The sequence below is a fragment of the Syzygium oleosum genome, unplaced genomic scaffold (genome assembly GCF_021117445.2).
Source record: "Syzygium oleosum isolate NSW1041296 unplaced genomic scaffold, Sole_v2.1 Sole_v2.11, whole genome shotgun sequence".
Taxonomy (NCBI): domain Eukaryota; kingdom Viridiplantae; phylum Streptophyta; class Magnoliopsida; order Myrtales; family Myrtaceae; genus Syzygium; species Syzygium oleosum.
The window spans coordinates 11,441,102-11,585,280 of NW_026607495.1; the positions used below are offsets into that span (position 1 = coordinate 11,441,102).

Sequence of the window (144,179 nt, forward strand, 5' to 3'; positions counted from 1 at the left end):
CATTTATAGCTGTGGCCGTGATGACAAAGGTGCTTCGGACCTGGGGTTTGCTTTCGAAAAATGAGTTGATTGGGAGCTTTCCAAATGAACCCGAGGATGTCGCTATGAGTTCAAAGGCCGATGAGGTTCGTGGGTCTTCTTTCATTCTGACCAGCCACTCGTCGAATCGAGTTAAACCCCCTTCTATTTATGCTGATGTTCATGGACGCCTCTCGCCAAACCTGGGATGTCCAAGGACACAACAGTTTGAACGTGCTCGATCGTTTCGACTTCTTGCTTGCACACTGCACGAATGGGTTCAGGTACCACCTTCTTCTTATAGAGATTATCCAATGTGGGCAATGCGTTTTGACAGGCACTCCATAAGGAAAAATTTTGGTTTTGGGGGATAGTTTTGGATTGTCCACGCATAGTTCCATAGCTCTGGTTTTGGCCGATAGGAAGAGGATGCTGAATCTGTGTGGGTTAGTGCGGTCGATTCTCTATTGCTGAGGTACCTGCTTTTAACTGTGTAGGTCCCTGACTTGTTATTTACCCACACAAGTTTATCCACTGTAGTTGGGAGGCCAATAGGGATAGCGAGGATTTCTTTTACTTTCTGGTCTTCAAACGTAGAGTTCAACAGGGGTTCATTCCATCTTGCCTCTTCTCTTTCAATCAAACCAGCCACTTTGAGTGGTTCATCTCTCGTTGCTGGGCCACTTATGAGCCCATTTTTCAGCCACCTGTCTTCTCTAATGGTAATTTTCTCCCCATTACCCACAGCCCACATGACATGAGAAGCAATCGCATCTCTTCCAATCACAAGACTTTGCCAACCCCACGACGGGCGAGACCCTTTTCTGACATGCAAAAAATTACATCGTGGGAAGTAAAGTCCCTTCATGATTTGGCTCCAAAGTGTCTCAGGTTGGTGCCAAATCTGCCACGCTTGTTTCCCTAACATGGCTTTATTGAAAGCCAATAAATCTCTGAACCCAAGACCCCCTTTGTCCTTTTTAAGCTTTAAGATCTCCCATTTCCTCCGACGTAAACCAGCTGATTTGTTGTTGTTTCTCCACCAGAATTTAGCTACTTTCCTCTCGATGGTTTTACATATCAAAACTGGGATTTTAAAAATGGACATAGCATATTGAGGAAGTGCCTGCACAACTGCCTTTATCAGCCTTTATCAATACTTCTTTCCCCGCTTTTGACAGCAACTTTTCCTTCCAGCTTTCTAAATTCATCTTGACCCTCACAAGAATCCATGCAAACATCTCTTTCTTTGAGGCACCCCAAATCGAAGGGATTCCTAGGTATTTCCCAGTCTTTTCTATTTCAGGCACTCTCATTTCTGAGGACATGTTCCTTCTCAAACTCTGTGGGCGGCCTTTACTAAAATACATCCCCGATTTATTTAAATTAATAGCCTGGCCAAATGCAAAGCAGTATTGGTGTAGTACTGCAGCCACATTTTGACATTCAACAATAGTACCATCCAGGAAAAAAATTGAATCATCTGCAAATAGAACATGTGATAATGTGGGACAGTTGCCATTCAGCTTAATACCTCGAATAGTACCTGTTGAAGTCGCTTGCTTCATCAAATGAGAAAGCACATTAGCCACGAGAATAAAGAGATAGGGAGATAGAGGGTCACCTTGACAAATGCCTCGAGTTGGCTTAAAATACGGCAGGGGTTCACGATTGAATTTCACACTAAAGGACACCGTTTTTACACATTGCATTACCCAATTAACCCATCTTTCACAGAAACCCATCTTGATCAAGCATGCCCTGAGAAAGTCCCACTCTATTTGATCGTAAGCTTTCTGCATGTCTAGCTTAAGAACAACTTGGGATTTTCTTTTTCTCTCTCTAGTTCTCAACTGATGAAGAACCTTCTGCACAATCAGGATATTGTCTTGAATTTGTCTTCCACTGACGAATGCACTCTGCTCTACCGCAATTAGATTGGGTAGCCACGGTTTCAACCAATTCGTCATAACTTTCGAGATGATTTTGTAGATGAAATTACATAAACTGATAGGACAGAACTGTTCCAGCTTTTCTGGGTTAGGGACTTTTGGGATGAGGGTGATCAATGCTCTGTTCACATTGGGATTGAAGTAGCCAGTCTCAAAGAATTGTTGTACCTCCCTGTGAATATCCTGTCGAATGTCCTGCCAGTGGTGCCGGTAGAATAATCCGTTCAGTCCATCTGGTCCAGGAGCCTTAGTGGCTCCCAATTGGTGGGCAGCAGCCAAGATTTCCTCTATTGTGATAGGTTCTGTCAACATCTGATTCATATTTTCACCGATGAGGCACGGGAATTGGTCAAATATGGGCTGGAAGTTCCTAGGTCCCACTGACTGGAAAAGGTTGGTGAAATAACTCTCTGTCATCACCTTTAACTGCTTCTCACTTCTCATCCAATCCCCTTCTGAATTTTTTAGCATGGTGATCCTATTCCTGATTCTTCTTTGTATGGTTGTTGCATTGAAAAACTTTGTATTCCTATCACACCATTTAAGCCAACTGATTCTAGATCGCATGCCCCAGTACATCTCCTCTTGCCTCCACAGAAATTCAATTTCTTTGTTCAAATTCTGCGCTTTCTCCCTTTCATTTTGCAACTCAGTGCTGTTCATTAAGGCTTGTAGTTCATTTTTCAGCCCAGATATTCTTCTTTGTGCATTGGAGAATCTATTCTTGCTCAATCAGCCAACCTCTTTGACACTAATTGTAATTTTTCCAGTACGTTCATCCGCTGGGATTCATGGGACGTCCAGGCTGTCTTGACTATTTGAGCACATTCTTCATCCTCTGACCAAAAAGCTTCATATTTGAACTCCTTTCTATGCGCAATCTTCGGAAATAATGATAAGAGGAGTGGGCTATGGTCGAGCCAATGGCTGGCAATGCAAAACTTTCTGCATTTGGGAAGGATACCCTCCACTCCATAGTACATAGGACTCTATCGAGTCTTTCCTCAACATAGGCATCACCTCCCCTTTTGTTTCCCCTTGTATACGCACAACCCTTGCACTCCATATCCATTAAGGAACAGGCATTTAAGAAGTCTCTAAAGGCTGAGAGTCTATATATTCTGCCATCCTCCTACCTACTTTCTCCCAATGATAAAGGATTTCATTAAAATCTCCCATACAAATCCAAGGCAAATGATTTGACAGACTTGTTCTATGGATATCCTCCCCCAACAGAACTCTCTCTTTAAACTCATTAGGAGCATGCAAAAAGGTGATTCTCATACGCTGCCTGCTCTATTGGACTTCACACTGAACATTAATGAAAGCTTCAGAATACGACTCAATCGATAAAACTACGTGTTCATGCCAGAAAATAGCCATGCCCCCTGCAATATCCACTGGATTCACCACAAAACTGCTCTGAAATTTTAGTTGCTGCTTCAACCGCTGTACAACTTGTTCCTGGTTCTTGGTTTCCATTAAAAACACTATATTGGGCCTCTCTTGAGTCACGAGGACTCTTAGTGCTTGAATTGTCAGGGATGTGCCCAACCCCTGACAATTCCAATTGAATAGCTTCTTAAGTGTCTCGATGGCTTATTAGGGCTAGGCACCAAAGCCCACTTGGTTGAACCCTCCTCTACTGCAATGGGGGTTTCCAAAAGCTGAGTTTCATCACCCTCCATGTTTGTTCTCTTTGAAACAGGAACAAGGGAAAAAGGAACAAAGCCCAAGATCACCTCAAAGATCCGAGCTACAGGGAGTGCAGCAGAAGAGAGTGAGGCCAAACTGTGAACCCCGCATTCTGTCTTTTGCCAAATGAACTGAAATATCTCTTGTATCTTGAACAGACAGAGGCTGAAGGCGCAGTCAAATGGAAATAGGCTGGAGAAGAATGGTGCGCAGGGCATGGAAGAGGTTGTGGCTATGGGACCGATAAAGAGGAGGAGAGGGATGGTTTGAAAGGAGGAAAAACTTAAATGATTGAGAAGGAAGCTCGCACGATAACAAAAGTCCCAGCACCAGCAAAGTGTGATGCGGGGAAATGGAGCGGTAATGCAGGGAATGGTAGGGCTGCAGTGACGAAACAGTGAGGATTGCGACGGGATGAGAGAGGAAAAATAAATGGGGGTTTTTTTGGGTTAGGGTTTCAGAGAATAGAAGTAATCGTAGGAAACCAATGCAGAAGAGGATTCAAGGAGGGGGATTAGGGGTTTTGGTAGGGTTTTGGTTAGGGTTTGAGGTTAAAGAAGCCGTAGCTACACATTCGGTAGAGAAGAACTACACATACGGTAGAGAGAGAGAGAGCCTTACCAGGGAAGGCAGAAGGATAACCTACGTCAATTTAAGAAGCTAACATCCAATCACGTTTTCTTGGTGCCAATCTTTCTTAATTTCAGACGCTGGCCAAACCAGGAAAAATCAAACTTCAATTGGGTGGGAATTGGAATATGAGCTAGTCAATGATGAAAATAGAAATAGTTAATGAGTGCCCAAATCCAGAGGGTGGTTTAGCGTTAGGACGACTGAGATATTGCGCTTCAAAAAGAATGGGTTTTATGTTTGGTCCACACTCGTCGCAATTGCTGGAGCCAAGATTGAATTGGAGATGGATTCGGTTTTCACGTGAGTGGGCCCATTTTCAGTTGGACGGGAGATGGATTTAGTGAACGAATGAAAATGTCACTGAAAATATCGCACGGTCTCTGCTAAGATAAAGTACCTTTCGATCACTCGTTAAAGCTCGATAACTAATTGAAAACGAAAATTTTCGATCGATGATGGTTGTTCCTTTCTTAATGTGTGCTTGGGTCTACTTAAAGTGTTCTCATTAGTTTAGTAATCTTGACTAGTGTAACATGATTACTGTTAAGAAATTCAAGTGAATAGTGTTTGAATTGTATTTGGTGGGTCTGTAATGGGAATGTAACTGCTGGGCTGACTTCCTCGGTAGATATAAGGTAATTTTTCGTTGTCCTAATTTTCTTTCTGTTTTCCCCACTAAGTAGTGTCATCTTGCACGAAGTCACGACCATGTGCAAGATTGTCTCTTTGAATGAATGTCCAACGATGACCAAGACTGATTTCTAAGTGGTATCTGGAATATTTGTCAGCAGGTACTTAAAAAGAGAGGTGTAATCGAGTCTAGTCGAATCGATATAGTTTAATGTTTGAATGTGATTGGACTCGAAAATTCAAGACTGGATACTTGATTCAAGCTCAATCTCGACAATGCTCAATTTTTTTGGATTGGGTTCTGTCACGACCTAACCCTCGAGGGCCTCCTCGGGAGAAATAGGTTTAGAGGTACTTTATTGGACTCTCCCTAAGTCCATACCTCGCGTGACATTGGTTGTTTAAATCTATTTGTTCAATAGGAGTCGCCACTAGCTACGATTAAAGGTCAGCTAGAAACCCTAATCGAGATACGGGAGTGTTATCTCGAAAACATACGCAACCAGAGATTCTTAGGGATCGGGGACTTGATTACACTAGTTTTTCGACTAATGCCCTTTCTGCACCTAAACTCGACTATTTGCTAACCAAAATATCACTAGCCTTTACTAATCGAGAATTTTGAATTTTCATCTTAACCATTCTAAAAGGGGAAAACACCAATCAATGAATTTAAAGTACACAATCAAATGAAATCAAAATGAAAGTGCACAAACAAATGACCCAAGATCGCTCTAAAAAAACAATAAAAATCCCTAAGGTAAAGCCCTAAAGGCTTATGCAACTTTGGGTACAAATTTTATTCAAACCTAAAGTGTTTATTAAAAGCCCTAAACTAAGTGAATTCCAATTTTTTTTAGCTTTTCTCACACATTTTTTATTTTTTTTGAATTTTCTGATTTTTTTATTATTTTTATTTTTATTTTTTATTGGGAAATGGATTTCAGACCGGGTCTAAGAACCCGGTTTGATTCATTAGTCCGACCTGAACCCTGATGGTCCGGGCTTGGTCAATTCGGGAAAGTTCTTGGGCCCAATAGGAATAAGGCTCAAACTATCAAATTTCAGTTTTTATCAACCTAGGCCCAATTCAGCCCATTCAATTGACTTGACAGACGGCCCTTTACACTTTTGCTCCGCCTAAATCACAACGTGACTCGGTCTCCATTATAATCAACTCTTTTTACTTCTTTTCTATTTCCTTTTTTTTTATTTTTCTATTTTTTTATTTCCTTTTGGCCTTCCCCTCTGCATAGTCTTCTCCCTCGATGTCTTCTTCACCGAAAGCTCACTTCCCTCACGCCTTCACTGAGAACAATTATTCCGGTTAACTCCGTAACACCGTCGGCCTCAAACTTCAATCGTCAACATCAATAATCACGGCCAACCAATAACCACCGGCCACTAGTTGGCCGACGGTTTCTACATCGTCGGACTAACTCCGGCGAAAAATTCTCAAACTCAAAAATCACGTAAACTGAGACTCAATCGCACGTAGGAGATATATATGCAAATCAAATCGTGAGAGATGGACTAACTGAAGCGGCCTCTAACCGCAGGCATCGCTCCGGCAAAAGTGGAATGAATCTCCGTCGAAGGTTCCATCCGACTCGGAAAAATGATGAATATGCCACAAAATGAAGGAAAAACACAGATTCAGTATTGATTCATCAAAATAGGACCTAATCAAGCACAAAGGACGAGTTCCATGCGTTGATTCCACAAAAATCAATTCGGTTCTTCTTTCAAGCATTTTGTCGAACATATGATATGCAACTTCAGAAACGATTTTCCGACTTAATTTTCGAACGATTTTCAGCGTAAACACAATATATAAAGTTCTGAATCACCAATATATTCCACAAATCCGCTTCAGTTTCACATGATTTTGACCAGAAATCATTCATTCAATTCGGCGTTCTATGCCTCAGTGTAACAGAGAAACAAATCATTGTAAGCAGAAGGTTTACCTGGTTCGTGGACAACGCCTTCACGGTAGTCTACGAACGGGATCGCAACAGAACTTGGCGTCTTCCGGCACGGCGAAGAAACGACGAACAAGAATGCCTCGTACGTCCGAAGCGACGAACAACTTGGAGGTTACGGATTCCGAATCCAAGGAAGGGAAGAGATGGATCAAAAGGTAGGGTAGCAGCTGCAAGAGTTCTCCGACGATGGTGAACAAACGATGGAAGAAGGGGAAGAGATTTGCCGGAATTCTTCTACGCGAGTAGAAGAACCGAACGCTCTCTTCTCCAAGACCCTTCTTCCCCGACGATTTTTTACCCCCCTCTTCCTCCCTTCAGTCGAGTGAGTATATATCTTCCCGCGCCTCCACCGTGCATTCCGTTTTTCTGATAACGACTTCTACAGCTCAGCAAGCATCTAGAACCTTACATGGATATGCTTCCGTCACATGTTTGTTTCGTCACCGCCATTCTCAATCACAGATGCACCCTCTGTTCGTCACCATCTTCTGCTCACAAGTGTGAGCAAGCAAAAGGGATCACAGGCGTGAGATTGGGGGTAAAAAGAAATGGGCTCAAAGGAAATAAACTGGGCTTAAAGACAAAAATAAAGAAAAGAGAAGAGGGGGTCGAATTCGGCCCAAACGAGGAAAGAAAGATAAGCCAAACGCGCAGTGGGCCGAATGCTCATATTAGGCCCAATTGGTCTTGGTAGGTCAAGAGTTTTTTTTTTTTTTTTTTTCGAGGAAACAATGCCTCTTTGAAGGAAGGCTGAAAAGGTTTTTCATAGATAAGGTGACACCCGAAAACTGTTGACATATAATGAAGATTCATATGGACTTGACGTTGAAAAATCAAGGTTTAAGGAAAAACCCGGAACCTTTTGAAATCAGAGTTTAAGAAAAAACCCGAAATCATTTTGAAATCAGGGTTTAAGAAAAAACCCGGAACCATTTGAAAAATCAGGGTTTAAGGAAAAACCCGGAACCTTTTGAAATCAGAGTTTAAGAAAAAACCCGAAATCATTTTGAAATCAGGGTTTAAGGAAAAACCCGGAACCATTTGAAAAATCAGGGTTTAAGGAAAAACCCGGAACCTTTTGAAATCAGGGTTTAAGGAAAAACCCGGAACCATTTGAAATCAGGGTTTAAGGAAAAACCCGGAACCATTTGAAAAATCAGGGTTTAAGGAAAAACCCGGAACCATTTAAAAAATCAGGGTTTAAGGAAAGACCCGGAACCATTTGAAATCAGGGTTTAAGGAAAGACCCGGAATCATTTTGAAATCAGGGTTTAAGGAAAAACCCGGAACCATTTGAAAAATCAGGGTTTAAGGAAAAACCCGGAACCTTTTGAAATCAGGGTTTAAGGAAAAACCCGGAACCATTTGAAAAATCAGGGTTTAAGGAAAAACCCGGAACCTTTTGAAATCAGGGTTTAAGGAAAAACCCGGAACCATTTGAAAAATCAGGGTTTAAGGAAGACCCGGAACCATTGGAAAAATCAGGGTTTAAGGAAAAACCCGGAACCTTTTGAAATCAGGGTTTAAGGAAAAACCCAGAACCTTTTGAAATCAGGGTTTAAGGGAAAAACCCGGAACCATTTGAAAAATCAGGGTTTAAGAAAAAACCCGGAACTTTTTGAAATCAGGGTTTAAGGAAAAACCCGGAACCATTTGAAAAATCAGGATTTAAGGAAAGACCCGGAACCTTTTGAAATCAGGGTTTAAGGAAAAACCCGGAACCATTTAAAAAATCAGGGTTTAAGGAAAGACCCGGAACCATTTGAAATCAGAGTTTAAGGAAAGACCCGGAACCTTTTGAAATCAGGGTTTAAGGAAAAACCCGGAACCATTTGAAAAATCAGGGTTTAAGGAAAGACCCGGAACCATTTGAAATCAGGGTTTAAGGAAAAACCCGGAACCTTTGGAAAAATCAGGGTTTAAGGAAAAACCCGGAACCGTTTTGAAATCAGGGTTTAAGGGAAAACCCGGAACCTTTTGAAATCAGGGTTTAAGGAAAAACCCGGAACCATTTGAAAAATCAGGGTTTAAGGAAAGACCCGGAACCGTTTGAAATCAGGGTTTAAGGAAAAACCCGGAACCGTTTGAAAAATCAGGGTTTAAGGAAAGACCCGGAACCGTTTGAAATCAGGGTTTAAGGAAAAACCCGGAACCTTTTGAAATCAGGGTTTAAGGAAAAACCCGGAACCATTTGAAAAATCAGGGTTTAAGGAAAAACTCGGAACCTTTTGAAATCAGGGTTTAAGGAAAAACCCGGAACCATTTGAAAAATCAGGTTTTCACGTAGAGAGATGTGCCTCATGTAAAATAATTCTGAATCGTTAAAACTTACCGTAACTGTCAAACATTGAAGAAATTTCGATAAGGCATCTGCACATGTGACGAAATGCGTTATAACATATACCCTAGTATCAAAAACATACCAAGCGAGATCAATATCATTCAAATGTCACGAAGGACGACATCAGAAGATTGTCATCAATAAGAAAACACTCATTACATGAGCAAATCAATCAAATTTCAATTGTTTGGAAAATTGAACATCATTCAATATCATAAAACTGCCATCAGGCTTGAAAGATGTCATCAATTCTCAAATTCCTTTAAGAGAAAAATCTTTGTCAAATGACCTTGACTAGTGAAAAGGGTATATTAAGTATGCCAAAATGAGAACTCCTTAGTCAAAAAGGGCTTCTCAGATACTCTCAAGAAGGATATTTGATCCCATCCATTGATGTAGGAAATAGATTTGATCACTCAATATACCTTTCATTACCAGTGTCGAAGGTTTAGAGAATCATTCGCAATAAGTACACATTGACCAATCCATGAGGTCTTTTATAAGGACTATAATGCGGGCTTGGTCATGGTTTTAACAAAGGATAAGCATCAGCGGCTAAGAAATGAAATAATCACCGATCATCTTCGCAAGGTTTACAAGTCAAGAAACCTTGAGATAAGAAGAGACAACCTTGCCTTCACTTCTTCAAGCGGTAGCTTCTTTGGGAAGTCTTTGTTTTCACTTGAATCATCCCAATCAAAAGAGACTTTGGAAAAGGGTTGTAATGTTGGTTCGGCTAAAGGCTCGAAAGGTTCAGAATTTTTTTTTTCAAAAGGGATTTAAGAGTTGGTGATTATCATGGCATCATTACCATATCATCCGATCTTTTCAAATATACTTGACTCTAAAATCTAATTTGTCTCAAAAGTCCATTGGCCAATCATTTCAACACAAGAGCTTTACTCTTTTCTCTAATGACTTTTGCATTTGCAATGATTTTCTTTTCATGCAAGCATTTGCTTTCAATGCTTTTTCCTCACGTAAGAATTTTTTCTTGATGCTAACCTTTTTTTTTTAACAATGGGCATTGGCCTTGCTTTTATTAGGCACACTGCTTTTTCATGCCCACTAATTTTCATTTGACTTTTTGCTCTTTTGATTTTTTTTCTTTTGATTTTTTTTTTGATTTTTTTTTGAGCTTTTTGGACCTTCGATATGTTTTCCACATTGTTTCATGAGTACCAATTATCTTGGTAAATCACATGCATTGCCCCAGTGTAGGGAGATAATCACCACTCGGGTTTTAGAAATGAATATTCATGTTCAACTTGGCTAAGCAAAGGGTATAAGTGTTTGGGTAAAGAAATGAATGCTCTTCTTCACTTTGGGATACTTCGAGCTTCCACAAGGATTCACCTGAAGTTACCACAAAAAGATTGATACAAGTGAAAGCAAAGAAATCTTTCTCATCTTTTCCTCCAAAGAATGTCAACCAAAACCTCCAAATTTGCCCCATTGTGGGGTGGTTCTTGACAGGGGTATTTTGTAGAAATTCTCCACATGTAAAGGCTCAAATGAGTTAATTATGGACACCTGTAGTGTGTAAGATAGAGGAAAGAAATGCCTCTTTTCATTTTGATCCATGTACCATTTGCGAATGAATCTCTTGTCCTTAAACGACACGGGTGTTCTTTTCTTCGCTCAACTCTCAAAGTGTTTATAGGACGTGTTTAGGAATAGGTTGTCTTTCCTCATCCCAAGTATTTCTCGTTTGGCATGATTAAAATCTCCTTTTCATTTTGTTGAGATCATCTGAGTAGATTAATCTCGGTAGAGAATTTTGATTCAAAATGATTGATCCATCAAGCAGACAGGCAATTTTCAGATAAAAATGATATTCAAAATTTTTTTGGGAGGAGTTTGTTTTCACAATTTCCATTTTTGTGCTTGTTTTCAGAAAAACATTAAAGACTTTTATTTTTGTGATGAAAATTCTCCATTTGATTTTAGGGAGAATGGTACTTACCTGCGGCATGGCGACTTGGCAATCCTATTAAAAATGGGAAAGAATGTATTAGTACACGAATATTTAGGGATTGAAAGACTGGAAACGATACATCATTACCCTTCCTTTGCATTTGTCCTTAAGTGTTTGATTTTTCCCTATCAAAGGAAAAGAGAATCGTGTCAGAAACGGTACCAAAAATGGGTAATTGGAATCGATACAATTTACCCCTCATTTGAATTCGCCTTCTTAGCTGTTTGACAACTCCCTTCGTTTATCTCATTATGCGGTGTCAACACGATTGAAATGGTCTATTCCGACTTTCAATGGAATTGCTCCTTGGTCGTTTGGCCCCATTTATTGCATCCTTTACGCCAAAATGGATGGTTCGGGCTCATCATGCTTTCTCTGGAAGCGTCACTCTCGCGGTTAACGTGCGCTTTTGTTTCATGGGTGCAGTTATTACCCTTTAAGTGACTTGCCCCATTTATTACCCTGCGAGAAAGGAAATGGAACATGTTATCTCCATTCTCAATTGAACTCAATTTAAGAACGACACATCCTTTTGTATAAAATTGGAGATTTTGTTGTGATTTGTTGGCGAAAAGTGTTGCCCTTCATTTGAATTCACTTTGGGAAGAAATCATAAAGGGTAAACTGGAATCGATACATAGTTACCCTTCTTTGCTTTTGTCCTTCGGGTATTAACATTTTTGTTTCGTCATTTGAGCGCATTGTTGCTCCATTAATTGCCAAAATGGATGATTTAGTCTCAACATGCTTCTTTGGTGGGAAGTGTCACTCATGAGGTCATACGCGCTCCTTTGTCTTGAGTGACTTGCTCTATTGGCCAATTTATCTCCATTGTGCTTCTTTGGTGGAGGAGAAAGTGATTTGCTCTTTAGTCAAATGCTCCTCATTGAGTTAGATGACTTAGCCATATGCAGCTCCATCATGTTGGACTGGTGAGTCTCCATTTTGTATTTTGTTTGGGAATCCAAACACTTGGAGTCCCTTCATTCTCATCTTTATTTTGGCTTAATTATCCCTCAAGATGCTATTTGTCTGGATATTCTCAGCATTGTAGTGCCCTATCATGTTTGCTTGCGAATCTCCTCTCGGTTTTCATCATTCTTCTTCCTTTGGTGATGATAATGTGAGGGATTAAGGCGCAAAGAAAACCCGTGAGAGTCTTGCTCCAATAGTCGAAAGTCAAATATGGACCATGGATCTTTCTCGGTGCCTCGAATATGGAGACATCAACTTCAACATGCACTTCGATCAATGAGAACTGTTGTAAAGAGATAAGTTCCATCTTTCGATTTTCAATGGGTTTTTGTTTTCTCCAACAGAGTAAAATACATTCATGGAATCGCCAAGTTCAGGCCCTCAACAATTTCTTCTTGAATATATATGCCTTATGTTCTACACATGCGACCACATGTAAATGAGCCCAATTGCCAGAGATAGAGAAAGGTAGAACAAATTCATAAGCTCAAAGGAGGATCTCCTATCTTCCCAGGAGTCATTTGATTTCCCAATCAATGAAAGCGTTGGAGGAAATCAAATCCTATTCGGGCTTCAATTCAGAATCCGAAGACTTGGTCATTGGCTTTAGACTTGAAGAAATTCATCATTCAATGTTCGGATCTTCCTTTCAGAAGGAAAAATCGTTTTCAAGAATCTATTCATCCATTAAAACAGAGTCACTTTGAGATTTGTGAATCGGCAATGCGTATTACCACGAGAACAAGTGTGCAACGCTACCGATAGCATTAATCGCTTTTCGTCTTGCACTTAGCTAGTAAATTCTGATACTCAAACTGTGCAAGCTTCCGCCAGTTGCTTTTGTTCCACATCATGCACAAATTCAACCAAATTCCAGAACATTGAGAACGGAGGATGACATGTTTGGTGATGAATGCTGTATACACATTAAGAGAATGCTGACTATTCATGTTCAAATTGAAAACGTCCACAGAATTCCACTGTTTCTTCGGCAGCTTTGTGAACTTTCTGATCCTATGGAAGTGTTGTCAACCAGCTCGTGGATCAATCTCCCTTCAAGAATCAGCTCAAGATTTCCACAAGTCAAAGAAATAGTGACGAGTGTAACGGAATTGGAAAAAAAAATTATGTATATGCTTCGTTTCTATTAAATGCTTCTGAAGCTTCCCCAAACAAATCACTTTTTGAACAGTATGTACATGACGGATTGTAAAGCAACATTATAGTGCGAAGATCCCAGAGATAGACTAAATTTGAAGTAATTCGAGGAATTAAAGGAAGGAAGAAAGGCAAATAGAGCTGTTAAGCAGCATTCTGAGCACCATAACAGCATTTCTTCTGATAAACTTTGAACTTTCTCAGATATGTCATTCTTGGAACACCCCGAGATCATTGTGTTTCATGAGATCAAGTCTCTCGCCGTGGAATTAAGCCAAATCTCAGCTTTCCTCACAACACTGTTCCTCAAAAACACATTCATAAGATTGTTCATCATCCCCGGATCAGGTTCTATTCCTCTGTGAGTAATGTAACCATGAAGTGTTTCTTTCTCTCAATCAGTAGTATTGCATCTACAGAAACTGAAAGAAGAGTCACTGAATCAGTTGAACGGACATTGTTGACTGCATTTCATGCAGAAGATCAAAAGCTTCCAGAATCATTCTGCTTGGATATTGTGTTTCAGAGAAAAAATCTGGCATCGTCGAGAATCATTGCCCCACTAAAATAATCTCAGCATCCTCATTGTGTCCACACTAAAAGTAGAACACAATATGAGAGTTGACAACTAAAATGCAGGGGCTTTTGTCTTAAACAATTTTTATCATCAAAAACAACTTGATTCTCTTAATGAAGCGCAGCTGAAGTAGCATCCGAGAGGCTTGTACTTTCCCCCATTTCATCGTACAATGCTCTCTCTCTTTCTTAAGCACCATAGGCACCTTTTGAGCTTGTCTTTGTGAACCCATCCATTGTGTATCAAATTCCATGCAAAATCATTTTATAATCAATACCCGTGAAAATGAGCTCCAAGAAGCCCAGATCTCCACTTTTCGCATACACATTCATGAGTGCATTACATAGTGATTAATTGGCTAGCGTCCCCGACTTCCTGCTCAAGCTTTCATCATCTCATTACTTAAATCTAGAGCCTAACCAAACCACTGGTTATTTGCCAAGGAATTGATCATTGCAGTCCATATAACCACACGCTTATCAGGTATTTCATCAACAAAGCCTATGAGGCACTCGGGTCTGCATTAAGTGACCCTGTTAGGGACAAAAATCACGGCTATTAATCCAAACCGCGTGAAAAATAAATCTGTTGAGTCGCATATTGAGGAGCAATGTTGTAGCTTAAGAACTGCCCCAGCATTAGAGGAGAAGACTTGTTTCTTCAACAATTCCTTGGATATCCAAGTCCTGAGTTGCTCTGAATCCGGAAGTTGCCTCATATAGTTTGGAACATCAAAACAATATGTCTTTTAGGCCTATCAAGTATGGAGATTCAGTGTTACTTTCCGTGACGCATTTCAATGAGTGATCGCACCGCGCTACGCTTGACTCGAGTTCCAGAGGCCTACACTTCTGTCTCTTAGAAAATGTGAATGCCAATCTCAAATAAATCCTTCATTTTACCTGTTTGACCAAAACAAAAACAGATGAACAAGTCAATTATTGTACGAGAAATTCTTATTGGAACGATTACAACCTTACCATCTCAAAGTATCATCTTGTGCACCAATATGAGAAAGTGACCAAACGAAAAAATCAAATCTCGTGCAAGTCTTTCTCAAACTCATTTTCGAAACATTTTGAAAGTAAGGCGTAAAAGTTTAGCCCGGAGGTTTAGTTTGAAATACTTCAAGCGCTTTTAAAGAAAGATGATTTTTATGAAATCTGACTTCATGACCCAAAAATGTGAGTTACATGATTTACCAAAAACATCGATTGGGTTTGTAATTAAAGCCCAAAACGAAAAACATGGTTCCCAATAAGAATAAAGATGAGGATAAAGTTTGAGGAACTTTTAAATAGAGGAGCGTAAACAATCATTCTATCCTTAAAGTTCATATTTTTTTTGCGTGGTCAAGCAAGAAAATTTCAGGGACCGGTCGTCACGTGTATCCTGCAAATGGAAAACAGTGTCAATACGGGAATGAAAAGGTGAACTTTCAGTGAGGCCGCCTCTTATAATGAAAGCAAGGCGACGATACCTGCCTCGTAGTCCCTATTTACGAGACTTTGATACTTCGCCAAGATTTCGTTGTAAGAGGAGACATCATCGAAAGATCAAATCGCGGCTATCAATCGAATACCCATTCTATTCCAAAAGTTTCATATGCAAATGTGTCATCAATTTCGAAAAATTCATTTGTAATTTCACTGTTTGAAAAACACGAGGTGTTTTTATTTTGAGAAACCTATACACCAATTGTAGTTCCAAATGTGAACAAAATTTATTTATTTATTTTATTGAAAATGTGATTTCAATTTTATGCCCCAAAATATAATCTTGACTTGAAAGAAATTCTGCATAGAATGTGATTTCAAATCCATAATTGAAAATTTAAACAAAGCCATCTGTTTTGTAGGGCCAAATCAGAGGTGTTTGAAATTTGTATTCAAGACTCACTATCAAGAGTGATTGTCAAAATTTTCAATTATAAGCCAAGATCACCCAGGGCATTCGATCGATTTCCGTGAATTTCTGAAAATGAAAGTTTCAATCAAAAGTGAACAAGTAAGGGAAGAAATCATACTCACAGTGGATGATGACTCCTTTTCTTTTTTCTTCTTCTTTTTTTTTTTTAGTCACATAGACACGCAGATGTACTTGTGAAGTTTTGACACATAAGGGTAAGGTGTACTATAGGCTTAAGGCTCCCATCTCAACGAAATAGTAAGCCTTTTCCCAATATCGCGAACTGCGGATGGGTCGGACTTATTTCTTTCGAGGAAATGAGCGGGATCGAGAATGATTGTCCCATTGGCGCAAACTGCGTATGGTCCATTCAATCCTCAACACCTCCTAGGGGTTTCTTAAGGGTGCGGTTGGGGTTTAACCGCGGGTTGTGTGTGCAAAGAGTGTAGTGCTAAAACATGTATAAAGGCGTGCGCATCATTTTATATCAAGACAGCACTTCTATCTCATTGACATACAAATACATTCCTTACACCAACCTGCAAAACAAATGAGTTAACAAAGACTTCACCCCTTATAACTCCCCACCTGCAACAACATTTAACACAAAGTTAGTGTACTTACCTCAATCTTCACGATGCACCGCCATAAAAACACGTTAGTTAACAAACAATCGAGTTTATTAGGCCTAAGTCCTCACGTTCCCCAGCGGAGTCGCCAAGCTGTCACGACCTAACCCTCGAGGGCCTCCTCGGGAGAAATAGGTTTAGAGGTACTTTATTGGACTCTCCCTAAGTCCATACCTCGCGTGACATTGGTTGTTTAAATCTATTTGTTCAATAGGAGTCGCCACTAGCTACGATTAAAGGTCAGCTAGAAACCCTAATCGAGATACGGGAGTGTTATCTCGAAAACATACGCAACCAGAGATTCTTAGGGATCGGGGACTTGATTACACTAGTTTTTCGACTAATGCCCTTTCGGTACCTAAACTCGACTATTTGCTAACCAAAATATCACGGCAGTCTTTACTAATCGAGAATTTTGAATTTTCATCTTAACCATTCTAAAAGGGGAAAACACCAATCAATGAATTTAAAGTACACAATCAAATGAAATCAAAATGAAAGTGCACAAACAGCGACCTAGCATCGTCTCTAAAAAAAACAATAAAAAATCCCTAAGGAAAAGCCCTAAAGGCTTATGCAACTTTGGGTACAAATTTTATTCAAACCTAAAGTGTTTATTAAAAGCCCTAAACTAAGTGAATTCCAATTTTTTTTAGCTTTTCTCACACATTTTTTATTTTTTTTGAATTTTCTGATTTTTTTATTATTTTTATTTTTATTTTTTATTGGGAAATGGATTTCAGACCGGGTCTAAGAACCCGGTTTGATTCATTAGTCCGACCTGAACCCTGATGGTCCGGGCTTGGTCAATTCGGGAAAGTTCTTGGGCCCAATAGGAATAAGGCTCAAACTATCAAATTTCAGTTTTTATCAACCTAGGCCCAATTCAGCCCATTCAATTGACTTGACAGACGGCCCTTTACACTTTTGCTCCGCCTAAATCACAACGTGACTCGGTCTCCATTATAATCAACTCTTTTTACTTCTTTTCTATTTCCTTTTTTTTTATTTTTCTATTTTTTTATTTCCTTTTGGCCTTCCCCTCTGCATAGTCTTCTCCCTCGATGTCTTCTTCACCGAAAGCTCACTTCCCTCACGCCTTCACTGAGAACAATTATTCCGGTTAACTCCGTAACACCGTCGGCCTCAAACTTCAATCGTCAACATCAATAATCACGGCCAACCAATAACCACCGGCCACTAGTTGGCCGACGGTTTCTACATCGTCGGACTAACTCCGGCGAAAAATTCTCAAACTCAAAAATCACGTAAACTGAGACTCAATCGCACGTAGGAGATATATATGCAAATCAAATCGTGAGAGATGGACTAACTGAAGCGGCCTCTAACCGCAGGCATCGCTCCGGCAAAAGTGGAATGAATCTCCGTCGAAGGTTCCATCCGACTCGGAAAAATGATGAATATGCCACAAAATGAAGGAAAAACACAGATTCAGTATTGATTCATCAAAATAGGACCTAATCAAGCACAAAGGACGAGTTCCATGCGTTGATTCCACAAAAATCAATTCGGTTCTTCTTTCAAGCATTTTGTCGAACATATGATATGCAACTCAAGAAACGATTTTCCGACTTAATTTTCGAACGATTTTCAGCGTAAACACAATATATAAAGTTCTGAATCACCAATATATTCCACAAATCCGCTTCAGTTTCACATGATTTTGACCAGAAATCATTCATTCAATTCGGCGTTCTATGCCTCAGTGTAACAGAGAAACAAATCATTGTAAGCAGAAGGTTTACCTGGTTCGTGGACAACGCCTTCACGGTAGTCTACGAACGGGATCGCAACAGAACTTGGCGTCTTCCGGCACGGCGAAGAAACGACGAACAAGAATGCCTCGTACGTCCGAAGCGACGAACAACTTGGAGGTTACGGATTCCGAATCCAAGGAAGGGAAGAGATGGATCAAAAGGTAGGGTAGCAGCTGCAAGAGTTCTCCGACGATGGTGAACAAACGATGGAAGAAGGGGAAGAGATTTGCCGGAATTCTTCTACGCGAGTAGAAGAACCGAACGCTCTCTTCTCCAAGACCCTTCTTCCCCGACGATTTTACTCATTTCTTCCCCCCTTCAGTCGAGTGAGTATATATCTTCCCGCGCCTCCACCGTGCATTCCGTTTTTCTGATAACGACTTCTACAGCTCAGCAAGCATCTAGAACCTTACATGGATATGCTTCCGTCACATGTTTGTTTCGTCACCGCCATTCTCAATCACAGATGCACCCTCTGTTCGTCACCATCTTCTGCTCACAAGTGTGAGCAAGCAAAAGGGATCACAGGCGTGAGATTGGGGGTAAAAAGAAATGGGCTCAAAGGAAATAAACTGGGCTTAAAGACAAAAATAAAGAAAAGAGAAGAGGGGGTCGAATTCGGCCCAAACGAGGAAAGAAAGATAAGCCAAACGCGCAGTGGGCCGAATGCTCATATTAGGCCCAATCGGTCTTGGTAGGTCAAGAGTTTTTTTTTTTTTTTTTTTCGAGGTGTCAACAGCTGCCCCTCTTTGAAAGGAAGCTCGAAAAGGTTCTTTTCATAGATAAGGTGACACCCGAAAACTGTTGACATATAATGAAGATTCATATGGACTTGACGTTGAAAAATCAAGGTTTAAGGAAAAACCCGGAACCTTTTGAAATCAGAGTTTAAGAAAAAACCCGAAATCATTTTGAAATCAGGGTTTAAGAAAAAACCCGGAACCATTTGAAAAATCAGGGTTTAAGGAAAAACCCGGAACCTTTTGAAATCAGAGTTTAAGAAAAAACCCGAAATCATTTTGAAATCAGGGTTTAAGGAAAAACCCGGAACCATTTGAAAAATCAGGGTTTAAGGAAAAACCCGGAACCTTTTGAAATCAGGGTTTAAGGAAAAACCCGGAACCTTTTGAAATCAGGGTTTAAGGAAAAACCCGGAACCATTTGAAAAATCAGGGTTTAAGGAAAAACCCGGAACCTTTTGAAATCAAGGTTTAAGGAAAAACCCGAAACCATTTGAAAAATCAGGGTTTAAGGAAAGACTCGGAACCGTTTGAAATCAGGGTTTAAAGAAAAAACCCGAAATCATTTTGAAATCAGGGTTTAAGGAAAAACCCGGAACCATTTGAAAAATCAGGGTTTAAGGAAAAACCCGGAACCTTTTGAAATCAGGGTTTAAGGAAAAACCCGGAACCATTTGAAAAATCAGGGTTTAAGGAAAAACCCGGAACCTTTTGAAATCAGGGTTTAAGGAAAAACCCGGAACCATTTGAAAAATCAGGGTTTAAGGAAGACCCGGAACCATTGGAAAAATCAGGGTTTAAGGAAAAACCCGGAACCTTTTGAAATCCGTGGTTTAAGGAAAAACCCGTAACCTTTTGAAATCGTGGGTTTAAGGAAAACCCTAACCATTTGAAAAATCAGGTTTAAGGAAAACCCGAACCTTTTGAAATCGGGTTTAAGGAAAACCCGAACCATTTGAAAAATCGGATTTAAGGAAAGACCGGAACCTTTTGAAATCGGGGTTTAAGGAAAACCCGAACCATTTAAAAATCAGGGTTTAAGGAAAGACCCGGAACCATTTGAAATCAGGGTTTAAGGAAAGACCCGGAATCATTTTGAAATCAGGGTTTAAGGAAAAACCCGGAACCATTTGAAAAATCAGGGTTTAAGGAAAAACCCGGAACCTTTTGAAATCAGGGTTTAAGGAAAAACCCGGAACCATTTGAAAAATCAGGGTTTAAGGAAAAACCCGGAACCTTTTGAAATCAGGGTTTAAGGAAAAACCCGGAACCATTTGAAAAATCAGGGTTTAAGGAAGACCCGGAACCATTGGAAAAATCAGGGTTTAAGGAAAAACCCGGAACCTTTTGAAATCAGGGTTTAAGGAAAAACCCAGAACCTTTTGAAATCAGGGTTTAAGGGAAAAACCCGGAACCATTTGAAAAATCAGGGTTTAAGAAAAAACCCGGAACTTTTTGAAATCAGGGTTTAAGGAAAAACCCGGAACCATTTGAAAAATCAGGATTTAAGGAAAGACCCGGAACCTTTTGAAATCAGGGTTTAAGGAAAAACCCGGAACCATTTAAAAAATCAGGGTTTAAGGAAAGACCCGGAACCATTTGAAATCAGAGTTTAAGGAAAGACCCGGAACCTTTTGAAATCAGGGTTTAAGGAAAAACCCGGAACCATTTGAAAAATCAGGGTTTAAGGAAAGACCCGGAACCATTTGAAATCAGGGTTTAAGGAAAAACCCGGAACCTTTGGAAAAATCAGGGTTTAAGGAAAAACCCGGAACCGTTTTGAAATCAGGGTTTAAGGGAAAACCCGGAACCTTTTGAAATCAGGGTTTAAGGAAAAACCCGGAACCATTTGAAAAATCAGGGTTTAAGGAAAGACCCGGAACCGTTTGAAATCAGGGTTTAAGGAAAAACCCGGAACCGTTTGAAAAATCAGGGTTTAAGGAAAGACCCGGAACCGTTTGAAATCAGGGTTTAAGGAAAAACCCGGAACCTTTTGAAATCAGGGTTTAAGGAAAAACCCGGAACCATTTGAAAAATCAGGGTTTAAGGAAAAACTCGGAACCTTTTGAAATCAGGGTTTAAGGAAAAACCCGGAACCATTTGAAAAATCAGGTTTTCACGTAGAGAGATGTGCCTCATGTAAAATAATTCTGAATCGTTAAAACTTACCGTAACTGTCAAACATTGAAGAAATTTCGATAAGGCATCTGCACATGTGACGAAATGCGTTATAACATATACCCTAGTATCAAAAACATACCAAGCGAGATCAATATCATTCAAATGTCACGAAGGACGACATCAGAAGATTGTCATCAATAAGAAAACACTCATTACATGAGCAAATCAATCAAATTTCAATTGTTTGGAAAATTGAACATCATTCAATATCATAAAACTGCCATCAGGCTTGAAAGATGTCATCAATTCTCAAATTCCTTTAAGAGAAAAATCTTTGTCAAATGACCTTGACTAGTGAAAAGGGTATATTAAGTATGCCAAAATGAGAACTCCTTAGTCAAAAAGGGCTTCTCAGATACTCTCAAGAAGGATATTTGATCCCATCCATTGATGTAGGAAATAGATTTGATCACTCAATATACCTTTCATTACCAGTGTCGAAGGTTTAGAGAATCATTCGCAATAAGTACACATTGACCAATCCATGAGGTCTTTTATAAGGACTATAATGCGGGCTTGGTCATGGTTTTAACAAAGGATAAGCATCGCGGCTAAGAAATGAAATAATCACCGATCATCTTCGCAAGGTTTACAAGTCAAGAAACCTTGAGATAAGAAGAGACAACCTTGCCTTCACTTCTTCAAGCGGTAGCTTCTTTGGGAAGTCTTTGTTTTCACTTGAATCATCCCAATCAAAAGAGACTTTGGAAAAGGGTTGTAATGTTGGTTCGGCTAAAGGCTCGAAAGGTTCAGAATTTTTTTTTTCAAAAGGGATTTAAGAGTTGGTGATTATCATGGCATCATTACCATATCATCCGATCTTTTCAAATATACTTGACTCTAAAATCTAATTTGTCTCAAAAGTCCATTGGCCAATCATTTCAACACAAGAGCTTTACTCTTTTCTCTAATGACTTTTGCATTTGCAATGATTTTCTTTTCATGCAAGCATTTGCTTTCAATGCTTTTTCCTCACGTAAGAATTTTTTCTTGATGCTAACCTTTTTTTTTTAACAATGGGCATTGGCCTTGCTTTTATTAGGCACACTGCTTTTTCATGCCCACTAATTTTCATTTGACTTTTTGCTCTTTTGATTTTTTTTCTTTTGATTTTTTTTTTGATTTTTTTTTGAGCTTTTTGGACCTTCGATATGTTTTCCACATTGTTTCATGAGTACCAATTATCTTGGTAAATCACATGCATTGCCCCAGTGTAGGGAGATAATCACCACTCGGGTTTTAGAAATGAATATTCATGTTCAACTTGGCTAAGCAAAGGGTATAAGTGTTTGGGTAAAGAAATGAATGCTCTTCTTCACTTTGGGATACTTCGAGCTTCCACAAGGATTCACCTGAAGTTACCACAAAAAGATTGATACAAGTGAAAGCAAAGAAATCTTTCTCATCTTTTCCTCCAAAGAATGTCAACCAAAACCTCCAAATTTGCCCCATTGTGGGGTGGTTCTTGACAGGGGTATTTTGTAGAAATTCTCCACATGTAAAGGCTCAAATGAGTTAATTATGGACACCTGTAGTGTGTAAGATAGAGGAAAGAAATGCCTCTTTTCATTTTGATCCATGTACCATTTGCGAATGAATCTCTTGTCCTTAAACGACACGGGTGTTCTTTTCTTCGCTCAACTCTCAAAGTGTTTATAGGACGTGTTTAGGAATAGGTTGTCTTTCCTCATCCCAAGTATTTCTCGTTTGGCATGATTAAAATCTCCTTTTCATTTTGTTGAGATCATCTGAGTAGATTAATCTCGGTAGAGAATTTTGATTCAAAATGATTGATCCATCAAGCAGACAGGCAATTTTCAGATAAAAATGATATTCAAAATTTTTTTGGGAGGAGTTTGTTTTCACAATTTCCATTTTTGTGCTTGTTTTCAGAAAAACATTAAAGACTTTTATTTTTGTGATGAAAATTCTCCATTTGATTTTAGGGAGAATGGTACTTACCTGCGGCATGGCGACTTGGCAATCCTATTAAAAATGGGAAAGAATGTATTAGTACACGAATATTTAGGGATTGAAAGACTGGAAACGATACATCATTACCCTTCCTTTGCATTTGTCCTTAAGTGTTTGATTTTTCCCTATCAAAGGAAAAGAGAATCGTGTCAGAAACGGTACCAAAAATGGGTAATTGGAATCGATACAATTTACCCCTCATTTGAATTCGCCTTCTTAGCTGTTTGACAACTCCCTTCGTTTATCTCATTATGCGGTGTCAACACGATTGAAATGGTCTATTCCGACTTTCAATGGAATTGCTCCTTGGTCGTTTGGCCCCATTTATTGCATCCTTTACGCCAAAATGGATGGTTCGGGCTCATCATGCTTTCTCAGTTGGAAGCGTCACTCTCGCGGTTAACGTGCGCTTTTGTTTCATGGGTGCAGGTTATTACCCTTTAAGTGACTTGCCCCATTTATTACCCTGCGAGAAAGGAAATGGAACATGTTATCTCCATTCTCAATTGAACTCAATTTAAGAACGACACATCCTTTTGTATAAAATTGGAGATTTTGTTGTGATTTGTTGGCGAAAAGTGTTGCCCTTCATTTGAATTCACTTTCTTGAATGCTTAACAAGTCCTGTCAAGAATAAAAATAATACACGTCAGGGAAGAAATCATAAAGGGTAAACTGGAATCGATACATAGTTACCCTTCTTTGCTTTTGTCCTTCGGGTATTAACATTTTTGTTTCGTCATTTGAGCGCATTGTTGCTCCATTAATTGCCAAAATGGATGATTTAGTCTCAACATGCTTCTTTGGTGGGAAGTGTCACTCATGAGGTCATACGCGCTCCTTTGTCTTGAGTGACTTGCTCTATTGGCCAATTTATCTCCATTGTGCTTCTTTGGTGGAGGAGAAAGTGATTTGCTCTTTAGTCAAATGCTCCTCATTGAGTTAGATGACTTAGCCATATGCAGCTCCATCATGTTGGACTGGTGAGTCTCCATTTTGTATTTTGTTTGGGAATCCAAACACTTGGAGTCCCTTCATTCTCATCTTTATTTTGGCTTAATTATCCCTCAAGATGCTATTTGTCTGGATATTCTCAGCATTGTAGTGCCCTATCATGTTTGCTTGCGAATCTCCTCTCGGTTTTCATCATTCTTCTTCCTTTGGTGATGATAATGTGAGGGATTAAGGCGCAAAGAAAACCCGTGAGAGTCTTGCTCCAATAGTCGAAAGTCAAATATGGACCATGGATCTTTCTCGGTGCCTCGAATATGGAGACATCAACTTCAACATGCACTTCGATCAATGAGAACTGTTGTAAAGAGATAAGTTCCATCTTTCGATTTTCAATGGGTTTTTGTTTTCTCCAACAGAGTAAAATACATTCATGGAATCGCCAAGTTCAGGCCCTCAACAATTTCTTCTTGAATATATATGCCTTATGTTCTACACATGCGACCACATGTAAATGAGCCCAATTGCCAGAGATAGAGAAAGGTAGAACAAATTCATAAGCTCAAAGGAGGATCTCCTATCTTCCCAGGAGTCATTTGATTTCCCAATCAATGAAAGCGTTGGAGGAAATCAAATCCTATTCGGGCTTCAATTCAGAATCCGAAGACTTGGTCATTGGCTTTAGACTTGAAGAAATTCATCATTCAATGTTCGGATCTTCCTTTCAGAAGGAAAAATCGTTTTCAAGAATCTATTCATCCATTAAAACAGAGTCACTTTGAGATTTGTGAATCGGCAATGCGTATTACCACGAGAACAAGTGTGCAACGCTACCGATAGCATTAATCGCTTTTCGTCTTGCACTTAGCTAGTAAATTCTGATACTCAAACTGTGCAAGCTTCCGCCAGTTGCTTTTGTTCCACATCATGCACAAATTCAACCAAATTCCAGAACATTGAGAACGGAGGATGACATGTTTGGTGATGAATGCTGTATACACATTAAGAGAATGCTGACTATTCATGTTCAAATTGAAAACGTCCACAGAATTCCACTGTTTCTTCGGCAGCTTTGTGAACTTTCTGATCCTATGGAAGTGTTGTCAACCAGCTCGTGGATCAATCTCCCTTCAAGAATCAGCTCAAGATTTCCACAAGTCAAAGAAATAGTGACGAGTGTAACGGAATTGGAAAAAAAAATTATGTATATGCTTCGTTTCTATTAAATGCTTCTGAAGCTTCCCCAAACAAATCACTTTTTGAACAGTATGTACATGACGGATTGTAAAGCAACATTATAGTGCGAAGATCCCAGAGATAGACTAAATTTGAAGTAATTCGAGGAATTAAAGGAAGGAAGAAAGGCAAATAGAGCTGTTAAGCAGCATTCTGAGCACCATAACAGCATTTCTTCTGATAAACTTTGAACTTTCTCAGATATGTCATTCTTGGAACACCCCGAGATCATTGTGTTTCATGAGATCAAGTCTCTCGCCGTGGAATTAAGCCAAATCTCAGCTTTCCTCACAACACTGTTCCTCAAAAACACATTCATAAGATTGTTCATCATCCCCGGATCAGGTTCTATTCCTCTGTGAGTAATGTAACCATGAAGTGTTTCTTTCTCTCAATCAGTAGTATTGCATCTACAGAAACTGAAAGAAGAGTCACTGAATCAGTTGAACGGACATTGTTGACTGCATTTCATGCAGAAGATCAAAAGCTTCCAGAATCATTCTGCTTGGATATTGTGTTTCAGAGAAAAAATCTGGCATCGTCGAGAATCATTGCCCCACTAAAATAATCTCAGCATCCTCATTGTGTCCACACTAAAAGTAGAACACAATATGAGAGTTGACAACTAAAATGCAGGGGCTTTTGTCTTAAACAATTTTTATCATCAAAAACAACTTGATTCTCTTAATGAAGCGCAGCTGAAGTAGCATCCGAGAGGCTTGTACTTTCCCCCATTTCATCGTACAATGCTCTCTCTCTTTCTTAAGCACCATAGGCACCTTTTGAGCTTGTCTTTGTGAACCCATCCATTGTGTATCAAATTCCATGCAAAATCATTTTATAATCAATACCCGTGAAAATGAGCTCCAAGAAGCCCAGATCTCCACTTTTCGCATACACATTCATGAGTGCATTACATAGTGATTAATTGGCTAGCGTCCCCGACTTCCTGCTCAAGCTTTCATCATCTCATTACTTAAATCTAGAGCCTAACCAAACCACTGGTTATTTGCCAAGGAATTGATCATTGCAGTCCATATAACCACACGCTTATCAGGTATTTCATCAACAAAGCCTATGAGGCACTCGGGTCTGCATTAAGTGACCCTGTTAGGGACAAAAATCACGGCTATTAATCCAAACCGCGTGAAAAATAAATCTGTTGAGTCGCATATTGAGGAGCAATGTTGTAGCTTAAGAACTGCCCCAGCATTAGAGGAGAAGACTTGTTTCTTCAACAATTCCTTGGATATCCAAGTCCTGAGTTGCTCTGAATCCGGAAGTTGCCTCATATAGTTTGGAACATCAAAACAATATGTCTTTTAGGCCTATCAAGTATGGAGATTCAGTGTTACTTTCCGTGACGCATTTCAATGAGTGATCGCACCGCGCTACGCTTGACTCGAGTTCCAGAGGCCTACACTTCTGTCTCTTAGAAAATGTGAATGCCAATCTCAAATAAATCCTTCATTTTACCTGTTTGACCAAAACAAAAACAGATGAACAAGTCAATTATTGTACGAGAAATTCTTATTGGAACGATTACAACCTTACCATCTCAAAGTATCATCTTGTGCACCAATATGAGAAAGTGACCAAACGAAAAAATCAAATCTCGTGCAAGTCTTTCTCAAACTCATTTTCGAAACATTTTGAAAGTAAGGCGTAAAAGTTTAGCCCGGAGGTTTAGTTTGAAATACTTCAAGCGCTTTTAAAGAAAGATGATTTTTATGAAATCTGACTTCATGACCCAAAAATGTGAGTTACATGATTTACCAAAAACATCGATTGGGTTTGTAATTAAAGCCCAAAACGAAAAACATGGTTCCCAATAAGAATAAAGATGAGGATAAAGTTTGAGGAACTTTTAAATAGAGGAGCGTAAACAATCATTCTATCCTTAAAGTTCATATTTTTTTTTGCGTGGTCAAGCAAGAAAATTTCAGGGACCGGTCGTCACGTGTATCCTGCAAATGGAAAACAGTGTCAATACGGGAATGAAAAGGTGAACTTTCAGTGAGGCCGCCTCTTATAATGAAAGCAAGGCGACGATACCTGCCTCGTAGTCCCTATTTACGAGACTTTGATACTTCGCCAAGATTTCGTTGTAAGAGGAGACATCATCGAAAGATCAAATCGCGGCTATCAATCGAATACCCATTCTATTCCAAAAGTTTCATATGCAAATGTGTCATCAATTTCGAAAAATTCATTTGTAATTTCACTGTTTGAAAAACACGAGGTGTTTTTATTTTGAGAAACCTATACACCAATTGTAGTTCCAAATGTGAACAAAATTTATTTATTTATTTTATTGAAAATGTGATTTCAATTTTATGCCCCAAAATATAATCTTGACTTGAAAGAAATTCTGCATAGAATGTGATTTCAAATCCATAATTGAAAATTTAAACAAAGCCATCTGTTTTGTAGGGCCAAATCAGAGGTGTTTGAAATTTGTATTCAAGACTCACTATCAAGAGTGATTGTCAAAATTTTCAATTATAAGCCAAGATCACCCAGGGCATTCGATCGATTTCCGTGAATTTCTGAAAATGAAAGTTTCAATCAAAAGTGAACAAGTAAGGGAAGAAATCATACTCACAGTGGATGATGACTCCTTTTCTTTTTTCTTCTTCTTTTTTTTTTTTAGTCACATAGACACGCAGATGTACTTGTGAAGTTTTGACACATAAGGGTAAGGTGTACTATAGGCTTAAGGCTCCCATCTCAACGAAATAGTAAGCCTTTTCCCAATATCGCGAACTGCGGATGGGTCGGACTTATTTCTTTCGAGGAAATGAGCGGGATCGAGAATGATTGTCCCATTGGCGCAAACTGCGTATGGTCCATTCAATCCTCAACACCTCCTAGGGGTTTCTTAAGGGTGCGGTTGGGGTTTAACCGCGGGTTGTGTGTGCAAAGAGTGTAGTGCTAAAACATGTATAAAGGCGTGCGCATCATTTTATATCAAGACAGCACTTCTATCTCATTGACATACAAATACATTCCTTACACCAACCTGCAAAACAAATGAGTTAACAAAGACTTCACCCCTTATAACTCCCCACCTGCAACAACATTTAACACAAAGTTAGTGTACTTACCTCAATCTTCACGATGCACCGCCATAAAAACACGTTAGTTAACAAACAATCGAGTTTATTAGGCCTAAGTCCTCACGTTCCCCAGCGGAGTCGCCAAGCTGTCACGACCTAACCCTCGAGGGCCTCCTCGGGAGAAATAGGTTTAGAGGTACTTTATTGGACTCTCCCTAAGTCCATACCTCGCGTGACATTGGTTGTTTAAATCTATTTGTTCAATAGGAGTCGCCACTAGCTACGATTAAAGGTCAGCTAGAAACCCTAATCGAGATACGGGAGTGTTATCTCGAAAACATACGCAACCAGAGATTCTTAGGGATCGGGGACTTGATTACACTAGTTTTTCGACTAATGCCCTTTCGGTACCTAAACTCGACTATTTGCTAACCAAAATATCACGGCAGTCTTTACTAATCGAGAATTTTGAATTTTCATCTTAACCATTCTAAAAGGGGAAAACACCAATCAATGAATTTAAAGTACACAATCAAATGAAATCAAAATGAAAGTGCACAAACAGCGACCTAGCATCGTCTCTAAAAAAAACAATAAAAAATCCCTAAGGTAAAGCCCTAAAGGCTTATGCAACTTTGGGTACAAATTTTATTCAAACCTAAAGTGTTTATTAAAAGCCCTAAACTAAGTGAATTCCAATTTTTTTTAGCTTTTCTCACACATTTTTTATTTTTTTTGAATTTTCTGATTTTTTTATTATTTTTATTTTTATTTTTTATTGGGAAATGGATTTCAGACCGGGTCTAAGAACCCGGTTTGATTCATTAGTCCGACCTGAACCCTGATGGTCCGGGCTTGGTCAATTCGGGCAAGTTCTTGGGCCCAATAGGAATAAGGCTCAAACTATCAAATTTCAGTTTTTATCAACCTAGGCCCAATTCAGCCCATTCAATTGACTTGACAGACGGCCCTTTACACTTTTGCTCCGCCTAAATCACAACGTGACTCGGTCTCCATTATAATCAACTCTTTTTACTTCTTTTCTATTTCCTTTTTTTTTATTTTTCTATTTTTTTATTTCCTTTTGGCCTTCCCCTCTGCATAGTCTTCTCCCTCGATGTCTTCTTCACCGAAAGCTCACTTCCCTCACGCCTTCACTGAGAACAATTATTCCGGTTAACTCCGTAACACCGTCGGCCTCAAACTTCAATCGTCAACATCAATAATCACGGCCAACCAATAACCACCGGCCACTAGTTGGCCGACGGTTTCTACATCGTCGGACTAACTCCGGCGAAAAATTCTCAAACTCAAAAATCACGTAAACTGAGACTCAATCGCACGTAGGAGATATATATGCAAATCAAATCGTGAGAGATGGACTAACTGAAGCGGCCTCTAACCGCAGGCATCGCTCCGGCAAAAGTGGAATGAATCTCCGTCGAAGGTTCCATCCGACTCGGAAAAATGATGAATATGCCACAAAATGAAGGAAAAACACAGATTCAGTATTGATTCATCAAAATAGGACCTAATCAAGCACAAAGGACGAGTTCCATGCGTTGATTCCACAAAAATCAATTCGGTTCTTCTTTCAAGCATTTTGTCGAACATATGATATGCAACTCAAGAAACGATTTTCCGACTTAATTTTCGAACGATTTTCAGCGTAAACACAATATATAAAGTTCTGAATCACCAATATATTCCACAAATCCGCTTCAGTTTCACATGATTTTGACCAGAAATCATTCATTCAATTCGGCGTTCTATGCCTCAGTGTAACAGAGAAACAAATCATTGTAAGCAGAAGGTTTACCTGGTTCGTGGACAACGCCTTCACGGTAGTCTACGAACGGGATCGCAACAGAACTTGGCGTCTTCCGGCACGGCGAAGAAACGACGAACAAGAATGCCTCGTACGTCCGAAGCGACGAACAACTTGGAGGTTACGGATTCCGAATCCAAGGAAGGGAAGAGATGGATCAAAAGGTAGGGTAGCAGCTGCAAGAGTTCTCCGACGATGGTGAACAAACGATGGAAGAAGGGGAAGAGATTTGCCGGAATTCTTCTACGCGAGTAGAAGAACCGAACGCTCTCTTCTCCAAGACCCTTCTTCCCCGACGATTTTACTCATTTCTTCCCCCCTTCAGTCGAGTGAGTATATATCTTCCCGCGCCTCCACCGTGCATTCCGTTTTTCTGATAACGACTTCTACAGCTCAGCAAGCATCTAGAACCTTACATGGATATGCTTCCGTCACATGTTTGTTTCGTCACCGCCATTCTCAATCACAGATGCACCCTCTGTTCGTCACCATCTTCTGCTCACAAGTGTGAGCAAGCAAAAGGGATCACAGGCGTGAGATTGGGGGTAAAAAGAAATGGGCTCAAAGGAAATAAACTGGGCTTAAAGACAAAAATAAAGAAAAGAGAAGAGGGGGTCGAATTCGGCCCAAACGAGGAAAAAAAGATAAGCCAAACGCGCAGTGGGCCGAATGCTCATATTAGGCCCAATTGGTCTTGGTAGGTCAAGAGTTTTTTTTTTTTTTTCTCGAGGTGTCAACAGGTTCGACTTATGAAGTGTTTTTACAAGCTGAAAATGACTCATTTGATTTAACTTGATTATCATAAATGAGTTTTTGCCGAAGCTTGATTCAATCTTGAGCTCGAATGCAACTTTCGTAAAATCCCATCCTTTGAGGCTTGAGCTTGACTCAGTCTTGCCCCTCAACTTGTAAACAATTTAAGCAAGCTCGAGTAACACCCCTTCTCTCCTCTCTCGCTCTCCTACCCTTCTCTTCTACATTTTACTTTCCTTTTTTTCTGGAATAAAATTAGTTTCTTTTAATTTTGACATTATTAACTTTTAATTTTTTCTTACTAATAAAATAATATATCTCATCTAAGCATACCACATCGACATAGTAAGAGTTATTTAGAAGGACTTGATTGAGAATGGGGTAGAGTTAGAGGAGTTGATTCCAAAATATCCAATTGCACAAGATCATAGATTAGGGGACTGAAAGTAAACTTAATTTTTCTAAATTATTTTTCTACTAGCAATGGAACGCGGGGGGCACACAAAAATTTAACTATAGTAAAAAAGCCTAAATTATTGATAATGAGAATAGAAAAATATGTTGGTAAAGTTCCAGCATTATAATATAATCTTTATGTATTGAAAACAAATAAGTGCCAATTTTCTTTATAAACTCCGACGTCACATTTTGTAACATAACTTTTTTGAAAAATAAGGGCATCTCTAGTCTTTTTTTCTATACATCAGTCCTAACTCCTTTCTTTTTAAGTCCTTACTCCTCTCTCAACTTTCTTTACACAAAGATTTTGTTTTTTCCAATTTTTGGCTGGTCATTTTAATCTTTTTAACATTTTGTAATATCTTGGTGAACAACTCACACATACCATGGGCCTACAATAGAAGTTCAATATTTTCTTTCTTGGGTAATTGCAGTAAAAGTACTAAAACTTGTAAACAAAGTGCAATCAAATCATAAAAAAGTAAAAAAGTACGATCAGATCCTAAAATTTGTGCAAAAAAGTTTTGCGAAGTACTTCCATTAATTAGGATGAGATTGACCTATCGAAAGTTCTAACACTTGGTTATACTTTTGCCATAAGAATTAGGACTTATGATAAACTTAATCCTCAATATTACTTAGTTTTCTAATTTGGCAGATAAATAATGTTGCAAAGTAAACTTTTCAAATCCGAACTTAGGAGCCTTCAACTAGTTTCGAATAGCATTATGGCTGTAGGTTCAGACTTTACCTATTCAAAAGCATTCCATCTTAGTTTAAAACAATCTTCACTGAAGAATCTTCTTCATTGCAAATTTTTCATTTCAAACTCCGAGAAAATGGTCATATAGTTTTGTCATATTCTGATTTCTACGCTAGACGCAGACCCACTTTTTCTCCCGAGTGGTAAGCAAGAGTTCTATTGATCAATAAACAGACTTGAATCTCGGTGGAAAGAACGAAAACACTCCTTTTCAAGCTTAATAACTGAATCTTAGTGGAAATCTTCATGGACGTGAGTGTCTGAACAACACTTTATCCCAAAATCGATAGTAAGCAACCCTCCATGATTGGATGAACACTAACGGACCACAAAATATCCAGAAGCCAACAACAAATCCAAACGGTATGCCCAGGTAAAACCACTTCTTCTCGCTATCATCATTGTCACCATCGTCACCAGCTTCTTCCGTCCCATTTGTGGTAATTGTGCAACTTTTGTTAAGCTGAAGCCCACACAATCCGAGGTTTTTTGCGAAAGAACTTTCAGAAAACGTGAGGAATTGTCCGCTAGCCGGGATGCTTCCCACAAGTTGATTGTTTGAAAGGTTCAAGAACGAAAGGAAATGAAGATTTGCAAGCTGAGTTGGTATGGTGCTATTGAGGTAGTTCCATGATAGGTCCAACGACTCGAGTTGATGCAGATTCCCCAAAACAGGAGGAATTGAACCCGAGATGGCATTATGCGATAGATTGAGGAAACGAAGTGCTTTTAGATCCCCAAGTGTGTTAGGTATTGGACCCTCCAATCTATTGCCCGAGAAGTCAATTGACGTGAAAATAGTTAGAATCTTGACATATTCTAGCTTCAGACCTTTGCAGGTCACAATCAATGTATCTTCATAATAGAACCCAGTCCGGTTGGCATATGGATGCAGGTAATTGAACTCTACGTTGGCCTTCATAGCCTCCCAAGATGTGAGGAGACTCGCAGACAGCGTGCCGCTGAAATCGTTTGAAGACAAGTCAACGATTTGAAGCTTCTGCCAGGTGCTAGGACCACGCGGACATCCAATTTCCCCATGCAATTTGTTGGATCGTAAAACAAGTACATGGAGACTCGACATAGCCTTGAAATGGCATGGAAATGTCCCGTTTATTTTATTGCCCCCGATGTTCACAACCTCTAACATTGTGCAATGTGTCAAAGACAATGGAATCTGCCCCTGCAACAAATTCTCACTGAAATCCAATGTCCTCAGATCACATGTTCTTGGAATGTTTTGCGGAATAGTGCCACTCAACTGGTTATTTCTCAAATTCAATACCTTGAGGGATGCCATCATTAAACAATCAGGAATAGTTCCATTCAAATGGTTACCTGATAAGTCGAGCACTTCAAGTCGATCGCATTTGCAAATTGACTTCGAGATGGACCCATGGAAATTATTCTTCGAAAGGGAGAAAAACGCCAATGATGATAGGTAGTCACCAATGTTATCCGGAATAACAGAAGTGATGTTGTTACTTGAGAAATCCAAGTAGCCAGCCTGTGACAGCAGGGGTGGCATATTTCCTCGGAGCATGTTTGAATGGAGGTCGACGTAAAACAAAGCAGAAGTAAGATTGCGTGGAGCAGTTTCCAAATCTTCAAAGCAATTCGAGGAGAGATTGAGATACGAAAGATGTTCTAGCGTCCATATCCATCTCGGTATCTCCCCTTGAATATCATTGTGGGAGAGGTCGAGGTGGATCAAATTGGACTGGTTAGCCAAAAACTGAGGCAACGTCCGCAACCGGCAGGAAGCCAACTCTAAGTAATAAAATTCAGGGAAAGAGGATGCAGAAGCAGACGTTGTAGTATTAATGGACAAGCCACTGTACGATAGATCAAGATCAGTCAAATTTCCTAATCCCTGAAGCGCGGCAATGTTCATCGAGCCACTGAAATTATTGGAAGAAAGTGAGAGGAACTGAAGCCCTTGCAGTTCGAATATGGATGCTGGAATTGACCCTTGTAACTGATTGCTACCCAAATCAAGCGTGCGCAGTTGATACGAAGAGACATTCGGATATATGATAAGCTGACCACTAAATCTATTGTATGAAAGATCTATCTTCGTAAGTCGAGGAAGTGTAAACAGAACTGGGGGAATGTGACCAGTTAAAGCATTATAAGACAAGTCCAAATAAGTCAGCTCTGACAGGTTCTCCATTGAACTTGGGATCGATCCACTCAAAGCATTAGAAGACAAGTCCAAATAAGTCAGCTCTGACAGGTTCTCCATTGAACTCGGGATCGATCCACTCAAAGCATTATCAGACAAGTCCAAAGAAGTCAGCTCTGGTAGGTTCTCCATTGAACTCGGGATCGATCCACTCAAACTGCAATAAGACAGGTCCAATGTCGATAATTTCCTGAGATTACCGATTGAATCTGGAAGCCTCCCTGAAATATTCGTTCCACGTAGGTACATAGTCTCAAGAGAACTATCCTCCGGAAAATCGGGCAAAGAACCCTGAAGACGATGGTTCGATGATAGATCAAGGAACTGAAGCGTTTGTACCTGGAAGATTTTTTTAGGAAACTCTCCATACAAATCACAAGAACCTAGGCTCAGAGTTTTCAAGCTGGAAAAATTCGCCAAGAAACTAGGAACTGTGGTGGCCAAGTTGTTGTAATCGAGTTCAATGACCGACAGATTAGTAAGACTCAAAAGAGAAGCGTCAATAGGACCAGACAGAGAACAGCGATACATGATCAACACCTCAAGTTTCGGCACTGAAGAAGACACTGCATCGCACCAGTCACTTCCCTCAGCAGACACATTGACCCCATCAAGGTTCAACTCCCTCAACTCCCCCAAATCCCCAATCAGCGACCTCAAATTGGGCTTTTGAAGTTTCAGCAAAGCCTTGTCAGGGTAGTCATTACCACTCAGATCAAGAGTACGTAGCTTTGTCAGGCGCGATAGTTCCGCTGGAATCTGCCCAGTGAATCCGGCATAGGACAAGTCGAGATGTACCAAGCGACTGAGATTCCCGAGGCTCGACGGAATCGCCGCAAAGTTGAAGTTGTTGAAAGACAAGTTCAGGCTCCGAAGGAACTCGAGCCTAAAGAGACTCGACGAAACGTTGATTCCGCCAAAGATTGACTCAAAGCTCAAATTAAGACCGACGACGAGGCCATCCTCGCACGTTACGCCGCTCCATGAATCGGCGCTTTGGTCCCACCGTACTAGCTTGGATGACATGAAGGTGTCGAAGACAAGGCTATTTCTCAGCTCGAGCAAGAGTGATCTCTGGTCGACGCCGGGACACCGGGTTGAAGCTGAAGCCCCAGCAACGTCGGAGAAGATGGAGATCGTGGATATCGCAAGAACAAGCCATGAGATGAGTGAACCGTTCATCGGAAGAGGTTGAAGAAGAAGAGCGCTGGAAGAGGGCACGGGGAAGAGGAGAACGAAACAAAGTCGACACTTATGTGATTAGTCAATAAATATGACTCATCTCACTTTCGAAATTACTAGCAAAATCCCGCAATCTTTCACAACAAAATTACATCCTTTATTTAATATAATTTTTCAATCCAAAACAAAAAAAAAACATATCTTTATTTTCTAAGAGAAACGGAAAAATAAACACGTCTTCCTAAAATGTCGAGATTCGAACTTGAAATCCCATTTGAAAATGGTTTTGGCTTTCTTATTTTACATTATAAAACAAATGACATATTATGAATCAATTTTTTCTTTGCGCATACCTTAACGATGTAGAAATTGGTTAAACGTAAATAGATACCTAGCTTTTCACACTAACATCAAAATGCATCTGTCATATCCTATTTTTTTCATTAAATAAGTAGATTCAAGAAAAGAAATAAAATAATTTATTAATGTTTGAATGCAACTTCATTACGGTGTTTGTGAGTAACACATAGGAGGAGTTGTGTTCTTATTGGAAGGCAGATGAACAAGAGCTTCCTTGGCTGGGATTTCAATGGGGCCGTGTTTGGTCTCATTCACATCACATCCTATCATAAATTTTTTGGTCCCTCTGCGCGGCTATCTTAAGTTGACTTGACTTGTGGTGGGTTTTAGTGGTTCTATGACTTTGGATGTAAATTCTTCAATGATCTCGCTAAGGATGTCATGTTCGATATTGGCTTGAGTTACTTGACCGAGTAATTCGGGCGAGTGGCAAGATACCACCGGAATAAATGGCGCGTGAAATGGACAAGGATCAAGTGGGAGGACTTTGGCAGCCCTTGGTCCTTCCTTACGGCAACTGCTGCTTTCACTGTCTGTCTTTACCCTCGTTAACGCATTTGTTCGCCTTGACTAGAGAATGCAAAATTTTCGTTTCAATGGTGCTTCCCAATGGGCTGATTTCTAAAATTCTGTCTACGACAAACACGGAATTTCGTCTGTGCACATCAAATACGTAACGTCTATACCGAAATTCAATTGAACCACGTAAATCTTTTGTTCTCGTTCTTCGTTGATTTCTCGGGTAAGCTTCTATCAAGGGTAATTCATACTCGAACAATATGTGCATGAAAGAAAGTGATCTAATCTAACAAGAAAATTAGTTATCTTTATCTATCGAGGAACTAGTTGTACCATGAACTAACTAAATATCAAATAATATCTTTAGAATCTAATAATATCTCTAATAATATTTTCTAATGATTCCTCAAATATCAATAAATATACTTAGAACAAAGCCCACAAACATGATGATCTGCGAGAGAGAGATCTGGAAAATATCGTGCGAAATGGGCTATTCAAGAACAGAGAATTGCAGGTAGGAGGAGAAAAACAGGGGATGTTTCAAATTGGAAACAGAGAGTGGTCAAAGTAAACTCCGGTGGGGACAACTTTGTCTGATGTCTACGTTACTGGGGGACTGATGATGCTACTTTCTTTGTGGACTCATGATGATATGTGAGAGAGAGATCTGGAAAATATCGTGCAAAATGGGCTATTCAAGGAGGAGAAAAACACGGGATGTTTCAGATTGGAAACAGAGAGTGGTCAAAGTAAACTCCGATGGGGACAACTTTGTCTAATGTCTACGTTATTGGGGGACTGATGATGCTACTTTCTTTGTGGACTCATGATGATCTGTGAGAGAGAGATCTGGAAAATATCGTGCGAAATGGGCTATTCAAGAACAGAGAATTGCAGGTAGGAGGAGAAAAACACGGGATGTTTCAGATTGGAAACAGAGAGTAGTCAAAGTAAACTCTGGTGGGGACAACTTTGTCTGATGTCTACGTTATTGTGGGACTGATGATGCTACTTTCTGTGTGGACTCATGCGTACGGAATGTGATCAAACTTCAATGCAACAGGATAGGACCAGCTTTGGGAATTGGAATCTAAGCTATTCGATGACGAAAATAGAGAAGATTAAATTGTGCCCAAATCCAAAGTGTGGTTTGGTGTTACAAAGATTGAGACCTGCGTGTCAAGAAGCGTGAGTTGTTTTGTTGCTCCATAATTGTCGCAGCCATTAGAGCCTTTTGTTGCTCCATAATTGTCGCAGCCATTAGAGCCAAGATTGAATCGGAGATTCAGTATGCATGTGAATGGGCCCGTCTTTTATTGGATCAAAGATGAATTCAATGGATCGACAAAAGGTTGTTGAAAATATTGCCTGATCTCTACCAAAATAAAGTTCCTTTCTATCACTTATATGGCACTTGTATCATGGGTCTATAAGGGGAATGTAACTGCTGGGCTGACTTCCATGGTAGATCTGAGGTAATTTACCATGTCACAATTTTCTTTGGTTGCCTCTACTAAGTGGTGTCATCTCGCACAAAGTCACGACCATGCGAGAGGCTCCGACTTCACTCGGTGTCGCACTTCAACTTGTAAGTGATCAAAGGCGAGCACGAGTCGCTTGATTTGTCTGCACGTGAAGAAGCAATTAAAGCCTGATTTGGAAGAGGCATTTGAGAAAATGCTGGTAAAGCGCTTAAATGTTTCCATCTTGAGCCTCGTGGGTCTAATTCTAGTTAAATCTATTTCTAATAGGGTTAAAACAATTTCTTATCCTACCTGATAATGTTCGTGCGATTGCGTCCTCGAGACGACAAGTAATACTACTTGGACGGTTAGCTGTAGCTCCTTGCGATTGCTTCTCCAGGGGTCAAGCTTGTGATAAGTTCTTCACATTTTCGAAACATTACCAATCATCGGTGGTGGCGGCTACTGCCACCAAGTTCTCCACCCCTTCTGGCGTCTCTCTTGCTCTCCTACACTTATTTTGATTTGAACATTATTGACTTTCACCTTTATAAATAAAAATATATATATATTACAAAAAAATAGGATAGAGTTACTAGAGCCGATGCCCAAAAAAAATTGTTTTTGAAGAATTCGATTACACATGAATTTTTTTTAAAAAATTACAGAAATTATCCACGTCAGTGCGGCCGTGTCACGTAAGTCGGTCGGTGTCCACATCAGTAATATCTTACCAATGAAATTTTCCTTACCAAACAACAAAATATTTTTCAGTTTTTGTTCTAAACGGAACGTTAGAAATCAGCCCATGGGGGGAGCACCACTGAAACAACAATTTTACGTTCTCCGGTCAAGTCAAGTTTGCAGCGAAGGTGGCCTTTTAATGAGGGTAAAAGGACAGTGATTGAAAGCAGCACTAGCCGTCACGAAGGACCAAGGGCAGCCGAAGTACTCGCCATTTACTCCAGTGGTAGCTGGCCGCTCGCCCGAATTAACTCGGTCAAGTAGCTCGAGTCTATATTGGACGTGACATCATATAACGTTAGGATTTCAACATTTCCAGAGAACTTACTAAATATTAACGCAACCAATCGAAATTAGCAAACTGTTTTTCATATAGAACATGATTGTTGGCTTGAAAGCAGCAACAATCACTAATCAGACCATTGAGCGAGTCAACCAGGTCCAATTTCACGCACCAAGCATACGAACTTAGCAGGAATGTGAAAACAACAATTTTCAAACCCAAAAATTCCGTGTGGTCCAGTTTGGAGGGTGCGCTTGAAGAATGTTTATTTTATCCAAAATCGAAGAATGTTCTTGATTGAATGGCTTTCCTTCAATAGACGGAACAGGTTTTGAAATTCTTAATTAATCACGGAACTTGTTCCAATCAAGCATGACGAACAAAGTACACGCAATAGTTGCCGGCTGACTCAACTATAGAGTGCCAAATTGTCTGAGATGCGTATTGGCGAGTAATCTTTCGCTCTGCTCGCTATTAGCATAGGAAAGAATTTCACAGACCCTGCTAAGCTGTTAATTCACATCAATCAATTTACGGGGAAATTGTCCAATCAATTTTGAACTTATTGTACGGATGCCGATTCAGTCCCAATTATTTCAATTTTGCCAATTTAATTCTAAACATTTGCTCGAAATTCTTACGCAATCCTTTCAATCAATTTTCGCTGGCAATCGCCAACATGGTGGTGTGCCATGTAGGACAGTTGGCGATAACCAGACTACCACGTCAGTGGTTTCAAGCAAAAATTGACCGGAAAGAATATATTAGAATTTCGCACAAAGGTTCATGATTAAATTGACAAAATAAAAAAGTCTAGAACTGAATTGGCATCTATGCAATGAATTTAGGATTGATTTGTTGATTCCACATGCAATAGATTTCTTTCTTTGCCCCCACCAAGTAGTGTAATCTTGCACAAAGTCAGGACCGCGTGCAAGATTCTCTTTGAAAAATGTCCAGTGATGAGGAGAGGTCTAATCGAGTCTAGTCGAGTTGATGTGGTCTAATGTTTGAAATAGACTAGAATCCAAACTTCAAGACAGGACACTCGATTTAAACTCGATCTCGATAAAGCTCAACTTTTCTGGATTGAGTTTGGCTCGTGAAATTATTTTTTAGGTTTGAAATAAATTGATTTTCATTCGATTTATTTATTATAAATGAGCTTTTCTCGGAGCTCAATTCAAGTTTGAGCGCAAATTCAGCTAACGGAAAATCTGAACTGATGAGGACAATATTGTAAAATGCTTACGTTAGTTGTAGGACTGATGATGTTACTTTCTTTGTGGACTCATGTGTGGCGAATAGGAGCAAAAGTGCATTTGTGTTTGTTGGCTTTTCTTTAATCGTTTGCCGATTTGTTTTTTTTTTTTTATCAAAAAGATATTGACATCATTCACTTTAAAGAATTTAGCGAAGACAAATCTAAAATTTCAGAGCATAACAAATCATAGAAGGCTGGCGAGGGACACATAACCCAATTACAAGGTAGACAATTCATTCGCTGAGCCTTAGCAACTCAGTCCGCAATTTTGTTAGCGTCCCTTCTGCAATGGGCTAGAGAAAAAGCCTGAGAAACTCCTCATAAGCTTCTGGGTCCGGTCAACTATTGCTTTTTGCAATCAGTCTCCACACTTAGGGTGTGATTGTTCTAGTGAATTTCCTTATCTAAGAAGGTGAAAATACTTTCCGAAATTGATCATCTTGAATTTGTTAATATTTTTTTTTCTTTTTTTTTTTTTCTTTCTAAGAAGAAAAACATTCGTGTATTTTCTTTTCCCAATAAAAATAATTTAAAAATAACAAATAATTTGAAATAATTTTAAAAATACGAATTTTTTTGATAATTTTCACCATCAAATTTTCCTCACCAAACAACTGAAAATACTTTACAAGTATTTTTTAGGATTTAGCTGAACACCGAAAAACAAACTTATTTTTCAAAAAATTGATTTTCTGAAAATGATTTTTTAAAATGGTACATATTTTTCGCAAAACAAACGTACCCTTTGCTTCAATTCAGATCGGGGAGAGAGATAAAGTAGAGGGTTTCAAGTAACGCCATTTGCTTCCGCTTGTTCAGCCGAGTCCACGTCTGCTAATTTTGCAAATCCATCCACCGGTCGTCCGAACGAGTCCCGATGGACACGCGCGATGGCTCCTCTCGACGAATCGGCTACAAATGAGCCGTCTGATGTTTGATCTTTAGAGCCCCCCTGGATCTGGGGGTTCCCAATTTTGGGGTAAGTCTTCGATTCGCATCCATTTCTTCTCCGTGTTCCCTGTCCAAGCTGCGATGTTCTCATTCATAGCTGTGGTCGTGATGACAGAGGTGCTTCGGACCCGGGGTTTGCTTTCGAAAAACGAGTTGATTGCGAGCTTTCCAAAGGAACCCCAGAATCGTCGCTATGAGTTCAAAGGCCGATGAGGTTCGTGGGTCCTCTTTCATCCCGACCAGCCACTCGTCGAATCGAGTTAAGCCCCCCTTCTTATTTATGCTGATGTTCAGGGACGCCTCTCGCCAAACCAGGGATGTCCAAGGACACAACAGTTTGAACGTGCTCGATCGTTTCGACTTCTTGCTTGCACGCTGCACGAATGGGTTCAGGTACCACCTTCTTCTTATAGAGATTATCCAATGTGGGCAATGCGTTTTGACAGGCACTCCACAAGGAAAAATTTTGGTTTTGGGGGATAGTTTTGGATTGTCCACGCATAGTTCCGTAGCTCTGGTTTTGGCCGATAGGAAGAGGATGCTGAATCTGTGTGGGTTAGTGCGGTCGATTTCTCTATTGCTGAGGTACCTGCTTTTAACTGTGTAGGTCCCTGACATGTTATTTACCCACATAAGTTTATCCACTGTAGTTCGGAGGCCAATAGGGATAGCGAGGATTTAATTTACTTTCTGGTCGTCAAACGTAGAGTTCAACAGGGGTTCATTCCATCTTGCCTCTTCTCTTTCAATCAAACCAGCCACTTTGAGTGGTTCATCTCTCGTTGTTGGGCCACTTATGATCCCACTTTTCAGCCACCTGTCTTCTCTAATGGTAATTTTCTCCCCATTACCCACGGCCCACACATGACATGAGAAGCAATGGCATCTCTTCCAATCACAAGACTTTGCCAACCCCACGACGGGCGAGACCCTTTTCTGGCTTGCAAAAAATTACATCGTGGGAAGTAAAGTCCCTTCATGATTTGGCTCCAAAGTGCCTCAGGTTGCTGCCAAATCCGCCACGCTTGTTTCCCTAACATGGCTTTATTGAAAGCCAATAAATCTCTGAACCCAAGACCCCCTTTGTCCTTTTTAAGCTTTAAGATCTCCCATTTCCTCCAATGTAAACCAGCTGATTTGTTGTTGTTTCTCCACCAGAATTTAGCTACTTTCCTCTCGATGGCTTTACACATCAAAACTGGGATTTTAAAAATGGACATAGCATATTGAGGAAGTGCCTGCACAACTGCCTTTATCAGCCTTTATCAGTACTTCTTTCCCTGCTTTTGACAGCAACTTTTCCTTCCAGCTTTCTAAATTCATGTTGACCCTCGCAAGAATCCATGCAAACATCTCTTTCTTTGAGGCACCCCAAATCGAAGGGATTCCTGTTGGAGTTGGCGAATACTTCGGGGACTCTTGTTTCTCACACCGGGTACGCCCACGTGAGCTTAGGGAAACTGAAGTGTTGTCCGACGACATGTGACCCATGCGTGCGAATGCGGGGTTCGGGGCGCGCCCGACACAAGTTGCCCCGCCGCCTTGGCCGTGTGGCGGGGGCTCGGGCGGCGCCCAAACCTCAACGGGTTTGGGCTGGCCCGTATAGTGCGAGATTAAGAGATTTCATATAGGTTTAGGTTTTGGGCCCGTTTGGGGCATATATATATTTTGCTCGTTTTTCTGATCATTGTAACGAGTTGAGTGGCTGTAAACCGAAAAAACATAGTGAAATCTCTTTGCAGGACGTAACCCTAATCGAGGGTGAACCTGGGTAAATTCGTGCATCGTCTATTTTCTCTGTTTTCTGCGTGATCGTTCTGTTTCGGTTCTCGATACGTCCCTTCAATTCCTAGGTATTTCCCAGTCTTTTCTATTTCAGGCACTCTCATTTCTGAGGACATGTTCCTTCTCAAACTCTGTGGGCAGCCTTTACTAAAATACGTCCCCGATTTATTTAAATTAATAGCCTGGCCAAATGCAAAGCAGTATTGGTGTAGTACTGCGGCCACATTTTGACATTCTGTCGCGACCTTCCCGAACCGGCCCCGGCCGCCTAAGGTGGTTTGGCTAATGGATTACTAAGTTAAACCTAGCTCGAGCTCTCCCAAGCCCATATCAATTCGCGACTTAAGTTTAAGTTGTTAACATGCAAATCAATTTTATCTAGGAGTCGCCACTAATTGATTTTGGTGGGCCAATTAGACACCCAAATGAAACACGGGAGGAGTGCTTCACTTCTACGAACCAGAGATTCAATGGGTACGGAGACTTGATTACACTAGCGATCTACTAGTGCCCTTTCGGTACCTAAACTTGATTACTTGCAAATTAACGTACTAGGCAGCCTATCGAAAAAGCTAAAATTCCGTCTAACCATGCTAAAAATAGAAAATACCAACCAATAAATTAAAGGCGCGCAACCAAATAATCACAAGGAAAACAAGCAACCAGTGACCTAGCATCGTCTCTAAAAAAGAAAAGGCAATCAAAAGCCCTAAAGTAAAGCCCTCATAGCTTATCCGATTTTTGGGAATTTTTTAGAGGGTTTTTTCTCATTTTTTCATTTTTTTTTGTTTTGAGTTTTTAACCTAAAATCTAGTGAAATTAAGCCCAAACTGATTTCTGAACATCTCCTAATTTTCTGATTTTTTTTTGAATTTTTCTGAATTTTTAAATATTTTTTAATTTTTTAAATATATTTTTTTTGAAATTTTGAATATTTTTAATGTTTTAATATTTTTAAGAATATAATAATTCTGGACCGGGTCCCCTGACCCGATCCGCCCGACACCTGACCCGGGATCCGCATTCCCATTCCTTTTCTATTTTTTATTCTTTTCTTTTTCCTTTCTTTTTTGTTTCTTTTTCTTTTCTTATTATTTTATTACTCTTCATCCCCTTCATGCCCATGCACGTGATCCTCTCTGCCCAGAAGACTTTCCCCTGCTTCTTGCTATTCTTCACCGAGTCTTCTTCTTCTTCAACTGAGACCACGCCATGACCACTTCTCGGCCTCCGACCGACGGCGCGTGCCACGAACGCTGACGACCGACATCGGGTTCTCGCTCTCACCGCCGACCGCTACACCCACCGAACCGTCGGCTCACTCCGGCCACAAAACAACACCAGCGACTAAAACTCATTCTCCCACCACCAAGCTCACGGCCACAAGAAAAACATTAAGCCTAAACAACCAGATGCACACAATATAGAATAGAAAATAGTGAACTGATGGTGGCGGCCTCGGACCGTAGGCATCATCAGCGACGAAGAACTTTCCGACGGAGGGGAGATGCAAACACGGTCAACTCGGACGATGTGCGAATCGCGACAACACACAAGAAAAACACGAAGTCAGTATTGATTCGACGAATACGAGTACTAAATAAGCACAAAAACCGAGTTCTAGACACCGATTCCACAAAGAATCATCCGGACTTCCATTGAGACATTTCATCAAATATGTGATATGCAAGTTGAAATATTCACTCTTTAGTGAGATCCGATACGATTTCTAGCTTTAGACATGATATATACAACTCTAAACGTCCATATATCACGAAAAATTCATCTCGGTTCACCCAGAAACGTTCGGAACTTTCAGACCCAAATTCGGTGCTAAGAGCTTCTAATATCTCATTCAAACATTTCGACGAACAGTTAGCATGCGACTAAGAACGCGAGGTCCGAATCTGATTTTGGCATGATTCTTGGCCTAACATGATACTTACAGACCCAAGTCGTCATTATACGCTACGATCCGACTTCGGCATCCCACGATTGGGTCACGACACCACTTAGTGAACCTGGTACGTGAGACTACCAAGATGCAGGGGAAAGAAAAGGGCAAGTAAGTACCTGGTTCAGACGCCGAGTTCCAGGTCAGTCGGGTTAGTATTTCCGGCGCGTGAAAATGCTCCTGATGATCGCCAACCTTCTTGCAACGAAGGGTTCTTCGTGGGTTTCTCAGCTCGGTTGTGAGGAGCTCCGATGGCCAAAAATGAGAGAACGGTTGACTCGGGTGTTCGCGGGCTCTTAGTGCACGGTGGAGGGGACTCGACGGCGATTGGGGCGATCCTCCGACGAATGAGCGCAGCTTCGTCTTCTCCGATTCCCCTCAAGATCTCTCTTGGTCTCTCCTCTCACTTTTTGCTCTTCTTTTTTTTTCTCGGTCCCTCTCCCGCTCTCTATTCCCTCTTTTTTCTCTCAAGCTCTCCGTTCTCTCCTCTGTGCCTCGGTGTTTCTCACTCCCTCTCCCTCTCGGTCTTTTTTCTCTGTATGCAGACCCCATTTTCTGTTTTTGTGACATGTACTGCGGCAACCCAAAAAAGAGAGAGAGTGTGACAGTCCATTTTTGGGTTTCTTTTGTCTTTCTCTGCATTGGACGTCCCACTTTCTTCTTTAGTGATACACCCTAAAACTCTCCATACTTTTGTCCTTTCCTTCCATTCGCCTCTCTTCAATGCGCGTGCGAAGGGTGAGCTGTCCATGGGGAAAAGCTCCTCTTTTGTCTTCTCTCTCTCTCTTTTTAATCCCTCCTGGACGTGTGTTGACCGAGAGGAAGAAGAAAAGCTTCTGCCTATTTTGTCTCTTCTGATCAGCTTTACTTTTTTTTTCTTCATGAAAACACGCCGAGCCCTTTCTTCCGTATCCTTTCTTCCTTTTTGCTTCTTTTGTGAAAGCGTGGGTAGAGTGTCCGGAGGGAGAGGGAAGAGATCACGTTTTTGTCTTTCTCTCTTTTCTTTTTTTTTTCTTTTTTTTATTTATAATTTTTATAATGATGATTTTTTTTTCATAAAATAAAAAACGAAATAAAATAAAAGGAAAATATGTTTCACTAAATTCTACTAATGCAAATGCGCCTAACATCTATATGCTATGTAACTTAATGAAAATATTTTTGTTTAGGGATTAAAGATTAAACCCTAATTTTCTATGCGGTAAAACCCTCAATGATTTGGGCAAAATTTAGGTGTCAACAGCTGCCCCTCTTTGAAGGGGAGCTCGAAGAGGTTCATTTCAAAGACAAAAGACACCTAAATTTGTCAGCGGAAGGCAAACGAAAGTTGGCATTACGCAAGAGAAAAAATAAAAATAAAATAAAACAAAATAAGATGAGAATAAAATAAGTAAAGTAAAATAAGATGAATAAAGTGTGGTTTAAAGTTGACCACAAACTTTTGGAAATCGTGGTTTAAGGTGGGACCACAAACCTTTGAAGCGTGGTTTAAGGTTGGACCACAAACCTTTGATGCGTGGTTTAAGGTTGGACCACAAACCTTTGAAGCGTGGTTTAAGGTTGGACCACAAATCTTTGATGGGTGGTTTAAGGTTAGACCACAAACCTTGGAAGCGTGGTTTAAGGTTGGACCACAAACCTTTGATGCGTGGTTTAAGGTTGGACCACAAACCTTGGAAGCGTGGTTTAAGGTTGGACCACAAACCTTTGATGCGTGGTTTAAGGTTAGACCACAAACCTTTGGAAGCGTGGTTTAAGGTTGGACCACAAACCTTTGGAAGCGTGGTTTAAGGTTGGACCACAAACCTTTGATGGGTGGTTTAAGGTTGGACCACAAACCTTGGAAGCGTGGTTTAAGGTTGGACCACAAACCTTTGATGCGTGGTTTAAGGTTGGACCACAAACCTTGGAAGCGTGGTTTAAGGTTGGACCACAAACCTTTGGAAGCGTGGTTTAAGGTTGGACCACAAACCTTGGAAGCGTGGTTTAAGGTTGGACCACAAACCTTTGATGCGTACCTGGGTTTACATACCTGTAGGTTGGATCGATTGCTCAGAGGCTCTTTGCCGACGAGGCTTGAAAAGATTCGAGTGAATGACCACTTTCGGGGTTCTTCACCCGAGGATTTGATAGATTGTGCCTAAGTTTCTTACGAAGGACTTGAGGTGCCTAAGTTTCTCTCAAAGGATTTGACATAAGGAGCATGGCTCAGGGACATACCTGTGAAGGCCTCATTTTTCTTTTTCTTTTTTTTTATTATTTTAAAAGAGGGTAAAAATACTTACCTGATGTTTACAAGAGAAATAAAGGAAACTCCGGGCTGCAAAAGCTCACCGTGCAAGGAAGAAGACTCTAGGCTGCGAAAGCTCGCCAGGTCAATGGGGTGCTCCGGACCGTAAAAGCTCATTGTGCAAGGAAAAAGACTTTGGGCTGCGAAAACTCGCCAGATCGATTGGGTGCTCCGGGCTGCGAAAGCTCACCGTGCAATTCCGAGACTGTAAATCTATCAATCAAGAAGATTCTGAAATGGACACTGCACATCTAATGGAATATGTTATAACAGGTCCCCTGATAGGGAAAGCATACCAGGCGAGATCGATGTTATTCGAATGTCATGAATGACACTATCAAAATAATACATTCACTGAGAAAGTGTTGATTGCATGAGCGAATCAAACTAAATTCAATTGTTTGGAAAATATTCAATATCATTCAATATCACAAGATTGCCATCAGGCTTAAGAAGTGTCATTAATCATCAAATTCCCTTAGGAGAAAGTTTTTTTGTCAAAATGATTTTAACTCGTGAAAAGGGCTTGTTAAACATGCCAAACAAGAGCTGCATAGTCGGAAAGGGCTTCTCATAACTCTCAAGAAGGCTATTTGATCCCATCCATTAATGTGGGAAATAGTATGATCCTCTGTATACCTCACATTATTAGTGTCGGAGGCTTCGAGAATCATTCGCAATAAGCACACATTGACCAATCCAAGAGGTCTTTTGTAAGGACTATAATGCGGGCTTGATCATGGTTTCAACAACGGATAAGCATTGACTGCTAAGAAATGAAATAATCATTGATCATCATTTTCGCTAGGTTTACAAGTCAAGAAACCTTTAGATAAGATAAGACAACCTTGCCTCCACTTCTTCAAGCGACAGCTTCTTTGTAAAGTCCTTATTTTCACTTGAATCATCCCAATCAGAAGAGACTTTGGGAAATTGTTGTAATATTGGTTCAGTGAAAGTCTCGAAAGGCTCAGAAATTCTCAAATGGGATTTAGGAGTTGGTGATTATCACGGCATCATTACCATATCATCCAATCTTTTTGAAGGCACTCGACTTTTGAAATCCAACTTGTCTCGAAAGTCCATTGACTAATCATTTTAATGTAAGAGCTTTGCTCTTTTCTCTAATGACTTTTGCATTTGCAATGATTTTTTTTTTTGCAAGCATTTTGCTTTTGACATTCCCTTTTTTTTTTTTTTGAGAATTTTCCTCTTGATGCAACTTCTCTTTTTTTTTTGCTCTCTTTTTTTTTACAATGGGCATTGGCCTTGCTTTTACCAGGCACACTGCTTTTTCATGCCCCCTAGTTTTCATTTGACTTTTGCTTTTTTCATTTTTTGAGCTTTTAAAACTTTCGAGATGTTTTTCACGCTGTCTCATGAGTACCAATTGTCTTGATAAATCACGTGCTTTGCCCCAGTGTAGGGAGATAATCACCATTCGGGCTTTAGAAATGAATATTCAGGCTCAACTTGGCTGAACAAAGGGTATGAGTGTTTGGATAGAGAAAGAAATGCTCATCTTTTATTTTGGGATGTTTCAAGCTTCCATAAGGACTCACATGAAGTTATCACAAAAAGATTAATACAAGTAAGGGCAAAGAAGTCTTTCTCATCTTTTCCTCCAAAGAACGTCAACCAAAACCTCCAAATTTGCCCCGTTGTGGGGTGGTTCTTGACAGGGGTATTTTGTAGAAATTCTCCACATGTAAAGGCTCAAAGGGGCTTGACTATGGTCACCTGTAGTGTGTAGGATATATGAAAGAAATGCCTCTTTTCATTTTGGTATGTGTACTACTCGCGAATGAATCTCTTGTTCTTGAACAACACATGTTTTCTTTTCCGCTCAACTCTCAAAGTATTTACGAGACATGTTTAGAAATGGTTTGCCTTTCCTCATTCTAAGTATTTCTCACTTGGCATTATTAACATCTCCCTTTCATTTTGTTGAGATCATCACAGATTGATTAATCTCCACAGGGAATTTTGATTCAAAATGAATGATCCACCAAGCACCAAGGCAATTTTTGGATAAAGATGATATTCAAAATTTTTGTGAAAAGTTTGCTTTCACAGTTCTACTTTTGTGCTCTTTTCTCAAATACATCAGAAACTCTCCCATTTTTTCATGAAGAAAATTTTCATTTGATTTTCATTTGAATTTTGGAAAAAGGGTACTTGCCTGCGACATGGCGACTTGGTAACCCTGTAAAGAATAAAAAAGAATGTGTTAGTGCATGAATCTTTATAGATCGAAAGATTGAAAACGACACATCATTACCCTTCACTTGCATTTGTCCTTCATGTTTTTGATGCTTCCTATCAAGGGAAGAAAGAATCACATCAAAAATGGAATCAAAACGGGCAATTGGAAACGATACAATTTACCCTCATTTGAATTCGCTTTCTCGGGTGTTTGACAACTCCCTTCATTCGAATTTGCTTTCTTATATATTTGACAACTCCCTTCATCCGCCTTCTTCGCCTTGACTTTTTGACATTATTTCGATATTTAAGGGCATTGTCCCTTGGATGCTTTGCCCCATCTATTGCATGCTTCCTTGGTAGGAGGTGTCGCCTCCGCGGTCAATGTGTGCCTTTGTCCTTTGAGTGACCTGCCCTGTTTACAACCCTGAAAAAGGAAATGGAACATGTTATCTGCACTCTCGATTGAACTTAATTTAGGAACAATACATCCTTTTGTGCTAAATTGGATGTCTTATCATGACTTGTTGGTGAGAGGCCTTGTTCTACATATGTTGCCCCATCATGCTTGCTTGGTGGGGGGGAAGGAAAGACTTTGCCCTTTGGTCAAATGTTTCACATCGAGTTAGATGAAGTTTGGCATCCGATCCTCAATCCATCTCCATTGTCGTTCCATCGTGCTTTGTTTGGGAATTTCTTGAAATATTGTGCCCCTCCAATCTCATCTCCGTTTTGGCCACATTATCTCCCTATTAAGTGCTCTCTTTTTTGTGGGGGAAAATTGGTATTGCAATGACTTATCATGTTTGCTTGCAGAACTCCGCTCATTTTTCATTATTCCCTTTTATGGTTGGGTGATTGTCTGTCGTTTCTGTTCTACTAGAGTGATACACCTTCTTGAAAGTCAGCTGCGCCATTATAGTCCTTCAATTGTCATCTCACGCTTCAGTATTACCCACTTTGCAATTATCTACTTCATCAGAATCCATCATAGCTCCTTGTAAAGAGTGTTGAAGAAATTGCATAGCAATTGAACGACAAGAAATATTTCTCTTAACCTGTTTTGACAAAAATAGATGAACGAGTCAGTTGTTGCACAAAGAGTTCTTATTGGAACGATTACAGAGTTACCATCTCACGATGTCCTTTTTGCAAATCAACCTGCAAAATTGGCCAGGTGAAGAGATACAATTTTATGCAAGTCGTTCTTGAAACTCAATTTCAAAACATTTTGAAGGTAAGGCATAAAAGCCTAACTCAATGACTCAATTGGAAATACTGTAATTACTTTCAAAGGACAATGATCTAAATTAGAACCTCATTACTCAAAGACGTGAGTTGCGTGATTTACAAAAATATCGATTGGGTTCACAATTAAAACCCAAATCAGAAAACATTGGCTCCCAATAAGAATAAAAACAAAGACAAAGTTTGAAAAACTCTTGAATAGAGGAGTGCAAACAAACCATTCCCGTTCTAACTCTAAAGTACACTTCCTTGCATGATTAAGCAAGAGAATTCCAAGGGATGACTGTTACGCATAACCTGCGAAAGGAAGACAACGTTAGTATGTGAATGAAAAAGTGGTCTTTCACTGATGCCGCCTCTTATGACGAAAGCGAGGCAACAATACATGCCCCCATGGTTCCTATTTGTGGGCATTTAGTATTTCACCAAGATTTCATCGTAAGTGGGGACATCATTAAAAGATCAAATTGCGGCTATCAATCGAGCGCCCTTTTTATTCCAAAAGTTTCATCGCAAAATGCGGCATATCAAATTTGAAAGACTGATTTGCGATTTCATTTTTGCAAAAATGAGGTGATTCCTATTTTAAAAAATTAATACACAAAAAGTGATTTGAATTTTGATTCCGAAATGTGAACAAGAAAGAATTTTATTGAAAATGTGATTTCAATTTTATGCCCCAAAATACAATCTTGACTTGAACGAATTTTTGAACAAAAAATGTGATTTTAAGCCTATAACTGAAAGTTTAGACAAAACCATCTGTTTTGGTAGGGCCAAATCAAAGGTGTTTGAGATTTATGCTCAAGGTTCATTGTCAAGAGTGATTGCTTGAAATTTTCAATTATAAGCTTAGATCACCCAGGGCATTCGATTGATTTTCACAAATTTCAAAAATGAAAGTTTGAACCAAAAGTGAACAAGTAAAGAGAGAAACCATAGTTACATTGGATGACAAACTTTTAATCACATAAACATGCGAAAGTAACGTGCGGCTCGACTTCTACTCTAGATGGCTCAACAAATTGGAGTTACGAGGGTGGGATGACTAGTCGTGGCCTCGCGTACTAAGCCAAGTCCTCGTAACTCCGGCTCAGTCAAGAATGATACCCCAATGCGACGCGGCCTTGCGGGCAAAAATAAGCATCCTCGACACCAAGAAAGAAGTTTTCGGGATTGAGTTGGGCAACCTCTACTACGCGGCCTCGCGGTCGAAGTCGTATCCAACTCAATACCATCCTAAACATTCCTAGTGCAGCCCAGGTCCGGCAGCATGGTTGTGTGTGCAACAGTGTAGTGCTAAAACATTTAAAGCATGCACAACAGTTTATAAGCAAACAATGCTTCAAGCATCCGAAAAAATAAACATTCATTCCCAAACTCCAAACCTGCAAAACAAAGAGTCAACAATTACTCCACCCCTTATAACTCCCAACCTACAAAACCATTTAACACTTTGTTAGCAGACTTACCTTAGCCTTCACGATGCGCTGCCATAAGACCACATTAGTTAACAAGCAATCAAGCTATACTAGGCCTAAGTCCTCAAGTCCCCAGCGGAGTCGCCAAGCTGTCGCGACCTTCCCGAACCAGCCTCGGCCGCCTAAGGTGGTTTGGCTAATGGATTACTAAGTTAAACCTAGCTCGAGCTCTCCCAAGCCCATATCAATTCGCGACTTAAGTTTAAGTTGTTAACATGCAAATCAATTTTATCTAGGAGTCGCCACTAATCGATTTTGGTGGGCCGATTAGACACCCAAATGAAACACGGGAGGAGTGCTTCACTTCTACGAACCAGAGATTCAATGGGTACGGAGACTTGATTACACTAGCGATCTACTAGTGCCCTTTCGGTACCTAAACTTGATTACTTGCAAATTAACGTACTAGGCAGCCTATCGAAAAAGCTAAAATTCCGTCTAACCATGCTAAAAATAGAAAATACCAACCAATAAATTAAAGGCGCGCAACCAAATAATCACAAGGAAAACAAGCAACCAGTGACCTAGCATCGTCTCTAAAAAAGAAAAGGCAATCAAAAGCCCTAAAGTAAAGCCCTCATGGCTTATCCGATTTTTGGGAATTTTTTAGAGGGTTTTTTCTCATTTTTTCATTTTTTTGTTTTGAGTTTTTAACCTAAAATCTAGTGAAATTAAGCCCAAACTGATTTCTGAACATCTCCTAATTTTCTGATTTTTTTTTGAATTTTTCTGAATTTTTAAATATTTTTTAATTTTTTAATTTTATATTTTTTTTGAATTTTTGAATATTTTTAATGTTTTAATATTTTTAAGAATATAATAATTCTGGACCGGGTCCCCTGACCCGATCCGCCCGACACCTGACCCGGGATCCGCATTCCCATTCCTTTTCTATTTTTTATTCTTTTCTTTTTCCTTTCTTTTTTGTTTCTTTTTCTTTTCTTATTATTTTATTACTCTTCATCCCCTTCATGCCCATGCACGTGATCCTCTCTGCCCAGAAGACTTTCCCCTGCTTCTTGCTATTCTTCACCGAGTCTTCTTCTTCTTCAACTGAGACCACGCCATGACCACTTCTCGGCCTCCGACCGACGGCGCGTGCCACGAACGCTGACGACCGACATCGGGTTCTCGCTCTCACCGCCGACCGCTACACCCACCGAACCGTCGGCTCACTCCGGCCACAAAACAACACCAGCGACTAAAACTCATTCTCCCACCACCAAGCTCACGGCCACAAGAAAAACATTAAGCCTAAACAACCAGATGCACACAATATAGAATAGAAAATAGTGAACTGATGGTGGCGGCCTCGGACCGTAGGCATCATCAGCGACGAAGAACTTTCCGACGGAGGGGAGATGCAAACACGGTCAACTCGGACGATGTGCGAATCGCGACAACACACAAGAAAAACACGAAGTCAGTATTGATTCGACGAATACGAGTACTAAATAAGCACAAAAACCGAGTTCTAGACACCGATTCCACAAAGAATCATCCGGACTTCCATTGAGACATTTCATCAAATATGTGATATGCAAGTTGAAATATTCACTCTTTAGTGAGATCCGATACGATTTCTAGCTTTAGACATGATATATACAACTCTAAACGTCCATATATCACGAAAAATTCATCTCGGTTCACCCAGAAACGTTCGGAACTTTCAGACCCAAATTCGGTGCTAAGAGCTTCTAATATCTCATTCAAACATTTCGACGAACAGTTAGCATGCGACTAAGAACGCGAGGTCCGAATCTGATTTTGGCATGATTCTTGGCCTAACATGATACTTACAGACCCAAGTCGTCATTATACGCTACGATCCGACTTCGGCATCCCACGATTGGGTCACGACACCACTTAGTGAACCTGGTACGTGAGACTACCAAGATGCAGGGGAAAGAAAAGGGCAAGTAAGTACCTGGTTCAGACGCCGAGTTCCAGGTCAGTCGGGTTAGTATTTCCGGCGCGTGAAAATGCTCCTGATGATCGCCAACCTTCTTGCAACGAAGGGTTCTTCGTGGGTTTCTCAGCTCGGTTGTGAGGAGCTCCGATGGCCAAAAATGAGAGAACGGTTGACTCGGGTGTTCGCGGGCTCTTAGTGCACGGTGGAGGGGACTCGACGGCGATTGGGGCGATCCTCCGACGAATGAGCGCAGCTTCGTCTTCTCCGATTCCCCTCAAGATCTCTCTTGGTCTCTCCTCTCACTTTTTGCTCTTCTTTTTTTTTCTCGGTCCCTCTCCCGCTCTCTATTCCCTCTTTTTTCTCTCAAGCTCTCCGTTCTCTCCTCTGTGCCTCGGTGTTTCTCACTCCCTCTCCCTCTCGGTCTTTTTTCTCTGTATGCAGACCCCATTTTCTGTTTTTGTGACATGTACTGCGGCAACCCAAAAAAGAGAGAGAGTGTGACAGTCCATTTTTGGGTTTCTTTTGTCTTTCTCTGCATTGGACGTCCCACTTTCTTCTTTAGTGATACACCCTAAAACTCTCCATACTTTTGTCCTTTCCTTCCATTCGCCTCTCTTCAATGCGCGTGCGAAGGGTGAGCTGTCCATGGGGAAAAGCTCCTCTTTTGTCTTCTCTCTCTCTCTTTTTAATCCCTCCTGAACGTGTGTTGACCGAGAGGAAGAAGAAGAGCTTCTGCCTATTTTGTCTCTTCTGATCAGCTTTACTTTTTTTTTTCTTCATGAAAACACGCCGAGCCCTTTCTTCCGTATCCTTTCTTCCTTTTTGCTTCTTTTGTGAAAGCGTGGGTAGAGTGTCCGGAGGGAGAGGGAAGAGATCAAGTTTTTGTCTTTCTCTCTTTTCTTTTCTTTTTCTTTTTTTTTTTATTTTTATAATGATGATTTTTTTTTCATAAAATAAAAAACGAAATAAAATAAAAGGAAAATATATTTCACTAAATTCTACAAATGCAAATGCGCCTAACATCTATATGCTATGTAACTTAATGAAAATATTTTTGTTTAGGGATTAAAGATTAAACCCTAATTTTCTATACAGTAAAACCCTAAATAATTTGGCCAAAATTTAGGTGTCAACACATTCAACAATAGTACCATCCAGGAAAAAAATTGAATCATCTGCAAATAGAACATGTGATAATGGGGGACAGTTGCCATTCAACTTAATACCTCGAATAGCACCTGTTGAAGTCGCTTGCTTCATCAAATGAGAAAGCATATTAGCCACGAGAATAAAGAGATAGGGAGATAGAGGGTCACCTTGACAAATGCCTCGAGTTGGCTTAAAATACGGCAGGGGTTCACCATTGAATTTCACACTAAAGGACACCATTTTTACACATTGCATTACCCAATTAACCCATCTTTCACAGAAACCCATCTTGATCAAGCACGCCCTGAGAAAGTCCCACTCTATTTTTTTTTTTTTTTTTTTTGGTCGAAATAGAGATATCATTTCATTAAACCCGGGCCCACCTACAAGAGTAAGGGGCATCAAAACACAGGATTTCCCAAAGAGGGGAAGGGGGGTTACAAACCCAGTTTCGGGGGAGGGTCTTACATCTTGACGCCTTTACAACCCAGTCTGCTAATCTATTTGAGTCACGGGTGCAAAGGACCAATTCTAAACTCTCAAAAAAAGCCAAGAGGCCAATACAATCGTGATAATTGGCTCAACATCCCAAGGACGAGAGGAAGAATCTCTCAAAATGACTTATCAACGTTGAACAGTCGGACTCCAAAGATTAGTTTTAAATGAGGCCGATCAAGAAAGTGTTTGAGGCATGAGACAGCAAGGGCTTCAGTTTGAAGGGCGGAAGATGCTCTGACCGGTCGCGCAAGGCCTTCCATCAATCTTCCTTCTGAATCGCGACATACGAATGCAATTGCCCCTTCCATGGTCCCTGAGAGGTGAGATCCATCGATGTTTATCTTCAGCAAACCAGGGTCTGGTGGTCTCCATCTCGGTTTTAAGTTCAGCGGTACTGCTTCACGTTTTAAGTTGCTTCTATTCCACTTCGCGTAATTACAATGCATGTCTAGAGCCGATTCAATTATGTTAATTGGGTCTGTCTCTTCATGATGGAATACTAGGGTATTACGCGCTAACCAGATTTTCCAGAGGGTGACTGCGATGATCTCGAAAGGTATGTTTTTTCCGGGTCATATCATTGTAGTTTTGCAACCACTCCTCAAATCTAGTGACCTGTTGGTGAGAAAAGTGGATGTTGAAATAGGGATTTGACCAAACCTGCTTTGTCTTGTCGCAGAGAAGGAATAGATGCTCGACTGTCTCGGGCTTTTTTCGACACAATGGGCAAAAAGGTTCAGCTAATACTTTTCTCTTGAACAAGTTTACCCTTGTAGGTAATGCATCTTGGCAGACGCTCCACATGAAAAGTCTGACTTTTGGGAGTGTTTTTAGCCTCCAAATTTTGCTCCATAGATCGTTGGGTATTTGGTAGGAAGAAGAGGGCGCCTGAGCCATGTGTGTTCTCATTCTTTCGTAGCTCATTGTATCCGCTTTTGACGTAATAACAACCGGACATATTTGATGACCACACTAGCGAGTCTTCTTTCGGGGTAGATGGTAGTGGAATAGCTAGGATTTCATTCACAACTTCTTCATCGAATAAGTTGTGTAAAAGTTGCTCATTCCAGAGATGTTCCGTTGGGGCGATCAAATCTGCTACCATGTTGGGTTCATGTTGGTTTTTTGGTCCTCCTAATTCGCCCCTTTCTAGCCATCTATCTTCCCTGATTCTAATATGTTGCCCGTTACCCACTTTCCATCTCACCTCCTTCGAAATGGCATCTCTTCCCATAAGAAGGCTCTGCCAGCCCCACGATGGATGAGAACCCTTAACTGCATGCCAAAAATCGATGTTTGGAAAGTAACATCCTTTTAGAACTTTGCACCATAATGAATCTGAAGTTTGAGAGACTCTCCAAGCTTGTTTTCCTAGCATTGCTTTGTTAAACGTGATGAGGTCTTTGAAGCCCAAACCTCCTTTATCTTTCCTTTGCTTCAGTATCTCCCATCTTCTCCAATGAAGGCCGGCTTTTGATGCATGTGTTTTCCACCAGAATAAAGCTATCTTCCTCTCTATGGCCTTGCAAATGGACACTGGGATTTTAAAAATGGACATCGCATATTGTGGTAAAGCCTGTACGACCGCTTTTATCAAGATTTCTTTACCCGCTTTGGAGATAAAACTTTCTTTCCACCCTTCCAACTTCATGTTTACTCTCGCCAAAATCCATGCGAACATCTGTTTTTTTGTTTGACCCCAATCGGAGGGGATTCTTAGGTACTTCCCCGTTTTGTCAATCTCCGAACTCGCAATTCTTGGGCCATATTCCTTCTCAATTGATGCGGACATCCCGAATCGAAAAAACTCCTGATTTGTTAAGGTTGATTGTCCCGACCTGTTGCGAAAGATCGATGTAGAATAGAGGATAAGTTCGGCATTCACTAACCTTTCCATCCACAAAGAAAATAGAATCATCTGCAAAAAGTAGATGGGAAAGTGTCGGACAAAACCTGTTGAGCCTAATTCCTCTAACACTCTCATCATCCACAGCTTTCTTCATGAGCGAGGAGAGTACATTTGCAACAATTATGAATAAGTAAGGGGATAGAGGGTCTCCTTGCCGAAGACCTCTCGATGGCGCAAAGAAAGGAAGTGGTTCTCCGTTAAACTTGACACTAAGGGAGGTTGTAGTGACACATTGCATAATCCATGAAACCCATCTCGCACTGAAACCCATCTTAATCATGCATGCCTCAAGGAAGTCCCACTCAACCCGATCATAGGCTTTTTTCATGTCCAACTTGAGGATGGCTTGAAATTTCCTTTTCCTCTTCCTGATTCTTAGTTGATGTAGGACTTCTTGAACAACTAGGATATTATCCTGTATTTGTCTGCCGCTAACAAAAGCGCTTTGCTCCTCCGCTATCATATTAGGAAGCCAAGGTTTTAGGCGATTTGCCAAGACCTTGGAGATAATTTTGTAGCCGAAATTGCATAAGCTAATGGGCCTGAACTGATCTAGTGTTTCTGGGTTAGGCTTCTTAGGAATCAGAACAATATGGGTTCTGTTCAGGTTCGGGTCAAGATGGCCAGATTCAAAGAAAGTTCTCACCATAGTGAATACATCGTGTTGGATGATGTCCCAATGTTGTTGATAGAATAGCCCATTTAAACCATCTGGTCCCGGTGCTTTCTTTGCTCCCAACTGGAAAGTTGCTTCCTTTACCTCCTCCATTGATACACTTCTCAGTAGACTGCAATTTATTTGATCCTCCACTAAGCTAGGACACTGTTCTAGTACTGGGTGAAAGTTTCTTGGGCCTTCGGTGGTGTATAAAGACTTAAAGAACTGCTCCGTCATATCCTGTAGTTGCTTTGGGTCTCGACACCATTCCTCATCCGTTAATTTTAGCATGGAGATCTTGTTTCTTTGTCTTCTTTGTACTGTGGTTGCGTGGAAAAACTTGGTGTTTTTGTCTCCCCATTGCAACCAACTTATCCTTGATCTCATTCCCCAAAATATTTCCTCTTGTCTCCCGAGTTCATCTATTTGCTGGTTCAAGAACTTCACCCTCTCTCTATTGTAGTGCACAATTGGAGCATTCGTGATCTCCTGTAGCTCCCATTTCAGAGATTCAATTTGGCGTTTCGCATTTGAGAACTTCTCTTTGCTCCATTTCGTTAAAGCTTCTGATACTCTTTGTAATTTCCTCAGGAGTTTCTCATTTTCCAATCCTGGTATGCTCCACATTGACTGAACAACTCTTCTACATTCTTCATCTTCTAGCCAGTATGCTTCAAACTTGAATTCCCTCTTCCTTTTTATGGTTGTTGCTGATAATGAAAGCAATAGGGGACTATGATCCGAGCCGACCGCAGGAAGGGCAAGAACTTGTGCATTTGGGTACATTACTCTCCACTCCACATTGCATAAAACTCTATCAAGTCGCTCTTTGATGTGTGCCTCCCCATCCCTATTGTTTGCCCATGTAAATGCGCAACCCTTGCTCTCTACATCCATAAAGGAACATCCACTAAGAAAGTCTCGAAATGCAGCTAACCTGTAATAATCTGCCCTACATCCTCCAACCTTTTCCCACGGGTGCAAGATCTCATTGAAATCTCCCATACAAATCCACGGGAGATGGTTGGCTTGGCCAACTAGCTGTAATTTCCCCCAGAGTTGGAGCCTTTCTTGGTATACTGTTGTAGCGTGAACAAAAGTGACTCTCATATGGTGTTGGCTTCCTATTTCCAAGCAAATTAGGTCAATCAGCTCCGACGAGGCACTTACCACCTTTAACGAGACCAGATCAGTCCATAATACCGCTAACCCCCCTGCGATACCCGTTGGGTTTACCACTACACTAAACTGGAAACAAAGCTGTCTCTTCAGCCTCAAGATAATTTCTTCTTTGTTTTTTGTTTCCATCAAAAAAATGATGCTGGGCCTCTCACGTGCCACTAAGACACGCAGTTCCCGGTTTGTCAGGGGATTGCCCAACCCCTGACAATTCCAACTTAAGATATTCATGGGACACCCGGTGGCTTATTAGGGCTAGCCACCAAAGCCCGTACTTGAGAATCAACCAGAACTTGGATAGGGGTATCTAAAAGTTGGGTTTCGTCCAAGACGGGAGCGATTACCTTCTGGGGAGAGTAAGGGCTATACCTTCTCTGGGTCTTGCTGCTTACTGATCTTTTTCCCTTACTCCTTGTCTTTTGATAACCAAGAGAGCTCCCTTCTGTCCCTAAGGTAGAGACTGGAGCTTTGATCAGCAATAACTGTTGCTGGAGACCTTCTCTGGAGCCACTAACACTTGCTCCTCTTTCTTCTGGATTAAAAACAGAGGACATCCCTGGCTTCTCTGTCAGCTTCTCACCACTTGGAATTAGTGGTCTCTTGCCTCTCGATTCAAAAGCCACCATCTGAAGTGAAGGGGATGGAGTTTCAGGGACGATGTCATCATCCATATCTACATTCCTAGGCCTAGCCTGAAAAGATTTCCAAAGGGGGCTCCACTCTCTCGATTCAGCACGAAGCCAAAGTCCAAAGCATCCGGGTTCGTCAGTTTCAAGCATGTTCTCGTCGTAATGCTTGACTTCACAGAACTTAGCATAGTGCCCTATACGACCACAAGCATAGCAGAAATGTGGTAACCTCTCGTATCGGAAGTCCACCCACAATTTCCTCCCTCCTTGGCTAGCTATCGTTCCGGGCTTCAAAGGGGCCGTTAAGTCGATTTTTACTTTGGCCTTACCATTTGAGAAGTTTGGTGAAGCCTTTGGGTCGGTCCTAACATCAGAAACACATCCAGCAGCTGCTGTGATTCTCCTGATGGATTCCTCCGAGATCCAATTCAAAGGCAAACCGTGCACTTGGACCCAAAAATCACAGTGTGTGAATTCATAGTTTGGGAGTGGGACATCCGGTATATACGTTTTGAGCACCACTAGGTTGTTAGAGAAAGACCAAGGTCCAGTCTCTAAGACCCTTTTCAACTCAAGCTCCGTTTTGAAAGCGAAAGCAAAAGTCCTTTGGTCTTCCTGAGTAATATTCACCGAGTCAACTCTCCACGCTTTCTTCATAGTGCTTTGGAAAGCTTGGAAGTTAATGGTCGGATTTGAGAACAGTTGGCCGAGCAGAGTCAACCGGCATTCTTGTAGTCTCTCATTTGAAACCGCTCCATCGATTACTGCTAAGTCGCTTTCTGACCATAAAGTACCCAGTTTACTACATAGTGCAGCTAAGCGAGCCTCTGAAACTTCATCCTCCTCCATTGTAGTTCCAAATAAAGGATAGCTCTGAGCCGTGCGGGCCAAAGGCAAAATAGAGCTCCTACGCCGAAGCACACCCCGATGCCGAGTGAAGAGGGAGCTTCAGAAATATGTTACCAAGAAAAAAACTCGCATACCCAATCAAGACTACTAGGCTTATTTGTAGCAAACATCTCCCCGTTTAGTAGTTAAAAACCATCGCAGAATAGGTGAAAGTCATCCATAAGCTTTTTCTCTCATTTAGTAATTTTATCGAGCAGTTACTAGGCATACTTCCTCCTGGGTTATCTCCAGCACCTTAGACAACTACCAACTCCTTTTTTCAGTAAGAAAAAAAACAGCATTGAGACACCGAAAGTACTATCCCAGCTCAGAATCCAACATGCTAAACGACGACCTTTCCATCGTGAGAGCCGAGGAAAGCATACCCAGAGCGAGGAGGCAAAGTCCAAAGCATAGACCAATCCATTGCAGTCAAGAGGACAGGAGTGAGCAGCACATGGGGGTGGATGGGAACCTCTTCAAGCGAGAGAAAAAGAGACCGGACAGAATAACAGAGCCGGATTAACGGATCTTATGGAGCGATGAAGCCATGACCCACCAGGCGATCTTCCCAGATGACGGTCCAGACGAATCATAACTCAGCCATTGCCAAGGTTGGGGAGCTTATGAGCTTCCTGATGAAAGCGAAATCTTTGGAGACAGATAAAAAATTCCAATCCATTGCAGCCAAGAGGAGAGGAATGATCAGCGAAGGTGGTGCGGTAACAGAAATTAGGGTTTGGTGATGGGTAAAGGGAAAGGTATAACTACCCCTTGGGGTAGAGGGGAGCTCTTCAAGCGAGAGAGAAAAAGAGGAGACTCAGAGAGCTCCTCGGATGGATTTGGAAGTTTAAGTCCCACTCTATTTGATCGTAAGCTTTCTGCATGTCTAGCTTAAGAACAACTTGGGATTTTCTTTTTCTCTCTCTAGTTCTCAACTGATGAAGAACCTTCTGCAGAATCAGGATATTGTCTTGAATTTGTCTTCCACTAACGAATGCACTCTGCTCTACCGCAATTAGATTGGGTAGCCATGGTTTCAACCAATTCGTCATAACTTTCGAGATGATTTTGTAGATGAAATTACATAAACTGATAGGACAGAACTGTTCCAGCTTTTCTGGGTTAGGGAATTTTGGGATGAGGGTGATCAATGTTCTGTTCACATTGGGATTGAAGTAGCCAGTCTCAAAGAATTGTTGTACCTCCCTGTGAATATCCTGTCGAATGTCCTGCCAGTGGTGCCGGTAGAATAATCCGTTCAGTCCATCTGGTCCAGGAGCCTTAGTGGCTCCCAATTGGTGGGCAGCAGCCAAGATTTCCTCTATTGTGATAGGTTCTGTCAACATCTGATTCATATTTTCACCTACCAGGCACGGGTATTGGTCAAATATGGGCCGAAAGTTCCTGGGTCCCACTGACTGGTAAAGGTTGGTGAAATAACTCTCTGTCATCACCTTTAACTGCTTCTCACTTCTCATCCAATCCCCTTCTGAATTTTTTAGCATGGTGATCCTATTCCAGATTCTTCTTTCTATGGTTGTTGCATTGAAAAACTTTGTATTCCTATCAGCCCATTTAAGCCAACTGATTCTAGATCGCATGCCCCAGTACATCTCCTCTTGCCTCCACAGAAATTCAATTTCTTTGTTCAAATTCTGCGCTTTCTCCCTTTCATTTTGCAACTCAGTGCTGTTCATTAAGGCTTGTAGTTCATTTTTCAGCCCAGATATTTTTCTTTGTGCATTGGAGAATCTATTCTTGCTCCAATCAGCCAGCCTCTTTGACACTAATTGTAATTTTTCCAGTACGTTCATCCGCTGGGATTCATGGGACGTCCAGGCTGTCTTGACTATTTGAGCACATTCTTCATCCTCTGACCAAAAAGCTTCATATTTGAACTCCTTTCTATGCGCAATCTTCGGAAATAATGATAAGAGGAGTGGGCTATGGTCGAGCCAATGGCTGGCAATGCAAAACTTTCTGCATTTGGGAAGGATACCCTCCACTCCATAGTACATAGGACTCTATCGAGTCTTTCCTCAACATAGGCATCACCTCCCCTTTTGTTTGCCCTTGTATACGCACAACCCTTGCACTCCATATCCATTAAGGAACAGGCATTTAAGAAGTCTCTAAAAGCTGAGAGTCTATAATATTCTGCCATCCTCCTACCCACTTTCTCCCAATGAGAAAGGATTTCATTAAAATCTCCCATACAAATCCAAGGCAAATGATTTGACAGACTTGTTCTATGGATATCCTCCCACAGCAGAACTCTCTTCAAACTCATTAGGAGCATGCAAAAAGGTGATTCTCATATGCTGCCTGCTCTATTGGACTTCACACTAAACATTAATGAAAGCTTCAGAATTCGACTCAATCGTTAAAACTACCTGTTCATCCCAGAAAATAGCCATGCCCCCTGCAATACCCACTGGATTCACCACAAAACTGCTCTGAAATTTTAGTTGCCGCTTCAACCGCTGTACAACTTGTTCCTGGTTCTTTGTTTCCATTAAAAACACTATACTGGGCCTCTCTTGAGTCACGGGGACTCTTAGTGCTTGAATTGTTAGGGATGTGCCCAACCCCTGACAATTCCAACTCAATAGCTTCATAAGTATCTCGAAGACTTATTAGGGCTAGCCACCAAAGCCCACTGGGTTGAACCCTCCTCTACTGCAATGGGGATTTCCAAAAGCTGAGTTTCATCACCCTCAATGTTTGCTCTCTTTGAAACAGGAGCAAGGGAAAAAGGAACAAAGCCCAAGCTCACCTCAAAAGATCCGAGCTAGTGGGAGTGAAGCAGAAGAGAGTGAGGCCAAACTGTGAACCCCGCATTCTGTCTTTTGCCAAATCATCTGAAATATCTCTTGTATCTTGAACAGACACAGGCTGAAGGCTCAAATCAAATGGAATTAGGCTGGAGAAGAATGGTGCGCAGGGCATGGAAGAGGTTGTGGCTATGGGACCGATAAAGAGGAGGAGAGGGATGGTGTGAAAGGAGGAAAAACTTAAATGATTGAGAAGGAAGCTCGCATGATAACAAAAGTCCCAGCACCAGCAAAGTGCGATGCGGGGAAACGGAGCGGCAATGCCGGGAATGGTAGGGCTGCAGTGATGAAACAGTGAGGATTGCAATGGGATGAGAGAGGAAAAATAAATGGGGGTTTTCGTGGGTTAGGGTTTCAGAGAATAGAAGTAATCGAAGGAAACCAATGCAAAAGAGGATTCAAGGAGGGGGATTAGGGGTTTTGGTAGGGTTTTGGTTAGGGTTTGAGGTTAAAGAAGCCATAGCTACACATTCGGTAGAGAAGAACTACACGTACGGTAGAGAGAGAGAGAGAGAGCCTCACTAGGGAAGGCAGAAGGATAACCTATGTCAATTTAAGAAGCTAAACATCCAATCACGTTTTCTTGGTGCCGATTTTTCTTGATATCCGACGCTGGCCAAACCAGGAAAAATCAAACTTCAATTGGGTGGGATATGACGAGCTTTGGGAATTCGAATATGAGCTAGTCAATGATGAAAATAGAAATAGTTAATGAGTGCCCAAATCCAAAGGGTGGTTTAGCGTTAGGACGACTGAGATATTGCTCTTCAAAAAGAATGGGTTTTATGCTTGGTCCACACTTGTTGCAATCGCTGGAGCCAATATTGAATTGGAGATGGATTCGGTTTTCACGTGAGGGCCCATTTTCAATTGGATTGGAGATGGATTTAGTGAATGGATGAAAATGTTGCTGAAAATATTACATGATCTCTGCAAAAATAAAGTACCTTTCGATCACTCGTTAAAGCTCGATAACTAATTGAAAACGAAAATTTTCGATCGATGATGGTTGTTCTTTTCTTAGTGTGTGCTTGGGTCTACTTAAGTGTTCACATTAGTTTAGTAATCTTGACTAGTGTAACATGATTACTGTTAAGAAATTCAAGTGAATAATGTTTGAATTTTATTGGTGGGTCTGTAATGGGAATGCAACTGCTGGGCTGACTTCCTCGGTAGATATAAGGTAATTTATCATTGTCCCAATTTTCTTTCTGTTTTCCCCACTAAGTAGTGTCATCTTGCACGAAGTCACGACCATGTGCAAGATTGTCTCTTTGAATGAATGTCCAACGATGACCAAGATTGATTTCCAAGTGGTATCTGGAATATTTGTCAACAAGTACTTAAAAAGAGAGGTGTAATCGAGTTTAGTCGAATCGCTATAGTCTAATGTTTGAATGGGACAGGACTCGAAAATTCAAAGACTGAATACTTGATTCAAGCTCAATCTCGATGATGCTCAATTTTTCCGGATTGGGTTCGACTTATGAAGTGTTTTTACAAGCTGAAAATGACTCATTTGATTTAACTTGATTATCATAAATGAGTTTTTGCCGAAGCTTGATTCAATCTTGAGCTCAAATTCAACTTTAGTAAAATCCCATCCTTTGGGGCTTGAGCTTGACTCAGTCTTGCTCCTCAACTTGTAAACAATTTAAGCGAGCTCGAGTAACACCCCTTCTCTCCTCTCTCGCTCTCCTACCCTTCTCTTCTACATTTTACTTTCCTTTCTTTCTAGAATAAAATTAGTTTTCTTTTAATTTTGACATTATTGACTTTTACCTTTTTCTTACTAATAAAATAATAATATATCATCTTAGCATACCAAATCGACATAGTAAGAGTTGTTTAGAAGGACCTGATTGAGAATGGGGTAGAGTTAGAGGAGTTGATTCCAAAATATCCAATTGCACATGATCATAGATTAGGGGATAGAAAGTGAACTTAATTTTTCTAAATTTTTTTTCTAGTAGCAATGGAACGTGGGGCACACAAAAATTTAACTATATTAAAAAACCCTAAATTATTGATAATGAGAATAGAAAAATATGTCGGTAAAGTTCCAGCATTATAATATAATCTTCATTTTTTGAAAACAAAAAAGTGCCAATTTTCATTTTAAATTCCGACGTCATATTTTGTAACATAACATTTTTGAAAAATAAGGGTGTCTCTCTTCTTTTTTTTTCCTATACATCACTCCTTACTCCTTTCTCAACTTTCTTTACACAAAGATTTCATTTTTTCCAATTGGTCATTTTAATCTTTTTAACGTTTTGTAATCTCTTGGTGAACAACTCACACATACTATGGGCCTACTATTTAAGTTCAATATTTTCTTTCTTGGGTAAGTACACTAAAAGTACTAAACTTGTAAACAAAATGCAATCAAATGATAAAAAAGTAAAAAAGTACGATCAGATCCTAATATTTGTGCAAAAAAATTTTGCGAAGTACTTCCATTAATTAGGATGAGATTAACCTATTGAAAGTTCCAACACTTGGTTATACTTTTGCTATAAGAATTAGGACTTATGATAAGCCTAATCCTTGATATTACTTAGTTTTCTAATTTGGCAGATAAATAATGTTGCAAAATAAACTTTTCAGATCCGAACTTAGGAGCCTTCAACTAGTTTCGAATAGCATTATGGCTTTAGGTTTAGACTTTACCTATTCAAAAGCATTCCATCTTAGTTTAAAACAATCTTCACTGAAGAATATTCTTCATTGCAAATTTTTCAATTCAAATCTCTGAGAAAATGGTGATATAGTTCTCTCATATTCTGATTTCTACGCTAGACGCAGACCCATTTTTTTCTCCCGAGTGGTAAGCAAGAGTTCTATTGATCAATAAACAGACTTGAATCTAAGTGGAAAGAATGAAAACACTCCTTTTCAAGTTTAATAACTGAATCTTAGTGGAAATCTTCACGGACGTGAGTGTTTGAATAACACTTTATCCCAAAATCGATAGTAAGCAACCCTCCATGATTGGATAAACACTAACGGACCACAAAATATCCAGAAGCCAACAACGAATCCAAGCGGTATGCCCAGGTAAAACCACTTCTTCTCGCTATCACCATCGTCACCATCGTCACCAGCTTCTTCCGTCCCATTCGTGGTAATTGAGCAACTTTTGTTAAGCTGAAGCCCGCACAATCCGAGGTTTTTTGCGAAAGAACTTTCAGAAAACGTGAGGAACTGTCCGCTAGCCGGGATGCTTCCCACAAGTTGATTGTTTGAAAGGTTCAGGAATGAAAGGAAATGAAGATTTGCAAGTTGAGTTGGTATGGTTCTATTGAGGTAGTTCCATGATAGGTCCAACGACTCGAGCTGATGCAGATTCCCCAAAACAGGAGGAATTGAACCCGAGATGGCATTATGCGATAAATTGAGGAAATGAAGTGCTTTTAGATCCCCAAGTGTGTCGGGTATTGGACCCTCCAGTCTATTGCCCGAGAAGTCAATTGACGTAAAAATAGTTAGAATCTTGACGAGTTCTAGCTCCAGACCTTTGAAGGTTACAATCAATGTATCTTCATAATAGAACCCACTCCGGTTGGCATATGGATGCAGGTAATTGAACTCTACGTTGGCCTTCATAGCCTCCCAAGATGCGAGGAGACTCGCAGACAGCATGCTGCCAAAATCGTTCGAAGACAAGTCAACGATTTGAAGCTTCTGCCAAGTGTTGGGACCATGCGGACATCCAATTTCCCCATGCAATTTGTTGGATCGTAAAACAAGTACATGGAGACTTGACAAAGCCTTGAAATGGCATGGAAATGTCCCGTTAATTTTATTGTCCCCGATGTTCACAACCTCCAACATTGTGCAATTTGCCAAAGACAACGGAATTTGCCCCTGCAACAAATTCTCACTGAAATCCAATGTCTGCAGATCGCATGTTCTCGAGATGTTTTGCGGAATAGTGCCACTCAACTGGTTATTCCTCAAATTCAATACCTTGAGGGATGCCATCATTAAACAATCAGGAATAGTTCCATTCAAATTGTTACCTGATAAGTCGAGCACTTCAAGTTGATCACATTTGCAAATTGACTTCGAGATGGACCCATGGAAATTATTCTTAGAAAGGGAGAAGAACATCAATGATGATAGGTAGTCACCAATGTTATCCGGAATAACAGAAGTGATCTTGTTACTTGAGAAATCCAAGTAGCCAGCCTGTGACAGCAGGGGTGGCATATTTCCTCGGAGCATGTTTGAATGGAGGTCGACGACAGACAGAGCAGAAGTAAGATTGCGTGGAGCAGTTTCCAAATCTTCAAAGCAATTCGAGGAAAGATTGAGATATGAAAGATGTTCTAGCGTCCATATCCATCTCGGTATCTCCCCTTGAATTATATTTTGGGAGAGGTCAAGGAAGATGAAATTGGACTGGTTAGCCAAAAACTGAGGCAACGTCCGCAACTGGCAGGAAGCCAACATTAACCAAGAAAATTCAGGGAAAGAGGATGCAGAAGCAGACGTTGTAGTATTAATGGACAAGCCACTGTACGATAGATTAAGAGAAGTCAAATTTCCTAATCCCTGAAGCGCGGCAATGTTCATTGAGCCATTGAAATTATTGGAAGAAAGTGAGAGGTAATCAAGCCCTTGCAATTCAAATAAGGATGTTGGAATTGACCCTTGTAACTGATTGCTACCCAAATCAAGCATGCGCAGTTGATATGAAGAGACATTCGGATATATGATAAGCTGACCACTAAATCTATTGTGTGAAAGATCTATCGTCGTAAGTCGAGGAAGTGTAAACAGAACTGGAGGAATGTCGCCTTCCAATGAATTGCTTGATAAGTCCAAATAAGTCAGCTCTGACAGGTTCTCCATTGAACTCGGGATGGATCCACTCAAATTGCAATCGGGTAGTTTCAATGACCACAATTTTCTGAGATTACCGATTGAATCTGGAAGCCTCCCTGAAATATTCGTTTGACGTAGGTACATAGTCTCAAGAGAACTATCCTCCGGAAAATCGGGCAAAGAACCCTGAAGACGTTGGTTCGATGATAGATCAAGGGTCTGAAGTGTTTGTACCTGGAAGATTTTTTGAGGAAACTCTCCATACAAACCACAAGAACCTAGGCTCAGAGTTTTCAAGCTGGAAAAATTCGCCAAGAAACTAGGAACTGTGGTGATCAAGTTATTGCCATCGAGTTGAATGACCGACAGATTAGCAAGACTCGTAAGGGAAGCATCAATAGGACCAGACAGAGAACAGCCAGACATGCTCAACACCTCAAGTTTCGGCACTGAAGAAGACACTGCGTCGGACCAGTCACTTCCCTCAGCAGACACATTGACCCAATCAAGGTTCAACTCCCTCAACTCCCCCAAATCCCCAATTAGCGACCTAAAATTGGGCTTCTCAAGTTTCAGCAAGTTATCACCTCCGAGATCAAGAGTACGTAGCTTTGTCAGGCGCGATAGTTCCGCCGGAATCTGCCCGGCGAATCTGGCATGGGACAAGTCGAGATTTTCCAAGTGGCCGAGATTCCCGAGGCCCGATGGAATCGCCGTGGAGTTGAAGTCGTTGCCAGCCAAGTTCAGGCTATGAAGGAACTCGAGCCTGAAGAGACCCGACGAAACGTCGATTCCGCCAGAGATTGACTCAAAGCTCAGATCAAGACCGACGATGAGGCCATCCTCGCACGTTACGCCGCTCCATGAATCGGCGCTTTGGTCCCACTGTACTAGCTTGGATGACCTGGAGGTGTCGAAGACAAGGCTATTTCTCAGCTCGAGCAAGAGCGATCTCTGGCCGACGCCGGGACACCGGGCTGAAGCTGAAGCCCCAGCAACGTCGGAGAAGATGGAGATTGTGGATATCGCAAGAACAAGCCATGAGATGAGTGAACCGTTCATCGGAAGAGGTTGAAGAAGAAGAGCACTGGAAGAAGGCACAGGGAAGAGGAGAAACGAAACTAAGTCGACACTTATATGATTAGTCAATAAATATGACTCATCTCACTTTCGAAATTATTAGCAAAATCCCGCAATTTTTCGCAACAAAATTACATCCGTTATTTAATATAATTTTTCAATCCAAAACAAACAAAGAACATATCTTTATTTTCTATGTGACGCGGAAAAACAAAAAGTCTGCCTAAAATGTGGAGATTCGAACTTGAAATCCCATTTGAAAATGCTTTTGGCTTTCTTATTTTACATCATAAAACAAATGACATTTTACGAATCAATTTTTTCTTTGCGCATACATGAACGATGTAGAAATTGGCGCATACATGAACGATGTAGAAATTGGTTAGACGTAAATAGATACCTAGCTTTTCACACTAACATCAAAATGCATCTATCATATCCTATTTTTTTTTCATTAAATAAGTAGATTCAAGAAAAGAAATAAAATAATTTATTAACGTTTGAATGCAACTTAATTACAGAGTTTGTTAGTAACACATAGGAGGAGGACTTGTGTCCTTATTGGAAGGCAGATGAACAAGAGCTTCTTTGGATGGGATTTCAATGGGGTCGTGCTTGGTCTCATTCATATCACATCCTATCATAAATTTTTTGGTCCCCATGCGTGACTATCTTAAGTTGACTTGACTCTTGCTAGGTTTTAGTGGTTCTATGACTCTGGATGCAAATTCTTTAATGATTTTGCTAAGGATGTCATGTTCGATATTGGCTTGAGTTACTTGACCGAGTAATTTGGGCAAGTGGTGAGATACCACCAAAATAAATGGCGTGTGAAATGGACAAGGATCAAGTGGGAGGACTTTGGCAGCCCTTGGTCCTTCCTTACGGCAACTGCTGCTTTCACTGTATGTCGTTACCCTCGTTAACGTCTTTGTTCGCCTTGACGAGGGAATGCAAAATTGTCGTTTCAATGGTGCTTCCCAATGTGCTGATTTCTAAAATTCTATCTATGACAAAAACAGAATTTCTTCTGTGCGCGTCAAATACATAACGTCTGTACCGAAATTCAATTGAACCATGTAAACCTTTTGTTCTCGTTCTTTGTTGATTTCTCTGGTAAACTTCAATCAAGGGTAATTTTTCATTAAACAAGTAGATTCAAGAAAAGAAATAAAATAATTTATTAACGTTTGAATGCAACTTCATTACAGAGTTTGTTAGTAGCACATAGGAGGAGGACTTGTGTTCTTATTGGAAGGCAGATGAACAAGAGCTTCCTTGGATGGGATTTCAATGGGGCCATGCTTGGTCTCATTCACATCACATCCTATCATAAATTTTTTGGTCCCCATGCGTGACTATCTTAAGTTGACTTGACTCGTGCTAGGTTTTAGTGGCTATATGACTCTCGATGCAAATTCTTCAATGATCTTGCTAAGGATGTCATGTTCGATATTGGCTTGAGTTACTTGACCGAGTAATTCGGGCGAGTGGTGAGATACCACCAAAATAAATGGCGTGTGAAATGGACAAGGATCAAGTGGGAGGACTTTGGCAGCCCTTGGTCCTTCCTTACGGCAACTGCTGCTTTCACTGTTTGTTGTTACCCTCGTTAACGTCTTTGTTCGCCTTTACTTGAGAATGCAAAATTGTCGTTTCAATGGTGCTTCCCAATGTGCTGATTTCTAAAATTCTATCTATGACAAAAACAGAATTTCTTCTGGGCGCGTCAAATACGTAACGTCTGTACCGAAATTCAATTGAACCATGTAAACCTTTTGTTCTCGTTCTTTGTTGATTTCTCTGGTAAGCTTCAATCAAGGGTAATTTTTCATTAAATAAGTAGATTCAAGAAAAGAAATAAAATAATTTATTAACGTTTGAATGCGACTTCATTACAGAGTTCGTTAGTAACACATAGGAGGAGGACTTGTGTTCTTATTGGAAGGTAGATGACCAAGAGCTTCCTTGGATGGGATTTCAATGGGGCCATGCTTGGTCTCATTCACATCACATCCTATCATAAAGTTTTTGGTCCCCATGCGTGACTATCTTAAGTTGACTTGACTCGTGCTAGGTTTTAGTGGTTATATGACTCTGGATGCAAATTCTTCAATGATCTTGCTAAGGATGTCATGTTCGATATTGGCTTGAGTTACTTGACCGAGTAATTCGGGCGAGTGGTGAGATACCACCGGAATAAATGGCGCGTGAAATGGACAAAGATCAAGTGGGAGGACTTTGGCGGCCCTTGGTCCTTCCTTACGGCAACTGCTGCTTTCACTGTTTGTCGTTACCCTCGTTAACGTCTTTGTTCGCCTTGACTAGGGAATGCAAAATTGTCGTTTCAATGGTGCTTCCCAATGTGCTGATTTCTAAAATTCTATCTATGACAAATACAGAATTTCTTCTGTGCGCATCAAATACGTAACGTCTGTACCGAAATTCAATTGAACCATGTAAACCTTTTGTTCTCGTTCTTTGTTGATTTCTCTGGTAAGCTTCAATCAAGGGTAATTTTTCATTAAATAAGTAGATTCAAGAAAAGAAATAAAATAATTTATTAACGTTTGAATGCAACTTAATTACAGAGTTTGTTAGTAACACATAGGAGGAGGACTTGTGTTCTTATTGGAAGGCAGATGAACAAGAGCTTCCTTGGATGGGATTTCAATGGGGCCGTGGTTGGTCTCATTCACATCACATCCTATCATAAATTTTTTGGTCCCCATGCATGACTATCTTAAGTTGACTTGACTCGTGCTAGGTTTTCGTGGTTCTATGACTCTAGATGCAAATTCTTCAATGATCTTGCTAAGGATGTCATGTTCAATATTGGCTTGAGTTACTTGACCGAGTAATTCGGGCGAGTGGTGAGATACCACCGGAATAAATGGCGCGTGAACTGGACAAGGATCAAGTGGGAGGACTTTGGCAGCCTTTGGTCTTTCCTTACGGCAACTGCTGCTTTCACTGTTTGTTGTTACCCTCGTTAACGTCTTTGTTCGCCTTGACTAGAGAATGCAAAATTGTCGTTTCAATGGTGCTTCCATGGGCTGATTTCTAAAATTCTATCTATGACAAAAACGGAATTTCTTCTGTGCGCGTCAAATACGTAACGTCTGTACCGAAATTCAATTGAACCATGTAAACCTTTTGTTCTCGTTCTTTGTTGATTTCTCTGGTAAGCTTCAATCAAGGGTAATTTTTCATTAAATAAGTAGATTCAAGAAAAGAAATAAAATAATTTATTAACGTTTGAATGCAACTTCATTACAGAGTTTGTTAGTAACACATAGGAGGAGGACTTGTGTTCTTATTGGAAGGCAGATGAACAAGAGCTTCCTTGGATGGGATTTCAATGGGGTCGTGCTTGGTCTCATTCGCATCACATCCTATCATAAATTTTTTGGTCCCCATGCGTGACTATCTTAAGTTAACTTGACTCGTGCTAGGTTTTAGTGGTTATATGACTCTGGGTGCAAATTCTTCAATGATCTTGCTAAGGATGTCATGTTCGATATTGGCTTGAGTTACTTGACTGAGTAATTCGGGCGAGTGGTGAGATACCACCAAAATAAATGGCGCGTGAAATGGACAAGGATCAAGTGGGAGGATTTTGGCGGCACTTGGTCCTTCCTTACGGCAACTGCTGCTTTCACTGTTTGTCGTTACCCTTGTTAACGTCTTTGTTCGCCTTGACGAGGGAATGCAAAATTGTCGTTTCAATGGTGCTTCCCAATGTGCTGATTTCTAAAATTCTATCTATGACAAAAACGGAATTTCTTCTGTGCGCGTCAAATACGTAACGTCTGTACCGAAATTCAATTGAACCATGTAAAGCTTTTGTTCTCATTCTTTGTTGATTTCTCTGGTAAGCTTCAATCAAGGGTAATTTTTCATTAAATAAGTAGATTCAAGAAAAGAAATAAAATAATTTATTAACGTTTGAATGCGACTTCATTACAGAGTTTGTTAGTAACACATAGGAGGAGGACTTGTGTTCTTATTGGAAGGCAGATGAACAAGAGCTTCCTTGGATGGGATTTCAATGGGGCCATGCTTGGTCTCATTCACATCACATCCTATCATAAATTTTTTGGTCCCCATGCGTGACTATCTTAAGTTGACTTGACTCGTGCTAGGTTTTAGTGGTTATATGACTGTGGATGTAAATTCTTCAATGATCTTGCTAAGGATGTCATGTTCGATATTGGCTTGAGTTACTTGACCGAGTAATTCGGGCGAGTGGTGAGATACCACCGGAATAAATGGCGCGTGAAATGGACAAGGATCAAGTGGGAGGACTTTGGCGGCCCTTGGTCCTTCCTTACGGCAACTGCTGCTTTCACTGTTTGTCGTTACCCTCGTTAACGTCTTTGTTCGCCTTGACTAGGGAATGCAAAATTGTCGTTTCAATGGTGCTTCCCAATGTGCTGATTTCTAAAATTCTATCTATGACAAATACAGAATTTCTTTTGTGCGCATCAAATACGTAACGTCTGTACCGAAATTCAATTGAACCATGTAAACCTTTTGTTCTCGTTCTTTGTTGATTTCTCTGGTAAGCTTCAATCAAGGGTAATTTTTCATTAAATAAGTAGATTCAAGAAAAGAAATAAAATAATTTATTAACGTTTGAATGCAACTTCATTACAGAGTTTGTTAGTAACACATAGGAGGAGGACTTGTGTTCTTATTGGAAGGTAGATGAACAAGAGCTTCCTTGGATGGGATTTCAATGGGGCCGTGCTTGGTCGCATTCACATCACATCCTATCATAAAATTTTTGGTCCCCATGCATGACTATCTTAAGTTGACTTGACTCGTGCTAGGTTTTAGTGGTTCTATGACTCTAGATGCAAATTCTTCAATGATCTTGCTAAGGATGTCATGTTCGATATTGGCTTGAGTTACTTGACCGAGTAATTCGGGCGAGTGGTGAGATACCACCGGAATAAATGGCGCGTGAAATGGACAAGGATCAAGTGGGAGGACTTTGGCAGCCCTTGGTCTTTCCTTACGGCAACTGCTGCTTTCACTGTTTTTCGTTACCCTCGTTAACGTCTTTGTTCGCCTTGACTAGAGAATGCAAAATTGTCGTTTCAATGGTGCTTCCATGGGCTGATTTCTAAAATTCTATCTATGACAAAAACGGAATTTCTTCTGTGCGCGTCAAGTACGTAACGTCTGTACCGAAATTCAATTGAACCATGTAAACCTTTGTTCTCGTTCTTTGTTGATTTCTCTGGTAAGCTTCAATCAAGGGTAATTCATACTTGAACAGTATGTGCATGACAGAAAGTGATCTAATCTAACAAGAAAATTAGTTATCTTTATCTTTCAAGGAAACTAGTTGTACTATGAACTAACTAAATATCAAATAATATCTCTAATAATTCCTCAAATATCAATAAATATACTTAGAACAAAGCCCATGAACATGATGATCTGTGAGAGAGGGATCTGGAAAAATATCGTGCGAAATGGGCTACTCAAGAATAGAGAATTGCAGGTAGGAGGAGAGAAACACGGGATATTTCCGATTGGAAACAGAGTAGTCAAAGTAAACTCCTGGTGGGGACAACTTTGTCTGATGTCTACGTTATTGGGGGAATGATGATGCTACTTTCTTTGTGGACTCATGCGTAGGGAATGTGATCAAACTTCAATGAGATGGGATAGGACCAGCTTTGGGAATTGGAATCTAAGTTATTCAATGACGAAAATAGAGATGATTAAATTGTGCCCAAATCCAAAGTGTGGTTTGGTGTTACAACGATTGAGGTCTACCTGTCAGGAAGCGTGAGTTGTTATGTTGCTCCATAATCGTCGCAACCATTAGAGCCAAGATTGAATCGGAGATTCGGTATGCATGTGAATGGGCCTGTCTTTTATTGGATCAAAGATGAATTCAATGGATCGACAGAAGGTTGTTGAAAATAGTACCTGATCTCTACTAAAATAAAGTGCCTTTCGATCACTTATCATGGGTCTATAAAGGGAATGTAACTGTTGGGCTGACTTCCATGGTAGATCTAAGGTAATTTACCATGTCACAATTTTCTTTGGTTGCCTATACTAAGTGGTGTCATCTTGCAGAAAGTCACGACCATGCGCTAGATTCCCCTCAATTGAATGAATGTCCATCGATGATCAAGACTGATTCGACTTGACTTTCATGAAACAGTCTCGAACTTCAACTATTAAATAATTTAAGCGAGCTCAAGTAGCTTGATTAGTTTGCACGTGAAGAAGCAATTAAAATCTGTTTACGAAGAAGCATGTGAGAAAATGTTGGTAAAGTGCATAATCATTTCAATCTTGAGCCTCGTGTATCTCATTCTAGTTGAGTTTTCTCTTAATGGGGTCAAATCCTTTTTCAATCCTCTAACTTATAATTAGGGGTGAGCAAGACGGACCGATGAAACCGAAAACCGTCCAGACCGGATTGGACCGAACCAGCCGGTTTGATCCGGTTCTTGGTTCCTAAAAGTGGAATCAGTGTCCGGGTAGTCCGGTTCCTAGTTCCAAGTGGGGAACCGAACCGAACCGAACCAACCACCCAGACCGATTATTTTTTATTTTATTTTTTATTTTTAAATGTAAAAGTAATAATCTAAAATCCCTCAAGCATGTCTCTCTTGCTCTCCTTTTTCGGTTTTGAGCTCATTCCAGATGAATTCGCATGCGATTGTTCAGAATCACCTTTAGTGAGAGTTTGATTTTAGTGCGATTTCAATTTAGTTAGATTTTTTAGCAATTCGGTGCGTAAACATTGAACGACATGCTGCATCCTGGCCATCGGTTACCAACTGCTTAAACAGAGAATGCTGTTCTTTTCACCCAGAAGAAGTCAGTTTAATCAACTACTTTTTCACAATGGAGATGGCCGAGCGTGATAATTTATTCGATGAATGATTCCTAATATAAGTCTTGCTATTGATATCTTATCTGGTCTTTCAAATTGATAACAGACATTAACTAACTCACACAAATTTCTTCTATCAACTTATTGTGTCCACGGTTTTGCCAGTTAATAGCATACCAACCGACACATTGGACGTATTGGCGGCTAATCCAACACTCCTTTTGAACATGGTTTGATGGGCGGGTACTTAGTGTTGTTCAATATACGCGTGTTTGTATGTACATATAAAGTAAAGTTGTTTGACAAACCTGAAATGAGTGATCCGAATTTGACGTTTGATCCGAGCCCAACGAATTCACGTTGTGTCCTTAAGACAATTTGTCCCCTCTACCGGTACCCAAAGGTCGTTGAACAATTGCCTCCGGGATAGAACGGATCGCCTTTCCTATGAAGCGGTACTTCTTCAAAGGAAATCTTCGAACGCAACTTTGCAGAATAATCGCACAAAAGATGACAGCGATGAAGAATGAGAGTGCAGCAGAAAGCCGCGAAAATATGAAATGCCAAGAGTACTTCGTTCGGTCATGTGTGAATGAATAGTCACCAAGGAATTTCGGATATAGAAGGATGAAACCGAAGAGTCACCAACCGAACAATTTCGTTCGGTCATGTGAACAGTCACGAGCCGAGCCTTAAACCGGTTTGGTTCGTGAACAGGCGCGAAGGGCTTCGGTTTTCGTTCGGGCGAACCGAACCTCACGAACAGACATGTTTGTTTGTCCAAAAATAAATAAATAATTTCTAAACAACGTGTCTGTTCGAAAAATAAAAAATAAAAAACCGATAGAGAGTGGACTCGGAACCGAGCCGGCCGGACGGACGGCGGCGGCGGCGCGCGCGGGGGGTGGACCGACCTAGCTTGACGTAGGTCCTCTCTCTTCCACAAAAGTGGGGTATCCCTTGGGGCCCAAACCCATTTGTGAGGCTCAACTATTTGAACCCATCTCCCATCTCTCCTCACCCTATGTGGGACACTTTCAACCACACACTTCTCATTCAATTCTATGGTATTTTGTGCCAAAATCCCAACAATCCCCCACATGAATGAGAAGTTCAGATATCATGACTCTGCGTGTATGCATGAGATGCAAGGTGCGATTATTCCATGAGAAAACGTTGCATCAGGATAAGTAGTCTGAGACTTTGAACTTTCCTTAGTGAAACCTATCGGACTTACTCAATCAATCAGTAGACTTGATGTCTTTGAACTGTCGACCTTTGGTGTAAGCCTAGACAATAGAAATCACACAATTTTTTCTCGAACAAAATTGGTTCTCACTGTTGTGTTCGTTTTGGCCATGAACACCGCCTGGTCTCATGAGTGTTTTAGAGAATTCAGCCTTTTCAATTCTCACAGAAGCGGCCCTCACTTCACACTCACATAGGTGATTTTTGAACATATAGTATATCACATACTCAATTCAGAATCATTAAAAGCTTTTGCTTAACCTTCACATATTAGTACTGTCTTCATCCGGGAATGAGTAAAAATTTGACAGTACTCTACACTGTCTTCATAACTTAGTTGTCCCTTTGAACCTAGATCTTGGGATCTCCAATCAACTAGGTAGGGTTTCCGCTATGATGACTTGTTTATAGGCCTTAAACCCATTCCCCTTGATGTTTTTGCAACCATCTCTCTAGTTAGGCCTTTTGTCAATGGATCCGCAATATTATCTTTTGACTTCACATAGTCAACGGTGATAATTCCACTAGAAAGAAGTTGTCTTACTGTGTCATGTCTTCGACGTATGTGTCGAGACTTACCGTTATACATGACATTCCTTGCCCTTCCTATTGCCGCTTGACTGTCACAATGTATACAAACGGCGGACCTTGGTTTAGGCCAATTAGGAATGTCTTCCAAGAAATTTAAGCCACTGCTTCTTCACCGGCTTTATCCAAAGCAATAAATTCTGATTCCATAGTGGATCTAGCAATACAAGTTTGTTTGGATGATTTCCAAGACACCGCCGCTCCCCAATTGTGAATACATATCCACTTGTCAATTTTGTGTCTTTAGTGCGGTTATCCAATTTGCATCACAGTATCCTTCAAGTACCGCTGGATATTCTGTGTAATGCAAAGCGTAATCTTGAGTATGCTTTAAGTAGCCCAATAAACGTTTCATTGCTTTCCAATGATTTTCATTTGGACTAACTGTAAATCGACTTAGCTTGCTAACCGCACAAGCTATGTCCGGCCTAGTACAATTCATGACATACATTAAACTGCCTAGTATACTAGCATACTCATTTTGAGCCTTACTTTCACCAGTATTCTTCGAAAGATGTAAATTAACATTTATCGGAGTCTTTACCGGTACAATATCTAGATTCTTGCACTTTCCAAGAATCGTCTCAATTTAATGGGATTGTGATAGAGCTAATCCTCCATATGTTTTATGGATTTTAACTCCTAAAATAACATCTGCAACCCCCATATCTTTCATATCAAATTTACTTGTGAGCATGCGTTTGGTCACCTTAACAACCTCACTATCGCTGCCCATTATAAGCATGTCGTCTACATATAAGCACAAAATGGCAAAACCATTATGAGTGTTCTTAACATATACACATTTATCACACTCATTGAACTTGAAACCATTCGACAACATGACTTGGTTGAATTTAGCATGCCATTGTTTCGGTGCTTGTTTCAATCCATAGAGTGACTTGATAAGCCGACATACTTTCTTCTCTTGACTTGGAACAATGAACCCTTCGGGTTGTTCCAAATATATTTCTTCTTCCAAATCCCCGTTTAAGAAGGCCGTCTTAACATCCATTTGATGGATTTCAAGCTTATACACCGCTGCTATGGCAATTAGCATCCTTATAGATGTAATTCTAGTAACAGGTGAGTAAGTATCAAAATAATCAAGACCTTCTCGTTGCTTGTATCCTTTTACTACAAGCCTAGCCTTATATTTATCAATAGCACCATCCGCTTTCATTTTCCTCTTGAAAATCCACTTACATTGTAGTGGTTTATTACCAGGAGGAACGTCAACCAATTCCCATGTATGGTTTGACAATATGGATTCAACTTCACTATTGATAGCTTCTTTCCAGAACGGGGCTTCTGGCGAAGTCACAGCTTCTTTGAATGTCCGAGGCTCATTCTCTAACAGATACGTTATGAAATCAGGTCCAAAAGACGTGGAAGTCCTTTGTCTTTTACTACGTCTAGGTTCATCCACCATTGGATCACTTCTAGATATAGTATCTCGAGGCCTCTTGTTATTATCAATTGGCTCATATACTATGTTATACGGAAATATATTTTCAAAGAACGAAACGTCCCTTGATTCAATGATCGTATTAACATGTATATCTGGGATCTCTGACTTGTGAACAAGAAAACGATATGCATTGCTATTCTGAGCATATCCAATAAAGACACATTCAACAGTCTTTGGTCCTATCTTAACCTTTTTAGGCTTAGGAACCGCAACTTTAGCCAAACACCCCCACACTTTGAGATAATTCAAGTTAGGCATTATGCCTTTCCATTTCTCATAAGGAGTTTGTTGTGTCTTTCTGTGGGGTACTCTATTTAAAATAAAATTCGCCGTCAAAACAGCTTCCCCCCACAAATTCTGTGGTAAACCGGAACTATTCAACAATGCATTCATTGTTTCCTTTAAAGACCGGTTTTTCCTTTCCGCCACTCCATTAGATTGCGGCGTATAAGGAGGAGTCATTTGGTGAACGATACCAAACTCAGCACAAATTTCCTCAAAAGGAAATTCATATTCACCTCATCTGTCACTTCTTATCATTTTAACTCTATTATTCAACTGAGTTTCAACTTCGGACTTATAAATTTTAAAAGCATTCACAGCCTCATCTTTGCTACTAAGCAAATAAACATAACAATACCTCGAGCAGTCATCTATAAATGTGATAAAATACTTATTACCACCTCTTGACGGAATTGATTTCATATCACATATATCTGTGTGTATTAAATCTAAAGGTTCTGAGACTCTATTGTCTATAGAATGAAACGGAGGCTTAGAAAATTTAGATTCAACACACACTTGGCATTTCTCACTTGAACAATCGAATTTTGGCAATAAACCCATGTTCATTAACTTCTTTATCGACTTATAGTTAACGTGTCCTAATCTAGCATGCCATAAATTAGGAGACTCAAGCACATAAGCGGAAACAACTTTATTCATAACATCATTGGGTACAACAGTCATTACATTCAACTTGAAAAGACCATCACTAAGGTAACCCTTTCCTACATACATCTCATTCTTAGAGAGTACAAACTTATCAGACACAAACACCAACTTGAAACCATTCTTTGAGAAGAGATCCGGACACTAAATTCTTGCGTATGTCCGGCACATGTAGCACATTGTTTAGAGTCACAACTTTCCCAGAGGTCATCTTTAGAGCAATCTTTCCGACACCTTCAACCTTAGAGGTTGATGAATTACCCATATAGAGTTTTTCATCACCTTCCATAGGCATGTAAGATGAGAACATTGATTTATTGGCGCAAATATGACGAGTTGCTCCAGTATCAATCCACCATTCTTTGGGGTTTCCCACCATGTTGCACTCGGATATCATAGCAGTTAGATTGATATCATCAACACCATTGGAAATTTGTTCCACCACATTAGCCTGAGTTTTTGTCTTTTCTTGGCTCCATGATCTTTGGCTCGATGTCCGGACTTGCCACAGTTGAAACACTTGCCAACGAACTTCTTCAGGCCTTGGGTGAATCCCTCTCCAGACTTGCTAGGCATTTTCCTCTTCTTGTTGGGTTTTGATCCTTCTTCAACAACATTGGCTCTTGAGACCGCCAAATTGCTGCCAACTTTCTTCTCGGAATTCCTATTGTCTTCCTCTATCCTCAATCGAACAATTAAATCTTCAAGTGATAATTCTTTTCTCTTGTGTTTGAGATAATTCTTGAAATCTTTCCAAGACGGCGGTAACTTTTCAATGAAAGCAGCCACTTGAAATGATTCACTAATCATCATACCTTCAGCATGAATGTCATGCGTGATCACTTGAAGTTCTTGAACTTGACTTAAGACGGTTTTAGAATCTACCATCTTGAAGTCCAGAAATTTGCCGACGATGAATTTCTTCAATCCAGCATCTTCCGTTTTGTATTTCTTGTCCAAACTTTCCCACAACTCCTTAGCCGTTTTTAGCGGACTATAAACGTTGTAGTGGGAATTGTCTAGACCATTGAGGACGTAGTTGCGACACAGAAAATCAGAATGTTTCCATGCATCTATAGCAGCAACCTTTTCCTTGTTTGTCTCTCCTTCATCCAACTTCGGAGCATCCTCCGTGAGGAACCTTGCCAAGTTCAATGTAGTGAGGTAGAACAACATCTTCTGTTGCCATCTCTTAAAATCAGCCCCATTGAACTTTTCCGGCTTCTCTCCATGAGTTGGAACAGACGCAATAGGCGTCGTCGATGTTGTAGCCATTTCTGACACGAAGACAGAAATGATTGAGAATGTAACTGAACAAACACGATAATAAGGAAATTTGTCTTAAGATTGTTGTTCACTATTGATAGCTTCTTTGAATGTACATATAAAGTAAAGTTGTTTGACAAACCTGAAATGAGTGATCCGAATTTGACGTTTGATCCGAGCCCAACGAATTCACGTTGTGTCCTTAAGACAATTTGTTCCCTCTACCGGTACCCAAAGGTCGTTGAACAATTGCCTCCCGGGATAGAACGGATCGCCTTTCCTATGAAGCGGTACTTCTTCAAAGGAAATCTTGAACGCAACTTTGCAGAATAATCGCACAAAAGATGACGGCGATGAAGAATGAGAGTGCGCAGAAAGCCGCGAAAATATGAAATGCCAAGAGCACTTCGTTCGGTCATGTGTGAATGAATAGTCACCAAGGAATTTCGGATATAGAAGGATGAAACCGAAGAGTCACCAACCGAACAATTTCGTTCGGTCATGTGAACAGTCACGAGCCGAACCTTAAACCGGTTTGGTTCGTGAACAGGCGCGAAGGGCTTCGGTTTTCGTTCGGGCGAACCGAACCTCACGAACAGACATGTTTGTTTGTCCAAAAATAAATAAATAATTTCTAAACAACGTGTCTGTTCGAAAAATAAAAAATAAAAAATCGATAGAGAGTGGACCCGGAACCGAACCGAACCGAGGGACGGCGGCGGCGGCGCGCGCGGGGGGTGGACCGACCTAGCTTGACGTAGGTCCTCTCTCTTCCACAAAAGTGGGGTACCCCTTGGGGCCCAAACCCATTTGTGAGGCTCAACTATTTGAACCCATCTCCCATCTCTCTTCACCCTATGTGGGACACTTTCAACCACACACTTCTCATTCAATTCTATGGTATTTTGTGCCAAAATCCCAACACTTAGAGCGTGCTGTGGTGGAGGAGGAACCTACAATTATAACATGTCTGCATTATGCGATTCCAACACGAAGGTATGCGATGACCCGTCCTCGTACGCAAGCTGGGACGGCCTCCATTTCACGGAAGCAGCATACAGATGGATTTTTAAGAGCATAGCGGATGGTCCGTTCACCGTATCTAAATTGGACATTTCTTGTCCTTCGCTAGCCTTGAATGGGCATATGGATTGTCCAGTTCTGAGCAGCTAGACCGCCTCATTTGAAAATAGACACACGATATGCCAATTGTCCAGTTCTGTGCTATGTATCAAATGACCTTCTGCATGGTCCTTTTGGCAAATTGCCTAAGAAATTATCAGCAAGAAAAGGATCATCACATCTGGAATCTCTGGATGTTCAATGATTCCTCTACTTATGCTCGTTTATAAAAAGAAGATGCTTGCTGGTGTATGCATTGATAGAGTAGTAAAACAACTGAATTTTCAGTCGGATAGAACCTTATATAGTAATCAAATAATTAACTAAAAAATTAGAAAAATTTAATCTAAACAGGAAGGCCAAATTCAAATGAACAAATAAACCCGACCATCTATCTGGTGAACACTGTGGGACCTTTGCCCACAGCGATCGGTAGCCCTTGTCAATGGCGACCACCGCGGTCGAGGCCGCCTCGGATGCAGTGGTCTTAGGACTTCATTGTGACGGATCTGAAAAACTACAATGCAACCATTGGGCTAGAGAGAAGAGAGAGACAGTGAGCAAGCACCCAAGTGACGACGACGACCTTCACGGGGGATGTCGTCACATGGGAGCTACGATCACCTCGCGACAGTTGCCAGAGATCGCCGTTGTGGAGGCAACACCTGAAAACTGAACCAATGAGGTGAAGATCGCCATTAACGCAGCCGGCGCTGCCTCTCTCTCTCTCGATCACTCCACATTATGCAGTTATCTCAATTTCATTTTACGGTGTTCGATTGATCTTATCCTGATGGGATGAAAATTATCCCACCCTTATTGCTAGGATGAGTTATCCAGCATTCTTTCCTATTTATTCCGACCTTATTCTATCCGAAGTGTATCACCTAGATGCCGGGTAGAATAATTTCTATCTTATTCCAACCCTTGTCTGAGTTAATGGGTGCTACTGGGTAGGGGGTGGTTTGGAGTCAGGGTGTGCAATCGGACCGATTTTATCTAGGCAGGTCCGGGGGTCAGTTTCCGCAGCGGGAACTAGTCCGGTTCCCAATTCCGAGTGAAGAACCATCCGGGAACCGGACTGGTTTTGGAACCGGTTTCACAAGCTAAAAACCAAAAACCTCACCAGTTGCTGCCATCGCCGCCTCCGTCAGTCCTCTCTAAGTCTCCGATTCTCCCACTTTCGCCCGTGCGACCACAGCATCCCAACCCAGCCCGAAGCGACCAAGCTCCATCTCTCTCATTCTGACGTGCACGCAGAGAGAGAAAGAAGAAGGAGAAGGCGGCAGCAGCAGCAGTAGCTCGGGTCTTCTTCATTCACCGTCAGTGCCACTCTCTCAAGTTGCGGGCAGGTGAGTACATGTACATGTTTCTGGGCCCGTTTGGTTCGGCTTTTCAAATGCAACTTGGGGGAATGCAAATACCTTTAGGTGAAAGCCACTTGGGGAAATGTAAGTGGTGTTTGGTAAAAAAAATTTTGTAAAGCTACTTTGGCCCAAGTAGTGTTTGGTAATTTTTTTTTTAAAGAGCTTTGGCAATTTTTAGTTTTAATATTCCGGTTTTGCCCCTATTACTGTTCATCTTCTTCACCGGCGAGGGTGGCTGGCGAGAGCAGATCTGGCCGGCGAGGTTGCCCGACCCAGGCGACGACCGCTTGGGGTCAGGCAATTGCCCAGGCGCCGTCGCCTGGGTCGCGCGACCTCAGGCGACGTCGGCTTGGGTCGCGACCCGGCGATCAGCCGCCTCGAGGTCGCGCGACCCCGAGGGCGATGGCCGCTGAGGTCGCGACCAGGCCGATTGCGTCGCCGAGGTCGCAACCGGAGCCGACCGTCGCTCGGGTCGCGCGACCCGGAGTGGCCGTCGGCTCGGGTCGCGACCTGGCGGCCGTTGTCCGGGGTAAGCGCGACCTCAGGCGGCTGTCGCCGGGGTCGCGCGACCCAGGCGGACGTCGCCTGAGGTCGCGCGACCCAGGCGACGGCTCCTGGGCGGTCGCCCGACCCCAGGTGACGGCCGCATGGGTCGGGTGACCTTGCCGGCCCTTCGCCAGCTATATCCGCCCTCGCCGGCCGTTCGCCGGCTACCCTTGCCGGCCACCCTCGCGGTGAAGAAGATGAACAGTAACATGGACAAAACCGGAATAAAGAAATTTGAGTGAGGGCAATTTGGGAAGGAAAAATAGGCTTCGGCATTTGTGGAATGTCAAAGCCCAAACCGGTCCCGGACCAGCTTTGGGCTTTCAAAGATCCCAAATGCTAACTTTCGCTTTCCGTTCCCAAATCTTGAACCAAACGGGGCCTCTGTCTGACTTTGACTCCTCTTATTATCTGCCTGGTCCGCTTCTCTGTTTCTTCCCTGTTAGCTGGTAATGTCTGTGTTTGGAAAATTTTCTTGGCTAATTCGGCGCTTGGTTTAGTGAAATTGATCATCATCCGTCCATCCATTCATACATGCTCTGCAACTTAAGGTAGAAGTAGCACCAACACGTGTGGATATCAACAAGAATCTGCAACCCAATTGCAGAGTTGTTTTCTGGGTGCCCTGAAGGAACAATTTGCAAGATGCAAGCTGCACAGGGGTCATGTAAATCGATACCATAACAAGTCTGATTATTTTGATTTCATCCATTGACAGTCCAGTTTTAGAAGAACCAACATACTCCAGTTTCTCGGGTAGAACTTGTTTCAAGGCAAACATGAAAGGTTTCAGGTTCCAAAAGCTGGAACCGATTATAACATGCTAGGTTTGAAATGGGTCACCCCGAGTCGCACCTAGCCAACCGCCTCGTGCTGCTAGTCATATTTCAAAGATATATCTTTTATTTATAATTTTTCTAAATTCAAGTGTTTTTTTTTTGTCAGAAAAGTTCATGTGTTTAATAATATTTTCAGATAATATGAGTTATTCTACAATATAACACGTGATAGTAAGATTATAATTTATGTTGTCTTGTATATCTCTCTAACGTGCACTAAACTTATAAAAAGTAGAGAAGAAAAAATGTAGGATATAAACCGACAGAAGACCATATGATGATGAAAAGAATCTCAACTTCAAATGTACGTTCTAAATTTGAGAAAATTTTTAATGAACTAACAAGATCTGATTATAAGCTTGACAACTCACAGGCCCGTCCATGCCTGGCTCGAGCCACATGAGCCGAAGGCATCTTTAAGCAAGCCCAACCAATGATCATTCTCCGTTTTTTGAAATTTAATACATATGTTAAAAAGGACTTGTAAAAGTTAATGGTTTAAATTGCACAAAAATATACAATAAGGAAATTAGAGAATTAACACGTCATAAGACTCACAACATTGTTCTTAATATTTGTGTTATTGCCATTATCAATCCTTTGCGAAAATTGCACCATAAATTTATGTAAGGAATACAATCAAGTTCTCAACCTTTTAATTGTTTTAATCAAGTCTTAAAACATTTTAATTGGTTCAATCGAACTCTAAACCTTTCAATTGATTCAATTAAGTCCTGAACTTTTACTGAAAACTGCAATTAAGTCTTAAAATTTATATAAAGTATCATTTAAGAATTCTAAATAGATAATTTGAAAATGAGACATAGCCATAGGTACTGATCATAGAAAGGTTTTGATTGTATTTCTTGAATGAGGTTTACGACTTATTGAACAATTAAAATATTTACAATTTGATTGCATTCCATACATGAGTTTATGGGTTCTACTGCACTTTTCCCTCAATGTTTCTATGCTGGAGTCCATTTTATAATTCAAAGTCATTATAAGCTTAGTAGCTTCCATCTACGAATCCACATATTCAATTACTTCATCTAGATAATGAGCTATTCAATTACCTAATCTTTTCTGACCAAAAAAAAAAAATACCTAATCTTTAGTATAAGAGAAGCACGTGCTGCTTTATTTCTAAAACAAATAATGCAATCAAGACATTCAAGAAAATTTCTTATATAAATATAAATATTTTATATTTTTAAAATTTATAATTAAATTTCGTGCTCTTACCCATGCTTTAAATCATTTTCATAATTTAAGAATCATCAAAATATTCTTTAATTTAAAAAAGAATCATTTTATACTCTGCACTCAAAATAATAATTGCTTGTTAATAGTGTCTAATCACAATGAAATTAGGTTTTTATTTAGATTAAAATTTCAAAAAATTTCCTTCTTAAATTTTTTTTATGAAAAGACCCTAGTTTTGTTGACACTAAATGCATCAAGTATAAAAAATCTCTCATTACAATGCCGGTGCCCTTACCCATGTCTTTTTTTTTTCCATAAAATTAACATGTCAACTTTTTTAGATAAACGTCATAATCTTCAAGAAATAGCCAAAAAAAAAACACACTTATAAAAAAATCTAAAATAACATAAATTAAAAAAAGAGAGTAGAAATTCCCAAGTTAAACCTAGCAGCCTTCCCTGTCGTTAGCCCTGTCTTGACTCTTCGACCGGTCGCACCTCACATTCGATTCCTCTCTCTCCGTCTCGCGGACCGCCGCCTTCCGGCGAGCAACCTACCCCTCCGGCGGCGTGCCGCCGGCGAGCAACCGCTCTCCGAGTTTCCGTCTCCGTCGCAGCCGGGTAACCGTCCATCTCTCTCTCTCTCTCTCTTGTGTTTACAGATTCTTTTTGGATTATGGGTGGTTTCGTTTCTTGAGATTGACATTGAACTAGGCTAGTGGCGGAGGTTGTTTGTGACCGGACGCGCGTACGTTGTACCGAATGGAGTGTTGGGTTTATGCCTTGGCAGCTCAAAAAGAGGAATTTTCAGTTGGTTTCTTGTTCTTCTGTTCTAATTACACTGTTGTTACTCTATGACATCGCTAGTTCGTTTGATGTTGTGAGGCTCATGCTTTGTGTTGGTCTTTGTTCACATGCTGGATTCTCTCTATGGTGTTTTGCAGCTTCGTTCAACCCTTCTGCTGGGGTGCGCTGGAGGGGCTTTGACCAACTTGATTCTTGCTCTGCTGGCCATCTTCTTGGGAACAAGACGACTCCTGCTTAGTTGTTTCTGGATTTGTGATGGACCAAGAGTCCCTGGTGGATGAGGGCTTCCCTCTCTTCCGGAAATGCCCCAAACAGCCTAAAGCACTGCCGTCATTGTCCGTAGCTACTTCCTCCTCCTCCTCCTCCTCCGGTCTCGCAGCCGAGACGTCGATAAAGCAAGTGGAGAAAGTGAGGGAGGATATTAGCCTTACTAGCACCGGGCCAGGAGATTCTGTGACGTTCGGGGATTTGGGGTTGGCTGAGTGGGCAGTGCAGACGTGCAAGGAGCTGGGGATGCGCAAGCCGACTCCCGTTCAGGCTCATTGCATCCCGCAAATCCTGGCCGGTCGAGATGTTTTAGGCTTGGCCCAGACTGGCTCCGGAAAGACGGCTGCCTTTGCACTTCCCATTCTCCACAGCCTATCCCTTGACCCCTACGGCATATTCGCTCTCGTTATCACTCCCACCAGGTTTGATTGTCATATTCATTTTTTTTTTTTTGGTTTTACATTTAAAGTTGTATGTATATGTTTTTTAAAGCTCTGAGTATTAGGGAATTAGCTTATCAGCTGGCAGAGCAGTTCAGGGCATTGGGGTCGTGCCTGCACCTGAGGTGTACTGTGATAGTGGGAGGGATGGACATGTTGAGCCAGGCCCAGAATCTGATGAAAAGGCCTCACGTTGTCATCTCCACCCCCGGCAGGATCAAGGTCTTGCTTGATGAGAATCCTGACATCCCTCCTCTTTTCTCTAACACCAAGGTAAATCCCCCGTTTATATATCAGTTAGAAATGCCATGATCAGTGTGTTGATATGATAATATTCACAGCCTAGCTGTATGATTGGAATATCTCAATGTGCAAGTTGATTTTTCTTTTTTCATGACTGTCCCTCCTGTGGAAAGACTAGTTTAAATAGTTGCTACTAGATGCACAGCAAATGTTTTTGTGAAGCTATTTTTGGATTAAGCAGTCAAAAGAGTTTAAATTCGAATGCATATTTGATAAGCATTGAAATCCTCCCCTGAAAACTACTTATGATGCCAGAGAAGCATTTAACTAGTCATTCTTATTTTGTTCTTACATACTCTCAAAATGCGGAACTTGGAACTTACTATCTAGGCTACCAGTGTTTCAGCCATTGGATACAATCCAAATAACCACTCAAATATTGCTTTGTGTTGTTTAAGTTTTGGGATTTTTCTCTTTTCCTCCTTAATATGAACCCAGAGTTCATTTCAGAAGTGCACATCTCATAGCTCTTTGTTGGAGACATAGTAAGATCTATCAAACCAGGTCATGCATCGTATCATGGTACTGAGAAGAAACTTCTCCACGGACCTGAAGAAATCGTCTTGATATGTTCCTATTTGTTTGCTTCAGTTCCTGGTTTTGGATGAAGCGGATAGAGTGTTGGATGTTGGTTTTGAAGAGGAGCTTAGAGTAATCTTTCAATGTTTGCCAAAGAAACGGCAGACCCTGTTATTTTCTGCTACAATTACCAGTGATCTCCAGACATTGCTTGAGCTTTCTTCAAATAAGGCTTTCTTTTATGAGGCATATGAAGGTTTCAAGACTGTTGACACTCTCAAGCAGCAGTACGTATTCATCCCAAAAAATGTCAAGGATGTGTATTTATTTCATGTTTTGTCCAAAATGGAAGACATGGGTATCCGCTCAGTCATGATATTTGTCTCCACCTGCAGGTATTTATGGCCTTTCTCAACCTTCATTGTGTGTGTGTGATCTTTAGCATGCATTTATCGTCTTTATTTGCTGATGCTTTCCATAACTGTTTGAATCTTTTTATTCTCGCCTGCCTGATTTTCTGAACACTTGGGTTATCTTTTTCTCCTTCTCTACATCTGTATGAAATATAAAAATGGGTGGTAAGTGTTTGGTCATTTTGATGCAGTTATTTAACTGAAATGTCTGATGATTTCTGCGTTTGACTTATCCAAATAATCCTTATTGTTTGTTGTTAGGTGGACTACCTAATCCCCTTACTCTTTTTACCTTTGATAGCTTAAATTACCTTAGTGATGTAGTTGTATTGGCACAACTTCTTTTAGCATGAGAATTGAATTTTAGTGTATTTCTGCAGTTTGTACTTGCAATCTTTATAGAACTGAGGATTTTTTATTGTTTTATTATATTGTTGAAAGTTCCATCTGGTCCATATAGACTCTGTCTAAAATATAGTAATTTTTACTGTTTGTTAGTCAGTTACTCTAAATTGATGGATGCCAATGTCGTTAAACTGTCCTAGTGTAAGTACTGGTGAGGCTTGCAGTTAATTTAAAAACTTAGCTGATTTAGTTAGTCTTGTTAAGGATAAAATATGCAATATATATCTATAGCTGTAGAATTGTGCTACGCATAAATGCAAATTCCAGCGCAACCAAGATGTTAGGTTGGTGTGGCAATTCTTACATGACATGCATAAAGTTAGTGAGTTTGGATTTATCTTAATGAAGTTCCTATCATAATTGTTTTAACCTGCTTGACACAATTGGCAGACGGGTCATGTTCAAGTTGAACCCGGTCAACCTGATCCTGACAAGTCTGAACTTTTTTTAATTAAAAGGGTTGTGTCGACCTGATTCTTATCGACCTACATTGACCTATTTAATTTTAATTAGTTATGCTTGTCTAAATACTTATAGTATTTGCCTACACACTATATTTGTAAAGCTATGAAAGATTTGCAGTATAAATAATTTGTTTAAAGAGCTGCCTTACTTCAAGGGTTGAGCATTGGGTGATCACTCGGCCAGGGCAGGGTCCAAGACCCTGCTCCACCACGAGACCTTTAGGTTTTTGAAGTGCCCCTGTCTGGTCGAACTGTTTTGTCCGTTTGAACTGCGTCAACTCTGTTTTAACATCTAACAGAACCTCACCTGATCGGGTTCAGGTATCGGTAACTTGTCTCTCCGGACAAGTTGTAGGAGTGTTGGTGGCTTGTCATTGGTATTGTGCGAGTAGTGCACTAGAAAGAATGATATAATGACTTGCCTTTTGAGGATAATATGGTGTGCTTTGTTATTGGTGAATATTGTGTGCTTATACTTTCTTATTGGTTCAAAGAAAAAATTTACTTAGTTTCAATGAGATTTGCATTAAACTCTAATTAAGTGTCTTTATTGGTGATGTTGAGCAGAAGTTGTCACCTTTTAAGTTTATTGCTCGAAGAACTTGATCAAGAAGCTGCAGCGTTGCATTCTTTAAAATCACAGAATTTACGGCTTGCTGCTCTACACCGTTTCAAATCTGGCCAAGTTCCTATACTACTTGCAACTGATGTTGCAAGTCGTGGTCTGGATATACCTACGGTTGATCTTGTCATCAACTATGACATCCCGCAGTACGTTAATTTACAGCATTGTTTTTCGTTGTAAGCTTTTCTGCTAAATATTTCTGCAGTAACAAAGTCATTGGTTGCTGGTAGGTTTCCTCGAGATTACATCCATCGTGTTGGCCGTACTGCAAGAGCAGGCAGAGGAGGGTTAGCTATTAGTTTTGTTACCCAGGTATATAGCATATAAGGGATGACGCTTGTAACATCCTCCTCCTCCTCTCGCTCGCTCTCTCTCTCTCTCTCTCTCTCTCCTTTGTACACACGTGTAGGCATATACAGACAGGCATGGTACAATTGTGCACTTGCCTCTCATGCAACCAGCCCAACACAGGCTCTACGTGTAGCATACTCATGCATCTCTAATTATGTATTTGTGCTTCTGTTTGAGCATATGGCATATGGAGTGCCTTGGGAATTCCTGATATTCAAACTTTCTGTTCCATGATAATTATAATATAGTTTGCCTAACCTATTCACCTTGGAACACTGGTTCTGTAGGATGACATTACATTGATTCAAGAAATCGAGGCTGTCGTTGGTAGACAACTCGAGAAGTTTGACTGTAAAGAGAACGAGGTGCTTTCGGACATTACAAAGGTATGTTGCTTTGAAATACCATTTGGTGTTGATGATGACTTAGATGTGCAAAAATAGATTCCCAGATGATTCAAATATTTTACCTCCATAGGGATTTAAGATTGCTTGTCCACATATCCTTAGTTTTGTAAACCTTGCAGTCATTACTGTTGGTATCCTAGGCATAATCTTAAAGGGCGATTTCATGAATGGCAGATGCCCCAGCATCCTTTGATTTTTTTGTTATCTATTGCATTTTCCTCCATTTGTTTTGAGTGCTAATATTCTAGTGCTTTAATGTATTAATATTATCAAAGTGGAGAATCAAGAACGAATATGGTTATTGCTACCTATTGCCAAGGTAATCCTTACAAAGAAAAGGTTTCGACAGAAGTCACCTTTAGAAATATTCTTGTTGGGCTGTCCACTGTAATTTGTTAAAATATTAGTGGTCGATATGTTTTTGGTTGTTGTTGTTGTATTAGGGGTCAATAATGTCCTTTGAAATAGAAGAATCATGATGTTTTCTTAAATTTACTTGAGGTGTATTTTGAAATATATGGTATTCTCTGTACTACTGTTTCTTTATTGCCTTTAACCAATAGTGGAATAGCTTACTTACACCAAGATATATCTCTTTTGGTGGCAAATACTGAACTTTTACCTGTGCGGCCAAATTTGGTTTTCCTTCATTTATCTCATTAAGAATTCTTTGTTACTAGGTTTACAAGGCCAGACGAGTGGCGTCTATGAAAATGGTGGACGATGGCTTTGAGGAAAAGGCGAAAGCACGTAAAAAGCAGAAACTTAAGACAATGGCCCAGAAGGGGTTATTGAATAAGAGGAGTCACAAGAGAAAACAAAGGTCGAAAGCCTCATGATATTTCGACTTCCAATTGTTTTCTTCGTCACCAAAAGCAGAAGGCGCAGGTACTTAGACGACCCATCATGTGTTGGAGCTGCATTTTGTCTAAACAGTTTTGATGAGTTTATATGGTATAGTCTGTTTGTAAACTATACATACCAAAGTACTAAAGCTAGTGCTGAAAGACAGATTCCTCTGTACATGTTTTGGTTCTTTTAATGTTAAGAGGAAAAGGGGTTTACCAAAATGGAGTGTGCTTTCGAATTGAAAACTTCTGCAGAAAATTGGGTTTTTGAGTAATCAAGTGACTGGGTATATTCGTTTTGTCGAGTCGCTTTTGAGGTAACTGTAAGTGCTGCAATCTTGGTCACTAACTAGTATCATAAGCATACGACCCAAAAATGCCCACATCGAATAGCACTTAACAGGCATCACGGGGTAAGAAATGTATACGAAAAGGAGTGAGCATACAACAGCTCAGTGAGTGGTACTTAGTCTCAATATGGGATCGAACAACAATTATGTTCATTTGACGAACTTGCTTTTCGATAGAAGCATCTAAAAGAACATATAGAACCAAATCAATACATCTATAGTAAGATAGCAAAATATTTACTCACAACAAAGCATTTAAAACATAGAATAGCAGAGTATCGATATCGAGTCCAATGATCAATCTCTAGCCTGGTGTCATTTACTACAAATGGGGTTTCCAAGCATCAATCGATGTTCCTCGTAGGGGTGTGCAAAAAACCCGGTACCCGCCCAACCCGCCCAGGACCGCCCGAACCGGACCGGGACCGGTGGGTTCTAAGGGTTTTGGTCCGGTTCCGGTTCCAATTTTTGGAACCGGTGGGTACCGGTCCGGTTCGTTCCGGTGTGGAACCGCCACACCCCACCCGGACCGGACCGGACCGGTATAATATATATAATATAATATTTTTAATTTTTAATTTAAAAATTCAAAACCCTAAATCAGGATACTCTCTCACAACACAAGCTCACTCAGTCACTCTTGGTCGACGCCTCTCAAGTCTCAATCTCCGATACTCTCTCCTCTCCGCTCTCACCGTCTCCGTCTCCATCGCCCGGTCTCCGTCTCCGTCGGGTCCGCCGGTCTCCGTCTCCGTCTCTTCCATTGCGACGCGTGTCTCTGCTCTCGCTATCTCTCTCTAGCCGGTTGTCCTTTGCATTTCTTGCTCTCTCGATTTTCTCGGGGTGTGGCTTCGTTTCGCTGAATGTGGGGGTGTACGTGTGCGAAGAAACCCACGCACTTTGCTGGGCTTTGGATGTTATGCTGCATGAATTCCTCGCGTGTTTCGTCGCATCTCTATTTCGTGTGAATTCCTCTTTCGCATGTTTCGGTGCTTGATAGCGTCTCATTTCGTGCGATTCTCGACATGGGTTGGTCAAATTCGCCGCTTTTCCTCTGCATTTGCTGCTCGGGTAGTGGGTTGTAAATGGGTAGTTTAGTTGGAGAAACTACCCATTAAAAGTCATTTACAAAATGATGCACTTAGATGGGTCTTCGTAGCATCTCTGTTTTATGATGGTAAAACGGGTAGATATGTTGGCAAGCAAGCAAGAAAGTACCAATCATGGTCTATAGCAGGATATTTGGTAGCGAAGATGATGCTGGAGGATCCTTCGCACTTGGGAATGATTTCCCTGGAAGAGGACAAGCGAGATGAAGCCGGTGATTAAGAGATCTTCTTCTTGGACTTGCTGAATAAATCCCGACGGTAGAAAAAAACACCGGAGAATCGAACGAGAGAACACAAGCGAGATTAGCTTGTTCTTACGCCGATATTCTTTTGGTGATTTGCATCTTGTAGGTTTGTTTTGAACCCTTCGAAAGTTTGGTTTTGTGTACAATAGCAATTGCTAAATTGCATCAAGCTTTGAATAAAAAGAAAAACATTCTGTACTTGTGCAATTTTATAAATGCTTGCCTTGATTATGAGCCATGCTCTCGTATCTCACGAGTGATTCTCAGTTTATACTTTTGTTAACATGATAGTAGAACTTTAGGGCAAAATTTTGGAACATCCATGCCCAAAAGATGCTTTCTTTTACCATCACTAGTATGTTCAAGTCGCTGGTGTTCTAGAATTGGTATTCTTGGTATTTTATGTTCGATTAAGTTTGCTATGTTGGTAAATTTCTTTTGTTTTTTTGTGAAGTATTCAGTTGACAAGTGCTTGAGCTCTTATATGGTCTCAATGTTTTTTCACCTTCAAGCCTGGTTGGGAGGCTTAACAAGACCCATCAAGCCTACCCGTCATGATAAGTTTTATCACGGCTACGCCGTGATCGACGTCGTTTTTTGCGTTTGAGTCGTTTAGATGGGTTTTCTAGCTTTAGTTTTGAATCTTGATGACCTTAAATTTTATCCGTTAATGACATGTTGCTTGATTTGAGCAGGTGATCTATTAACATGTCAATGGAAGTAGAGAAATCCTATGATGAGATAACACCAATAATTGAATCGGAATCACTAGAACATGGAGGAGGGAAGATGACTTTGAAGAGGCATCGAGATAAGGTATCCGGTTCTTGTCCTCGATCTAGTAAGCGAAAATCAGTAGCTTGGCTTCATTTTCGTAAAGGCAAAAGACGCGAACGGGAAACTTGAAATGTTTTGCAATTATTGTGGGACCAAGTATTTGTACCATGTTGATAATGGCACTTCAACTATGTTGAAACATTTGAGAAAGTGCCCTAAGTATCCTCGCAATATAGATAAGAAGCAAAAATTGTTTGCATCACATACGGTATGTGGGAATCAAATGATAGGGGAAATACTAGTATTGGAAGTGCTAGTTTTTAACGACATGGAAGTTTGATCGGAGAAATGTAGGGAAATGCTAGTTCGAATGATTATAATTGATGAACAACCATTTTCGATGGTGAGCATGTTGGATTTCGTGATTATACCAATCAATTACAGCCTCTCTTCAAGCATGTGTCGCGATTTACGGTGGCTAGAGATTGTATGAAGTTGTATTTTTGTGAAAAAAGAGTTTGAAGGCTTCCTTTCATAAGCTTAATTCTAGAATCGCACTCACGAGTCGATACATGGAGTTCCCTTCGAATTTGAACTATTTATGTCTCACCGCACATTTTATTGATGGCGGGAATTGAACAAAAGAATCATCAATTTTGTGATGTTGCCTAGTCACAAGGGTAGGGATATTGGGAAAATGGTTGAGAAATGCATTTACGAGTGGGGAATAGAGAAAAAGTGTCAACAATCACTGTGGATAATGCTAGTTCGAATGATGTTGCCATTGGTTATTTGAAAGAAAAGTTTGCAAGAGATAAACTTTTGATCTTAGATGGTGAAGTTTTACACATGAGGTGCACGGCTCATATATTAAACTTGATTGTGAGGGATGGCTTAGCTGAGGTACGCGATTCTATTGCACGTATTCGTAACGTTGTTAGGTATGTGAGAAGTTCTCCCATGAGAGCTAAAGCATTTCAAGATTGCATTGAGAAAACAAGGATCACTTATAAGGGTTCGGTTTGTCTTGATGTCTCCACTAGGTGGAACTCCACTTACCTAATGTTAGACACCGCCATAAAGCTAAGAAAAGCTTTTGAAAGGATGGATGAAGAAGATATTTCTTTCTCAACTCGAGCTTAGCTCCGATACTCCAACTAGTGTTGATTGGGAAAATGCCATTATTCTTTGCAAATTTTTGAAGAAGTTTTATGATGCAACCAACAAGATGTCCGGGACTTTGTATATCACTTCAAATGATTATTTTGAGGGAATAGCTTCTTTATTCAATTATCCGAAAGAAGCGCGAAGGCTTTCGATCCTAGGGTGAGAGTTATGGGTGCGAAAATGAAAGATAAGTTTGACAAATACTATGGGAGTTTTGAGAAAGTGAATATGATGGTGTTGATTGTGTAGCATTGGATCCTAGAAAAAAATGAATTATGTGAGGTATTGTTGTAGACTCATTTATGATGATATTGCAATAGTTGATGAGATGTTTGACAAGGTGAAGTTCGCCATGGAACGTTTGTTTAAATTTTATGAGAAATCTTCTCTTGGGTCTTGTGATAAGAATTTGGGTGGTCAACTTTTGAGTTCTACTAGTGCTGGTAGTAGTTGCGATCCTTATTGCGATGAGGGAAATGAAGGGGAAGATTGCGGTTTGGATTTCTACGTGCAAGAGCCATCATATGAAGCCTTTCTTAATGAGGAGAAAAAGAAGTCCGAGGGCAACTTATCCGAACTCGATCGGTATCTTAAAGCTGAACTTGAAGAGGCTCGCGATCTTGACATTTTGATGTGGTGGAGCATGACCGGTCAAAAGTTTAAAATTCTATCTTTGATGGCTCGGGATATTTTGTCTGCTTCTCGTAACTACGTTGCTTCGAGTCTACCTTCGTACATCCGGTCGTGTGCTTGATGGCTTTAGAAGTTCTTTGACTCCTAGAGTCTTGGAAGCTTTGATTTGCACTCAAGATTGGTTGAGAGCGGTTATCGAGCCGATTAATATTGAATAGTGCATCGAGAATGCGGAAAAGTTTGAGTTGGGTAAGGCCATATCTTTTCATCTTGTAATTATTTCATATATCTAATGAGTGAATGCTTTATTTAATATCTTCTTTTTATTAGATATGGATCATGTTAACGTGGAGATTAACGGTACATAGAGTTTACAAGTTGAAGCGAAAGGAATATATGTGGTGAGATTTTTCAATAATTGTTTGATTTCAATTTGTAGTTCTAATTTATAACTAATGTTGTGTGATCATCTCGCATCTATACGTATTGTTGTTTTGTTTTCGGGAGGTTGGAACTTGGAGTTTTAGAGCACTCAAAGCCCGAGAAGTTGTTTGCTGCTTTTATTCATGCGTAAGTTCATATTCTTCAATACAAAGTGTCCGTAAATTGTAAACACTATTATTTCAGACTTGTTTCATCTATACTTATTTGTTTTCGGATGTTGGAACTTGAAGTGAAAGAGCTCTCAAAGCTTAATAAGTTGCTTGCTCTTTTGATTCCCGAGAATAGGAAAGTTGTTGTTGTGTTTACTTGCGACTATTGTGAACTTGTGGCAAACTCCCATGTGTGATATATAATATAAGCTACGGGATGTATTTGATGTGGAGCTTGTGAAGTTGTTATGCATGCTTGTCGTAATCTTTGATTGTCAATCAATTTGATTGAGATCAAAGCTTTCCTTCGTGAAATCCATACCGGATCACTAGCTATTGTTTTTCGTTCGAGTTCGCATCGAAGAATTTCGTGCCTGCGTCTCGCTTCGAAAAATTTCAGCTTCTGCATCCGCTTCTTAAAATTTCTCCGTCTGCGTCGAATAATTTCAGCCGAGATCAAAGCTTTCTCTCGTGAAATCCATACCGCATCACTAGCTATTGTTTTTCGTTCGAAGTTCAGATCGAAGAATTTCTGCGTCGCTTTCGAAAAATTTCAGCTTCATCCGCTTCTTAAAATTTCTCCGTCCGCGTCTCGAATAATTTCGGTGTCCGAGTCTCGAACTTAGATTATATGGGTCTTCAATAATGTATTTACCACTTGTAAAGTCGAAAAACTTCATTCGAGCTTTCATAATATATATACATTCCTGGAATAGAATAGTTGTAATAAGTATCGATTTACAATAACATGGAAGGTTTTGTCAACTTCAAAATCAATAGGAGTTTTCCTCAACAACATATTCCCTTTGTTGACATTTGCTAGCGATTTGGTCGTGAAAATGCTAGTCTTTCGTGAATTTCCTTACATCTTGTGGGTTGCGTCTTGTTATTGAAAGTGCTCGTCCCGCTCGCGCTAGCCTTTTGCCGCTCGCCACTCGCGCGCTCGGTCCGATCCGAACCCATTGGGTCGGTTGGTCCCGGTTAAACCCGGTACAAAAAATGAAATAAAAAATTATCGGTTGGTCCCGGTTGACTGGACCTGGACCGAACCCATTGGGTCGGTCCGGTCCTCGGTCCTAGGCTCTCAATAGGGTCGGTCCTCGGTCCCAAAAATTGAAGACCAACACTGTGCGGGTTGGTCCTAGGGTTAGGGGGTGGACCGGCCCAACCCGGACCATGCTCACCCCTAGTTCCTCGAACGAACACCACTATTTCCCTATATTTTTCGTCTATTTCTCGTGCTTCTCCCTCTCTCCCCCTCTTTCTTCTTCCATTTCACGAAGACCAACTGCAAGAAAAAGAACTTTTGTAGATTATTCCACTTAAATGGGCTGAGGAGGAACTGTTTGGGCCTCTAGTTACTGGCCCAACCATTAGGTTCCTCAAGTTTTCTTATTTGGGTCCGTCTATTACCCCTTTTAAATAAATTTCATCATGGAAGTTGAGATTTAATGCATATATCAATTCTCAAATAAATGTGCATATTTACATCTTGCTTCCTATTTGATTTGCCAAGTAGTCTCCCTTTTGACATGGTTTTTCCATTGAACGTTCACATAGGAAATAGTCCAATGCCTTTTGGTCCTTTATGTCTACAATGTGAACCGTCTACTCCTCATAGATAAGCTTTTCCTTTAGCGTTGAAGGTGCATAATTTAACACTTATGAGTTCAGGACATATTTTCACAACATGGAACATGGAAATCTATATGGACATCGAATAAGGTTGGTGGCAAGGCGAGCTGATAAGCAATGTCAATCATTCTCTACATGATATGAAGGATTTTTCATATCTCGAACCAACCTTGCCACGTCTGCCAAATCTCACAAAACCATTTGTGGGCGAAACCTTTAGAAATGTATGATCTCCCACATCAAATTCTCCTCTTACTGTTGAATAAACTCTCGACTTGTTAATCTCTTTTCCTGCACATTATCCCAATAAATAGGTGTTATGCATTTTCAACTATACAAAACTTCAAAGGGAGCCATCTTTATGCTGGAATGATTACTGTCATTGTTGTGTATTGAGTGCACTGCACTCAAGTTCCTGCTCAACTTTGATGGCACCCTCTAGAACATCTTTGTAGGTAGTCAGCAAGTGAGAAGAAAGGCTTGAGCTGTATAAAACTGAGCTGCCTACTCGATATTAGTAGAATCTCCTTGAGATATATACGGGAAGTCTCGTTTCATTTTTTATTGAAATGACAGTGGGAAAGACTGATTATAGAAAACCATTACAGGATTCGCTGCAAGAGACAGTCACATGGTCACTCAAAACTCAGCTTCACCCCCTAAGAAGCGAGTGGCAAAGTCAACCATACAATAACCAGCAACTCTTTCCGCCTTGAAGATCCCCTCTCTGCGTCTGATCCAACGTTCATCTTCAATTGGATCTGCCCTTCCATCATAACTAGGTGGGTCTGTCTTTTTAAACTGCACAGAGGTGCATTGTCTGTCATTCTCTGAACCTATATCTCCATTTCCACTTGACTTCTTCATCTCACGATGGAAGTCCTTCACCACCTTAAAAACTCCCACCTTACTGGGGTTAGGAAATGGAGCCATATCGAGTGTTATCATCTTAGTATGTTCGGATGTAGAATTGTAAAATCAAAGAACATATAACGACACTAATCTACTGTTACTGAAAGAAAATTCATGTTGCTGGAAACTGTTCTCTTCCCAAGTTAACTGTTGGGGAACATGGTTTTTTAACCAGTCTTAGGATGAACTATTGAACATGGGCTGGCAATCGTTTTATGGTGCTCGCCACCTATGAGGTGTCCATGCGGCGTGCTTCTAATCGCGTGGCCTAACTGTATCAGTTCATGATGACAATTGGTTCAATGGTTCTGGTTATCTTTCAGAGATACTTAAAACTAGCTCATAAACTTGAACTACAAAAAGAGATGTCGGCCTCGTGTTAGTCGGTTGAAATATGATTCTTTTTTATCTCATCGCCCACTGCCGCCCACTGCTCACTGGCCGTTCCCACCCCCCCCCCCCCCCCCCCCCCCCACCGGCCATCTGCTGCCGCTTGCCGGCCTTCCGCCGTCCGCTGCTGCTCGTTGGCTGTCCGCCCCCAACGCTCGCCGGCTGTCCTCCGCCGCTTGCCGGCCACCCACCACTGTCCGCTGACGGCCCGCTCTATTTGCCTCCGCCTGCTGGCCATCCGTCCACCACCTGCCTCCTGCCGCCTGCCAGCCGGCCGTCTGCTTCTGTCCGCTGCCGCCGGGAACAAAAATTTTAAGAATAACCTATCAAACAAATTTTTATTCCGGGAATGAAAATTTTATGTCGTTATAAAATAATACTTTTTACTCAGAAACTCATCTAACGAATAGAAATAGATTTTTATTTCTAGCCAGAAATGGGGCTGGGGAAGAGAAATTTTATCATTCACGTCCTTATTCACCTCTATTTCTTAAGTATATGAGTTACGGTTCACTGGTTCTCTAGATTTCATGTCTAGTCAATTGACAATAAAAAGGTATTCGGAATTATGCACATTTTTACGTACACAATGGGGAAAAATTTCCGAGCAACAAAATTGCGATCAACTTGATTTAGTAGAATGAATTTATGCAATTTGTATCTACGTGTGTCTTGTTAATTAGATTGCCTTAACGTTTTGTGACAATTGATACATGAAGTCGATTCTTCCAAGAAGAATGGGAGGAACTCATCAGAGGTTACGCCGTGCTTCGGCCTTTTGCAGAGTGAACGCATCCCTACGTCTTAATATACCAGACAAACCCCAAACTAAAAACAAAGAGACAACTGTAATCTTCTCATTTGTATCGACGCGGAACTTAAGGCAATTCAATCGAGCGAGTAATCTGCGATCGTGACATTTACTAAAGTTTCGAAGGCATAGGGGCCAACTATATTAAATGGAACATGTTTCACGGTTTTCATCGCTCGCAAACATTATATAAAGTGAACGAATAGACTCGAGAGATTGCACAGCAAGAGCTAATAAAATCATCCTTTGCCAAAATGAGGCCTACCCAGCTCTTTCTCTTCGTCATCCTCTTCGCGGTTGGTCTGAAATCGACAGGAGCCAATGGACCATCCGAATACGAGGTCTTTGACAACACCACCAAGACTCTAGACAGCCGGTTCAATAAAGAGATCGGGTTGGATTACGCTTCGGACGCTTTGCAAGCTGCCACCGAGTTCGTCCTCAAGACATTCGGTCAAAGCAAGACCGGGGGGAGAGGCTACGATTTCATTCTGCTTGTGGTCGAGAGCTTTCGTGCGAATGGCAGACCCTTCGCCATCGCAACCACCAATGGAAGCCAGACCTTCATGAATGCGGACTACCTCCAAACATTCCCCGGCAACGTGAAGGATGAGTTCACGGGGATCCTATACTTCACGAGCGGCCTGGTCTGGGGATGGACAGGGAATGGCAGCGCCCCAGTGGGCCTCATAACCGGGATCTCTGACTACATTAGGCTAACTGCCGGATGGGCATACAAGGGCTGGCCTCCCAGAGGCTCGGGGTTGCAATGGGATGATGGGTACGCGATCACGGCGAACTTCTTAGCGTATTGTGAAGGGCTCCGACCACGGTTCGTGTTGGACCTCAATGCCATGATGATCGACTCGTACAGCGATGCATACTTCGTGAAGCTACTTGGGAAGTCTGTGAACGAACTGTGGGAGGACTATAAGTCAGAGTATACAACCCCTGGACCAGCACCAGCACAAACCTTCGGTCACTAAATCATGTTAATACATAAGAAGACTCTACTTGAGGTTGGTTTCTTATGTACAAATAATGTTAAATTGTTCAATAAATTCGTGCTGAGTAAGCGCGAATCAGGAAGGAGTTTCTGTTTGAAGTTTGTAACGTCTAAATGATTGGCTTGTTCACCGCAGCATGGCCAGTCTAAGTGACTCTGATGCTTTCCCCTTTCTTTCTTTCTTTCTTTTTGCTGTCGAATTCAAGCATGACCTCCTTTTCCACAACTTCTTGCTTAAAGTATCCTCTAATGATCGCCTTGCCACACCCAAGTTCCATAGTAAAACTGAACATTCGACATCATATCGATGTCTTGAGTAGAATTACCGAGATGATGATGCATTTTAGTCAGTCGGAATGGCATAACTGGCTGTATCGTTCAGAGAAAATTTCTAAAAATGCCTATTATATCCTAATAGCAAAATATCGTCAGTTTTCATCACAGCCATGAAGTATCGTTAATGTAAAAAAATCCTACGTTCTTGTCTAATGATAATTCCCTTTTCACAGACAGAACGAGTTTTATAGATTAAGAAGAAACACCATTTGATAAAAATTCCCAATGAAGCCCTTGCCCTAAAGTCAATATCTCTGCTGAAAGAACTCAAAGTTGTTTTTGCTACCTTCACTAAGGATCCGTTTGTTTGAAGGAAAACTATTTTTGGGAAATTGTTTTCCGACTTTCCGAAGTTTGGATGGAAAACTAATCGATCTACGGAAAACGTTCTTCATAAATTGAAAACAAGAAGCTTAGATTGAGGGGAAATGACTTGCCATTCCTGCTAGAAGGAAATCACATTCTGTAAACCACCGAACAAACGAAAACTAATTGTTTTCTACTAAAAACTTAGTGATAAAAGAAAATATCTTTCATGGAAATCATTTTTAAGGAAAATTGTTAGTTTTAATTTGTTTGGTGGTTTAGTAAAAGTCACTTCCTTCAGTGACACGAGAAATCAAAGTTTAGACATCTTGTTTTTAAAACTAACACGACATCTTGGTAGAACATTTTGGAATAATGTCGCCGACCAATCAATTGTTTGAATTAAATGATGTGGTTTGATATCATTGCCTCCTGTCCAAATTCTATTGTTAATTGAAGTTTTTTTACTGGTTTAATGATGCACTTCAATACGTGTATATTAACCTATGATTGTCGAATAAAAAAGTTGCAACTCGTATTTTTGAATGGTTCGATTTGATCTATCATATTGTATGGCTGCCAATTCAGATTTAAGTCTTTTAATTGTGCCAATTTAATCCTAAAACTTTTGATGATTTGTCAATTTAGTCTTTTTGGCCAATTTTGGCCAGAAATCCTTGATGCACCGGTTTCGTCAACACCGGTCTTTTTTCGTGACACGGTTGATGCTGATGTGGACAATTTTTGTATGTTTTTTTTCTTTTTTTCCTTTTCCCTTTTTCCCTCCGCTGGGTCGGTGGAGGGAAGAAGGGAAAAAGAAAAAATAAAAGGAAGAGAAAAAGAAATGAAAAAAAGGGAAAAAAGAAAAATAATTCTTAAAATTAAAAAAAAGTTGCAAAATTGTCCACGTCAACGTCGACTGTACCACGTAGGACGGCTAGTGCTGAAAGGACTAAATTGACAAATCGTTACTAGGTTTAAGACTAAATTAGTAAATTATTAAAATATTTATGACTAAATTAGCACAATTAAAAGGTTTGGAACTTAATTAATCTTTGCACATTAAGTTTAGGTCTTTTGGACAATTTTCGACATCATATTCGAGCTTCATCTCTAGTGCTAATCTTAAAATACTGGTAAAGAGACAACTGGCTTGTGTTGAAAAACAGGCATGAGACTGCTTCATCTCTATTCAGAATCGTGGGAATTTGACACATATCGATAAAGATGTACATGTCTCCTGCTTCGGCCTACTTTGGAATCGCTGCGATGACCGAACTTTGCAAATTGACTACTGTTCTTACTTAATGAGCCATTCAAAAGAAAGAAAAAAGGAAAAGAGGATACATTGGGGAGTTCCCTATGTTGGAGAAAAGGATTAGATTCTTTTGCCTTTTATAATTGGAGCCCTAGATTTTCTCTAGGGTTTTGATAACCACGTGAGACTTCAGGGCGGCGACACCATTCAGCATTTTAAAATGGAGTGATCGACATGTGTTTTGGAGATGCTTGTCGAGCAAAGTTTCAAAGTGCTTTGAAAATATGAAAAGATAAGCTTTGCACGCGATGCATTAAATATTATTATGATTTACTCTTCTTTCGACATCTTGAAATAGACTTACTTCAACCAGTCAGGTCGAATTAACATCTTGGGGGCACTCATTAACAATAATTTCAAAAGATAATTAAAATCTCTAATGGAGCAAGAGGAGAAATCAATTAATAATGATCGCTGGTTTTATCTTAATAATTCTTCTAGTCTTAGAAAGTTTCCTGTCTGTGGCTCGAAGAGAAAAGCCCAAACTCTTAGTGACCTGTAAGCGTTAGAAGAAGAATTTCATTGCCTAATGTTCTCTTATTCAAAGGGAGGAATCTCCTTGGTCTTCTTTTCCGATTAGGTAAAGAAAAGCTTGTTCGAATCGAACAGTGTTCATAAAAGAAAGGACAGTAAGTCCTTGGCACAAAACTATGTTTAACTTTGTTGAAGTTGATGTCTTGTATTTTGTTATCCAATAAATTATGAGGCGGTTCCGAAAGGCCCCCTGACGACTGGACAGCACGAGGGTCCCGCTCCCCGGTGAGCGGGCGGGGGTCCGGGGGGGCCGCCCCGGCGGGGGTCGCGGGGGCAGCGCCCCCGGGCCGCCAGAGGCGTTTTATGTTCAGTCATAGAAGGATCTCTATGGGAAAGTTAAATGTTTTAAGCTATGTGGGCAATTTTGTAATTTGTTCTATGTAGGGTTTCGCTATATATTTAGGGCGAAACAGGTCTCTAGAGAGAGAAGGAGGGAGTGAGAAAGAGCGGCTGTACACTTTTCTACGTTATTAGTGAAACAGATCTCATCTCCCTGTGGACGTAGGTAGGCGGAACATCTCCCCTGCTGAACCACGTAAATTGTTGTGTTGTACGAATTTCCATTACTTTTTTTGCATCGTTGATAGGATCGAATTAGATATTCGACAAACTTATCCTATCTTGGGCTTTATATCCTGTCCCCTACTCCTTTCGAGACAAGTTGCCAATCACAATTACTATTAGGGGCTTAAATTAGGGGGACCGTGAGCTTTTGTTCTCCCCCACTAATGTGCCTTTTTCCTTGCAAATGAAGCACGTTTTCGTGGATGCAAGATACCGGTAATAAGTACGACGAAATTCACTTTCCAAGACAGTGTTTTATTAGAAGCAAAGGTAGATTTAAAAGAAAAAAGTGTTAGTTAGCTTGTGTGGATGTAAATGATGCAATTAGAAAATTTAATTAATGTCCGCGTCGTTAAAAAACGCATACTTGTGGACAATCTCTGCTAGTATTCGACGGATCCTCACCGAAAAACAAAAGCAAATTCGTAGTTCAACGGAATCATGGATGGGATTATCCGATCGAGCTTTTGATAGACTTACTTATTTTGAGAAATACTTTTTCCATCGGAGTAATTTAGACCAAGCAATTACTCAATCATTGACTCTTGAAAACTGTAATGACCTAACATTTTATCGCTAAATAAAATTCAAACAATATGACGGACGATTGATTGTGAACATTTTATCAATCTCATGAGCTATTTTGGCTAGGCCATAATTGTGACGTGGGCATTTTGTAATAATCGCCCTGACATTAATGGATGAAGGAGCTAACTATGTACTATGCATTTAGTGACTATATTATATTTACGAAATCTGCATGAATCCTGCCCTAGGGTTTAAGATAAAGAGGTGGCAAACTAGAGGCATTGCTCGTTCGATTCGTTAATGAGTGGACCGTAATTGATTTACAGGTTCCACCTGCTTGGGTAAAGAAAGAGTTAGATAAGTTGTGTTTCAAAGCCGAACAAACGTTCACCGCATCAATTTATAAATGAAATTTGTGAATAGATTTTCTCGGTTACGTATCATAATCGTAAAAGCAATGCCAGATATACTAAATTTATTGATCCAATTGGCATATCAAAGTGATGCGCCAAATTATAGATGGGCGACATCCGATACTTAACGCGAAATCATCAATGTCAAATATCAATTTGGTAGATCAATTTCAGCGTTACAATCCACTACTTTATCCGTATTCCTTTCTGAGGGAGCGTCAAAACCTTTGATGATATCCGTTTCCACACTATAAAAGGGGAACAAGCTGCAACACAAACAACCAGGCCCTAAATAGCTTCTCTTCTCTCTCTAATGAATTAGAAGAAGAAGGAGAAGAGCAAGTGAAGTTTGTTGGGAGAAGTAGACATGGTGTGATATTGATCCGGCTCATCTTTCTGCATTTCGTGCTTACTGTTAGCTATGTAATATCTTCAAGACGAGCCGAATCAATATCACTCTTGTATGCTTCTTTTCATAGTTTTTCTTTCCTTTTTGATCTTTCTGAGATGAAGAGACCTCTCATGTTGTTATGTTCTTTTGAATCACACCGTAGCAATTGTCGGTATCTATGTGGTCCATTTCCTTGTTTTCCCTCCTGAAGCGCCAGATCTTGATAGGTCTGTGCTTTTTTCCGATCTTTTGCGCCATATATGCGTGATCTTCTCCTAAATATATCAGATATCTTCTGCAAGGAGAAACTTCATTTGTTTTGAAAGATTCTCTCAGGTCTGTGGATAAATGTATGTATTGAGTTTCATGTTTTTGCATTTGGAAGCCCTCTTCTTTTCCTTTTGAAGTTCAATGATATCTTGCAATGTGTTTTTTACAAGGATGGGTGTCTGAGTTAATTTTTTATCTCTGCTGGCACTCTACTGTGCATATATTGCATCAGTCGATAATCTTTTGCTTTTCCGACTGTCCATTATGAATCACTCCATCTGCATACTCACGTATATACTTATTTATACAATGCTATAAAAGCTGTACAGTTATCATCCATAGAATGAGTTTAGCCGATATATCGTTGTCACTTATTGCTGTTCATGATGTGAGATATTACCACATAATCACCCTTGATTCTCCATGTTGCAGGATGAATATGTGTGAGAAAATGAAGGAGATCGAGGTAATCTGCATACTTTTTGCTATACTCATACCAAAGAATTACGTATATTATGACATGCATTCTTGTATCATCAGCAGAACTAGCAACACATAGGTTGCTTAATTTCAACCGCGAGGTACTCACAGCTTCAAGAAGCTCATGAATTGGGCTACAAGCATGCACTCTTCTGGGAATCTATGGGCGGAAAAAAGATGACTAAAGAACCGCAAGATGAGTATCATGGTGGACTCACCAGAAATAGTGTGTGTATCGATTAATTCATAAGTTCTTATCCCGAGAAACAGTAGATCTAACATAGATCTCGTCCTCGTGTGCTTCATTCTGCGATTTGGAGTTGGAACTCTTTGCACACGTGATCGATGAGAGGAGAGTCTCTCTTTTTTAAGTTGGGATTGGGCAGTCCACTCAGCCACCGCCCAACCAATCAATCTAGAAGCAGCCAAGAAAGTGCAGAATCTCGGGTAAATCGGTACATGATGAGATAGACAGAATCAGCCATTTATGAAGAATTGTGAAGTATGTGTTCTTCTCTAGCAAAGCAACCCTGAGGATGGAACCGATGTTTTATGGAGACACTATTAATATGTGTTCGATATATATTATGGGGTCTCTATGTGTTTATGTTTCTATCTGTATCTGGACTACAATTAATTATTCTTATAAATACATATCACGCAACCCTAATTAGAGCCAAACCACTATAAACACTCTATATTTATTCTATCTCTGACTCTAAAGATTCACATGTTATTGGAGCATGAAAACACATTAAATTCGTCAATATCTCTACCCCACAACTTAAAACTTCCTTTACTCCTATTTCTATCTCAATAATGTCGGACGCATCTCCAGTTTTTTCTTCTTCTCTTCACCTCTTTACCCATTCTCTTATGTTTCAATAAATCTCAATTATCCATCACCTCCCCCCAAAATTACGCCCGATTCCACCTCTTCTCCCTGTTCCCTGCTGCTCCAATTCCTTTTTTTCATATGATGGTCCCACACTCGACCTCGCTGACTCTAGTTGTTCACGACATCACAAATCTCATCTCCATCAAGCTTTATGAACACAATTATATATGATCTCTTTATCAATTGGTCACCAACGGCCCTACAATTCTCTTATTCGATGAGCCGTAGTCATGACTCCTCGTCTAGGAAGAATGATTTCGTCAAAATTGAATACCTCATCTATATCCGTTATTCATCATGTTTTGATGGGCGATGCCACTTTACCCACTCCCCCATTCCCAGGGTCTCGTTTGGGAGAAAAAAAATTTGGTCAAGGACATGGTGGACAAAACTTGCGTAATCAACCAGGCTTGCAATTCTCCTATGATCGGTTCATTTCATAGTCATCATTGGCTCCCTTCGTTGATCGCTCCTCCACCTCCTCTAGTTGGCTTCGTGGTGGTTCAAGGCCCTATGTTCCCCTATTTACGCAGGGAAGTATTCTCGGATCTAGCCTCACCTTGTTTGTCATATTTGTAACAGGTCGAGCACATTGAGTTATAATGTCAACTACTGTTTGACCAGACCAATAAAACTCAATGAGGTTCTACTTTTAGTATTATAGATAAGCTAAAATATAATTAAATGGAACTAGAGTAATAGTTAGACCAAAACGATATTACAAAGATAGCATATTTTTTGTTGATTTAGCAAATGGATTGAAATGAAAAGTATTATAAAATCTGGGTAATAGTGAAATTATGAAAATTTGTTAATAGTATTGAAGTTCTGGTTTGACTTTGCTATGGAAAGCTGAAGACTAGTGAACAAAATGACAATTCGAGGATTAGATTGCACATTTCAAACTAGTTTAGGAACTTGCGCCGACTTTCTCCCCAGTTTAATCAAACAAAAAGACTGCACTAAATATTCAGAATAATTCAAGAACTAAATTGAACAAATTAAACCTCCAAAGATGTATTGCATACTGAATCAAAGTTTAGAAACTATTAGCATCATTTTTCTCAAATTCTTTGACAAGACTTCAACCAGTTGAAGCGAAATTTCACATAGTCTAAGGGCTTTTTTTTTTTTTCCAGCTTTCGCATTCAAGGTTGCTTTTAGCCTAGATAACGTTAAAATGTAGAATTCTTAAGGTGATACATCTCACTCCAAAAGTACATAACTTCCTTGTTCGTATAAGACATCCATTCCACTTATCACTATAGAACATATCGCTTAGCAAATAAATTTATTTAGAATTACAACTTAGCAAAGCATAGCGGCATCAAGCACCACAATTACATCAAGATAGAAACTGTTGTCCACATTTGAGCGTATTCCAAAGGTTGTTGGAAAGTTATGTCATCATAATTACCAGGTGAGATTAGGAGATGAAGTTAAGATCCGTTTTTTTGAAGGAAAATTGTTTTTGGGAAATTATTTTTCAACTTTCTAGAGAATCCGTCTATGGAAAATATTTTCCATAGACTGAAAATAACAAGCTTAGATTAGGGAAAACAACTTCCCCTTTTGACAAGAAAGAATTCACTTTTCTCAAATCATCAAACAAATGAAAACTAACCATTTTCTTTAAAAATTATTTCCATGGAAATTTTTTTCCTTAATCATGAAGTTTTCATTGAAATAAACGTAGCCTTTGGCTCCGTTTTGTTTTACGGAAAATGTAACATTTCTTAAAAATATTTTCCTAGACGTCATTTTACAATATTTTCTGGTATTTGTTTAAAACCTGAAAATTAATTGAAAAATATTTTCCGTCATTTGATATGTAAAATCTGATTTTATTTTCCTAAATAGACATACACTATTTGAGCGATAATAACTTGCGCATGTGCAACCGAGGAACCGAGTAAGAGCACTAGAGTCTAAGTTCAGCCTCAATGGACCCTGACCAAAGCGCCAGGGATCGAGGCACGGGCACTTGAGCTTGGGCACAGGGTTCCAGGCTCGACCTCGATGGACCCAAGTACAGCCTTTGTGGACCTAGGCTCAAGTGTTGGGGATCCAAGCTCAGGTACCGGGATCCAGCGCTCGACCTTTGTGGACCCAAGCTCGGGTGCTAGAGCATCGGGCACGGGCATGGGGGCTTCGGGCCCAACCTCCAAGGAATTGGGCTCGAGTGTCGAAGACCTGGTCCTGAATGCCGAGAACTAGCATTGGGATTTCCGTGCTCAAACGTAGAGTTTCGGATCAAGCGTGGTTACCTAGTCATATTTTGGATAATGATTTTTGATTTTTTAAATAGGAAATCATTTTCCTGAATTTAAGTATAGATTTTTCGTTGACTCATTTTTCTTAGCGAACCAAATGCCGGAAAATGTTTTTCGCAAAACAAACATAGCCTTAGTGACATATGCAAGTTATATACCTTATGACATGCTTTTATTTTTATTTTTATTTTTTTTACTATCTTCAATTTAACATACTACATAGATAAGTGCGAAATAATATATGTTGAAGCCTAAATTTTCGCCCAAAGATCTCTCATGTATAAAAATTAGGGACCCCAAAAGAAAATCTACATCGGATAGTTTTGCATTCGCATTCTTGATTAAATTAAGACATTAGAAAAGAGGGGGCTCTAAATTCATTTGAATCTGCAAGATCAAGCCCTCGTAAGCTAAGCCCCAATACAATTCGGCCAGCCTACTTATATCCCTTGCTTGGCCAAAAATCACCTCTTTGCTGGTGATTCACGGTCCCCTTGATGCGTCCCAAGCCGACCTCATTGTTTGTTTACATAATTCTACATCGTTTAGCATGTTTCCATTGCGTTTAGACTCACTTTCACATCGAAAATTTACTGTGTTGTCGTTTATTATTTACGTTTTTGGAATCTTTGTTTTTGCATATATCTAAACATTTGGAATAAAATGAGGACTGTTACCGATATTTCTTCCAGAAATAAAATTGAATGTTTCTACTAAGTTTGTTCATGCATTTAGTTGACATCTCGTTTATAAGCATTCAGTTAGCTTTTCTCTCATTTTTAAGCCCTTAGTTGGTTTATACAATAACAATAAGGAAAAGATTAAAAAAAATGTATCTAGATTGTGTTTAGGTGATTATTGCATCATCGGAGTAGTTAATTAGTTTGATCTCACATCTCAAGTAGTTTAGAATTCATTTTCATCACTTAGGGTCTAATTGTTTGAAGTAAAATTGTTTTTGAAAAATTGTTTTTCGACTTTCCAGTCTTTAGATGACGGGAATCTAATTGATCTATAGAAAACATTTTCCATAAACTGAAAACAAGAAGCTTAGATTGGGAGAAAGAACTTCCCCTTCTGACAAGAAAGAAATTATTTTCCCTAAACTACCAAACAAATGAAAACTAACTAATTTTTTTGAAAATAATTTTCATGGAAAATATTTTCATTCATCATGAAGTTTTTGGTGAAACAAACGCACCTTGTCCCGAGGCTTAATAAGCAAGGTGTCATATGATGTTGCTCGTTATTTGAATAATAAAATGAGAAAATAAGTTGTCATCAGTAGGGCTTGGGAGGGCCATGCTAATTGCAAGCTTCGCCTCGCAAGAGGATTGTTCCCGCTCGGTTGCAAATTCGTTAAACCCCTCACAGTTCACCTCGGGAGGACAAGCTAATCAAAGGCATTCATTAGTGTTATAATTAAAATTGACGAGAATGGAGCCGAGGATACGAGGAAAAAGCAATCTCTGCCTCCGACAATAGAACGGTGGAATATATCCGATCCGAAAAAGATACTACGAGTCTTGTGTCACAGGAAGGATTGAGTAGCGAATCGATTATTGAAACGAACATTCCAAATAGAAAGAGATGACAAAAAAGAAGGAGAACTGATCTTATGTTTGATTTTAGAAGAGTTAATTAGTAGTGCATTATTATTTTGGATATCATAGACAAAAATTATGTTCGGTTGTTGGTGATTGCACTAGGAGAAATTTTCCCATTCAGGTTGTCATTGTCTTTGCAGCTGAATTTAGCATTTTATTATCCATCATATGCAATTACTTTCGTTGTTTTATGAAAATAGTTGAGTGAAGATAGATCAGCATCATCATCATTTTCTGTATATAAATGTAAAGGCACGCATTGTAGCAATGACTCGAAGAGAGCCGTACAAGCGCTAATTATTCTTCACAAAGTAGAGCTTTGGCTATACGCATCGTTTCACCATCATCTTTTCGATACAAATACAATCCGTGGCATTTTACCTATCACAGAGCTATGTCACCGGCACTTCCTGGTTACGTACCTTCTCCGGTACTGACCCTTTCAGTTCTTCCTTGAGCACCACCATCGAATCCGAGACCTCGGCACGATAAACATAGAGCTTCGCCACGAACAGGAAGAATGCAAAATTCAGGAGGTTGAGCACTGCAAAGAAGGCGTAATAATAGTCGAGGTGCGAAGCGTTCAGGTTGTTTAGTATCCACCCGTGGTGGCCGTGCCGCTTGGTGATGCGCGAGACTGTCGATAGGAGGAAGCTGCTGAGGAAGTTCCCGACCCCCAAAGTGACCATTGAATAAGACGTGCCCAGGCTCTTCATGCTTTCCGGTGCTTGGTCGTAGAAGAACTCGATCTTCGCTACTTCCAGGAATGCGTCGGCCGTTCCCATGAGCACGAATTGAGGAAGCAGAATGAAGATCGTCAGTGGGATTTGTCCTCCCGATTCGACCAATTCGTGTTCCCTAGCCACTCGGAGCCTCCATCGCTCAGTGAACGATGCCACACTCATGATCACGATGTGGAAGAAAAGGCCGATCCCTATCCTGTGTAGAAGACTGACGCCTCTTGGGTTCTTGGTCCATCTTCGCATGATCTTGACAAAGAAGCGGTCGTACACCATGACGCACACGAGCATCGACATGGTCGTGAATCCGGCTAGACTCGCCGGGGGGATCTTGAAGTTGCCGATGCTCCTATCTAAGGTAGTTCCTTGCTTGACGAAGAGGGTATTGATTTGAGCTATCATGCAGCTCGGGACGAAAGTCGCGATCAGGATAGGGATCATCCGCAACATTTGTTTCGTCTCCTCGACTTGGGTGACCGAGCATAGGTTCCACGGAGAAGTCGAGCCAGTTCGGACGCATGCTTTGTTCAAGTATCTGCATAGAGAGTGAGCCACACAACGGATCAAAAGGTTAACTAAAGATATGAATCTGTCGAATCATGTGCTGTAATATCCCTCGAGATGGAAAGGTACAACTCACGAAACAATGTTCAAATGCTGCACATCCTTGTTTCAATCAATTGTTCATGGATAACATCTTTTTGGCAGCAATTTACTCCGCAAGTACACTTTCATGTGTGCCGCAACTGTAAAATTAAGGAATCTACCTACGATTTTATCAACCAATTTGATGTGACAACACATGACATGCGATGGTGATTTGAAGCAAATTACTACCTCAAGGTTGGTGTTGAGTCGATCCTGTATTTCCCCTTGCTGGCATACTCTTGCAGGTCAAGCTCATAAAGCTCCTTCGGATCACTCGGGACCCGCACCCTCCACTTCCTCGCAGCAGCCACGATGACCCGGGCCATCCTTGTGAACGGGCTGCCTGCAGGCACCCGGTGCCGGTACATTGGGGTGCCTGCGAGGAAGATTGTGACCGAGACGGCCAACCCGAGGGTTGGGAGCCCGTACCCGAGAGCCCAGCCCACATTGTCCTGAATATACACAAGGACGGTGTTGGCAAAGAGGGTCCCGAAGAAGACGCTGAACATCCACCAGTTGAAGAAGGAGAGCTTGTGGGCCTTCTCCTTCGTGTCGAAGTCATCGAACTGGTCCGCACCCATCGTCGAGATGTTGGGCTTGGTCCCGCCGGTCCCGACCGCAAGCGTGTACAGCGCACCGTAGAAGATGGCGAGCTGCACTGTGGAGGCCTTCTTGCAATTGTCGACGTTGGCTTCCGAGCACTGAGGCGGTTTGAGTCCGGGAAGCGAGACGGCCAGGGTCAACACCGACATGCCCTGCATGAAGTAAGCTAGATATGCTTAATAGTCTCACCCATGACGAAAAAAGTATCTTTTGCAGGGTGGGCAAGTCAATCGCATTTCAGTCAAGCGAGTATACGATATGTTAAACAAAGAAAAATCCCGATTCTGATTGGTGTATAAGATAAGATGCTTTCTCCGCATTACATGTGTCTAGAGCGTGTTCTTTGTAATTAATCATGGATTAACTAGAAAGACGATAATTAGGAACATTGATTTGGTAGTTAGTAATCTTTTACAATGTACCAAAGTAATACCAAAGTATATACACGAGCCTTTTACTGGGTTTTTAAATTGAGTTAATACAACGAAAAATCCCAAACTAATTTTTTGATCACCAAAAATCCCAAACTGGTACATTTGTGACAAATTTACCCTCCGTTAAATTGGATTAATACTACCGAAAGCCATAAACTGGTACAACTGTGACAAACAGAGAAATAAAACCCCAAACTGGTACACCCGTCAACTATCACGTGTCATCCAACTTAGCAATTTGACGGTAAAATTTTACGGAAACTAACAAAGGGTAAATTGTCACAGATATACCAGTTTGGAATTTTAATTGTCAAAAAATTAATTTTGGATAAATTTATCATAAATGTATCAGTTTAGGATTTTTTGTGTTATTAATCCTTTTAAATTTAATCCATAGACTTTAGTATCTCTAGCTAGTCATATTTTGTCTTTATTACTGATTTACTTATTATTTATTCTATTAGCTCTAGATAACTTTATTATGCCAGAAATTTGGAAGCATTGGGAATCCTCCACGTGTCCCGGTCAAAATTTCAAGGCATTGGTGTCCGGAAAAAGTGGAGCATTTTTAATCATTCACGTAAAATTATTCTCTTTCGTTCACTTGTACTTAACCGGGTCGAGCTCGAGTTTTAAAATACTAACAGCTAGAAAGCTTAATTCATATGTTTTTAACTGCATGTGCATACACATACGACTATTATGAATAGCTAAATGATACAGTTTTTAGAAAACCCATATTGTATTTAGGAATAATAACACAAATGGTCTTTGAACTTTAGCCCAATGTGTAATGTGGTCCCTGAATTTTAAATTTATTTAATATGGTCCTTAAACTTTTGTTCAATGTGTAATATTGACCCTGAACTTTTAACTTGTTCAATGTGATATCTGAACTTTTGGTATATGTTCAATTTAGTCTCTGAATTTTATGAAAATGTTTAATGTTATCTTTCCATTAGTTCAAATTCAGGAACAACATTGAACACTTTCATATAATCTATGAACTAAATTAAACATGTTCCAAAAGTTTAGAGACCATACTGAACAAATTAAAAGTTTAGGGATAACATTGCATATTGGACTAAAGTTCAGGGACCACATTGAATAAATTTAAAATTCAAGGACTATATTGCACATTAAGCCAAAGTTTAAAAACCATTTTTGTCATTTACCCTATATTTTAAGATTCTGAAATCGAGCTCGCGCCGATCTCAAACTTGAGAACAAGCTACAATCGGGTATCCGAGCAGGCACAATTAAGTGGATTCGAGCTCGATTATTAAATAAATTGTGTCAACCTGGCTCGGATTACATGCTTTGCTATTGTAAAGAGTTCATAATGCTGAATTTTTAGGCCAGCTCGGCATGATTTTCACATGTCAAGCTGATAACGACTCAATATGGGATATACTCCGGCAGATGTGTATAACACGTACCGCGATATAGATGGCCGATGCGATGACGAAGGTCCAGTAACGGCCAAGATGGGCGTCCGCGATGTATGCGCCGACGACGGGAGTGATCCAAATGGTGCCGACCCAGTTGGTGACATGGTTGGCCGACTGCACCGTGCCTTGGTGTAGCTTCTGGGTCAAATACATGACGAGGTTGGATGAGATTCCATAGTATGCCATCCTCTCGAAGACTTCATACACTGCGCCAATTAGTCAACAGATCAAAGCAAAGAATAACCGAACAAAAAAATAATAATAAAACAAGCCAAATGGATTCAAAAGATGCGATATTGAAATAATTTTCGGGAATCTGACATGATTCGACAGTTTATATTTCACTCATATTTTTTTATGATGCTAACGAAAATAATGTAAAAGTAACAAATATCGTAAAAATTTATCTCAAATTATGTGAAACTGACTTAATTTATATATCAAGTGTGTGGTTGCATATTTATGATTTCTTAACATGTTGAGTCCAAAACTAAAGTAAAGGAGAATATATATGACCATAAAATCATGGAAAATGCAGAAAGGAAAGTGAAAAGTACACAGAGGTTCGTGTAATTTGACGGACAAGCTGACAAATAAAGACATTGTTGCGTGTTTGTTTTCCCAATTGAAGATGCATTATTAGAAGAAACTTGTAAAATTATCCGAAACTACTATCAACTATTTAAAAAATTTAAACCTTTAAATAAATATGTAATTTAATATTTAAATTTTATAATAATTCCCTTTATGCAAAGGCTGAACTTTGGATTAAGATTAAACATAAAAATATGTAATAAGGGATGCAAATAAGGCATTTTAAAAAATTTGAACTCAGGACTTATTGTGAAATTATTGCCAACTATTTTTAAAATTTAAAATATTAAATGAATGTGTGATTTAATTTTCAGATATTAGAAGAAATGGGTGGAATAGGTGCTTCGAATTTTGTCCATGTGATTGGAGTTAATTTTTTTTTTTGGACAAAATTGGAGTTAATGTTAAGGAGCTGGCTTTTCACTGTCTATGATGTGACATATGAGAATGTATGGTTGACTGCTGTATTGGGTGAAGGCTCTCTTCACTATCTACTCCGTGCATCTCGATTCTCAACTAGGTAAAATCTCACTTGTATAGAATATAATCTAAAGCAGAAGGGATCTCCTTATTGTGTTTAGAAACCTGGGATAGTGCCTTTGTTGTGTTTCTTTCTGGCAGTCCAACCTACTTCTTCTGCAGTCTTGGAAACATGCTCAGGAGGGTTTGCGTTTATATAGTTTGCTTTCACTCAATCTTTACACGTACTATGGAACGAGCAACGCTCGCACATTCCCAGTCATACTTTTGTAGAGAGAGAGAGAGAGAGAGAGAGAGAGAGAGAGAGAGAGAGAGAGTACCAACGATGAAGGAGCAGGCGGTCCACCGGCCGCGCTTGGATCGACGGACAGGGTTTCCCCGGAGATCTACAGTTCCGTCTTGTGTGTAATCATCGACTCCTTCTTCCGTTAGCAACATTTTATTCACGTGCGATGTATGAGTTCGTGACTAACTTCGACTCTTTCCTACGACTGCCGAAGAACTCAAGTTCGTTTGTCCTAAAAGCTAAAACTCGCGTGAAGACCTTAGCAACCCCACAGCCACCCTCTTATAATAGTCCTACTACACGGATTCAAATCTTGTTGAGTCAGACTTCCCCATCTCTCACCTAACCCAGTTAGCAACTGCGTATAACAGCTACCAAAGGCATCCCCAGCCGTGAAATGACACAAGCGCCCTCGCCTTTGTTGACTTTCTACTCTCCGTCTTCTTTCTTCTCCTCTTTCCTTACTCGTCTTGGTCTTTGTTTACTTCTTCTCCTTTCTATTCTTCAAGAGATCTGACCTCTTGCATGAGTTTTGATATATGATTTATGGCCATCATTCTGCCATTATTGTCACGGACGAGATTGGTGGATCTGACGGTCAAGGAGAAGAAGGTGGAAGGAGATAGGAATCATATTCAAGACCTTTGAATATTGACAAGAATAGATCATCCTTAGGTCAAATCCCTCGTGTCTAGAATTTCCAACTTAGTTGTCAGTGTGCAGTGAATAGAAAAATCTGTCCAGTATTATTGGATGCTTCCCAAAGGTAATCTAAAACCTAGCATAACCTATCAGTCCCGGGTTGGATGGGCATTACACATGGATCCTAATCATAAGCAAGAATTATGTTATAGGTTATGCTAGAAAACACTGTCCAAAAAATTCTAAACCTACTATTCGGCGGCCAATTCAGTCGTAAACTTTTTAATTTTATCAATTTAGTCATAAAATTTTGGATAATTTGCCAATGTAGCGTAAACTACATCTGTAAAGACACCACAAGTGCTACAACTTTCATATGGCGCTCACTTAACAGCCATAATTTTTTTTTCCAACCCTTGATTGCCACGACTTCTAAAATAACGTTCATTTGAGTGTCATGACTTTCAATCGATCACTTGAGTACCATAATTTTAAAAAATGTTCACCAAAAGTGTCGAAAATCTAACATGGCGTGATGCTTGTGGTGAACATTTTTTAAAAATTATGACACTCAAGTGATCGAAAAAAATGTTATGACACTCAATTGAGCGTTGCACAAAAATTAAAGTACTTGTAATGTCCTTTTTTCCTTATGTAATCATATGATAAACTTGTTCTTCTCAAGTAATATAAGGAACTGCTTGTTTTAGCAACGTGTGAATCCATTAAGGCTCCCAACTAATAGTTGATTGACAACTGTCTTCCACTTTATCTTCTCGAGCAGGACCAAAACTATATGAGCTTTGCACCTGTTCACGGTATTGCCAAGTTCTCAAGAACTTCCCATTATCTGACTTGTTCACCTCTATTAAGGTCCATCCGGCCATCGTTAGTCTTTCGCTTTATACTCCAGGTTCTATTAGTGGTGATAAATATCTCCTTGTATTAGTTCAACTTGAGACAAGACAACATATGCATTTATCGAATATTGACATAGACAAATGATTTTGTCAACTTCAAAATATCATAGTAGTTTCCCTAATAGATAGAACTTGAAGTGTAAAAGTGATAGATTGATGATAGCTGGATGGACCTTAATGGAGGTGAACAAGTTAGAGAACAGGAAGTTCATGGGGACTTGGAGGTATCGTAACAAGTTGAAGAATTTATACAGTCTTGGTTATACTTAGGAAAATGAAGTGGAAGACAATACATAAGTCAACAACTGACGGGAAGCCTTAATAAACTCAAGCGTTGCTGATAGAGCAGCTCCTTATATCAACTGAGAAGAAAGTGTAGGTCACATGATTATATACTATAATTTGAAGACCCAAATATTCCATTGACTATCAATCTAAATCTCAAGGAATATTGATAGCAAGTAGCTTGGCCTGGAACGTTGGAAGATATACATGAAGGAGAATCCAATTAATTATCAATCAATTTGGTAGAACAAATTATTTCCTAATATAGGTAATTCTATTCATGAAAACCATACTATTGATTGTAATGATGAAGGAGAGTCCAATCAGTTATCAATCAATTTGGAAGAAGAGATTATTTCCTAACATAGATAATTCTATCCGTGAAAACCATACAATTGCTAGGAAGATTTCATTATATAGGCGATCATATGTCCGATAATTGTGTTGATTATCTTTAACGGCTAAATTGATCATCTTGAAGATTATCCAACGACTAGCTTAGATACTGAAGATTATATAAGAAGATCAATGCACGCTGGAGAAGACACAAATTGCGAGAACAAATACAAAGTGAGAAAGCTTTATTCTTGGATGCAATTACACTCTTGTAGTGTTATTGAGTGAGAAGTTCATTTTATTGAGATTGTTTCACTGATTGTAGTCTTTTGTGAGAAGTGTACGAGTGTTGTGATAGTGCTTGGGATTGGTAGTGTGATCTATTAGCTTCGGGTAGAAGCAACACAAGTTACGTTGTGACCTCTCAAAGTATTACTAGTGGGTTCTAACCTGTTGGTGGCTATTGGTCTGCGAGAGTGAACATATGCTTGATTTATACTAAACCACTATAAGATCTGATTGCAAAATCTTCTATCTTTCTTCATTTATTTCCACTTTCATTTATTAGAAGCATATTACACTTGATATCATCAGCTTACTTTTGCATATATCAAAATTGCACTTGCTTATATTAAAATTGATTTTAATAATCCCACAAAATCTATCAAGTTTTGTTTATCAACCAAAATTTACCAATGAAGAGAATGTGAACAAGATCCTAAGAGCACTGCCAAAAGAATGGAATCACGTGAATACCTCCATTTGAGAAACACTGAGGATCATGCCTCTAACAATGGATGGCTAATAGGAACTCTAATGGCCTAGGAAGGTGAACGACAAGACAAATGTGAAAAAAAAAGGTAAGAAGTGCATTACTTTTAAGGCCAACACTTATGATGCAGATGATACGACATTAGATGAAGATGAAGATGATGAAGAGATGGCATTATTACCCAAAAATTTCAAAAACCTCAATGAGAAAAAAGGAGAAACTTCTAGGGCAACAAACAATCAAGAATTCGATGATAGGTAGTTCTCTAAGAGCAAAGAGGATAACAAAGGTAAGGATGTGATATGCTTTCAATGTTGGAAACGTGGACACATCAAGCCTGATTGTTCCTTACTTAAGAAATTGAAAAAGAAATTCGAGAAAAAAAGAAGGCCCTGGAGGTAGAAATATGGAGTGATACTCAATGTGAATCCAGTGATGATGAGATTGAGAAACAAGCAAATCTCTGTTTGATGACTGACATCCAATTTGAGGAAGATGAGATAGATTGTTCAAATTCTGACGATACAAAAGAATTTATTAATGAATAATGTAATGAGCATAAAAAGGTTTTGAAGAAAATCTGTGATTTGAAAAAGGAAGTTTCCAAATTGAAATAGCAAGGTGTTTTGAAAGAAGAAATTAAGGGTCGTTGAGCTGGAAAAGAAAATTTCTTTTGTGAAGGCAAAAAAGGATTTTTTTCGAAAGGATAATAATTCTATAAGGAAGAAATTTCTAAGATTTGAAAAAAGTCCTCTCTTGGATAAAAAACGCTAGACCATATTCTTTCCATATTTATTACAACAAATCCGGTCTTAGTTCTAGAAAAGAAAATGAAATAAAAAAATGATATTTAGATTGATAGTCAATCGAAATATCTGAGTCTTCCAAATCGTAAAGTGAAACAAGCCCCCTCGTTTCACTTCTCTGTGCTCTCTCTCTCTCCCTGGCGGAGCTCCAAGTCACCATGTCCGAAGAGCTTCGAGCTCCAGCATGGCCGCGAAGCTTGACGGGTTTGAGATCTTGACGGCCGTGGAAGAGAGAGAGAGAGAGAGAGAGAGAGAGAGAGAGAGAGAGAGAGAGAGAGAGAGAGAGAGAGAGAGATTCAATATGGAGAGGAAAGTGTTTTGATGACATATACAAGTTATATACCTTACGGCATACTTTTGTTTTGTTTTTTTTTTTTGTCACTATCTTCAATTGAACATACTAAATAGGTAAATTCTAAACAATATAGGACGAATTCCAATGTGAATTATCATTAGTTGCGTCGAGTGAACTTAAATACAACTCTTTTGCATGGTTAATATGGATGGATGACATTGTGCGCATCAAAGCCAGTATTTTCAACTAATCATGCGAGGCTTAATTATCCTGTAGTTCGTAACGTAACTCCATAAACATATAGTTAAAGTTTTAAAATTATACTTACATATCTATGAAATGCTTATGCAATGTACTCTCAACAACGTACGTATTTGCCCCATCTTCCTTCTTTTTTCGCTTGACTCTTAGTCTATTGTGGGCAATCCTCGAAGTCTCCATGCAACACTGCGCCGACAACGGCACGGCAGCTCCATTGTCATCGACAGACCTCCACCTCAACTGCTACCACGCCTTGCTTGCGTGCATATCGTCCGAGGTCACCAACCTCGATAGATCCCAAAGCAGACAGAGGCATGAAGGAGCAAAATTGCAATTGACTTGATATAGTAGAATGAATTTATATAATTTATCTACGTTAGCGCCGACCGTGCCACATAGAACGGTCAATGTTCGCATTAACGATTTTCGGCCAAAATTAACTGAATGGACTCAATTTGCAACACATGAAAAGGTTTAGCAATCAATTTATGATTGAATTGACAAAAGTATAATATATTTAGGATTTTTTGGACGATTTTCTCAAAGTGTACCGTAAGTCTTAATACATGAGACAAACCCTAACTAAAAACGGGGAAAAGAGACGAATGTAATAATTACATTTGTATCGACAACCGCAGACCCTATATTAAATTGAAGGATTTTGAAGAGATGTGATCGAGACATTTACTAAAGTATTGAAGGCATAGTCGTCAACTATATTAAATCGAACATATTTTGTTTTATGATCGGCGACGCGGCATAAACGGATCGTAACTTTGCCAATCGGGAGCTGTAGAAACGATAGAGAAATAAAACGAGGAACAATAAAAGGACACGAGAAATTTACATGGTTCGGTCCGAATATTGAAACCTACGTTCACGGGGAGAACTGACAAATAATTCACTAATAAATCGGAGAATTACAGGATTATAACAAAGTGTACCGTAAGTCTTAATACATGAGGCAAACCCTAACACGCGGCATAACGGGGAGAACTGATAAATAATTCACTAATAAATCGGAGAATTACAGGATTATAATTTCTCATGCTCAAATATTTTTCAGCCTTAATATATATCCAATATCTATAGTATTTAATAACTCAACTCGATGGACTCTCTCACTCTCTACGTACAAATATCTCCAAGCTCACGCCTCTCTTCTGGAGCTCTCTTCTCGGCTTGCTTGCTTTCTACGTCCTCTGCTCCCCTTTTATAAGAGAATGGATGTAGAAATGAGACAAATGGCGCCCATCTTCAGAAGCCAATGCGTCTTCGTGCAATTAATGATGCCATGTGCGCATGACCATCATGCACCGCCACAAGAAAAATGAACATGGCTTCTGCCTTCCTTCTTTCTTCATTTAACAACAAAAGACAAAGGAGGCCCACAAAAGTTGACCAAAAATAGAGAGACTCACTTCTTCCTCTATGGGCATGCATTCACGTCATGTGCATGCATTTAAGAGGAAGAAGAAAAATGGGACGTGGAGGCATGCACATAAACCCATGTGCAGAAGATTTGTCCATCTTCATTTAATGCTCCACGGATGTTCTTTCCTTTCCAGAGTATTAATAAACGTTGAGCGTGCGGATTGAGTATCGTGTACGGATTCAAACTCGAAACACAATTGAACATATTTCACGATTTTCATCGCTGACAAACCTCGTAAATAGTCAGCGGATAGACTTAAGAGATTGCACAGCAAGAGCTAATAAAATCATCCTCTGCAAAAATGAGGCCTACCCAGCTCTTTCTCTTCGTCATCCTCTTTGCGGTTGCTCTGAAATCAACACAAGCACTCCACCCATCCGAATGCGAGGTAGTCAACCGCACCCACGGGACTCCGGACACCCGGTTCAGTAAAGAGGTCGGGGTGGGACTACGCTGTGGTAGCTTTGATCGGTGCCACTGTGTTCGTTACATTCGACCAAAACGATACGGAGGGGAGAGGCTACACTTTCGTGCACGTGGTAATTGAGAGCTTCGTCGCCAACCGCAGACCCTTCGCCATCGCCACCACCAACGGAAGCCGGATCGACGCGAATGCGGACTACCTCCAGACATTATGGACGAGTTCACCGGGATCCTATACTTCACGAGCGGCCTAGTCTGGGAATGGACAGGGAATGGCAGCGCCCCAATGGGCCTTGTAACCGGGATTGCCAACTACGTTAGGCTAATTGGGGGATGGGCATACAAGGGTTGGCCTCAAAGAGGGTATGCGGTCACGGCGAACTTCTTAGAGTATTGCCAAGGGCTCCAACCACAGTTTGTGTCGGACAACAATGCCAGGATGATCGATTCGTTCAGCGATGGGTACTTCGTGGAGCTACTCGGGAAGTCTGTGAATGAACTGTGGGAGGACTATCAGTTAGAGTATGGAACCCCTGGGCCAGCACCAGCACAAACCTACGGGTACTAAATCATGTTGATACATAAGAAGACTATACTTGAGGTTGGTGTCTTATGTACAAATAAATCAAATGTTCAATAAATCGTGTTGAGTAAGTGCAAGTGGGGAAGGAGTTTCGTTTTTGAAGTTTCGCTACAAAAAAAGCGAGGATTTAGCTATGGAACATTAGCGACAAACTCCAATCCGTTGCTAATTTGTGACGGAAATAGCGACGAAAGCAAACTAGCGACGGAAATTAGCGGCGAAACGAAATCCGTCGCTAATTTGCGACGGAAATAGCGATAAACTCAAATCCGTCCCTAATTTGCAACGGATTTAATTAGCGACGAAAAAAAATTCGTCGCAAATTAGTAACGGATTTAGCGACGAAAAAAAATCCATCGCTAATAGTGACGGATTTAGCGACGAAAAATAATTGGCGACGGATTTAGCGACGAAAAATAATTCGTCGCAAAACTTTTTATTTTCCAACTTGTTAATGTGAAATGTAATTCGTCGCTAATTAGTGACGGATTCAGCGACAACATTTCACATTAATAATTTAGAAATAAAAAAAGTTTGCGACAAATTATTTTTCGTGGCTAATTAGCGACAAAAAAAAAAAATCATTGCTAATTAGCGACAAAAAATAATTCGTCGCAAAATTTTTTTATTTTCTGAATTAATGTCGCAAAAATTAGCCACGAACATAAAATTTGCGACGAACTTAATTTAATTAGAAAAAGAGCGCCCCAAAGCCCCCGCCTTCACCCTCGATTTCTCTCTCTCTCTCGCTCACTGTTCTCCCTCTTTCTCGATCATATCAGATCTGCTTCCGCTTCTCGCTTCTCCTTCTCGCTTCTGCTTCTTCCCTCTCCCCCCACACCCCCAAACCTCTCGCGCTCGCTAAGGGGCGTCGAGGGCAAGGAGGAATGGAAACGCTGAAGAACAGGTTTTCATCGAAAACCCGGAGCACGGCGCGCGGGAACCCGGAGCACAACTTCCGGTGGACTCGCCGGAGCCTCGCCCTCGTCGGCATCTTCGGCGTCGCCCTCCCCCTCCTCGTCTACAAGGGCATCGTCCGCGGATTCGCTTGTTTGCCCTTGTTTGGATTGCCATTGAATCGATCGCTGCGCTTGCTGGGAGAGTTAGTTTAGTGGCTTAGTTGTTGTTGGCTTTGGATTGCGCCCTGGAATGAGAAGTTAGAGCTGAACACTTGATAATGGATTCAATGGGTTCTTAACTCTCTGTACCCTTTAATCAAGGCTAGCAATTCTTTGTTCATCCTGCGGTGGATGGCATTGAAATATTTATTGTACTGTAGGAAATGGACATACCAGGAAGAGAGCAATACGCACGATTGGCAAATGGAATAGAGGGTAGACAGGGGAGACTAATAAGGCCATTTTTTGCAATGTGTTCAGTCTTAAGACACGGGTTGTTACCTATGAAAAAGTAATTGATTGATTGAGCTTGGAGTTAGTGGATCTCGTTGAAGATACGGCGGCAGTCAAAGCTTAATGGTTATAAGAATTTAGTGGCCTGTCCAAATTGAGACAATTTTTTTCTTTTTTGCTGCTTTTGCTGATGACATTAGTTTTATTGGTTTTCTCTAGTTTAAAAAATCTGAACTTTCGATCGTGGGAAACATGGTGTTGAGCACGGTTTGTAAAGGGCAGGGCTGGAGGGATGTCTCCTTGGAGAAACGAGATTAATGGGTTCGTTGATTATATTGAGTTCACTTGGTGAAGCATGTTGAAAGAATGGTAAAGGGGGTTTACAGCAGATTAGACATCCAAGAATACATGCTGCACACCACAGCCTATTTGCTATTTCTGTTTATAACTGAATCAATCGGCTAAGTGCACCAGCTTTTATATCCTTAACTTGCATTGAGGCTTTACTCTGGGAAATACTATAGTCAAAGCCAAGATTAACAGGCTCACTGGAATTTGCTTCATCACGTTATCCTTGTGGCAGTTCATACTTCAGGTTCTTAACTACAGTGATGTACTGAACCTAACTGCTTTTTCTACCTTGAGAAAGAAATTGTAGTCCTTTGATCTTTTCACATTGGGTCTGGGATTATAGGAGTCAAGTTCATATAGGGCAGGTTGTTTGACCTTTGGCAAATATCTTATCTAGTGGGGAGCATAAAGAACTCTAACCACTCTATTCTGAGATGACTGTAGACTGGCTAGCTGAAACAAAATAGAGTGGATGTGATTGACATCTTGATTTTCAATCACCAAGCAATATTGGTGTATGTGTGTTGGCTGTCCCTTTATTAATGATGGATTCTTCTGGATGTTCTCTTCAAACTAGTGCCGAAAGTGCATCTTGATTGTGGTTTGATTTGAAATCAAATGAGTTGGGTTACTGATATATCTACCTTGGCTGGTGTTTAACAGCATATGCAGGATGAGGAAAATGGAAGGCCATACAGGAAGTTCCTCTAACTGGTTTCAAAGCGAAACGCCATAATAGTTCACTGTGGATGTGCTTGAAAGACAAAATTCGGATCAAGTTTTTCTTGTGAATCTCTTTGCTGTGTCTTTTCAGTGTTTTGATGTGCGGCAGCTTAATGCTTATGGTCGAACTCTGATTCTTCCCATTTTTGTGCTTGTTCAACACTCTCTTTCTCTCGCTGTCTCTTCCCCTATTTGCATCGTGTTCCTTCAATGTTTGACTCGTATTGCTTCTAGAAGTAGATTGACCTAGCACTTTGATTGGCATTTGGCATGGAACCGATTGACCTAGAAATTAATTTTGCTTTTAATTAGATTTAAAATAGAAAAATAAAAAAAATGATTTTATCGTACGATCACAAATTATAAATGTTTGTTGCAAAAATAAAATTTCGTCGCTAATTTCGTCCCTAAACAATATTTGTCACGGAGTTCGTCGCTAAAGAATTAATAAAAAATTCATCGCTAAATAATTAATAAAAATTCGGTGCTAAATTCGTTCCAGGACAATGTTTCGTGGCAAATTAGCGACGAATTTTGCTACGAATATAAGTTCGTTGCAAATTACTGACCAAAAACAAAATTTCGTGGCAAATTAGCGGCGAATTTTGCGACGAATAATTAGCGACGGATTTTGCGACAAATAATTAGCAATGGATTTTGCGATGAATAATTAGCGACGGATTTTGCGACGAATATATTTCGTCGCTAAATTTTGCGATGCCGAATTGGTGACGAAATTTTTTTCGTCACAAATTCTGTCGCAAATTCGTTTAGCAATGAATTTTGCCAAATTTTTCGTGGCAAAATTCGTCGCTAAAACCTATTTTTTTTGTAGTGTTTGTAATGTCTAATGATCGGCTTGTCCAGTGGAGAATTTGTATGGCTAGTCAAAGTGACTCTGTCCATCGGTAAATTAGGCCTATACATGTTCGGTTGAACTTTTCGATTTGCCTGATTATTATTATTAGTTCTTGCATTAGCCTGAATGGGATTAACTTGATATTTTCGATGGATAGGCCCAACCACATTTGCATTGTTTTGAACTTGCCCAGAAGTTTCAGCCCTTCGTAAAATTATCGCTGGTGGTAGAATTACTTGACCTATATTACCAGTGTTATTATACTGAGCAGAGGTTAAAGGTACTTGCCCAATGACTGCCGAGTTTCCTTGTATAGGAAGTGGTTGATTGGTAACCTGAACTAGAGATTGTTAGAAGTTAAATCAAATTTGTCGGTACTTGTTTCCTTTTTGAGTCTGTTCGTATTTTCACATTTTGATTTTTCGTGTTTTTAGGTGAAATAATTGTTTTTTCAGATATATAGTGAGATATTAAGATATATGGTTAAATATTAAGAGAAAAGATGAGATATTGTGAGATATTCTTTCTAGCTATATTTTAGGAAAGATAAGGGTCATGTAACTTTTCTTTAAATAGGGGAGTCTTGTAATTTTTTTTATAAGAGTGAATCTGAGTGAAATATATTAAGTCAGAAAATTCTATCTATCCTCTTCTTTTCTTTGCACGAGTCGCGATTGTTTCACCTTCAAAAATTTTTTCCATCAAATCAAGTTGTTGCCACATCTCTGACGCTCAACAAATTGGTATCAGAGCTTACGGTTCGTGATCATGGCTTCAACGAACAATCAGCTTCCTCTTCAATACCCTCGTCTTACCAAAAAAAAATTATGGTAACTGGGCTGTTAGAATGAAAGCTCTACTCGGTGCCTACGGTGTATGGAAACTTGTTAACACTGGCTATGATGAACCAGAGGATGAAGCCATGTTGAACCAGAACCAGAGGAATGCCTTGGAGAAGGTTTGAACGAAAGATCAATATGCCATGTCGACCATCTATCAAGCGTTAGATGATTCCATGTTCGAAAAAGTTTCGAACGCCACTACCGCTAAAGAGGCATGGGAGATTCTTCAAAACACACATTAAGGAGTTCAGAAACTTCAGAAGGTTCACCTTCAAACCTTGAGAGGCGAATTCGAGGCAATTTGTATGAAAGAATCTGAATCGATTGCTGATTATTTCACGAGAATTTTGGCAATTGTTAATCAGATGAAAAGAAACGGAGAAGATGTTTCAGATGTTCGTGTTGTTGAGAAAATACTTCGGTCTTTAGACAAGAAGTATGATCATATTGCGGTTGCAATTGAAGAATCCAAAGACTTGGATGCCATGACGGTCGATGAACTTATGGGTTCATTACAAGCCCATGAAGAAAAGTTTAGAAAGAAAAAGATTGAACCGGTGGAGGAAGTTCTCCAAACGCAATTGACCATTCGAGATGAGAAGGAGCAAAGAAGAGATGCCGTACAAAATCGCGGGACAAATCAAGATCATGATCGAGGTCGTGGCCGAGGTCACTTTCGAGGAAGAGGTCGTGGATAAAGTAGAGGAGATCCTGCTCGAAGTGATGGAGGATACTAGTACCAAAGAGGTGTTTGTGGAAAAGGAAAGAACTCGACAAGCTAATGGTAAGATAAATCTAAAATCCGATGTTATCATTGCAATAAACTTGGCCATTATGCTTCTAACTGCTGGAATAAAGAAGGTAGCAGAGCAGACGAAAAGGCGAACTTGGTGAATGATGCTGATCAAGTTCTCTTATTGGCATTCAAAGAATATGAAGAAGGTCAAAGCGATACGTGGTATTTGGATACCGGCTCAAGCAATCACATGTGCGGGAGAAAGGAGATGTTTGTCGAGTTAGATGAGACAATTAAAGAGACTGTCTCATTCGGTGATAACTCTAAAATTCTTGTTGAAGGGAAATGTACAATTTTGATTCGCTTAAAGAATGGTGCACGTCAGTTTATTACCAATATTTATTATGTTCCAAAAATGTCAAGCAATATCTTGAGTTTGGGATAACTTCTGGAGAAAGGTTATACTGTTCATATAAGGGATCTTAATCTTATGTTGAGAGATCGAAATAATAAACTGATTGCAAATGTGAAGATGTCGAAAAACAGGATGTTTATTCTTAATATAAAAAGTGAGATGTCTCGATGTCTAAAGGCGTGCGTAGATGATCCTTCATGGTTGTGGCATTTGAGATTCGGCCATCTCAATTTTGGCGGACTCAATTTGCTTTCTCGCAAGAAGATGGTTTATGGCTTACCACATATTGATCATCCCGATCAATTATGTGAAGGGTGTGTTATCGGCAAGCATTTCAGAATTAGCTTTCCCAAGGAGGCGACTTATCAAGGGAAGAAGCCGCTTAAGTTGATGCATTCTGATTTGTGTGGCCCGATCAATCCTCACTCATATGGTAATAATTGATATTTTGTTACTTTTATGGATGATTTTACTCAGAAAACTTGGGTGTATTTTTTGAAAGAAAAGACAGAAGTGTTTGATACTTTCACACAATTCAAGAACCTGGCTGAAAAGGAAAGTGGCTATTTTATCAAGGCTTTGAGGATTGATCATGGTGGAGAATTCACCTTAGTCATATTTAACAAATTCTGCGAAAATCATGATATTCGACATTTCTTGACGGCCCTATATTCTCCTCAACAAAATGGTGTGGCTGAACGGAAAAATAGAACCATTCTTGATATGGTTCGAAGCTTGTTGAAGAGCAAAAATTTGAAGAGCAAAAATTTGTCCAAGAAACTTTGGGCTGAAGCTGTTTCGTGTGCCGTCTATCTTCAAAATAGATGTCCCACATATGAACTTGAAGGCGTAACTCCACAAGAGGCATGGGTCGGAAGAACACCAAGTGTTTCGCACTTGAGAATTTTTGAGAGCATTGCCTATGCTCATGTCCCAGACCAAAAAAGATCGAAACTCGAAGACAAGAGCAAAAAGCTCATCTTTATCGAGTTTGATTCATCATCCAAAGTCTATCGATTATTTAACCATAACACTTTGAAAGTGTATGTAAGTAGAGATGTCAAGTTCAATGAAGATGGAATGTGGGAAGAAAATCTAAAAGAAGAAGCGAATGTTCGTGGTGATTCCGATCAAATGGAGTTGAAGGATCAACCTTCACCTTCTTCTCCAACATCTTCTTCAAGTTCATCAACGCCATCCTCTTCAAATAGTGTCGATGAACCGCTAGTGCCAAGATCGAGAAGATTGTCTGAAATTTACGAAGCTATCGAAGAGCTTCATCGTATATGTCTTCTTGCAAATTGTGAACCACTTGCTTATGATGATGCGGCCAAAGAAGAAAAGTGGAAAAAAGCTATGAACGAAGAAATTGAAGCCATTGAGAAAAATCAAACATGGGAGCTTGCTGATCTTCCAAAGGACAAGAAATTGATTGGTGTTAAATGGGTGTACAACGCCAAGAAGAATGAGAAAGGTGAAGTGACAAGGTACAAAGCTAGATTAGTCGTGAAGGGGTACAAGCAAAAAGCCGGAATCAACTATGATGAAGTTTTTGCCCCTGTCATCCGCATGGAAATAATTAGATTGATTATTTCCATTTCTGCTCAAAATAATTGGCGGATTTATCAAATGGATGTCAAATCAGCATTCTTGAATGGCATCCTTGAAGAAGAAATTTATGTCGAATAACCCAAGGGGTTTGTTATGAAAGGTCATGAAGACAAAGTGCTGAGGTTGAAGAAAGCTTTATATGGGCTTAAACAAGCACCGAGAGCATGGAATTCTAGAATTGATGCATATTTCAAGGCGAATGAATTCTTTCAATGTCCATATGAGCACGCACTCTATTTGAAGCAAGAAAAAGGTGATATTCTGCTAGCCTGTTTATATGTTGATGATCTTGTTTTTACAGGAAATAATTCGGCGATGATTGATGCCTTTAAGGTATCGATGGTGAAAGAATTTGAGATGACCGATAATGATCTCATGAATTATTTCCTTGGTATCGAAGTGAAGTAAAGTGCCGATTGGATTTTTATTTCCCAAAAAGGATATGCAGAAAATATCCTTGAAAAATTCAATATGAAGAACTGTATGCCGGTCAATACACCAATGGAGTGCGGAACCAAGCTTTCGAAGTTTGATGATGGTGCCGATGTTGATTCGACATATTATAGAAGCTTGATTAGGAGTTTGAGATACTTGACATGCACAAGACCGGATATTATGTATAGTGTTAGAATTGTGAGTCGATACATGGAGAAGCCAAAATCATCTCATCTTAAAGCTATAAAGAGAATACTTCGGTACATCAAAGGTACTATTTCTCATGGCTTACACTATTATTGCTCTGAATCTTTCAAACTTAGAGCTTATTTGGATAGCAATTATGGTGGAGATATTGATGATCGAAAAAGCGCCATGGGATTTGTATTTTTCTTGTGCGACACTGCTTTCACGTGGTCATCAAAGAAGTAACCAAGTGTTACTCTGTCAACATGAGAAGCTGAATATGTAGCTGCATCTTCATATGTTTGTCATGCAATATGGTTGAGAAGACTACTCAAAGATATTCTTACGGAGCAGAAGAAAGCAATGGAGATTTTTGTTGATAATGTTTCTGCTATTGCTTTGGCGAAAAATCCAGCTTTTCATGAACGAAGCAAACATATCGATGTTCGATACCACTTCATCCGAGAACAGGTTAAAGAGAATGAAATTGAAGTATTGCGTGTGAAGACCGGAGATCAAGTAGCAAATATTTTTATTAAACCTCTCAAAATCGATGTTTTTCGAAAGTTCAAAAGCCTACTTGGAATGATCGATGGAAGAGAATTTGGTTTAAGGGGAAGTGTTAGAAATTAAACCAAATTTGTTGATACTTGTTTCCTTTATGAGTTTGTTCGTATTTTCATATTTTGATTTTTCGTGTTTTTAGGTGAAATAATTGTTTTTTCATATATATGGTGAAATATTAAGAGATATGGTTAGATATTAAGAGATAAGATGAGATATTGTAAGATATTCTTTCTAGCTATATTTTAGGAAAGATAAGGGTCACGTAACTTTTCTTTAAATAGGGGAGTCTTGTAATTTTTTTTATAAGAGTGAAATCTGAGTGAAATATATTAAGTCAGAAAATTCTATCTATCCTCTTCTTTTCTTTGTGCAAGTTGCGATTGTTTCACCTTCAAAAATTTCTTCCATCATATCAAGTTGTTGCCACGTCTTTGACGCTCAACAGAGATGACATAGCATACAACATTGATGATCATGGGCCTAATGACATCAGAGATGTGCCTCACCACACGGTTAGCCATGTCGTTTTGTTGTTCCTCGAACAATCTCTTTATGGTGTCCACTATGACTGAATTTGGTTCCACTTCTCTCCTTTTCTCCTCAGTGAGATGTCTTGGAAGATCTATATTCCCACCTTAATTTGGTATGCCACTGCTTGAGCAACTAACGATTTGGAAAGGAAAGCTCCATCATTGCCATGTTGTGGCTTTTGGTTGTTGACAACGGCATTGTCAAGCTTCGATTGATTCCTAGTCTTTGCAATTGCACTTCCTCAAATCAAACCACAAGAGTCCCACTAGACATGCCAAATTGTTGTTCCATTAGAAATCGAGATCTGTCAATGAGTGAAATACCTCTAACCAAGTGTTGATCTTTGTTTTTTGTTCAACAGGTTCAGTGGCGATTCGGACAAAATTAAATTGCATAACAAGGATCAAGAACAATTAAATCTAAAGGAAAAGAAAAAAAAGTTTTGGAAATTGAAATATTGATAAACTAAGAAAATACATAGATTTGTGCGGTGTTGTAAATCCTTCTTTACAATACAAAAAACTAACTTTTATAATCTACAAAACCTAACTTCTCATAAGCAGTTGATATTCTGATGACGGTTACAATCATTTCCTTCACAACTGTTGGCCCCATGATTGCACGTCGACCTTATCCACAAGCGGTTACAACTCCTTAAATGCCACGGTGCTCAACCGTCGATCAGTATATTTATCTTCACTCTACTTCTTTTCTTCTTTTCCCCGTATCCAACACTTAGCCAAATTTGTTAAGTGATAATCGGCAACCAATTGCCGTCGTATGTTGACAGCTATATAACATGGTCATCGATAATCAACTTGGTCATCGACAAGTGTTTTCATTATTGGTAACTTACCGATAATCAAATCCAGCTTAATACTGAGCTCTACTCATTCAAATCGGCATTATTTTGGTAAAAAAGACTTGGTTATTTTTTGGTCATCGACAAAAGTCGCCTTTTGGAAAGGGTTTCCCGTCAGTATCATATCTGTATAAGTCCTTAGAAATATCGGAGTCACTTGGTTGGAGAATTTCCCTATTATATTATTCTATTATTGGGGACTATTGCGAAATGTTGAGTTTTAGGGTGAAATTACAGTGGCATCTCTATATTTATGAAAATTGCACTAAGGCCTCCTGAAAGATTCAAATACTGAATACGTCAGTTCTACTTGTTTTATATAGGTTGATGTCAATGTGATCATGGCACCACACTGTGGGAGAAAACTTGGCCTAATTGAAATTACTTGGGTTAGGGATTGGAGCCATATCGAGTGTTATCGTTTTAATATGTTGGGATCTAGAATTTGAAGAACGTAGAAACATATTAATCAGTCCTAGGATGAACCTCTGAAAATGGGTTGGCAAGTATTTTATGGTTTTTACTACCAACAAGGTGTCCAGGTGACACGCTCCCAATCCCGTGACCTAACTATATTAGCCAAATTTTTTTGGAGAGATTCATATCATATTGAACCTCGTTTTAAGTATTAAAACTAGTTCATAAAGTTGAACTACAAAAGGATATGTCGGACTTGTGTTAGCTGTTTGAAATATGATTTGTTTACCTACATGCCAAATTATTGTTTGTCGCATTATATCATTTTTTATTAGGATTAGTCACACAAACATAACGAAATAGAGAGTAAAGACGAGGACGAGAAATCGAGACACAAAATTTTGTCAAAATTCCCTCTTAAATTAGGGCTGTGTTAAGTATTAACGTTTTGCTACAGTTAATACACGAAGGAATCGTTTCTTCCAAGGAGAATGGAAAGAACTCATCGGACGTTACGCCTTGCTCTGGTCTTTTGTCGAGACGAGGCGATCCATGAGTCTTAAGACATGAGACAAACCCTAACCCAAAAACGAGAAAAAGAGACAAGTGCAACCATTGCATTTATATCGACAACGAACTAAGGCAATTCAATTGAGCGTTGAGCGAGAAACAATCCGCGATCCCGACATTTACTAAAGTTTTGAAGGCATAGTCGTCAACTATATTAAATTGAACATACTTCGTGGGTTTAATCGCTGACAAACCTTATATATAGTCTCTTGAGTGTCAGAGACGCGGCAACAACTTGATTTGATAGAAGAAATTTTTGAAGATGAAACAATCGCAACTCGCGCAAAGAAAAGAAGAAGATAGATAGAATTTTCTGACTCAATATATTTTACTCAGATTTCACTCTTATGAAAAAATTACAAGACTCCCCTATTTAAAGAAAAGTTACGTGACCTTTATCTTTTCTAAAATATAACTAGAAAGAATATCTCACAATATCTCATCTTATATCTTAATATCTAACCATATCTCTTCATATCTCACCATATATCTAAAAAAACAATTATTTCACCTAAAAACACGAAAAATCAAAATATGGAAATACGAACAGAGTAAAAAAGGAAACAAATACCAACAAATTTGATTTAATTTCTAACACTCCCCCTTAAACCAAATTCTCTTCCATCGATCATTCCAAGCAGGCTCTTAAACTTTCGAAAAGCATCGATCTTGAAAGGTTTAGTAAAAATATCTGCTATTTGATCCCCAGTCTTCACATGCAATACTTCAATTTCATTCTCTTTAACCTGTTCTAGGATGAAGTGATATTGAACATCGATATGTTTACTTCGTTCATGAAAAACTGGATTTTTCGCCAAAGCAATAGCAGAAACATTATCAACAAAAATCTCCGTTGCTTTTTTCTGCTCCATAAGAATATCTTTGAGTAGTCTTCTCAACCATATTGCATGACAAACACATGAAGATGCAGCTACATATTCAACTTCACATGTTGATAGAGTAACACTTGATTGCTTCTTTGATGACCACGTGAAAGCAGTGTCGCACAAGAAAAATACAAATCCCGTGGTGCTTTTTCGATCGTCGATATCTCCACCATAATCACTATCCGAATAAGCTCTAAGTTTGAAAGATTTAGAGCAATAATAGTGTAAGCCATGAGAAATAGTATCTTTGATGTACCGAAGTATTCTCTTTGCAGCTTTAAGATGAGATGATTTCGGCTTCTCCATGTATCGACTCACAATTCCAACACTATACATAATATTCGGTCTCGTGCATGTCAAGTATCTCAAACTCCCAATCAAGCTTCTATAATATGTCGAATCAACATCGGCACCGTCATCAAACTTTGAAAGCTTGGTTCGGCACTCCATTGGTGTATTGACTGGCATACAGTTTTTCATGTTGAATTTTTCAAGGATATTGTCTGCATATCCTTTTTGGGTAATAAAAATCCCATCATCACTTTGCTTCACTTTGATACCAAGGAAATAATTCATGAGACTATTATCGGTCATCTCAAATTCTTTCACCATCAATACCTTAAAAGCATCAATCATCGTCGAATTATTTCCTGTAAAAACAAGATCATCAACGTATAAACAGGCGAGCAAAATATCACCTTTTTCTTGCTTCAAATAGAGTGTATGCTCGTATGGACATTGAGAGAATTCATTCACCTTGAAATATGCATCAATTCTGGAATTCCATGTTTTCGGTGCTTGTTTAAGCCCATATAGAGCTTTCTTCAACCTCAGCACTTTGTCTTCATGACCTTTCATAACAAATCCCTTGAGTTGTTCGATATAAATTTCTTGTTCAAGGATGCCATTCAAAAATGCTGATTTGACATCCATTTGATAAATCCGCCAATTATTTTGAGCAGCAATGGAAACAATCAATCTAATCATTTCCATGTGGATGACAGGGGCAAAAACTTCATCATAGTCGATTCCGGCTTTTTGCTTGTACCCCTTCGCGACTAATCTAGCTTTGTACCTTGTCACTTCACCTTTCTCATTTTCTTGGCCTTGTACACCCATTTAACACCAATCGATTTCTTGTCCTTCGGAAGATCAGCAAGCTCCCATGTTTGACTTTTCTCGATGGCTTCAATTTCTTCGTTCATGGCTTTTTTCCACTTTTCTTCTTTGGCCGCATCATCATAAGTAAGTAGTTCATAATCTGCAAGAAGACATATAAGATGAAACTCTTCGGTAGCTTCGTAAATTTCAGACAATCTTCTTGATCTTGGCACTAGCGGTTCATCGACACTATTTGAAGAGGATGGTGTTGATGAACTTGAAGAAGATGTTGGAGAAGAAGGTGAAGGTTGATGCTTCAACTCCGTTTGATCGGAATCACCACGAACATTTGCTTCTTCTTTTAGATTTTTTTCCCACATTCCATCTTCATCGAACTTGACATCTCTACTTACATACACTTTCAAAGTGTTAGGGTCAAATAATCGATAGGTTTTGAATGATGAGTCATACCCGATAAAGATGAGCGCTTTTTGCTCTTGTCTTCAAGTTTCGATCTTTTTTGGTCCGGGACATGAGCATAGGCAATGCTTCCGAAAATTCTCAAGTGCGAAACACTTGGTGTTCTCCCAGTCCATGCCTCTTGTGGAGTTACGCCTTCGAGTTCATATGTGGGACATCTATTTTGAAGATAGTCGGCACACGAAAACAGCTTCAGCATAAAGTTCCTTGGACAAATTTTTGCTCTTCAACATGCTTTGAACCATATCAAGAATGGTTTTATTTTTCCGTTCAACCACACCGTTTTGTTGAGGAGAATACGGGGCCGTCAAGAAACGTCGAATACCATTATTTTCACAGAATTTGTTGAATATAACTAAGGTGAATTCTCCACTACGATCAGTCCTCAAAGCCTTGATAAAATAGCCGCTTTTCTTTTCAGCAAGGTTCTTGAATTGTTTGAAAGTATCAAACACTTCTGTCTTTTCTTTCAAAAAATACACCCAAGTTTTCAGAGTAAAATTATCAATAAAAGTAACAAAATATCGATGATTACCATATGAGTGAGGATTGATCGGGCCACACAAATCAGAATGAATAAACTCAAGTGGCTTCTTCACTCGATAAGTCGCCTCCTTCGGAAAGCTAGTTCTGGAATGTTTGCCAATAATACACCCTTCACATAATTGATCGGGATGATCAATATGTGGTAAGCCATAAACCATATTCTTGCGAGAAAGCAAATTGAGTCCGCCAAAATTGAGATGGCCGAACCTCAAATGCCACAACCATGAAGGATCATCTACGCACGCCTTTAAATATCGAGACATCTCACTCTTTATATTAAGAATAAACATCCTGTTTTTCGACATCTTCACATTTGCAATCAGTTTATTATTTCGATCTCTCAACATAAGATTAAGATCTCTCATATGAACAGTATAACCTTTCTCTAGAAGTTATCCCAAACTCAAGATATTGCTTGACATTTTTGGAACATAATAAATATTGGTAATAAACTGACGTGCACAATTATTTAAGCGAATCAAAATTGTACCTTTCCCTTCAACAAGAATTTTAGAGTTATCACCGAACGAGACAGTCCCTTTAATTGTCTTATCTAACTTGGCAAACATCTCCTTTCTCCCGCACATGTGATTGCTTGCGCCGGTATCCAAATACCACGTATCGCTTTGACCTTTTTCATATTTTTTGAATGCCAATAAGAGAACTTGATCAGCATCATTTACCAAGTTCGCCTTTTCGTCTGCTCTGCTACTTTCTTTGTTCCAGCAGTTAGAAGCATAATGGCCAAGTTTATTGCAATGATAACATCGAATTTTAGATTTATCATACCTTTGGCTTGTCGAGTTCTTTCCTTTTCCACAAACACCTCTTTGGTACTAGTATCCTCCATCACTTCGAGTAGGATCTACTCTACTTTGTCCATGACCTCTTCCTCGAAAGTGATCTCGGCCACGACCTCGATCACGATCTTGATTTGTCCCGCGATTTTGTACGGCATCTCTTCTTTGCTCCTTCTCATCTTGAATGGTCAATTGCGTTTGGAGAACTTCCTCCACCGGTTCAATCTTTTTCTTTCTAAACCTTTCTTCATGGGCTTGTAATGAACCCATAAGTTCATCGACCGTCATGACATCCAAGTCTTTGGATTCTTCAATTGCAACCGCAATATGATCATACTTCTTGTCTAAAGACCGAAGTATTTTCTCAACAACACGAACATCGGAAACGTCTTCTCCGTTTCTTTTCATCTGATTAACAATTGCCAAAATTCTCGTGAAATAATCAGCAATCGATTCAGATTCTTTCATATGAATTGCCTCAAATTTGCCTCTCAAGGTTTGAAGGCGAATCTTCTGAACTTTCTGAACTCCTTGATGTGTGTTTTGAAGAATCTCCCATGTTTCTTTAGCGGTAGTGGCGTTCGAAACTTTTTCGAACATGGAATCATCTAACGCTTAATAGATGGTTAACATGGCATATTGATCTTTCGTTCGAACCTTCTCCAAGGCATTCCTCTGGTTCTGGTTCAACGTGACTTCATCCTCTAGCTCATCATAGCCAGTTTTAACAAGTTCCCACACACCGTAGGCGCCGAGTAGAGCTTTCATTCTAACAGCCCAGTTACCATAATTTTCTTTGGTAAGACGAGGGCATTAAAGAGGAAGCTGATTGTTCGTTGAGGCCATGATCACGAACTGTAGGCTCTGATACCAATTTGTTGAGCGTCAGAGACGCGGCAACAACTTGATTTGATGAAAGAAATTTTTGAAGATGAAACAATCGCAACTCGCGCAAAGAAAAGAAGACGATAGATAGAATTTTCTACCTCAATATATTTCACTCAGATTTCACTCTTATGAAAAAATTACAAAACTCCCCTATTTAAAGAAAAGTTACGTGACCCTTATATTTCCTAAAATATAACTAGAAAGAATATTTCACAATATCTCATTTTATCTCTTAATATCTAACCATATCTCTTAATATCTCACCATATATCTAAAAGAATAATTATTTCACCTAAAAACACAAAAAATCAAAATATGAAAATACGAACAGACTCAAAAAGGAAACAAGTACCAACAAATTTGGTTTAATTTCTAACATAGTCAACGCATAGACTCAACAGATTGCACAGCAAGAGCTAATAAAATCAACCTTTGCAAAAATGAGGCCTCCCCAGGTCTTCACTTCGTCGTCCTCTTCGCAGTTGCACTATAATCGACATGAGCAATCGGACCATCCGAATAAGAGGTCTTCAACAACACCTCCAGGACTCCAGACGCCTGGTTCGATAGAGAGATCGGGTTGGATTACGCTTCGGATGCTTTGCAAGCTGCCACTGAGTTCGTCCTCAAGACATTTGGTCAAAGCGAGACTGGGGGAGAGGCTACGATATCATTCTGCTGGTGGTCGAGAGCTTTCGCGCAAATGGCAGACCCTTCGCCATCGCAACCACCAATGGAAGCCAGACCTTCATGAATGCGGACTACCTCCAGACATTCCCCGGCAACGTGACGGACGTGTTCACGGGGATCCTATACTTCACAAGCGGCCTGTTCTGGGAATGGAAAGGGAATGGCAGCACCCCAGTGGGCCTCATAACAGTGATCTCCGACTACATTAGGCTAACTGCTGGATGGGCATACAAGGGCTGGCCTCGCAGAGGCTTGGGGTCGACAGGGGATGATGGGTACACAGTCACGGCGAACTTCTTAGAGTATTGTGAAGGGCTCCGACGAGGGTTCATGTCGGACCTCAACGCCATGATGATCGACTCATACGGTGATGCGTACTTTGTGGAGCTAGTTGGGAAGTCTGTGAACGAACTGTGGGAGGACTATAAGTTAGAGTATATAACCCCTAGACCAGCACCAGCACAAACCGTCGGTCACTAAATCATGTTAATACAGAAGAAGACTATACTTGAGGTTGGTTTCTTATGTACAAATAAATCAACTGTCCGATAAATTGTGTCCAGTGAGTGCAAATGGGGAAGGAGTTTCTGTTTGAAGTTTGTAATGTCTAATGATTGGCTCGTTCAGTGTTGCGCTTGCACGGCTAGTCAAAGTGACTTTTTACTTTGTCTCGTCTTTTCTCTTCTTTCATCCTTTGTTGGTGTAGAATTCGAGCATGACCTCCTTTTCCACAAACGTCCTGGTTAAAGTGTCCTTTAATGATCACTTGTCACCTCCAAGTTCGTTTGGGTGAATTTGTTTTTTGGTTGGTTAACTTTGGGCTTTGCTTTTTATCTCCTAGATTTTGTTCTGTATAGTAAAACCGAACATTCGACGCAATATCGATATCTTGAGTAGAGTCACTGAGATGAATATGCATTTTAGACACACAGAATAGAGCTGAAAATAAGGAACTTAGGCAATTCAATTGAGCGAGAAATAATCTGCGATCTGATATTTACCAAAAATTTGCAGATATAGTCGTCAACTTTATTAAATCGAACATATTTCATTGTTTGCATCGATGACAAACCTTATATGCAGTCAACGGATAGACTCGAGATAGCACAGCAAGAGCTAATAAAATCATCCTTGGCAAAAATGAGGCCTACTCATCTCTTTCTCTTTCACCATCCTCTTCGTGGTTGCTCTCAAACCAACACAGGCAATCCGAGAATTGCAATGCGAGGTCTTTGACAGCACTTCCAGGATTCCAAAAAACCGGTTCAGGGAGGAGGTCGGGACAGAGTACGGTGCGGACGCATTTGCTAGCTGCCGCCAAGTTCGTCCTCAAGACATTCGGTCAAAGCGAGAGACCGGGGAGAGATTACGATTTTGTGCCGGTGGTTGTCGAGATCTTCGTCGCCAACGGCAGACCCTTCGCCATCACAATCAATAACAGACACCGGATCCACGTGAATGCGGACTACCTCCAGACATTCCATTCCCCAGCAACGTGTGGGGATCCTATACTTCACGAGCGGCCTAGTCTGGGAATGGGCGGGCAATGACAACACCTCAATGGGCCCCGTATCCAGGATCACTAACTACTGGGGCTGTCAACGGTTTGGATTTTCAGGAAAATCGAACCGAACCGAACCGAACCATTTGGGTGTGTATTAGATTTGAACCGAACTGCGACCCGAACTGAAGACCCGGTTTGGCTCGGTTCAGTTTTTCGGTTTTCTTTTTTGTAATATTGAGAAGACGTTTAGTGAAAAAGGAGAGAGATTGTGTAAATTGTAATATTAAGAAGATGGGCAATTTTCAATTTGAATGAATTAACTGAACCGAAACTATATGAACCGGAATTTAAAAAAAAACAGTTATTTTTCATTCTCCGAACTAAAAATGCACAAAATTTCGTTTCGATTTTCCAGTTCGGTTGTAACACCCTTACTAACTACATTCGGCTAACCGCCGGATGGGGATACAAGGGTTGGCCTCGAAGAGGTTCAAGATTTAGATGGGATGAAGGGTATGTAGTCATGGCGAACTTCTTAGAGTATTTCAAAGGGCTCCAAAGAGGGTTCATGTCGAACCTCAATGTTGAGGTTGTCCCACATAGGTTGAGGAATGGCGTGGTGGTCGATTTATAAATGTGAGAACAATTCTCATCCTTTGAGCTAATTTTTGAGGTACAAGAGGCCCAAGATCACCTAACACTGGTATCAGAGTTCAAGTTGCCAACAAGTTTGGACTCAATAGTCACACGAAAGAAAAACGAGTTGTCGTGGCTTCGACCTAGGGCCCGATATGTGAGGGGGAGATTGTTGAGATTGTCCCACATCGATTGTGGAATGGGTTGGTGGTCAATTTATAAGTGTGAGAGAAAGTCTTATTGCGAAAGCCAAGCGATTAAACAATAAAATTGACAGAACAATAAAATAAATTAGACAACAGATTTATGTGTTTTGGTCGTAGTGACCTACATTCATGGGAACAACAGTACGAAATTTTATTATAGATCAAGCAATACAATAGAGATTACAACCACACTCGAGTCACTCACTCAAATACTCTAAGTTGTTTCCTAAATCCCAATTACACCAAATAGCTTACTCAATATTTAGCCCTAATTACTTATGAAATAATTTCTCAATCTTACGAAGGAATTATACATAAATCTTATTATAAGATTTAATTGCTATAAATACTTGAACTTTTAGTGTAATTTTACAAACAAAATCCACGAGAATAACCCACACGCCAAGCACTCGCTTAGAAAGGGCACTTCAAGAATCTCACGCGGCTGCCAAGACTTCCACAAAACAGAGTATATATATGTGTGGAGACCCCTTGCCGAAACCAACTCAAAAATTGATTTTTATATCTTGTTTTTAATTTCCTTTTCTGACACAAAGTCAGACTTCTCCAGCTTGAACTCCAACGTAGAAAAGGAAATCACTTGGCCTCAGTAACAATTCGGTCAACAGGTCACGGATCCGGTTTCTTCCACGAGACTAATAATTAATTAATTTCGAATTGAGTTTCGTCTATCGAGCTCAAAATCGAGATATATTTTAACAAGTCTTAATTTTTGAGTTAGCTTTTAGAGTAATAGAGACTCAAGATTACTCAACACTCAATACCATGATGATCGATTTTTATAGATGGGTACTTCGTGGAGCTAGTTGGGAAGTCTGTAAATGAATTGTGGGAGGACTATGCAAACGTTGGACAAGCACCAGCACCAAGCTTGGCGTACTAAATGATGCTATTGCATAAGAAGACTATATATGAAGTTGGTTTCTTATTTAGATAATAAGTTATTGTTTAATAAATCGTTTTGAGCAAGTGCAAACGAGGAAATAGATTCTATTTGAAATTTGTAATGTCTAATGATTGGCTCGTTCATTGTAGCATTTGCATGGCCCATCAAAGTGAATTTACTTTTCTGTTGGTGAACTTTGGGCTTTGTTTTTGGCCCCTATTCTGTATCATAAACTGAACTTGCGACATCATATCGATGGTTTAACTTAGATTTACCGACTTGAATATGCATTTCAGGCATTTAGAATGGCGTGACTGATAGCAAATCTCGTTATTGTCAAGAATCCATGATTTTGATTTTCTTTCGTAAAGAAGGCCCTTTTCTGGTGAGTAGAACGAAGTTTATAGGGCTTGCGGTGGCCATACAATGAAGTCAAATGACAGCCGTGGTGATGAGATTGATGAAATTTAGAGAGTTTCGTAGTGGTTAATGCAAAGCGCCGAAAGTTTAGTGGCAAAGC

At 40.1% G+C, this 144,179-nt stretch overlaps 4 protein-coding genes and 1 long non-coding RNA gene across 5 annotated transcripts; 3 read left to right on the plus strand and 2 right to left on the minus strand.

The window, feature by feature from the left end:
- Positions 1–32,387: 32,387 nt before the first annotated feature.
- On the minus strand, positions 32,388–69,839 carry LOC115667123 (receptor-like protein 7). Its single transcript, XM_056316032.1, has 2 exons — positions 66,644–69,839; positions 32,388–32,428 (listed from the first exon to the last, which is right to left on the minus strand). Exon 1 carries the CDS (start codon positions 69,673–69,675, stop codon positions 66,712–66,714), a length of 2,964 nt encoding a protein of 987 aa, XP_056172007.1. The 5' UTR covers positions 69,676–69,839; the 3' UTR covers positions 32,388–32,428; positions 66,644–66,711.
- Positions 69,840–87,625: 17,786 nt separating this feature from the next.
- LOC115693767 (DEAD-box ATP-dependent RNA helicase 36) lies at positions 87,626–93,239 on the plus strand. Its single transcript, XM_030620823.2, has 8 exons — positions 87,626–87,789; positions 88,113–88,664; positions 88,748–88,955; positions 89,577–89,899; positions 91,354–91,557; positions 91,642–91,723; positions 92,050–92,148; positions 92,850–93,239. Exons 2-8 carry the CDS (start codon positions 88,231–88,233, stop codon positions 93,006–93,008), a joined length of 1,509 nt encoding a protein of 502 aa, XP_030476683.2. The 5' UTR covers positions 87,626–87,789; positions 88,113–88,230; the 3' UTR covers positions 93,009–93,239.
- Positions 93,240–101,893: 8,654 nt separating this feature from the next.
- Positions 101,894–102,625, plus strand: LOC115693765 (uncharacterized). Its single transcript, XM_030620822.1, has one exon. It carries the CDS (start codon positions 101,894–101,896, stop codon positions 102,623–102,625), a length of 732 nt encoding a protein of 243 aa, XP_030476682.1.
- A 4,317-nt stretch (positions 102,626–106,942) lies between these two features.
- LOC130139373 (uncharacterized) lies at positions 106,943–108,079 on the plus strand. Its single transcript, XR_008817589.1, has 2 exons — positions 106,943–107,385; positions 107,738–108,079. It is a non-coding gene; the product is annotated as an uncharacterized LOC130139373 (long non-coding RNA).
- Positions 108,080–112,955: 4,876 nt separating this feature from the next.
- Positions 112,956–117,951, minus strand: LOC115693764 (protein NRT1/ PTR FAMILY 5.2-like). The gene is made up of 4 exons (XM_030620821.2): positions 117,834–117,951; positions 116,428–116,645; positions 114,141–114,706; positions 112,956–113,838 (listed from the first exon to the last, which is right to left on the minus strand). The coding sequence occupies exons 1-4, from the start codon at positions 117,949–117,951 to the stop codon at positions 112,956–112,958; spliced, it is 1,785 nt and encodes a 594-aa protein (XP_030476681.2).
- Positions 117,952–144,179: the final 26,228 nt, after the last annotated feature.

Bases quoted from the DNA above. Each gene is read 5' to 3' on its own strand.
- LOC115693764 (XM_030620821.2), bottom strand. From the start codon at position 117,951: ATGTTGCTAACGGAAGAAGGAGTCGATGATTACACACAAGACGGAACT. The intron at 116,646-117,833 runs GTACTCTCTCTC...TAATTGGCGCAG, and splicing joins CGCCTGCTCCTTCATCGTTG to TGTATGAAGTCTTCGAGAGG. The intron at 113,839-114,140 runs GTAGTAATTTGC...CTCTCTATGCAG, and splicing joins GACTCAACACCAACCTTGAG to ATACTTGAACAAAGCATGCG.
- LOC115693765 (XM_030620822.1), top strand. From the start codon at position 101,894: ATGAGGCCTACCCAGCTCTTTCTCTTCGTCATCCTCTTCGCGGTTGGT.
- LOC115693767 (XM_030620823.2), top strand. From the start codon at position 88,231: ATGGACCAAGAGTCCCTGGTGGATGAGGGCTTCCCTCTCTTCCGGAAA. The intron at 88,956-89,576 runs GTAAATCCCCCG...TGTTTGCTTCAG, and splicing joins CTCTTTTCTCTAACACCAAG to TTCCTGGTTTTGGATGAAGC. The intron at 92,149-92,849 runs GTATGTTGCTTT...CTTTGTTACTAG, and splicing joins TGCTTTCGGACATTACAAAG to GTTTACAAGGCCAGACGAGT.
- LOC115667123 (XM_056316032.1), bottom strand. From the start codon at position 69,675: ATGAACGGTTCACTCATCTCATGGCTTGTTCTTGCGATATCCACAATC.